Here is a 144,179-nt window from a genome sequence, read left to right on the forward strand (position 1 = left end):
TGGCCTCTACCCATTGTGATATCTTAGGTGTTTGGGGTTATTTTCTGGTGGTTCCTGGGGATCCTGTGGTGGAGAGAATCCCCTTTGCAGAAAGCTGGTTTTTCCTGAAGGATGTCTTCTCAGCTTTTTGGGTATAGTCCCTGGATGGCTGGTGTGTTTTCAGGAGTTGCTCACCTCAGGGATATAGACCTGAGTGGTAACTGTGGTCTTTGTTAGTCGAGAGGGTTCTCCTCTAACCCAGGGAAGTCCTCAGGGCAGCTGCCCTGTTTCTGGGTTTCTTGTTGTAAATTTAATGATCAGCTGCTGTGACCCAGTTGGACATCAGGCACGCCTCAACTGTTTGTGCCTGTGTCTGTAGCACAGCTGAGTGCTGGTGCTCGGCCCCACTAGACTGCTAGACTTTTTCTAGGGAAGGATTGGGCGATTTAGGTCAGTTCCTTCCCTGTGGATACTCTGGAGACTCGGACTCCCAGTGTCTTTTTTTGCCCTGGTGCACACTGCTCAGTGTCCGCCAGCTGGCTGACCGCAGTAACTGCTGTGCCTGGAGCACAGCTGTGTGATGGCGGCTCAGTCTCTGTCAGCTGCCTGGTGCGCAGAAACTGACTGTGTCTGCCTTTGCGGCTTTTGGGAGCCTGAGTGCCTCCCTAAGCTGGTTAATTTTCCGGGGACCTTTTCAGGTTGGGGGTGAGCTGAGTGCTCTGAGATCAGACCCGCCGTTTCTATCTCCTGCAGTGAATCAGGTGCGCTGACAAGTCAGGGCTCTGTGCCAGAACCTGGGTCCCCGGCTCTGGCTCCGGGCTGGCTCCTGGGGTGCCCGTGGAACCCGCCTGAGTCTTTTCCAGGGGATGTCTGGGTGAACTAAGGCCGGTCCCAATCGTTTCCTGTACCCTGGGGTTATCTCTCGACTGAAAATTCCAGTCTCTGATAGTGTGGTGCACACGGTTCAGTCTGGGACCATGACCAGAGACACTGGCTGTGGCTCTGGGCTGGGGCTGGGGCTGGCAACCGGCTGCCAAGCATCTGGCGGAACCAGGATCTCTTCCACAGTTTAGCTGGGTGAGTTAAAAGCTGATTGAATCCCCCACCGTGGGGTATCCTCTCACCTGGGAAACACAATGACTGTGTTTTATGGCCTAGAGTTCTGATTGCTGGTCACTGTGCTGATCCTGCTGTGCTGCTGCTCAGAATGAGAGTCCTCCCGGTGCCGCCATCTTGCCCCTCCATCTGATGTCATTTTCTTAGCTGAATAATAGTCCATTATGGAAATATTCCACATCCTCCAATATTCTCCAAAGGAGAAAATGTTACTCCTGTTCTTGTGTCCTTTGAAGCTACTGGTACTTTAATCATTGTATTGAATGAGAAAGTATCAGGATAACTGTGTTCTTTTTGCCTAGAAGTCCCTCCATCTTCTTCCACTTACTGGTGATTTCAAGTGTAATGTCCCCTTGAAGCTCCTCTATTTACTTGTGGAGTCCCCAGTAAAGAAATGTCTGGGAGCAAGCCAGATCCTCAGCCTTAGCCAAATTTGGAGTTGTTTGTGACAGAGAGCATTCACCATCGGGAAGGTGGAAGGTGGAAACCAGCTCCATCTTTAAGGCGCAGTATTACACAGCTCTCTACAGTTCCCCCTTTTTGTTTTAGATGCATCAGGCAAGAGTAGAGGTCTGATCTCTGATATTAGAAATAAATTGGGACTTTGTATTGATGTTCATTTGGGTGTCATCCACCCAAAGAGCATCAGATCCCTCCTTTTTTTCAGAGGCGGGACCTGGGGCATCAACCCGCATGCAATCCGACATGCTCTTCTCTGGGTCCAAAGCGGCTGACCCTGAGTGCAGTGCTTAGCCTCGCATCCTGAGCATAACATTTTAGCTTTTTACGGTAGCCAACCATGCTTGGGGAGACTGTCATGCTTCAATGGCTGTAAAGGCCTGAATGGTCATGGCTGCATTACCCTGTTTTGAGACTCTAATCTTGCATATATACCACAGGCAAACCAAGAGACCAACACCAGAAGGCCTGCTAATGCTCCCATGCCCGCCCATTCCTTCAGATGATTCATGGCTGCAGCAATCCTTGATGATAATCCTGTGGCTAGTCCTGCGTCCACTCTGGTAGAATTTACCGTGACAATGGCCCCACTCAGCTGCTCCATCGTAGAATCTGCATTGCCCACGTGGCATGCTGGGGCTGGCTACCCAGAGGCTATTTAAGCTGTGGGCTGGCTTTCCCCAGGGTCAGATGATTATTCAAGCTTCCTGAATAAACTGCATTGAAAAAAAAAATTGAAAGTGCCACTGAGAAACTTAAAAAAAAAAAAAAAGAAATGTCTGGGAAGGGTTAGGAGTTATGGCATTGTTAGATAATGTAATTCCTATTGGAGTTATATTATAGAAGGTTTTACTGTGAGGTTGATATGCCAATGAGAGGGACCACACAGAATGGATTCTCTGTCTCTCAGTCTATACATTTTTTTTCTGTCAATCTCTATCTCTCTATTTGTTAACCTGTCTCTCTAGCTGTTTCTCTGTCTTCCTCTCTCTTCCTGCTGCTTGTATTTCAGTATGAAAACCTCTCAGTTCTGCTGAAGGACTACAACAAGGTAACTGCTTGATGACTTGACATCCTGAATGGTCTCTGTAAAAATATAAGGAATGTCCCAATTAAATGGTTTTTATTCAATGAGTTGCCTTGGTCAGGGAGCATTTTTCAAGTAAGTAAGTCCCTGACTGAGGATATATCTGTGCATTTAAGAAATAATTATGGACTCAGTGATAATGTGAAACTCACATTTCAAGGAGAAGTAAATTTAATTATGACCACTTGAAAGAAATATGTGACACTTTTCCTGAACTAAGAGTCTTGGACACAGGAATGGTCTTCTCTCTGTTGTGTGCTTTCAGCTGAACAAATTGAGGCATGTAGGGCTCATCACCCTTTCTCTCAAGCAGACTGTCCACTTGGCCCTTTTGATAACTCGCTCCTGAAATCTTACTGGCTTTCATCCATTTCTTGATATCATTGTCCATCTGAGACAATCAGCATGTGAGAGAATCTTGAGGTTTCCATGAAGATGAGTAAACAAATTTTCCTTAGTGTCCAGTACCTCTGATACTGTGCATATGTAACTTTTTCTTGTAAAACCCAATAAGCCTTTATCTCATCACTTTATCCAGATTCCACACCTTTATTCCTGCTTACCTCTCTGACAATTTCTGGTAGAAAATGGTACTTTACTGTTTATTGTATTGGATATATTCCTAAGTAGGGAAGCTTCACAGTGATGTGGGATTAACAGGAATTTACCAAATGATAAGGTGCTCTTCTACTGTGATCTTGGATCTGAAATTTCTGAGGTTGTAACTTTGAAATGAGCAGATACTGGCATACTCACTAAATGTACATTTACATTCTTATTAATATAATAGGCAGGATGGGCCTGCAGTTCCCTGCAATATTAAGTCTTTAGAGCAGGGAAATCAGATAATTCCTGGAACTGGTTTGGCTCAAACAGGGAAAGATGTGTGAGTTTAAATGGAGAACTTAGGAGCAATAAAGGATTTGACAGCTGGTGATGTTACACACTTTGTTTGCCAACCCTCTATGAGCACAGTTGCCTAGGCTGACCTGGCTGGATTGGCAGCTGTGTCCTATTCAGTGGTCAGTGAGCAATTCTCATCGTCTTGGTTTGCAGTTCTAACTAGGCCTTCAGTACGGAGATATATGTCCATGTTATATGCCTAGGACACAAGAGCAGAAGTTTCTCCTGTAGTGGTCCTCCAGGCAAACCCCCCAAATGTAGTGTTATTGCTTGTTCAGAGGTGCCACCTGAACTCATGAGGTCTGAGGTAGCTGGGAAACCACTAGTTAAAGGCAAGGATTCTCTGCTAAATAATGAGTTTCTAGACAGTAGGCCTTACAAAGTCAAAATCTGCCCTCTTTAATGGAATCTGTTTTCCAGGTAAAATTCAGTGTAAAAATTGTCAACATATCATTTTTTTATTATGTGGGAAATTCATATACTATACATTGCCCTCCTGGTCAATTGCTCCCAGTTTCAAATTCCTACCCATGTGTCACACAATTTTTTTGTCTTTAAAATACATCAGTTGAAGGATGTGTTGTTCATATATTCATTGGAACATGATTAGAGTCTCAGGGCCAAGTCACTTAAAGAAAACTGAGTTCATCTTTGCTGCACACTGTACTACCCCCAAGAGAAAGCCATCAGTCCTGAAGGGCTTTATAATTCATCACCTTGATCACAGTTTTCCTTATATAATTATTTATTACATATTGTTCAATTTGTATCTCCTCTTCTGCCTCTCCCCCTTTCCTTGCAGTCCCACCGACCCTACTTCTTCTACCTTTATGACCTTTCTCTAGTTCCCAGATAGGAAAGGTCCGCTTCCTTCTGTCTGAACCTAGCTTATCAGTTCTCATCAAGGCTGGCTGCCTCACTTTCCTTTGGGGTCTGATTCTCAGGGCATTGTTCTCCTTGTGTCTTCAAGTCCTTCTGCTTATGACACTCTTCCTGCCTCCTCTCTTGTAGGCTTCCCAGAGCTCTGATGTGAGGGAGAATTTCATAGGAAAATCCCATTTATACCTGGGTGTTTTAAGGTCTCTCTGTGGATAATTTTGGACTGTGGGTCTCTGTATGCAATCACATTAGATGCAGAAGGAAGCATCTCTGTGGATCCAAGAACATGACAATGATCAATCAGTGGAGGGCAGAGAGCAGCATATGTTTATAACAACAGCCTGGGTTGTTTGAAATTTTCCATAGGAAGAACTGGCTCAACAGCTTAATTCACTGCCACCCAATCCCCCGAGTAGAAGACTAGTTTGGTCACAATTACATGGCCTTTTGGAACTTTATCCCCCACTATAAGGAGATGTCCTAATAAACAAATACATGCTTTATTTATATCTCTACATTTATTTACTTCACTGGGGATGGTTTTTCCTTCTTCCATCCATTTTCTTAAAATATCATGATATCATTTTCTTGGCTGCAAAATGCTCCATTATGGAAATATTACACATTTTCCCCAAAGGAGAGGATCAGTACTATTCTTTTGAACTTGGAAGTTGCAGGGACTTTATTCATTGTATTGAATGACAAACTCTCTAGATAACTATATTCTTTTAGGCTAGAGTCCCTCCATCTTCTTCCACTTCCTGGTGATTTGAATTGCAATTTCACCTTGAAGCTCATCTATTTACATGATGAGTCCCCGGTGAGGAAATGTCTGGGAAGGGTTAAGTAGGTATGGCCTTGTTAGAAAATATAATTCCTATTGGAGTTATATTGTAGGAGTATGTCCTTTGAGATTGATATGCCAATGAAAATGACCAGACAGAATGGGTCTCTGTCTCTTTTTCTCTGTCCGTTTATTTCTTTGTTTCCATAGGTCTAGGTCTCCCTATTTCTGAATCTTTCTCTCATGTTCTTTCTCTCTCTGTCTCACTCAGTCTTCCTCTCTCTGCCTGCTGCTTGTAGTTCAGTATGAATAGCTCTCAGTTCTGCTGAAGGACAACAAATTGAATGCTTGGTGATATGACATCCAGGATAGTCTGTGTAAAAATATAAGCAACATCCCAAATAAATGATTTTTGTTCAAACTTTGATATGCAAATGAGGTTGATATGCAAATGAAAGTGACCATACAGAATGGAGTCTCTGTCACTTTGTATCTTTATTTCTGTCAGTTTTGGTCTTAATATTTCTGAATCTGTTTCTCTATCTCTTTCTGTCTCTCTTTCTTTCTGTCTCTGTCTCTGTCTCTGTCTCTGTCTCTGTCTCTCTCTCTCTCTCTCTCTCACTCTGAGTATCTGCCACTTCTTGTTAAGTATGAAATGCTCTCAGTTCTGCTGAAGAAATACAACAAGATGACTGCTTGTTGATATGACATCCTGGATGGTCTCTGTAAAAATATAAGCAAGGTCCCATTTAATTGCTTTTTGTTTACAAATTTGCCTTGGTCTGGGAGCACTTTTCAGTAAGTAATTCACTGACTGGGGACATATCTGTGCATTTATCAAATAATAACAGAATCTGTCATAATGTGACACTCATATATCAACGATTGTTGATTTTCTTAAAGACCACTTGAAATAAATATGTGACACTTGTCCTGAACTTATAGTCTTGGACACAGGAACTGTCATTTCTGGGTTGTGTGCTTTCTGCTGCTCAGACGGAGGCAAGTAGGGCTGTCAAGCTTTTCTCTCCAGCAGACTGTCCACTTGGCCCTTTCAATAAGTGCCTCTGGAAACTCTTACTGGCTTTCGCCTGTTTCATGACATCATTCTCCCTCTCAGACAATCAGCACCTAACCATTGTGATATCATAATAGCATCGTGATATCATCACAGCATTGGATGTCCTACTATCATTGTATAGTCTTACTGTTGTGAAGTCATAATAGCTTTTTTGTTTGAAATTTACATTGTGATGTCATAATACAATCATGTCGAAATACTATTTCGAAGTCATAATAGCTTTGTGATGTCATAATAACATTGTGATATCATAATACCACTGTGAGTCATAATATTGTAATGTCATAATAGGATTGTGATGTCATAATAGTATTGTGATTTCCAATCATTGTGATGTTGTAATAGCATTGAGATATCATAATAGTATTGTGATATCACAAGAGCATTGTAATATCATAAGAGTAGTGAGATGTCTTAATATGATTGGAAAGTCATACTGTTGCCAAGTCATAATAGCATTGTAATATCATAAATACATTGTGATATCATAAAACATTCATGTCATAAGAGCATTGTGATGTCATCAAGCATTGTGATGTCATAGTAAAAAATGTGATATCATAAAAGCCATAATAACATTGTGATATCTTAAAACCACTGAGCTGTCATGATATTGGGATGTCATAATAGTATTATGATGTCATAATACCTTTGTGATGTTGAAATAGTATTTTGATTTCTTATCATTGTAAAGTCATAATAGCATTGAGATATCAAAATAGCATTGTAAAGCCCTAATAGCATTGTGATGTCATAACACCATTGCTATGTCATATTATATCATAATAGCATTGTGATTTTATAAGAGGTTATTGATTTCATAATAGCATTGTGATATCATAATAGAATTGTGATGTCATAATATCATTGTGATTGTCAAATTTCCTTTGTGATGTCATAAAAATCATGTTGTAATAGCATTTTATTATCAGAATAGCATTGGGATGTCATGACGAATTTTGATGTCAGAATGCCATTGTGAAAGCATAACCTCATTGTGATGTTATCAGAACATTGTTATGCCATAATACCATTGTGACATCATCATAGCATTGTGAAGTAATAGTGTAGTGAAGTCATAATAGAATTTTGATGTCAAAATTCTGTTGTGATGTCATAGCACTATCTTGTTGTACTACCACTGTATTAATAGCATGGTGATATCATAATACCATTGTGATGTCATATCATTCTGATGTCATAAAAGCATTTAGATGTCATACCATTGTGATGTCATACTACCTTTTTGACATCACAATACCATTGGGATGTCATGCCATTTTTGAAGTTATCATAGCATTGTGATACCCTAATAATATTGTGATGTCATAACAACATTGTGATTTCTTAATACCATTCTGAGGTTATAATAGCATTGTGATATCATAATAGCATTAAGATTTCATACCATTGAAATGTCAGAATACAACTGTGATATCATAATACATTTTTGAAGTCATAATAGCTTCGTGATGTCATAATACCATTGTGATGTGATAACACATTTCTGATTTCATCATAGCATTGTGATGTCATAATAGCATTGTGATACCATAATACCCATTGTGATGTCATCATAGAAACATGATGTCATATCATTTTGATGTCATAATATAATTGTGATGTGAAAGTATTCTTTTAGCCTAGAAGTCCCTCATTCTTAGCTTACTTCATGGTGATTTGAATTGCAATGTCCCATTGAAGCTCTTTATTTACATGTGGAGTCCAAAGTGAGGAAATGTCTGAGAGGGGTTAGGAGTTATGGCCGTGTTAGATAATATAATTCCTATTGGAGTTATATTACATAAGGGTGTGCTTTGAAGTTGATATGCCAATGACAATGATCAGACATAACTGAATCTCTATCTCTAGGTCTCTGTCACTTATGTCATAGTTTTTGTTGGTCTCAGTCTCTCTGTTTATGAATGTGTCTCTCTATCTCTTTCTCTCTCCATCTCTGTCTCTCTGTCTGCCAATTGTGGTTCCCTATGAAAAGCTCTCAGTTCTCCTGAAGGAGTGCAGCAAGATGACTGCTTGCTGATGTGACATCCTGGATGGTATTTGTAAAAATATAAGTACAGTCCGAATTAAACACTTTTTGCTCAAAGATTTGCCTTCATGAGGGAACATCTTAACACAAGTAATTCACTGACTGAGGACATATCTGTGAATTTAACAAATAATAATTGAATCTGTCATAATGTGAAACTCACATTTCAAGGAGTAGTAACTTTATTAAAAACCACCTGAAAGAATTCTGTGACAAATCAACTGAACTAAAAGTCTTGGACATAGGAACTGTCATCTCTGGCCTATGTGTTTTCAACTGCCCAGAATGAGGCATGTAGGGCTGCTAAGCCTTTCTCTCATATAGGCTGTCCACTTGGCCCTTTTAATAACTGGCTCCTGAAACTCTTACTGTCTTTCACCTGCTTCATGACATCATTCTGCCTTTCAGCCATTCAGCACCTGAGATAATCTCAACATTTCCATGGAGGTAAGTAAACAAACTTTCCTCAGTGTCCAGTGTCTCTGATTCTGTGCACACGTGACATTTCTTGTGAAACCCAACAAGCCTTTATCTCATCCCTTTATCCAGATCCCACACATTTATTCCTGTTTACCTCTGTGACAATGTCAGGTAGGAATTGAAATTTTCTTGTTTATTTAACTGGACATCTTCCTAAGTAGGGCAGCTTCAAAGTGATGTAGGATTAAGAGGAATATACTGAAAGACAAGGCGGTCTTCTACTGTGGAGGATTGATTTCAAATTGATTTGAAATTTCCTAGGTTGTGTCTTTGAACTGAGTAGTTACTGGCATATTCACTAAATATACCTTCATATTTTTATTGATATAATAGGCTGGCAGGGTTTAGGGTTTCCTGGGGTATTGTGTCTTTAAGAGCAGGGAAAAGAGAAGGAAACCAGGCAATTACTGGGATTGGTTTGAGTGAAACAGAGAAATGACGATGAGTATAATAGGAGAACCTTAGGGGCAATGAACTTTGACAGCTGGTATTGTTCCACGTTAGTTTGGCAAACCTCTATGGGCAGGGTTGCCTGGGCTGACTTGGCTAGAACAGTAGCTGTGTCCTACTCAGTGGTCATTGAGGAACAAATTCTGATCCTGTGGTTGAAATTTCAAATTGTGCCTTCAAGACAGAGAAATGTGACCTTTATATATGCCTAGTATACAAGAGCTGCTGTTTTTCCTGCTGTGGTCCTCCAGGCAAAACCTGTAAAAGTATTCTTAGTGCCAGGACGCTAATTCAGAGGTGCCTCCTGAGCTCATGGGGTCTGAGGTAACTGGATAAACACTAGTTCAAGGCTAGGATTCTCTGCTATATAATGTGTTCCTGGAAAGGATGCCTTACAAAGTCAAACTCTGCCTTCCTTTAGTATAATGTTTCTCCATGTCAAAATTCATCATAAAAGTTTTCAACATATTATTTTATTTCTTATGTTGAAATTTGATATAATATACTTTACACTTCTTTTCCATTGCTCTCATTTTCAAATTCCTACCCATGTGTCACACTATTTTTTTCTTTAAAATACATCAATTCAAGTATGTAAAGTTCATATACACATTGGAACATGATTTGAGTCTCAGTGCAAAATCCCATAAAGAAAACTGAGTTTATCCTTGGACACCCTGGCACCACCCACAAGAAGAATCCATTAGTCCTGAAGAACTCTGTATTTCATCGCCTTGAAAACAGTTTTTCTTATGTATTTATTTATTATGAGTTGTTCACTTTGAATCCCCTCTGCTGCTCCCTCCCCTTCCCCTTCCATTCCTAAGCACCTTCCCTCTTCTACCTCTATGCTCTTTTCTCTAGTTCCCTGATAGGGGAGGTCCTCCTCTTCCTTCAGTCTGATCATAGCTTATCAGGACTCATCAAGGCTGGCTGTATCATCTTCCTCTGTAGCCTGGTTCTCATGGCATTGTTCTCCTTGTGCCCTCAATTCCCTCTACTTATGACCCTTCCTGCCTCCTATTCTTAGCCCTTTTAATAACTGGCTCCTGAATCTCTTACTGGTGTTCTCCTATTTCGTGACATCATTCTGCCTCTCAGCCAATCAGTACCTGAGAGAATCTTGTGGTTTCCAGGGAGATGAGTAAGCAATCTTTGCTCAGGGTCCAGTATCTCTTATCCTGCACACACATGACTTTTTCTTGTGAAACGCAACAAGCCTTTATCTCATCCCTTCATCCAGATACCATACCTTTATTCCAGTTTACCTCTGTCACAATGTCAGGTAGGAAATGAAAATTTAATGTTTATTTAATTGGACAGCTTCCTACATAGGAAAGCTTCAAAGTGATATGGGATTAAGGAGAATGTACCCAATGACAAAGTGATCTCCTACTGTGGCCTTGGATCTGAAATTTCCTAGATTTTAACTTTGAACTGAGTGGCTACCTGTGTAATCACTAAATATACCTTCACATTCTTATTGATATAATAAGCTGGCAGTTTTTAGGGTGGCCTGGGGTATTATAAAAGAGAAGGAAACTACACAATTCCTGGGACTGGTTTGGCAGAAACAGAGAAAGATTGGTGTATGTAATAGGAGAACTGAGGGGCAACAAAGTATTTGAAAGCTGATTCTGTACCACACTGATATTGCCAAACCTCTATGAGCAGGGTTGCCTTGGCTGACTTGGCTGGATTTGCAGCTCTGTCTTATTCAGGGTAAGTCATGAATTCTCCTGGTCTTAGGGTTTACAGTTAAAACTGAGCTTTAAGGACAGAGAAGTGGGTCCATGTCATATGCCTACGACACCAGAGCAACTGTGTTTTCTGCTGTGATCCTCCAGACAAACCCTCTAAATGTAGTGTTAGTTCAAGGAATGTTTGTTCAGATGTGCCACCTGAGCTCATTTTGTCTCAGATAGCTGGGTAAACACTAGTTCATGGTGAGAATTCTCTGCTACATAATGAGATCCTGGAAAGCATGCCCTTAAAGTCAAACTCTGTCTTCATTTAGCAGAATCTTTCCTTCATATTAAATGTCATTGTAAAATTTGTTAACACTTAATTTTTCTTATTTACATATTTCATATAATACAGATTACACTCCTTTTCCATTGCTCCCAGGTTCAAATTCCTACCTATGTGTCACACATTTTTTTTTTCTGTAAAATATATCAATTGTAGTATGTGTTGTTCATATACTCATTAAAACATAATCAGAATCTCAGTGACAAGTTACTTAAAGAAAATTGAGTTCATCCTTGTCACACCTGGGTAACACCCACAAGAAAACCATCAGTCCTAAAGAGCTCTGTACTTCATCATCTTGATCACAGTTTTCACTATTGTATTTATTTATTAAGAATTTTTTATGTTGAATCCCCTATTCTTCCTTCTCTCTCTTCTCTTTCCAGTTCCACCCACACTCCTTCTTCTACCCCAATGCCCTTTTTCTAGTTCCCTAATAGTGGATATCAGTCTCTGGCTTCTATCTGACCCTAGGTCATCTGGTCTCACAGAGGCTCTCTGTATTGTCTTCCTCCGAAGTGTGATTCTCAGGGCATTGCTCTCCTTGTGTCCTCAACTCTAGTTATGACACTCTTCCTGCCTCCTTTCCTACAGGTTTCCCAGAGCTCTGACAGGAGGGAGAATTTCAAAGAGAAATCTCTTTTAGAGCAGTGTGTTTTAAGGTCTATCTGTGCATAATATTGGCCTGTGGGTCTCTGTATGTAATCACATTTGGTGCAGAAGGAAGTATCTCTGTGGATAGAAGAACATGGCACTTATCTATCATTTGAGGGCAGAGAGCAATATATTTAATTAATAACAGCCTAGTTTGCTTGAAAATTTCCATAGGATGACCTGGCCCAAGAACTCAATTCATTGCCACCCTATTCCCCTAGTGGAAGACTGGTTTGTTCATAATAAATGGCTTATTGGCACTTTATCCCCTACTATTAGGAAACATCCTAATAAGGGAATACACAGCATATTTGTCATTCTGTATTTTAGTTAATTCACCCAGGATGAATTTACTGGTTCCATCCATTTACCTGAAATATATTGATGTAATTTTCTTAACAGAATAATACTTCCTCATGGAAATATTCCACATTTTCTCCAAAGGAGATTGTGAGTCCTGTTCTTTAGAACTTGAACTTGCTAGGGCTTTAATCATTATATTGAATGACAAACTATCAGGATAACTATGTTCTTTTAGCCGAGTATTCCCCCCATCTTCTTCTACTTCCTGGTGATTTGAATTGCAATGTCCACTTGAAGCTCCATCTATTTAGATGTTGAGTCACCAGTTAGGAAATTTCAGGGAAGGGTTTGGGGGCATGGCCTTTTTAGATAATATAATTCCTGTTGCAGTTATCATATAGGAAGGTGTGCTTTCTGGTTGATATGTTAATGAGACCAGGGATGGAGATACCTCCAGATGTTCTGTTTTACAGAATTGTTTTGGAGATTCTGGGTTTTTTATTTCTCCATATGAAGCTGAGAATCTTTTTTTCAAGGTCTGTAAAGAATTGAGTTGGTATTTTAATAGGAATTGCATTGAATCTGTAGATTGCTTTTGGCAGGATGGCCATTTTCACAATGCTAAATCTACCAATCCATGAGCAAGAGAGATCTTTCCATCTTCTGAGATCTTCTTCTATTTCTTTCTTCAGGGACTTGAAGTTTTTCTCAAACAGGTCTTTCACTTGCTTGGTTACTGTCACCTCAAGGTACTTTATGTTATCAGTGGCTATTTGAAGGGTGTTGTTTCCCTAATTTCTTTCTCGGGCCCTTTTGTCGTTGGTATACAGGAGGGCTTCTGATTTTTTTTTTTAGTTGATTTTGTATCCTGCCAGTTTGCTGAAGGTGTTTATCAGCTGCAGGAGTTCTCTGGTTGAATTTTTGGGATCGCTCATATATACTATCATATCATCTTCAAATAGTGACACTTTGACCTCTTCCTTTCTGATTTCTATCCCCTTGATCTCCTTTAGTTGTCTTATTGCTTTGGCTAGGACTTCAAGTACTATGTTGAAGAGATGTGGAGACAATGGGCAGCCTTGTCTTGTCCCTGATTTCAATGGGATTGATTTAAGTTTCTCTGCATTGAGTTTGATGTTGGCTATAGGCTTGCTGTATATTGCCTTTACTATGTTTAGATATGTGCCTGCATCCCTGATATCTCCAAGACTTTAAACAAGAATGGGTGCTGGACTTTGTCAAATGCTTTTTAGGCATCTAAGGAGATGATAATGTGGTTTTTCTCCTTTAGTTTGTTTATGTGGTGGATTACATTGATGGATTTCCATATGTTGAACCACCCTTGCATTCCTGGGATGAAGCCTAATTGGTCATGGTGGATTATATAGTTGATGTGTTCTTGGATTCGTTTTGCAAGTATTTTATTGAGTATTTTTGCATCAATGTTCGTAAGAGAGATAGGTCTGAAGTTATCTTTTTTTGTTGGGTCTTTGTGTGGTTTAGGTATCAGGGTGACTGTTGCTTCATAGAATGAGTTCGGTAATGTACCTTCTGTTTATATTTTGTGGAATAGTTTGAGGAGAATTGCTGTTACCACTTCTTTGAAGGTCTGGTAGAATTCCGTGCTGAAACCATCTGGCCCAGGGCTTTTTTTGGAGGGGAGTCTGTGAATAACTGCTTCAATTTCCTTGGGGGATATAGGGCTATTCAGTCTTTCCACCGGGTCTTAACTTAATGTTGGAAGATGCAATCTATCAAGAAAATTGTGCATTTCATTTAGGTTATCAAATTTTGTTGCATATAAGCTTTTGTAGTATGAGCTAATGATTGTTGGAATTTACTCAGTGTCTGTAGTTATGTCACCCTTTTCATCTCTGATTTTGTTGATTTGGATAGATTTTCCCTGCTTTTTAGTTAGTTTGGCTAAGGGTTTGTCTATCTTGTTGATTTTCTCAAAGAACCAGCTTTTTGTTTCATTGATTCTTTGAATAGATTTATTTGTTTCTAATTGATTGATCTCAGCCATGAGTTTGATTATTTCTAGCTGTCTGCTCCTCTTGGGTGTATCTGCTTCTTCTTTTTTTTTTTTTTTTTTTCTAGGGTTTTCATTTGGGCCATTAAGTTTTTGTATGTGATGTTACGAATTTCTTCTTGCAGGCACTTAGTGCTATAAATTTTCCCCTGAGCACTGCTTTCAATGTGTCCCATAAATTTGGGTGTGTTGTGCTTTCATTTTCATTGAATTCTAGGAAGACTTTAATTTCTTTCTTTATTTCTTCCTTAACCCAGCTCTCATTGAGTAGTAAGTTGTTCAGTTTCCATGTGCGTTTGGGCTTTTTGTTATTTCTGTTGTTGTTGAGGTCCAGCTTTACTCCATGGTGGTCAGATAGAATACAAGGGATTGTTTCAATCTTTTTGTATCTGTTGAGGCTTGCTTTATGACCAACTATATGGTGTATTTTGGAGAAGGTTCCATGCGGTGCTGAAAAGAAGGTATAATCTTTTGAGTTTAGATGAAAAGATCTGTAAAGGTCTCTTAGGTACATTTGATTTGGGGTCTCTGTGTTTTGATTTCCCTATATGTTTTCTGTCTAGTTGATCTGTCCCTTGGTGAGGGTGGACTGTTTAAGTCTCCCATTATTAAGGTATTAGGATCAATGTGTGATTTAAGCTTTAATATTTTTTCATATATGAATGGAGGTACTCCCGATCACTTTCCCAGGCTGATTGGTGGAAACAAGGGTGTCAGACACTGGGAGCTCTCTCTCTCTCTCTCTGTGTCCCTCTCTCTACCTGCCACTTGTGGATCAATATGAAAACCTCTCACATCTGCTAAAGGACTTTAACGAGATTGGAGCTTGCTGAAATGACATCATGGCTGGTCTCTGTAAAAATATAAGCAAGGTCCCAATTTAATGCCCTAATGTTCAAAGAGTTGCATTTGTCAGGGAGTATTTTTCCTGTAAATATATCCATGACAGAGGACATGTTCATGCATTTAAGAAATATAATGGAATCTGTGATGATGTAAACGTTACATGTCAAGGACATGTGACTTTAGTAATGAACACTTGAAAGAAATATGTGATACTTTTCCTGAACTAAAAGTCTTGGACACATGAACTGTCATCTCTGGGTTATGTGCTTTCAGCTGCCCAGATTGAGGCATGTAGGGCTGCTGGACCTTTCTCTCAATCAGGCTGTCCACATGGCCCTTTTAATAACTGGCTCCTGAAACCCTTACTGGCTTTAACTTGTTTCATGACTTCATTTCCCTGCTCAGCCATTCAACACCTGAGAGAATCTTGAGGTTTCCATGGAAATGAGTAAACAAACTTTCCTCAGTGTCCAGTATCTCTGCTCCTGGGCATATTTGACTTTTGTTGTGAAACCCAGAAGCCTTTATATCATCCCTTTTTTCAAATCCTACATCTTCACTTGTGTTTACCTCTACAACAATGTCAAGTAGGAAATGAAAATTTATTGTTTATTTTATTGAACAGTTTCTTATGTATGGAAGCTTCAAAATGATGTGGGATTAAGGGGAATGTACTGAATGACTAGGTGGTCTCCCAATGTGGTCTTGGTTCTGAAATTTCCTAGGTTGTGCCTAAGAATTGAGCAGTTGCTCACATACTCACTAAATGTACCTTCACATTTTTATTAATATAACTGAGAAACCAGTCCTGTTGTTACTTTGGGTATTGAGTCTTTAAGAACAGGAAAAAGTGAAGCAAACCTGACAATTCCTAGAAATGGTTTGGCTTAAACAGAGAATGATAGGTTAGTGTAAAAGGAGAATTGAAGGCAAGATATTTTTTGACAGCTGGTGTTGTTAAACACTAGTGTTGCAAATCCTCTGTTAGCAGGGTTGCCTTGGCTGACCTGGCTGAATCAGCAGCTCTGTCCTAACATGGGTCACTGAAGAACCCTCTTTGTGCTGAGGTTTAAATTTAAAATGGAGCGTTCAGTACAGAGAAGTGGATCTGTGTTACAGGCCTATGAAAAAGAAGCTGCTGTTTCCTCAAGACAAACCCTCTAAACTTAGTATTAGTGCCAGGACTGATTATTCAGAGGTGCCACCTGAGCTCATGGGGTCTGACATAGCTGGGTAATCACTAGATCATGGCTAGGATTCTCTACTACATAATTAGTTCCTGGAAAGCATGTCTTACAAAGTCAAATTCTGCTCTCCACTGGTAAAATCTATTCCTGTTAAAAGTCATTGTAAAAGTTGTCAACATATTATTTTATTTATGTGGGAATTTCATGTAACCATACATTACACTTCTTTTCCACTGTTCCCAGGTTCAAATTCCTACCCATGTGTCACACTAAATTTTTGTTCTTTAAAGTGCATCAATATATGTTTGCGATATTCACATTGGAACAATATCAGAGTCTGAGTGCTAAGTCCTTTAAAGAAAACTGAATTCATCCTTACTACACACTGGCCCCACCCCCAAGAATAAGACATCAGTACTGAAGAGCTCTATACTTCATGACTTTGATCACAGTTTTTCTTATGTATTCATTTATTATGATTTGGTCAATTTCTATGCACTCTGCTGCCCCCTCCCTCTTCTCCTTCCAGTCCCACCCACCCTCCTTCTTCTACCTCTATTCCCTTTCTCTATTTCCCTGATAGGGGAGGTTCTCCTCCCCATTCTATCTAGTTTATCAGGTCTCATCAGTGTTGGATGCATCGTCTTCCTCTGCAGCCTGATTCTCTGGGCATTGTTCTGCTTGTGTACTCAATTCCCTCTACTTAGGACACTCTTCCTGCCTCCTTTCCTGCAGGCTTCCCAGAGTTCTGAGGGGAGGGTAAGAATTTCATAGGGAAATCCCATTCAAAGCTGGGTGTTTTATGGTCTCTCTCAGCATAAGATTGGACTGTGGTTCTCTGTATACATTTCATTTAATGGAGAAGGAAGGATCTCTGGATACAAGAACATGGCATTGATCTATCAGTTGAGGGTAGAGAGCATCACATTTTAATAACAAGAGCCTTTGTTGCTTTGAAATTTCTCTAGTATACCCTAGCCCCACAAAATTTTTCACTTTCACCCATTCCCCTTGGGGAAGACTGATTTGGTCACAATTAAGGGCCTATTGGAACTTTATCCCTCACTATTAGGAGACCTCCTAATTAGTGAATACACACCATATTTCTATTTCTACATTTTAGTCACTTCACCCAGGATTATATTTCCTGGTTTCTTCCATTTGCCTGAAAGTATCAGGATGTCTTTTTCTTAGCTGTATAATACTCCATTATGAAAATATTCCATATTTTCTCCAAAGGAAACTGTCAGTCCTCTTCTTTAGACCTAGAAAGGGTCTGGAACGTTCATCGTTGTATTATATGATAAATTATCAGAATAACTATGTTCATTTAACTTAGAAGTCCCGCTATCTTCTTCCACTTCCTGGTGATTTGAATTGCAAAGTCCCCTCAAATCTCATCTATTTACATATTTACTCCCCAGTGAGGGAATGCCTGTGAAGGTTTTAGGTGGCATAGCCTTGTTAGATAATATAATTCCTATTGGAGTTATAATATGGCAGGTGGACCCTTTTATGTTGGTACAATGTTTTTTTGAAATGTATACACCTTACCCTTGTTCACTCAAAAGCTGATTTCTCCCTCACAACACTAGCCTCTGGGTTCTGTCTGGATATTGCAATGTGATAACAGGCCAAAATAAAACACCTAGCCACAATGTTGTGCAAAGGGAGGAGCCAGTGGGAGAAAAAGGTGAGAGAATTTGGAGAGAGAGCTGCTGGACAGATCTTGGAACTACATGGAGATGGACTGGACCTAATATTTTACAAAAAGCAAGTAAAATTGAAATGTTAGGGAACTATGAGGGCTTGGAGGTTTAGGAAGGAGTAACTATTGCCCAGAATTGCATTTTAGGTTAACTAAATAAACCCAGTGTCTATGTAGTGATTTGGTTATACAGCTGTTTAGGACTAACAGCAGTTTTACCAGAAGATAAATCATCAATAGTAAATATTAATAGTCACTTACAACAAATGGCACCAAACTAATCTAAGTATCCAAACCCTTTAAATCATGCTTTCTCATAATGTGGTGGAGGTAATAAGCTCTCAGTAAAAAAAAAACAAAAAACAAAAAAAATAACAAAAACTTAAAACCTAAAAAATCCCAGGTAAATTACATTACTGTATATTTTTAAGAGAGACTCTTAAACATGCCCAGGAGCAAAAGACAGCCTCCTGTGAGCAGACCTGAGACTTGACAAAACTGGCTGGTGCAACAGTTTATCTGAGGATAAACAAGCATGGCTCCTTTATACTGTGGCTGGTTCATCTGTCTCAGATCCACAGCCATGGCAGGAAAGAAAGAAAGTGGAGGCAGATAGACCTCTAGACAGAGTTTGGCCTAAATTGCATGTAAAATAAAAAAAATTGCCATGGCAGAAGGTGTTTTAATCCCTTTTGGCTTCATTTTGGCTGTCATAGTCATGGATCTGGTTGCAATATGTTTAATGATGTTGGTTTTTCTCCATACCTTCTCCAAGAAAGTTGAAGGAGAAAATGGGGGGGAGGGAAAACCCCAAAGATTGGAATACTAAGTTACAGTGAAGAAATTGGGCACTCTTCTGAATAATTAGATTAATAACGGCTAAAATTGAAGGCTTTCTGGATGTAAGATACTTGTTAGCTCATTTTGGTAATGGTCCACCAATTCACTAAAACATCAATAAAAATAACCAACTGGGATTTGTTTGTTGTAGCATAAAGTGGCACAACTGACTCCAACCTTAAATTTTTCTTGTCTTTTTGTTTGATTTTTCTTTTAAGGGCTTTGAGTTACAGTGATACTGATTTGAATATATATATGAACAAGTTGGTAAAGGCACATGTCTTTATTGCCAAACAGATCTCTGAGTTCAGGATCAAACTTGTTTACATAATAATAGCCAGAATGGCAACTCCTGCTGTTTAGCCATTTGAAGAGATACTCTTAGATTCAAAATGACAAAATTTTCCTAAGGTTACCATGTGAATTCTTTTTTCTTATTAATAGATATTATGTCTTTATGGATCTAAAGTTGGGATTCACATCATTTTTAGGTTTATGTAAAGAGAGATAATTTCACACTCCTCTGGAAACTGCCTTATCCTTTTTCTTAAATGTAGTAATAACTTTTATTCTATTTCTTCACTTATTTCCAAACAAGCATGTTTCTCACTGTGTGTGAATCTCATAAATATTAAATTCAAAGCTAATAAGTATAAAAATATATTCAACACATGTGTCTTAAGCCAAAGAGTTCTTTTTTTATTATTGTTTTACATCAAGTGTGTGGTAAAAGATTTTTTAATTTTTTTTATTAATTACACTTTATTCATTTTGTATCCCCCATAAGCCCCTCCCTCTTCCCCTTCCAATCCCACCCTCCTTCCCCTTTCTGAATGCATGCCACTCCTCAAGCCCACTGATAAGGGAGCTTCTCCTCTACTTTCTGATCTTAGTCTATCAGTTCTCATCAAAAGTGGCTGCATTGTCCTCTACTGGGCCTGGTAAAGCTGCTCAACCCTCAGGGGGAGGTGATCAAAGAGCAGGCTAATCAGATTATATCAGAAGAAGTCCCTCTTCCCATTTCTAGATAACCCACTGGGACACTGAACTGCCATGGGCTACATCTGTGCAGGGGTCCTAGGTTATCTCCATGAATAGTCCTTGGTTGGAATATGAGTCTCTGGGAAGTTCCCTGTGTTCAAATTTTCTTGTTCTGTTGCTCTCCCTGTAGAGAACCTGTTGGCTCCAGCTCTATCCTTTTAAACATGAGATATTTTCATGGGGGAAAATGTTGGTCATGCCTATATAAAAAAAAGACACAAGAGGCTTAAAGATGACCAAGTACTTGCCAACCTAGTTTAGTTTTAAAAACTCAAAAATTATATTTATATGTTTTAAAAGTAAAACTGTCCATCCCATTTCAAAAAGAGGGCAAGCCAAAAAGTAGCCCAAACCAAGGTAAAAATCCAGGTACAAGATGCCAAGGATATACTTAATGCTAATGGTAAGTGTGTTTATATGCTAAGGCCAAGAAAGTTTATATAAAGTTCAGCTATAAAGGCATAAATGTCCAGTCTCTAGAAAAATGAACAAGCCAAAAAGTAGCCACTATCAATGTAAAGTCCAGGTACAAGATGCCTAGGATATGCTTAAATGCTAAAGGTAAGAGGGAATTAAAATTAATTTTGGCTCTAAAGGCATAACTGCCCATTCTAAATAAACAAGGGGATAGGACAAATAGCTACAACATATATAAAAATATAGGACCTCAAATAAGGTACAAGACACCTATGGTATGCTTATATTCTGAATTAAAAGAGGAGTTTATATAAAGTTTACTTTAACAGGCGTTTTTCTATTGCTCAAGGCAACCAGCTTGCCTCTCTAATGGGAGACTTCTCTAAAAAAAATAGGTAGCCACTTGGCCTAATACAACAGGCATGGAAGAGCCCAAAAAGATATTTTGATCTATCCAAACTTTTTTTTTTGTTTTCAACATGATAATGATTGTATATTAAATAAAAATGGTAAATTATATTGGAAATTCTTTTACATAGGAACAACTCTAAAACTGACTGAGACATAAAAATGTGTCTCCAGACAAAACTTCAACAAATATACTCAAAATATATTATGCTAACCTTTTATTGATAAAGATTAAATTGGCTTAAAATTTACTTTCATCCAGCACATACCTTACATTCATAATTTTAGAACTCTAAAATGCTTGTGAGAAATTATATGTTTGCAGAACAAAAGAACTGGACACCAGAGATGCTGGATCACACCTGATGGAATCATTCTTCAGCATGCTGAGACATGGTCACATCTGTTCCAGCATCTTTCATGTTCCAGCATTCTGCTTGTTCCTGCCTCAACTGCTTCAATTGCTGTTTCTCATCAAAGCCTACTCCCAAAAGAATTTTGAAGAAAGCTACTAATATTAATAGGTCCAGCATTGTAGACTGTTCCAAAGAGGACTTTTATTAAGCCTAAAATTTCTCAATATTCAAACACTAAACCACAAATGTTATTGCTTGCTTAATTAACCATTTTTCCCAATTTTATTTGGGACCCCTACAGGATTTCTACATGCCCAAAATGTCAGCTATGAAATTTTATTGTCATTGGGAGTTGTTTATTATAATGGTCTTTTTCAAAGTGAAACAAGGAATATACAGGGATACTTTATAGGAATAGAAAAAAGGTAACTTTTGAATCTACTCAATTTAGGATTTTGTTTGTTATTCTCAAATAAGGTTATTTTTAACTAATTGGTAAAGGATTTTGTGTATTGATCAAAACAAGTCTATTTTTGATACATTGTTATAAGCTTCAGTATATTGATAGAAGTCAAGGTTACTTCCAATACTTTTAAACTGCTATTAAAGACTGTTTAGGGTATTAGGTACTGCATGTTAATTGGGAGTTATTGTCATCTCAGACACTACTCTACTTTATCACAGGGGTATACATCCTAGGTTTAACAGAGATAGATGATTTTGTAGACAGATCAATTACATAAAGATAGGTAGTCTTCAAAAACTTCAGAGACGTACAGAATATGGCATTAAAAAGTGCCTTTATTATTTTAGAGATTCTTTCATGATGAGACAAGTCATTTTCTGGCAGCACCGTGCCTCCCTGAAAGAAGATAATGAGCATCAAAGAACCTACATATGGAGATGGCTACAAAAGTGGCAAACAAGCCATTCCAGTACAGAAATTACCCTTGCTTCACAACAACAAATTCTGCTAAAAATGGGCAGGCTTAAATGCAGGACAGGTCGACTGCCAAACTGCCAAAACAGGGTAAGCAAATCCTAAATTGTTCCTGCTTCACATATATGTCTGTCAAATATTCTGAGCCAGACGGCTGAAGATGATACTCCGATGTTATAAAGAGTTATGGGTGACTGTTCAGGCACCAAACCATCTCTGTCAATTTTTATTTTTTGGAAGCTGCTAATATGCACTTCCTACTTATTCTAATAACTAATTTTATTTCCTTCTCAAGTCTCTGATGGGGTTGAAGACCAAATAGTTATAGTGCCACAATTAAGCTTGAGTTGTTTAGAAGTTAAGAAATCCTTTTATATAGGTAATACCAGTAAGGATAAAAATTAATTTGAGTATAGAACTTTGAACTTAACAAGATAGATAGGAGAATCAGATAACTTTCTCCTAAGTTGCTAAATACACATGGACTAGACTTTGTGCATGTAGATTTTACCAAATATTTTTCATAATTTCATAACTATTATTGTATTGATAGAAAAGGAGACTTTTATTGGACTTAAAGGGGGAAATGTTGGTATAGTGTTCTTTTGAAATGTATACACCTTACCCTTTTTCATTCAAATGCTGATTTCTCACCCTCAGTGTCTGGGTTCAATCCAGATATTGCATTGTGATAAACAGGCCAAAATAAAACAATTAGCCACAATGTTGTGCAAATGGAGGAGCCAAAGGACAGGAAAGAGGGGAGGAGCCAGAGGGAAGGAAATGAGTGGGAGAAAAGGTTGAGAGAGCTGGGAGAGAGAGCTGGAGGACAGATCTTCAAACTACGTGGAGATTGACTGGACCTGATATTTCACAAAAAGCACGTATAATGGGTAAAATATAAATGTTAGGAAACTATGATGGCTTGGAGGTTCAGGAAGGAGTAACTATTGCCCAGCATTGTATTTTTGGTTAACTAAATAAACCCAGTTTCTGTGTGGTGATTTGGTTATACACCTGTTTAGAATTAATGGAAAGCTTTACTAAAGATAATTATTAGTAAATATTAATTTCAGATAAAACACTTTTCATCAAGCCTGAATGATGGGTCAGTTGGCGCCTGAACAAGTAACCTTGAAAACGAGGGGACAACATGAGAAACATTGGTCTTTGGAGCTCTGGATGCCTAAGAAAAAATGTACTTTGTGATGACCAGCCATTGTAGGGAGGAAGACAAGGTTGGCAGGCAGTGAAATCAAGGGGCAGAGACGTAGCAGGAAGATGTTAATGAGGAATTTAAAGTCAATGTTAATAAAAGAAAGGAATTGGGAGAAATATTTTTATCCCCTTTAGTTTGTAAATGAAGATTGTCCCTTGTTCCCAGTTGAAGGTACCATCAATCTGGAAACCTGGAAAAAGGACTCTCACAAGCTAAAACATTACCTGGGGAAATTAGACCAGCCAAACTAGCAGAAAACAAAGTACTTCTAAGATTATTTCAAATGTTCATAAAGGAGCTCAAACAGATTTGTGTAATTTGAGGGCAGAAAATGATTTTAGGAGCTAGATAGTGAGGATGAGATGGAGTCAGAGGAAGAAACTGCTAAGTCTCATAATTCGGACTGGTCTTCCTGGTCTCTCTGCCCCAGTGGCTTTTCCTGACACATGTGCAAGAGATTCAGGACCACTGCAGGAGTATATTACTGTTCTCTGAGAGAAGATAGATGATATTGTGGCCTAGGCATATAAAATGGACCAATTTTTCTGTCCTGGATGCATACGTTTAACTGTAAACTCGAGGACCAGGAGGGTTTCTCAATGACCACACAGTAGGACACAGCCATTGATCCAGCCAGGTCAGCCAAGGAAAGCCTGCACATGGAGGGATGGCAACACTAGTGTAGAAGAGCATCAGCTGTCAAACAGTTTATTGTCCCTCAGTTCTCCTTTTATACACTCATCACTCTTTGTTTCAGCCAAAGCTGTCCCAGGAATTGTCTGGTTTCCTTCTCTTTTTCTTGCTCTTAAAAACTCAATACCCCAAGGAATCCTAGATCCTGCCAGCCTATTATATCAATAAGAATGTGAAGGTTCATATAGTGAGTATGCCAGGAGCTCCTCAGTTCAAACCTAGGAAATTTCAGATCCCAGACCACAGTAGGAGACCACATTGTCATTTTGTACATTCCCCTTAATCCCACATCACTTTGAAGCTTCCCTAATTAGGAAGCTGCCCAGTTGAGTAAACATTAAAGTTTCAATTCCTACCTGACATTGTCACAGAGGTAAAGAGGAGTAAAGGTAAGGGATCTGGAATAAAGGATGAGATAAAAACTTTTTGGGTGTCACAACAAAGAGTCAAGTTTGCGCAGGGTCAGAGATACTGACCCTAAGGAAAGTTTTTTCACTCATCTCCATGGAAACCTTAAGATTCTCTCAGGTGCTGATTAGCTGAGAGGTAGAATGATGTGATGCAAAATGTGAAAGCCAGTAAGTGTTTCAGGAGGCCGTTATTAAAAGGGCCAAATGGATAGCCTGCTTGAGAGAAAACAGATCGGTCTAGTCCCCCATTCCAAAATCTTGGCAGCTGAAAGCACAAAACCCAGAGATGACAGGTCATGTGTCCATGACTCTTAGCTCAGGAAAAGTGTCACATATTTCTTTCAAGTGTTCATTAATAAAGTGACATTTCCTTAATATGTGACTTACACATTATCACAGATTCCATTATATTTGTTAAATGTGCAGTTATGTCCTCAGTCAGTGAATTAATTACTGTGAAAATTCTCCCTGAAAAAAAAAAAGCCTCTAATTGGCACCTTGCATATATTTTTACATAAACCATGCATGCTATTACATCAGAAAGCAGTCATCTTTTTATAGTTTTGTAACAGAATTGAGAGCTTTTCATACTGAAGCAAAAGTGGCAGGCAGAGAGAGGAAGTCAAAGAGAGACAGAGGTAGAGAGACAGATTGAGAAACAGAGACTCTGAAACAGACAGAAACAAAGATATAAAGTGACAAAGACCAAGAGACAGAGACTCCATTCTGTCTGTTCACTTTAATTGGCACATTAACCTCAAACCACACCCTCCTATAATATAACTCCAAAAGGAATTATATTTTCTAAGTAGGTCATCCCTCCTAACACATCCCAGACATTTCCTCTGGGGACTAAACATTTAAACAGATGAGCTTGAAGAGGGCATTGCAATTCAAATCACCAGCAAGTAGAAGATGGAGAGTCTTATAGGCTGAAAGAACATAGTTATCCTCAAAGGTTGTCATTCAATGCAATGATTAAATTCCCATGAACTTCAAGGACAAAAGGTTTGACAATCTCCTTTGGGGAAAATGAGAAATATTTCTATAATGGATTATTTTTCAGCTAAGAAAATGACATCATGATATTTTCAGGCAAATGGATGGAACCAGGACAAATAATCCTGGGTGAAGTAATTAAAATGCAGAAAGACAAATATGGTATGTATTCACTTATGAGGAGGTCTCATAGCAGTGGAGGATAATGTTCCAATAGGCTATGTATTCTGAATAAGCAAGTCTTCCACTAGGGGGATTGGATAGCAGTTAAATGACTTGTTGGGTCAGGGCATTCTATGAATATTTTCAAGCAACCCAGGCCCTTCTTATTAAAATATTTTGTCTCTGCCCTAAACTCATAGATCAGTGCTATATTCTCAGATCCTCAAAGATGCTTCCTTTTTCATCAAATGGGATTGCATACAGAGAACCACAGTCTGATATTATGCAGAGAGAGGCCTAAAAACACTCAGCTCTACATGGGATTTCCTTATGAAATTCTTCCCCTCCCCTCAGAGCTCTAGAAAGGCTGCAGGAACGTTGCAGGAAGAGTGTCATATGTAGAGGGAATTGAAAACAAAGAAGAGAAAAATGCCCTGAGAATCAGGCTGCACAGGAAGATGAAACAGACAGAGTTGAGGATAACTGAAAAAGTAGGGTCAGATAGAAGGGGAGGAGGATCTCCCCTATCAGAGAACTCAAGAAAGGGCATAGGAGTAGAAGGAGGAGGCTGGTTGGGACTGGAAGGAGAAGAGGAAAGGGGGAGCAGAGGAGATACAAGTAAACACATCATAATAAATAAATAAATTTGAAAAACTGTGATTAAGGCAATAAAGTACAGAGTTCTTCTTGGGCATAGTACCAGACTGTGGCAAATAAAAACTCATTTCTTTTAAGGGACTTGGCACTGAGACACGATGATCATGTTCCAATGAGTAGATGAATAACACATACTTCAATTGAGGTAATTTAAAGAAAAAAAATTGTTTGACACGTGGGTGGGAATTTTAACCTGGGAGCAATGGAAAAGGAGTGTAATGTATATTAAATGAAATACCCAAATATTCAGTAAAAATAATATGTTGACAAATTTATACTGATTTTAACATGGCCAATAGATTTCGTAAAGGAGGGCATAGTTTGACTTTGTAAGGCATGCTTTCCAGGAACTCATAATGTAGAAGAGAATCCAACCCATGAAATAGTGGTTACCCAGCTACCTCAGACCCCAAGCTCAGGTGGCACCTGTGAACAAGCAGTCCGGGCACAAACACTACTTTTAGAGTATTTGTTTTAAGGATACAGCAGGAAACACAGCTGCTCTTGTGTAAAGGGCATATAACGTGGACTGATTTCTCTGTCCTGATGGCCTAGTTTAACTCTTAACCCCAGGACCCGGAGGATACCTGACTGAACCAAGAGTAGGACACAGCTGCAGATCCAGCCAGGTCACCTAAGGCAATGCTACTCAGAGAGGGTTGAAAACACTAGTGTAGAACAGCACCAGCTGTCACATAATATCTTGCCCCTTAGTCTTTTACTTTTCCCAGTCTTTCTCTATTTCAGCCAAAACAGTCCCAGGAATTGTCAGGTTCCTTCTCTTTTCACTGATCTTAAAGACTCAACAGCACAGGGAACCTTAGACCATACAAGCTTATTATATTAGTAAGAATGTGAAGGTACATTTAGTGAGTACATGAGTAACTGGCTAGTTCAAAGTCAGAACCTGTGAACTTTCAGAACCAATACCACAATAGGAGACCACCTTGTGATTCGGTACATTCCTCTTAATCCCACATCACTTTGAAGCTTCCCTACTTAGGAAACTGTATAATTAAATAAACAGTTTCATTTCCTACCTGACATTATCACAAAGATAAACAGGAGTAAAGGTGTGGGATATGGATAAAGGGATGAGATAAAGGCTTGTTGGGTTTCCCAAGAAAAAGTCACCTGTACACAGGATTAGAGATACTGGACACAGGAAAGTTTGCCTATGCATTTCCATGGAAACCTCAACATTCTTTCAAGGTGCTGAATAGGTAAAAGGGAGAATGATGTCATGCAAAAGGTGAAAGCCAGTAAGAGTTTCAGGAGCCAGTTATTAAAAGGGCCAAGTGGACAGCCTGCTAGAAAAAGGCTGAGCAGCCCTATGTGCCTCAATCTGGGCAGCTGATAGAATACAACTGAGAGATGATGGTTCCTGTGTCCAAGACTCTTAGTTCAGAAAAAGTGTCACATATTTCTTTCAAGTGGTCATTAATAAAGTTACGTTTCTTTGACAAGTGACTTTCACTTCATCACAGATTTCATTATTGTTTGTTAAATATACAAATATTCCCTCAGTTAGTGAATTAAGTACTATGAAAATGAACCCTGACCAAGCCTACTCTTTGAAAAAAAAAAAAACTCAAACATTTAAGTGGGAACTTGCTTATATTTTTACAGAGACCATCCCTGATGTCAAGTCCATAAGCAGTCAACTTGTTATAGTCCTTTAGCAGAACTGAGAGCTTTTCATACCAAATCATAAGTGGCAGGCAGAGATAGGGAGACAGGGAGAACAAGAGAGAGAAAGAGGTAGGTAGACAAATTCAGAAATAGTGAGACTGAGACTGACAGAAAGAGATATAAATTAACAGAGGCCAAGACATAGAGACTACCTTCTGTCTGTTTACCTTTATTCATACATCACCCTCCAAGTACAACCTCCTATAAGATAAATCCAAAAGGAATTATATATTTTTAATATTTTTAAATTTCTATTAATTACAATTTATTCATTTGTTATCTCCCCATAAACCTCTCCTTTCTCCCTTTCCCATCCCACCTTCTTTCCCCTTTCTCCTTGCATGCTTCTCCCTAAGTCCATTAATAGGGGAGGACTTTCTTTCCTTACTTCTAATGTTAGTCTATCAGATATCATCAGCAGTGGCTACATTGTCTTCTTCTGTGGCCTGGTAAGGCTACTTCCCCAATAGGGTGAGGTGAATAAAGAGCAGGTTAATCAGTTCATGTCAGAGGCAGTTCCTATTCCCATTACTATAGAACTCCTTTGGACACTGAACTGCCATGGTCCACATCAGTGCAGGGATTCTATGTTATCTCCATGCATGGTACTTGCTTAGAGTATGAGTCTCAGTAAAGACTGTTCTGCTCAGATTTTTGGTTGTGTTGCTCTCCTTGTGGAGCTCCTATCTTCTCCAGATCTTACTATTTCCCAATTCTTTCATTAGATTCCATGCACTCTGCCCAGCAGTTGGCCATAAGGCTTAGCAGTTGCTTTGATAGTCTGAAGGGCAAGCATTTCAGAAGTCCTCTGTGTCAGGCTCCTATCTTGTTCCCTGTTTTTTTCTTCTTCTGATGTCCATCTTCTTTGTCTTTTGGGATGGGGATTGAGCATTTTAGTCAGAGTCTTCCTTCTTGATTAGTTTCTTAAGCATACAGATATTAGTAGGTTTATCCTATATTATATATCTAGATGAGTGAGTATATATCATGTGTGTCTTTCTTTTTCTGGGATAGCTTACTCAGGATGATCTTTTTCAATTCCCACTATTTACCTACAAATTTCAAGATTTCCTTCTTTTTATTGCTGAATAATATTCCATTATGTAGATGTAACACTATTTATGTATCCATTCTTCAGTTTTGGAGGATGCACTAGTTGTTTCCAGGTTCTGGCTATTACAAATAAAGATGCTACAAACATGGTTGGGCAATTGTCCTTATTATGTACATCAGCCTCATTTGGATATATGCCTATGAGTAGTATAGCTGGATCTTCAGGAAGATCTATTCCTAGTTGTTTATGAAAGTGCCAGATTGATTTCCAGAGTGATTGTTCAAGTTTACATACCCACCAGCAGTGGTACAAGTTTATAGTCACACCAACAGTGGAGGAGGGTTCCCCTTCTCCACAGCCTCTCCAGCATGTGTTGTCACTTGAGTTTTTCGTCCTGGCCATTCTGATGGGTGTAAAGTGAAATCTCAGGGTCATTTTGATTTGTATTTCCCTGATGGCTAATGACATTTCTTTAAGTGTTTCTCTGCCATTTGATATTCTTCTATCAAGAATTCTTTTGGGTGGAGGAGAGCCCATATGGTGTTGCCTGGAGAGCACTGTGTCTGAGAAGTGGGACAGCACTCTCTGTGCAGCGACCAGGAGACTGAACTCTGGGCCCTAAAACTATAGCAATCATGTTTCCCAGGTCAGGGGAGGCTCCCATGTCATGAGAATTGGTCTGGTCCACTCTTGGGCTGCCCAACCAGAACCCGGAAGAGATCCCAGGTAACTAGGGCGTGGGTCTCCAGGCTGGAGCCACATGCCTGCATGTCCAGATCATTTTCCTAGGCTGATCAGTGGTCACAAGGGTGCCAGAGAATGGGAGTCCCAGTAGCAAGAAAACCCCTGGGAAAGGAGAGTTGCCAGTCTGATCACGGGTCACCCAGTATTTTTTGGTAGGTCTCCCTGACCATGGGTACCCACCACCATCACAACTGAGCTCCCACTGAGCATAGAGTGGCTGCAAGCCCAGCTCACCAGTACAGATGAGTTGCGCGCCCCAGTGCAACAGAGACTGGGAATCCCTGTCCAAAGAGTGCGGCCCCCCAGGGAAGGAAGAAACCGTGATGCTTGGGTCACCTAGGCTTTGCTTGGGAAAGTCTCGCAGAGCACAGACCACAGACCACAGACAGGTAAGTATGCCCAGCCATCACAGATCCGGGCCCAAGCAGGGAGCACAGTGTTATTAGAAACCCAGCTCCCGCAGACTAGCAGGCAGGTGCATGCTCTGCCAGCCCAGAGACCTGCTTTGTACCAACTACTCCTTACAGACAGAACTGTGTGCCCCAAGACACCAGAGTCTTGGAGTCACTGTCTAGAGAAACCCTCACAAGGAAAAATGAACAAAGCAAAGGGGACCGACTTAGGCAACCCAGTATATCCCAAGAAAAGGTCCCACAGACTGGCCCAATCCAGGGAACTGCTCTGCCCCAGATAGCCTGCTGTAACTAGGAGAGCAGTACTCTCCCACCACAAATTACCTCTTGGGTTCTGGGGCACAAAGCCCCAACCTCAGATATACAAAAGAATAGGAACCCTGAGATCAACCCCCAGATACTGCTCTAAGGGGCATCCAGTTATCCCTAACAAAACTGGCCAAACCACAGGACACACAGGTTACAGCAGCTGATCAATAAATTTACAGCAAGAAACCAAGAAGCAGGGCAGCCGTCTATAGGACTTCTCCTGGTGAGAGGAGAGTAAGGACTACAGTTACCACCCAGGTCTCTATGCCTCAGGTGAGCTGTAGCAACTCCTGAAAAACACCAGCCATCCAGTGACTATACCCAAAAAGCTGAGAAGGCTTTTTTCAGGAAAAACCATCTTCCTGCCAAAGGGATTCTCTCCACCATAAGAGTCCAGGAACAACCAGGAACTGACTTCAAACACCTAAGATAGCCCAATGGGTAGAGTACAGCATAAAAGTTCAATCAACAAAAGCCAGAGCAATATGGCATCTCCAGGACCCAGTTATCAAGGGGCAAATAGCCTTAGACACCCCAGCATAATTGAAATTCAAGAAGATGACCTAACATCTATGCTCATGAAGACAATAACAGAGGAAACAAATAAAATATGAAAAGAAATAAAGGAAGCTTCAGCCAAACAGTTTGTGGCCTTTAGAGAGGAAATGCTTAAATCACTGAATGCAATAAAAGAAATAGAGGATTGTTCAAAAAAACAGCTGAAGGAACTGATGGAAAAACATAAAAATACAGTAAGTGAGGTGAAGGAAACCAACAAAATGGCTCAATACCTGAAGATAGAATTGTAAAAATTAAAAAAAAAAGCACACACACAAATGGAAGAAATTGTGGAGAGAAAGAAAGTAGGGAACAAAGCAGGAACTACAGATGTTAGCATAAACAATAGGCTACAAGAAATGGAAGAAAGAATCTCAAGTATGGAAAGATACAATGGATGAAATAGATGTATCTGTCAATGAAATTGTTAAATCTAAAAAATTCCTGACTCAGACCATGCAAGAAATTCAAGACAACATAAAAAGACAAAACCTAAGAATAATACGAATAGAGAAAAAAGAAGATTCCCTGCACCAAGGCCCAGAAAATATCTTCAATAAAATCATTGAAAAAAATTTCCCCAACTTAAAGGAGAGGCCAGTGAGAATACAAGAGGACTACAGAACACCCAATAAATTAGACCAGAAAAGAAAAACGCCCCAACACATAATAGATAAAACCGTAAGTATACAGAACAAAGAAAAAATGCTATAAGCTGCAAGAGAAAAAGGCCAAGTAACATATAATGGCAAACCCATTAGAATCACACCTGACTTTTCAACAGAGACTATGAAAGCCAGAAGGCCTGGACAGATATCATGCACTTCCTAAGAGAACACAGATGTCAGCCCAGTATACTATGCCCAGCAAAATCTCAGTCCTCAGAAACAGAGAAAACAAGATATTCAACGACAAAAACAAATTTCAAGAATACATACAAACAAATCCAGCATTACGGAAGACACTGGAAGGGAAAATACAACCCAAGAAAGCTAGCTACATTCAAGAAAACACAGGAAATAAATAACCCCACTACAGTAAAACATAAAGCAACCAAGCACACAACCATATGATCACAGCCAACATCAAATTCAAAGGATCTAACAGCCACTGGTCATCAATCTCTCTCAACATCAATGGAATTAATTCTCCAATAAAAAGACACAGACTAACAGAATGGATGTGTAAACAAAACCTAGCAATCTGTTGTACACAAGAAACACACCTAAGTCACAAAGATAGACATTACCTGAGAATAAAGGGATGGTATATGGCTTTCCAATCAAATGGCTGCAAGAAGCAAGCAGGAGTAGCCATTCTTATACCTGATAAAATAGACTTTCAACCAAAATTAATCAAAAGAGGTGAGGAAGGACACTTCATATGCTCATCAAGAGAAAATTCCCCCAAGAAGACATCACAATCCTGAACATCTATGCCCCAAATACAAGGGCACCCACATTTGTGAAAGAAACATTCATAAAACTTAAACCACAAATAGATCCCCACACACTAATAGTGGGAGACTTCAACACCCCACTCACAACAAAATAAAGGTCAACAAAAGAGAAATTAAACAAAGAGACAATATCTCTAACAGTGGTCATGAATCAAATGGACCTAACAGATATTTACAGAACCCTACACCCAAACACACAAGAATTTACCTTCTTCTCAGGACCTCATAGAACCTTCTCCAAAATAGACCACATAGTTGATCACAAAGCAAGATTCTACAGAAGCAAGAAGAATGAAATAATCCCTTGTATCCTGTCTGATCATCATGGAATAAACCTGGACCTCAATAACAACATAAATAGTAAAAAGCCTACACATATATGGAAACTGAACTACTTGCTACTAAATGAGAGCTGGGTCAGGGAAGAAATAAAGAAAGAAATTAATGTCTTCCTAGAACTCAATGAAAATGAAGACACAACATACTCAAACTTGTGGGACACAATGAAGGCAGTGTTAAGAAGGAAAGTTCATAGCACTAAGTGCCTACAAGAAGAAATTCGAGACAGCGCATTCAAGCAACTTAATGGCTCACTTAAAAACCCTAAAAAAAGAAGCAGACACACCAAGAAGGAGCAGACGGCTGGAAATAATCAAACGCAGGGCTGAAATCAATCAATTAGAAACAAATAAAACAATTCAAACAATCAATGAAACCAAGAGCTGGTTCTTTGAGAATATCAACAAGATAGAAAAACCCTTAGCCAAGCTAACTAAAAGGCAGGGAGACCCCATCCAAATCAGCAAAATCAGAAATGAAAAGGGAGACATAGCCACAGACAATGAGTAAATCCAAACAGTCTTTTGGACTTACTTCAAATGTCTATATGCAACAAAATTTGAAAATCTAAATGAAATAGACAATTTTTTGATTGATTTAACTTACCAAAGCTAAATCAGGACCAGGTAAATCAAATAATTAGTTTTATATCCCCCAAGGAAATAAAGGCAGTCTTTGAAAGTCTCCCATCCAAAAAAAAAAAAAAAAAAAAAAAAAAAAAAAGCCCAGGACCTGATTGTTTTGGTGCCGAATTCTACCAGATATTAAAAAAAGGGGTAACTCCAATTCTCTTCAAACTATTCCAAAAAATAGAAACATAAGGAACATTACCAGACTCATTCTATGAAGCCACAGTCACCTTGGTACCTAAACTTCACAAAGACCCAACAAAAAAAGACAACTTCAGGCCAACCTCCCTTATGAACATTGACTCAAAATACTCAACAAAATACTCGCAAACCGAATCCAATAACACATCAAAGATATCATCCACCATGACCAAGTAGGATTCATCCCAGGTATGCAGGGGTTCCTCAATATACAATAATCCATCAATGTCATCTACCATATTAACAAACTGAAAGAAAAAAACCACATGGTAATCTCCCTAGATGCTGAAAAAGCATTTGGCAAAATCCAACATCCATTTATGTTTAAAGTATTGGAGAGATCAGGGATACAAGGAACATATCTAAACATAGTAAAGGCAATATAGAGCAAGTCTATAGCCAATATCAAACTGAAGGGAGAGAAACTTAAAGCAATCCCACTGAAATCAGGGACAAGACAATGCTGCCCACTCTCTCCATATCTCTTCAACATAGTTTTGGAAGTCCTTGCTAGAGCAATAAGACAGTTAAAGGAGATTAAGTGGATAAAAATTGGAAAGGAAGAAGTCAAATTATCACTATTTGCAGATAATATGATAGTATATGTGAGTGACCCCAAAAATTCTTCCAGGGAATGCATACAGCTTATAAACACCTTCAGCAAAGTGTCCAGATATAAAATTGACTCAAAAAAATCAGTAGCCCTCCTGTATACAAAAGAAAAAAGTCTGAGAAAGAAATTAGGGAAACAACACCCTTACATTAGCCAAAAATGACATAAGGTACCTTGGAGTAACCCTAACAAAGGAAGTCAAAGACTTGTATGAAAAAAATTTCTAGTCCCTGAAGAAAGAAGTAGAAGAAGATATCAGAAGATGGAAAGATCTCCCATGCTCATGGCTTGGTAGGATTAACATAGTAAAAATGGGCATCTTACCAAAAGCAATCTACAGATTCAATGCAATGCCCATCAAATTGCCAATACAATTCTTTACAGACCTGGAAAGAAAAATTCTCAACTTCATATGAAATGACAAGAAACTCAGAATTGCTAAAACAATCCTCTACAATAAAAGATCTTCTGGAGGTATCTCCATCCCTGAGCTTAAGTTGGACTATAGAGTAACAGTTTTAAAAACCACATGGTACTGGCATAGAAACAGAATGGTGGATCAATGGAACTTAACAGAGGATCCAGAAATAAACCCACACACTTATGGACACCTGATCTTTGACACAGACACCAAAAGCATAAAATGGAATAAAAGAGCATCTTCAACAAATGGTGCTGGTCCAACTGGATGTGTACACATAGAAATATGAAAATAGGTAGGGGGCGGAGCCAAGATGGCGACTAGCACACACAGTTTCTGAGCAGTGGGATACCTGATCTTCTGAGTTGGAGAATGGAAGGACCCTCAACCCAGGAAAACCACAGAGAGGCTTTCTGAACATCAGAGAACATCGCAGGAGGTGAAAACTTTGGCCTCCGGTCACCCGGAGACTTGCTTGGGGAGGGAGAGAAAAGATCATTTGTTCTTGCTGCACTCCCTTCCCCCAGACCTCCTTCCTCCTTGGCACAGCGGCACAGCTGACTCATCTTTCTCAGCGCAGACCTAACTGCCTGGGGTATACAACCGCTGAGACGGAGCCCCAACCACTTTAGCGGCAGACAAAAGCCAGCAGTACGTACCCCCGAGTCCCAGAATCGCGCAGTGGCTGCACCATCCTCCCAGGGCACGAATCTGCTAGACACCATACTAGCTCCGCAGGATCGCCATCACTGACGGTATGACCCGCCCAATCCCACAGTGACGGAGAATACGCTATATACTCACCAAAACCAGGCAGAAAGGTCATACAACCTGGACACACCAGGCACTGGGCCTCCCAAGCTTGGAGAGCACAACGAAGAGATCCCAGGACTTCCCAGAAAGCATTGGGACTAGCAAGCCAGTCTCCAGTTACAGCGGGACGTGGCAGCAGAGCAGTACTGAACTGGCGGGGCACCACAGCCCTCCAGTTCAAGACTAACCAGGGCCAAACCAGAGAACAGAGAGCCTGATTACCCCATCCCTGCTGAAGTGACCACCCTGAAATCTCCAGCTGCAGCAAGACCTCAGAACCTGGCAGTGACAGCAGCACAGAACTGGCGGAACACATCAAAGAAGCAGGGCCAAACCAGAGAGCAGAGAGCCCCAGATACCAGGATCTCGGCCAAGAGACCTGCCTGTAAGTGAGTGCACCCTTGAGAATCTGCAGTTCCCCAGATCCTGGGTCCTTCTAAATCAGAAGCCAGGCATCGAACCCCCCTCCCACCCACATACCCACTTTGGGAAACAGAGAAGCACTAGGGACATTGAAGTTCCTGCCCTGTGGGCCTGATTGAGGAGCTAAGACAGTTAATACCAGAAATTGCGCTGAGATCATCATTAGCGCCTGCGACATATACAGTACAGAGCCCCTCCCACACACTCAAGGGTTCAACATTAGCCATCACTCTGTCCCTCGAGAAACTCATCCACGCACACTTACACACACAGACACACACGCGCGCGCGCACACACACACGCTTGCATTTGCCCCGTCTGCACCTGCGTACTTTCCTCCCACAGGTACAGCTAGTCCTCAGCACACGCTGAGAGTGCTCAGCTTCCGGAAGAACTCTCCAGACACCAGAGAGAGACAGCAACAGTCTGATCTGCAGAATCCAAAAACAAACAGGGAAGGTTTCAGATAAGCCAATGGCCAGAGGTAGGCGAAAGAACACTTCCAACATAAATCAGGACATCATGACTTCACCAGCAAACCCCAAAATCGATGGATACACCAATTCAGCAGAAACACAGGAAAATGATTTTAAAGCCATGCTTGCCCAATTATTTGAGGCTCATAAGGAGGAAATGAACAAGTCTTTCAAAGAGATGGCCAGTCAATTGGAGGCAAAGAAAGAAGAAATAAACAATATCCTTAAAGAAACACAGGCAAACATAGCCAAACAAATAGATACACAAGTAGAGGAAACATTACTGGCATATAAGAAGGAAATGAAAAAAGAAATAGAGGCCATCGTAGAGAGACAGGAATCCAAATTCAAACACATGAAAGAAATGGTACAAGGCATGAAAACAGAATTAGAAACAATAAAGAAAACACAAAATGAGAAAACCCTTGAGCTGGAGAACTTGGAGAAAAGATCAGGAACAACAAAAGTAAGCATCACCAACAGAATACAAGAGATGGAAGAGAGAATCTCAGGAGCTGAAGACACACTTGCAGAAATGGATACTTCTCTCAAAGAAAAAGTAAAATCAGAAAAGTTCCAATCACAAAATATCCAAGAATCAAGGATGCTATGAAAAGACAAAATCTAAGAATAATAGGAATTCACGAAAAAGAAGACTCCAGACTCCAAGGTCCAGAAAATATTTTCAAGAAAATCATAGAAGAAAATTTTCCCAACTTAAAGAAAGAGATGTCCATAAATATACAAGAGGCCTAAAGAACTCCAAATAGACTAGACCAGAAAAGAAACACATCACGTCACATCATAGTCAAAACACTAAATCTACAGAACAAAGAAAAGATATTAAAAGCAGCAAGGGAAAAAGGCCAAGTAACATATGAAGGTAGACCTATCAGAATCACGCCGGACTTCTCATCAGAAACTATGAAAGCCAGAAGGGCCTGGGCAAGTATCATGGAGACTCTAAGAGATCACAAATGTCAACCCAGACTACTATACCCTGCAAAGCTTTCAATCAACATAGATGGAGAAAACAAAATATTCCATGACAAAACTAAATTTATACAATATCTACACAGCAAACCATCCCTACAGAAGATACTAGAAGGAAAACTCCAATCCAATGAAAACAAATTCACCCAAGAAAACAGGGCATACAGATAATGTCCCAACAAAAATGAAAAGAAAACAAGCAATGAATCAGGGTTAGATCATCGACTCCATTACAAAAGGAACTAACATGCATTGGTCACTATTATCTATCAATATCAATGGACTCAACTCACCAATAAAAAGACACAGGCTAACAGAATGGTTAAGAAAACAGGATCCAACATTCTGTTGCATCCAAGAAACACACCTATGCAACAAAGACAAACACTACCTCAGAGTAAAGGGCTGGAAAACTGTTTTTCAAGCAAATGGTTCCAGAAAACAAACTGGAGTAGCCATCCTAATATCTAATAAAATAGACTTTCAACCCAAGTTAATCAAAAAAGATAAGGAGGGCCACTATATTCTCATCAAAGGAAAAATCCACCAAGAGGACATCACAATCTTGAATATCTATGCCCCAAATACAAGAGCACCAACATTCGTAAATGAAACATTATTAAAGCTTAAATCATACATTGATCCTAATACCTTAATAGTGGGAGACTTCAACACTCCACTCTCACCAAGGGACAGATCAACTAGACAGACACCAAATAGGGAAATAAAAGCACTCACAGAATCCCTAAATCAAATGGACCTAATAGACGTCTACAGATCATTTCACCCAAACTCAAAAGAGTACACCTTCTTTTCAGCACCCCATGGAACCTTTTCCAAAATAGACCATATAGTGGGCCACAAAGCAAGCCTCAACAGATACAAAAGGATTGAAATAATCCCTTGTATACTATCTGACCACCATGGACTAAAGCTCGACCTCAACAACAACAAAAACAACAAAAAACCGACACGCACATGGAAACTAAACAACTTACTACTCAATGACAGGTGGGATAAGGAAGAAATAAAGAAAGAAATTAAAGACTTCCTAGAATTCAATGAAAAGGAAGGCACAACATACCCAAATTTATGGGACACATGGAAACAAGTGCTCAGAGGAAAATTTATAGCACTAAGTGCCTGCAAGAAGAAATTCGTAACATCACATACAAACAACTTAATGGCCCAACTGAAAACCCTAGAACAAAAAGAAGCAGATACACCCAAGAGGAGTAGACGGCTTGAAATAATCAAACTAAGGGCTGAAATCAATCAACTAGAAACTATCCAAAGAATCAATGAAACAAAAAGTTGGTTCTTTGAGAAAATCAACAAGATAGACAAACCCTTAGCCAAACTAACTAAAAAGCAGAGAGAAACTATCCAGATCAGCAAAATCAGAAATGAAAATGGGGACATAACCACAGACATTGAGGAAATCCAAACAATTATTAGGTCATACTACAAAAGCCTATATGCCACAAAATTTGAGAATCTAAATGAAATGGATAATTTTCTTGAAAGATTCCATCTACCAAAACTAAGTCAAGATCAGGTAGAAAGACTGAATAGCCCTATATCTCCCAAGGAAATCGAAGCAGTCATTAACAGTCTCCCCTCCAAAAAAAGCCCTGGACCAGATGGCTTCAGCGCAGAATTCTACAAGACCTTCAAGGAAGTGCTAACTCCAATTCTCCTCAAGCTATTCCACAAAATAGAAACAGAAGGAACACTACCAAACTCATTCTATGAAGCCACAGTCACCTTAATACCTAAACCACACAAAGACCCAACAAAAAAAGAGAACTTTAGGCCTATCTCTCTTATGAACATTGACGCAAAAATACTCAATAAAATACTTGCAAACCGAATCCAAGAACACATCAAAGATATCATCCACCATGACCAAGTAGGCTTCATCCCAGGCATGCAAGGGTGGTTCAACATATGGAAATCCATCAATGTAATCCACTACATAAACAAACTGAAGGAGAAAAACCACATGATCATCTCCTTAGAAGCCGAAAAAGCATTTGACAAAGTCTAACACCCATTCATGTTTAAAGTCTTGGAGAGATCAGGGATACAAGGCACATACCTAAACATAGTAAAGGCAATATATAGCAAGCCTATAGCTAACATCAAACTCAATGGAGAGAAACTTAAATCAATCCCACTGAAATCAGGGACAAGACAAGGCTGTCCATTGTCCCCATATCTCTTCAACATAGTACTTGAAGTCCTAGCCAGAGCAATAAGACAACTAAAGGAGATCAAGGGGATACAAATCGGAAAAGGAAGAGGTCAAAGTGTCACTATTTGCAGATGATATGATAGTATACATGAGCGACCCCAAAAATTCAACCAGAGAATTCCTTCAGCTGATAAACACCTTCAGCAAAGTGGCAGGATACAAAATCAACTCAAAAAAATCAGAAGCCCTCCTATATACCAAAGACAAAACGGCTGAGAAAGAAATTAGGGAAACAACACCCTTCACAATAGCCACTAATAACATAAAGTACCTTGGTGTGACCCTAACCAAGCAAGTGAAAGACCTGTTTGAGAAAAACTTCAAGTCTCTGAAGAAAGAAATTGAAGAAGATATCAGAAGATGGAAAGATCTCCCGTGCTCATGGATTGGTAGGATTAACATTGTGAAAATGGCCATACTGCCAAAAGCAATCTACAGATTCAATGCAATTCCCATCAAAATACCAACTCAATTCTTTAAAGACCTTGAAAAAAAGATTCTCAGCTTCATATGGAGAAACAAAAAACTCAGGATCTCCAAAACGATCCTGTACAACAACAGATCATCTGGAGGTATCTCCATTCCTGATCTCAAGCTGTACTACAGGGCAACAGTAATAAAAACTGCATGGTACTGGCATAGAAACAGAAAGGAGGATCAATGGAACCGCATAGAAGACCCAGAAATAAATCCACACACCTATGAATACTCGATATTCGACAAAGAAGCCAATTCCATTCAATGGAAAAAAGACAGCATCTTCAACAAATGGTGCTGGACCAACTGGATGTCTACATGCAGAAAAATGAAAATAGATCCATATTTATCACCCTGCCCAAAACTAAAGTCAAAGTGGATCAAGGACCTCAACATAAAACCAGATACCCTAAATCAATTGGAAAAAAAAGTGGGGAACAGCCTAGAACTCATTGGCACAGGAGACAACTTCCTGAACAGAGCACCAACAGCACAGGCTCTAAGAGCAACAATCAATAAATGGGACCTCATGAAACTGAAAAGTTTCTGTAAAGCAAAGGATACCGTCATCAAAACAAAACGACTGACTACAGATTGGGAAAGAATCTTCACTAACCCTTTATCTGACAGAGGACTAATATCCAGTATATATAAAGAACTAAAGAAGCTGAAAAGCAGCAATCCAAGTAATCCAATTAAAAACTGGGGAACAGAGCTAAACAGAGAATTCTCGACAGAGGAATATCGAATGGCAGAAAAACACTTAAAGAAATGCTCATCCTCATTAGCCATCAGGGAAATGCAAATCAAAACGACCCTGAGATATCACCTTACACCCATCAGAATGGCCAAGATGAAAAACTCAAGCGATAACACATGCTGGAGAGGTTGTGGAGAAAGGGGAACCCTGCTCCACTGCTGGTGGGAATGTAAACTGGTACAACCACTCTGGAAAGCTATCTGGCGCTTTCTAAGACAAATAGGAATAGTGCTTCCTCCAGACCCAGCTATACCACTGCTAGGTATATACCCAAAGTTTGTTCAAGTTCACAAAAAGGACACTTGCTCAACCATGTTTATAGCAGCTTTATTTGTAATAGCCAGAACCTGGAAACAACCCAGATGTCCATCAACGGTGGAATGGGTACAAAAATTGTGGTATTTTTATACAATGGAATACTACTCAGCAATCAAAAAGGAGGAAATCATGAAATTTGCAGGCAAATGGTGGGATCTAGAAAAGATCATTCTGAGTGAAATATCCCAGAAGGAGAAAGACAAACATGGGATATACTCACTTATATAGACCTATAAGATATGATAAACATAATGAAATCTATACACCTAAAAAGGATAATCAATTGAGCGGACATGGGGTAAGATGATCAATCCTCATTTAGAAAGACAGATGGGATGTGCATTGAACGTATGACAGGAGTCTACTGAGCGCATCTGAAAGACTCTAACTAGCAGTGTTTTCAAAGCAAAGACTCATGACCAAACCTTTGGCAGAGTACAGGGAATCATAAGAAAGAAGGGGAGTTAGTCTGATGGGGAAAGGATAGGAGCTCCACAAGGACCAAATATATCTGGGCACAGGGTCTTCTCTGAGACTGACATTCAACCAAGGACCATGTATGGACATAACCTAGAACCTCCACTCAGATGTATGCTGTGGTAGCTCAGTAACCAATTGGTTTCCCAAAGTGAGGGGAACAAGGACTATTTCTAAAAGGAACTCAATGACTGGCTCTTTGGCCTCCCCACCCCCAAAGGGAGGAGCAGTCCTGTTAGGCCACAGAGGAGGGCTTTGCAGCCAGTCCTGAAGATACCTGATAAAACAGGTTCAGATGAATGGGGAGGAGGTGCCCCCCATCAGTGGACTTGGAAAGGGGCACGGTGGAGATGAGAGAGGGAGGGAGGGAGGGACTGGGAGGGAATGAGGGATCGGGACACGGCTGGGATACAGAGTTAATAAAATGTAACTGATAAAAAAAAAAAGAACATAAGTGTAAAAAAAAAAAAGAAATATGAAAATAGATCTATACTTATCACCCTGCACAAAACTGAAGTAAAGACGGATCAAAGACCGCAACATAAAACCAGACATATTAAATCAGCTAGAAAAAATTAACTCAAAAAATTTGAATACCCTTGTACTCATTTGTACAGGAGAAAACTTCCTGAACAGATCACCAACCGCACAGGCTCTAAGTTGAACAATCAATAAATGAGACATCATGAAACTGAAAAGCTTCTGTAAAACAAAGGATACCATCATCAAAACAAAGAGACTGCCTACATATTGGGAAAGAATCTTCACTAACCTTTTATCTGACAGAGGAATAATATCCAGTATATATAAAGAACTAAAGAATTTGAAAAGCAGCAAACAAAGTAATTCACTTAAAAAAATGGGGAACAGAGCTAAACAGAGAATTCTCAATAGAGGAATATCAAATGGCACAGAAGCACTTAAAGAAATACTCAACCTCATTAACCATTAGGGAAATGCAAATCAAAACAACCCTGAGATTTCACCTTACACCCATGAGAATGGCCAAGATCAGAAACTCAAGTGATAACACATACAGGAGAGGTTGTGGAGAAAGGGGAACTCTTCTCCACTGCTGATGTGAATGTAAACTTGTATAACCACTCTGGAAAGAAAACTGGCACTTTCTCTGACAACTAGGAATAGCACTTCCTCAAGATCTGGCCATACCACTCCTAGGCATATATCTAAAAGAAGCTCAAGTAAACAAATAGGACATTTGCTCACCCATGTTTGTAGCAGCTTTATTTGTAATAGCCAGAAGCTGGAAACAACCCAGAGGCTCCTCACCTGAAGAATGGATGCAGAAATTGTGGTACATCTATACAATGGAATATTACTCAGCAATGAAAAATAAGGAAATCTTGAAATATGCAGGTAAATGGTGGGACCTGGAAAGCATCATCCTGAATGAGTTGTCTCAGAAGCAAAATGACACACGGTATATACTCACTTATATAGACATAGAGCATAGGAAAACCCAATAAAATCTGTGCATCTAAAGAAACTAATAAAGAGAGAGTACCCTAACTAAAACGTTCAATCCCCATCCTGAAAGGCAAAGAGGATGGACATCATAAGAAGAAAACACTAAACAACCTAGGAACATGCTACAGAAGGCCTCTGAAATCCAGAAGAAGCAAACAGGAAACAAACTAGGAACCTGCCACAGAGGGCTGCTGAAAACCTCTGCCCTGCAGACTATCAAAGCAGATGCTGAGCCTGATGGCCAACTGTAGGGCAGAGTGAATGGAATTTTATGTAAGAAGTAGAAAATAGTAAGAGCTGGAGAGGACAGGAACTCCACAAGGAGAGTAACAGAACAAGAAAATTTGAACACAGGGAGCTTCCCAGAGACGCTTACTCCAACCAAGGACTATTCATGGAGATAAACTAGAATCCCTGCACAGATGTAGCCCATGTCAGTTCAGTGTCCAAGTGGGTTCCATAGTAATGGGAAGAGGGACTGCCTCTGACATGATCTGATTGGCCTGCTCTTTGATCACCTCCCATGGAGGGGGAAACAGCCTTACCAGGCCACAGAAGAGGACAATGCAAGCACTTTTGATGAGAACTGATAGACTAAGATCAGAAAGACAAAGAGGAGAACCCCCGCTATCAGTAGACTTGGGGAGGGGCATGCATGCAGAAAGGGAAGGGAGGGTGAATTGGGAGGGGAGGAGGGATAGGCTTATGGGGGGATACAAAATGAATAAAGTGTAATTAATAAAAAATAAAAAAGTTTAAAAAAAACAAGGAAAGAAGTTGACTCTTCCAAAAACAATCTTTACCAAAAATTTATCTTTTTTTTTTTCCTTTTTTTTATTTTTTATTTTTTTTTATCAGTTACATTTTATTAACTCTGTATCCCAGCCATGTCCTGATCCCTCAATCCCCTCCCAGTCCCTCCCTCCCTCCCTCATCTCCACCGTGCCCCTTTCCAAGTCCACTGATAGGGGGGACCTTCTCCCCATTCATCTGATCCTGTTTTATCAGGTATCTTCAGGACTGGCTGCAAAGCCCTCCTCTGTGGCCTAACAGCACTGCTCCTCCCTTCGGGGGTGGGGAGACCAAAGAGCCAGTCATTGAGTTCCTGTTAGAAATAGTCCCTGTTCCCCTCACTTTGGGAAACCAATTGGTTACTGAGCTACCACAGGCTACATCTGAGTGGAGGTTCTAGGTTATATCCATACATGGTCCTTGGTTGAATGTCAGTCTCAGAAAAGACCCTGTGCCCAGATATATTTGGTCCTTGTGGAGCTCCTATCCTTTCCCCATCAGACTAACTCCCCTTCTTTCTTATGATTCGCTGTACTCTGTCAAAGGTTTGGTCAGGAGTCTTTGCTTTGAAAACACTGCTAGTTAGGTTTGGTCATGAGTCTTTGCTTTGAAAACACTGCTAGTTAGAGTCTTTCAGATGCGCTCAGTAGACTCCTGTCATACGTTCAATGCACATCCCATCTGTCTTTCTAAATGAGGATTGATCATCTTACCCCATGTCCGCTCAATTGATTATCTTTTTTAGGTGTATAGATTTCATTATGTTTATCATATCTTATAGGTCTATATAAGTGAGTATATCCCATGTTTGTCTTTCTCCTTCTGGGATATTTCACTCAGAATGATCTTTTCTAGATCCCACCATTTGCCTAGGCTTCATCCCAGGCATGCAAGGGTGGTTCAACATACAAAAATTTATCTTAAGTAATCTTAATAAAACATAGATATTTGCTTTAAAAGAAAAAAGAATTCTCCCTTTAGATCTTTTTCACATTTTTTTAATTGGATTACTTGATTTGTTGCTTTTCAACTTTTTTAGTTCTTTATATATACTGGATATTAGCTCTCTGTCACAGAGACTTGGTGAAGATTCTTTCCCTATCTGTAGTCATTTGTTTTGTATTAATGACAGTGTCCTTTGTTTTACAGAAGCTTTTCAGTTTCACGAGGTTCTATTTACTGATTGTATTCTTAGAGCCTGTGCTGTTGTTGTTCTTTTCAGTTGTCTCCTGTGCCAATGAGTTCAGTGTGTTTCTCTCTTTTTCTTCTACCCAATTTAATGTGTCTTTTTTATGTTGAGGTCTTTGATCCACTTGGACCTTAGTTTTGTGCAGGATGATAAGTGTGGATCTATTTGCATTTTTCTCCATGTAGACAACCAGTTAAACCAGCAGCATTTTTTGAATATGCTATCTTTTTTTCCATTGTATGCTTTTGGCATCTTTGTCAAAACTCAGGTGTCCACAGTGTGTGGGTTTACTTCTGGGTTTTCTATTCGGTTCCGTAGATCCACCATTCTTTTTCTATGCCAGTACTACTCAGTTTTTATAACTGTTGCTCTATCATACAGATTGAGATCAGGGATGGAGATACCTCCAGAAGAAGTTCTTTTATTGTGGATGACTGTTTTAGCAATTCTGGGTTTCTAGTTTTGCCATATGAATTTGGGAATTTTCTTTCAAGATCTGTAAAGAATTGTGTTGATAATTTGATGGGAATTGCAGTGAATCTCAGGATAACTTTTGGTAAGAATGCCATTTTTACTACATTAATTCTGCCAAGCCATGAGCATGGGAGATCTTTCCATCTTCTGATATCTTCTTGTACTTCTTTCTTTAGAATCTTGATTTTTTTTTATACAAGTCTTTGACTTTCTTGGTTAGGGACATACCAAGGTACTTTATGTTTCTGAGCGAATATAAGAACACATCAAAGATATCAATGATGACCAAGTATGCTTAATCCCAAGATACAGGGGTGGTTCAATATAAGGAAATCCATCAATGTGATCCACTATATTAAAAAAAAAGTAAAAATAAAAATAAAGAAACACACGTGATAATCTCTTTAATGCTGAAAAAGCTTTGATAAAATCCAATATCCATTCATCTTTAAAGTACTGTTGTGATTAGGGATGAAAGTTTCATATCGAAAAAAAGTAAAAGCAATACAGAACAAGCCTATAGCCAACATAAAGTTAAATGGAGAGAAACTTACAGCAATCCCACTAAAATCAGGGAATAAGGCAAGGCTGCCCACTCTCTCCATATTTTTTCAACATAGTTCTGGAAGTCTTTGCTATAGAAACAAGAAAACTGAACAAGATCAAGGGGATAGAAATCAGAAAGAAAGAATTCAGGGTATCACTATTTGCAGATGGTATTATAGTATACCTTATTGATGAAAAAATCAACACATGAAATCCAACAGCTGATGAACACCTTTAGCAAAGTGGATGGATACAAAATTAACTCAAAAAAAATCAGTAGCCCTCCTGTATACAAAAGCGAAAGGGCTGAGAAAAAAAAAATTAGGGAAAAAAAGGAAATAAATTATCTAACAAGCCCATTCCTCCTAATCCTTACGGGGGACACCACATGTAAATAGATGAGCTTCAAGAGTAGAGTGCAATTGAAATTATCAGTAAGTCGAAGAAGATGGAGGGACTTCTAAGCTAACAGAACATAGTTATCCAGATAGTTTGTCATTCAAATGTTTAAATGTCATACAATGTTTAAAACCCCCAATTAATTCCAAGTTTTAAATAACAGGACTGGCAATCTTCTTTGGGGAAAGTGTGGAATATTTCCCTAATGAAGTATTATTTAGCTGAGAAAATGACAACAAGATGTTTCTAGGCAAATGTATGGAATCAGGAAAAAATCATCCTTGGTGAAGTAACTAAAATGCAGAAAGACAAATATGTTATGTATTAATTCAAGAGGAAGTCTCTGAATAGTGGGGGATAAAGTTACAATAGGCCATCTATTGTGAACAATAGGGGATTGAGTGGCAGTTAAAAGAGTTGTTGGGTGAGGGCATCCTACAGATTTTTCAAGAAACCCAGGATATTGTTATTAAAATATGTTGATCTCTGCCCTCAAGCTCAGTGTCATGTTTTGGATCCACAGAGATGCTTCTTTCTGCATCAAATGAGATTGCATATAGAGGCCCACAGTATAATATGATGAAGAGAGAGACCTTAAAACACCCAGCTATTAATTGGATTTCCCTATGAAATTTGCCCTCCGTTTAGCGAAGACTGCAGGAGAGTAGGCAGGAAAAGTTTCCTAAGTAGAGGGAATTAAGACACAAGGAGAACACTGTCTTGAGAATCAGGCTATAGAGGAAGATGATACAGCCAGCTTTGGTTAGATGAGATAAGCTGAGGTCAGAAGGAATGAGGAGGGTGACCTCTCCAATTAGGGTACTAGAGAGAGAGCATAGGGGTATAAGAAGTAGGGTGGGTGGAACTGGAAGGAGGAGAGAGAGGAGGCATCAGATGAGATAAAAAGTGAGACAACCATAATAAATAAAAATATAAGAAAATCTGTGATCAACGTGATGAAGTATAGAGCTCTTCAGGAATGATGGCTTCTTCTTGGAAGTTGTACTATCATGAGGAAAGGATAAACTCTCTTTTTTCAAAGGGACTTGGTATGGAGAATCTGATCACTGCAGGGAGCCAAAGCTATCTACTGAAGACAAAGTCAAACAGTGAGACAAATCTATCTAGTGGAGACAAAAGCTGAAGCCAAAGCCAAGTAGTGAACAAAGGTCTTTTAGAGGAGACCTAAAGCTATTTAGCTGAAGAATTACCTATGACCCGAAATCATGGGTGATAGATTGTGAGAATATCCGTCTGTTAGTTTTAGAGCATCCGTGAGATAGCTTAAGAAAACATCCTTATGGTATCTTGCAGGTACAATATTTTACCCATGAAAGCACTCTTTCTATTTCATGCAGCAGTAGATTAACCTTCCCCCTTTCCTGCCTTCTCCCTATATAAGTTGGGTAAAAATTTCTAAAAAAGGGAAGCCTTGATCAGACAAACAGACTTGGCTTTCATTACTGTTTCTCTTGTCCCTAACCCCCATTCCTTCCATTCTCCTACTTTAGGAACCCCATTGAAGCCCAGCGCGCCAGGGCATATCTGTCGCCCAACATTACCTAAAAGTACGAAGATCTGGATCGAACTTAGTTCTTCAAAGTGGCCACTAAAATACATAAGGATTCAGCATTTCCACCGGGAACTAAAACTACATGAGAGATCTCCACAGAGCCACCCATCTGTGAGCTTGATCCGAGAGGTAAGTCAGAACGATGAGTTATGGGATGAGATTTGAATAAGCATGTCTTATTCTTACAGGGACTGAAGGAGTCCCTCAAGGTGCAAGGAGTAAGGGTAAACAAAAAGGAATCTCAAAAGTCAAAAAGTTACTTGAAAAATTAGAGCAGTCAGTCAAAAAAAACAAAAACAACAAAAAAAGATTATTTCAAGTGTTCATAAAGTAGCTCAGAGAGATTTCTGTAATTTGAGAGCAAAAAATTGTTTAGGAGCTAGATAGTGAGGATGAAACAGTCAGGGAAAGAAACTGCTAAGTCTCATAGCCTGTTTCCCTTGCACTGCTTCCCTTCTGCCCAAAACAAAGCAAAAAGGCCCACAGGTGGGCCAGGGCAAAGGGTGTGGAGCAGAGTCATAGCTTGGTGAGCAGGAAGAACTGGGACACTACTTGTCTCCTTCCCACTCCCCTATTGTGGGCAAGGCTTGGATAGCTTGCAAAGAAATGGTGGATGAGAATGCTTACTTGCTCAAACCCCCAGAATTGGCCCAAGACCTGCCTCTGCCAGCTGCAGAGCTGAGCAGGATTCAGGACTGTTCAACAGAGTGGCAGTTTACCCCACTCCCTCCCACAGGCTTCAGCCAGTGTCAGCTTCAGCCAGCTCTGGGACAGAAACCAGAGAGATGGAGCCACTTCTAGTTTTAAAGATTAAATTGTGTTCACTGACAAATTCTGAGTTTTTCTAGTTCTGACTTAAAATTATGATTATGCTCTGTATATATATTTAAATGTTTAAAATGCAGGTACCATGGTTGATTTTTGTCTTTGTCTCTGTGTTCTGTGTTTGTGTGCCTGCTGTCTGTTTTGGTCTCTGTTTCTGAAAAACTTGGAGAGTTTTCAATCTGGTTGAGGAAATTTGGGTGACGCCCCAGTTCCCGGAAAAAGAGCCCTAAATTGCTCCCTAATCTGGGACCCTATTCTGTGTAGAAAGAAGATGCTAGAGCCTGCTCTCCATCTGGAAGCTGTGGAGAGGACCCATGAGGAAGTCCACTCCTTCCAGGCGTGTCAAATCCTGGCATCTGAGTAGTCTGGTTACTCCAAGGGGACAATATCGGATTTCTGTGTTCCTTAGCTGTGTCTCTATATGTGTATATGTTTATCTCTGGACTTCAATTGATGACATTTTAAAATCTGACTGATGATATTAATATTTTTGGACATGATACAGTTTAAATCAACACCTGTAAGTTTGGTGTTGGACCATCAGAGTTAAATTCTATAAAACATTTTAAAATTTATCAGGTATTTTAAAATAATAACCCTTGGACAGTCTAACAAAAATTTTAAAAGACAGTTTCTCAACCCTTTGGGGGAGGTCAAAAGTATGCCTGGCTGATAGTACCTAAACAAATTATTTAATGCTGTTTCTTTCTGGCCTATAGATCTGGTATTGCCAGAATAGTCCATTTTTGCTAAAGGCTGCAGGCTAAGTTTAGTTCTCTGTTTAATACTAAATACAATTTTTGTCCTTTAATTTTTTGCTGTTAAGTTTTAATACAATATTATAGGATTCATAAGATTTGCTAGCCCCTTTACAAATTATGTTTAATTAAAAGTTTTGCCTCTCCCTGGCTCACCACCCTCCTTCATTCAATCTTGACCCTTGGTGGGGTTTATTCTCCTCTAATCTTTCGGCCCCTGGGCCATTAAAAGACTTACTGGCTTTGTAAAACAGCAAATTGGCTCCCTGGCATCTAAACCCATAAAAGTTCATTATCACAGAATTGATTTGGCTGACAGAGGCTTAGCTGAGCCCAAGAAAGACTGCTGACAGTCCATCACATGGATCTTGACTGCTTATGTTTGGCTCTCATGAGAACAGCATGAAACTCAGATAAATGCTTTCCTGGGTACCTATAATGGGGTACAAGATGACATTGCAAGGGCAGGGTCCAATTGCCTGCTTCTGAGTCCCCTGAGAAGCAAACCTGATTGCATAGAGGTTGGTATCTAATTGCCCCTAACCACAACCTGCTGGGGATGTCTTCGGGTGTTGATGGGGTCTTCCTCTCCTCCCCAAAAAGGCTTCAAAAAGCCTTGGGAGGATCAGGTCACTACTTCCCCCCTCTGATTAATTCCCTTCTTCTGCAAAAGACCTCATGTACAAAATCTACTTGCTAGCCTCTTAAATTGTTTTAGAAGGGAGGAGATGCTGGGAGCCAAAGCTCTCTACTAAAGCCAAAGTCAAACAGTGAGCCAAAGCTATCAAGTGGAGACACAACTATTTACTAAAGCCAAAGCCAAGTAGTGAGCAAAGGTCATTTAGTGGAGACCTAAAGCTATTTAGTTGAAGAGTTACCTAGGTCCCGAAATCATGGGTGATAGATTGTGAGAACATCCATCTGTTAGTGTTAGGGCATCCAAGAGATAGTTTAAGAAAACATCCATATGATATCTTGCAGGTACAATATTTAACCCATGAAAGCACTCTTCCTATTTCCTGCAGCAGTAGATTAACCTTCCCCCTTTCCTGCCTTCTCCCTGTATAAGTTGGGTAAAAATTTCTAATAAAGGGAAGCCATGATTAGAAAAACAGACTTGGCTTTCATTCCTGCATCTCTTGTCCCTACCCCCCGATTCCTTCCATTCTTTTACTTTAGGAACCCCATTGAAGCCCCAAAGCCTGGGGCATATCATGTTCCAATGAATATATGAACAACACATAATTCATTTGATGAATTTTAAAGAAAACAAATTAATGAGAATCATGGGACCAATTTTTACTTGAGAACAATGGAAAAGGAGTGTAATGTATATTATATGAAATTCCCACAAAAGCAATAATAATAATACATTGAAAACTTTAATAATGACATTAACATGGAGAAAATATTGTGCTAAAAAGAGCAGAGTTTGGCTTTGTATGGCATGCGTTCTAGGAACACATTATGTATCAGGAATCCTAGCCATGAACTAGTGGTTACTCAGCTACCACAGACATCATGAGGTCAGGTGGCACCTCTCTGAACGAGCAGTCCTGGCACAAACACTATATTTAGAGAGTTTGTCCTAGGGATATAACATGGACCCATTATCTGTCCTGAAGGAACATTTTTAAATGAAACCTTTAGGAGTAGGACAGTACCTCACTGACCATTGAGTAGGACACAGCTGCCAATCCAGTCAGGTTAGCCAAGTAAACCATGCTCATAGTGGTTTGGCAAAATAAGTGTGGAAAAGCACCAACTGTCAAATAGTTCATGGCCCCTCAGATCTCCTTTTACACTCACTGTTCTTTCTCTGTTTCAGCCAAACCAGTCCCAGGAATTACCATGTTTCCATCTGTTTTCCCTGCTCTTAAAGACTCATTAACCCAGACAACCCTGTACACTTCCAGATTATTATATCAATAAGAATGTGAAGGTACATTTAGTCAGTATGGCAGTAACTGCTCAGTTCAAGGTCACAACCTAGGAAACTTCAGATCCAAGATCACAGTAGTGGACCATCTTGTCATTTGGTAAATCCCCCTTAATCCCACATAACTTTGAAGCTTTCCTGCTTAGGAAGCTGTCCAACGAAATAATCATTAAAGTTTCATTTCTAGATGACATTGTCACAGAGGTAAACAGGAGTAAATGTGTGGGATCTGGAAAAAGGGATGAGATAAAAGCTTGTTGGTTTTCACAAGAAACAGTCACATGTGCACTGAATCAGAGATACTGCAGAAAGTTTGTTTACTCATCTTGATCGAAACCTTAAGATTCTCTCAGTCAATGATTGGCTGAGAGGCAGAATCATGCCATGAATGAAGATAAATCATTTAAGTGATATATATATATATATTAAGTGATATATATATATATATCATTAAGTGATATATATATATATATATATATATATATACACACACACACATCAATTAAAGTAAGTGTTGCTCATATACTCGTTGAAACATAATCAGAGTTTTAGTGCCAAGCCCCTTAAAGAAAACTGAGTTTATCATTCCCAAACACTGGCACCAACCCAAGAAGAAGCCATCAATACTGGAGAGCTCTATAATTCATCACCTTGTTCACAGATTTTCTCAAGTATTTATTTATTATGAATTGTTCAATTTGTATCCCCACTGCTGCCCCCTCCCTATTCTCCTTCCAGTCCCACCCACCCTCCTTCTTCTATCCTGATGACCTTTTTCTACTTCCCTGATAATGGAGGTCATCCTCACTCTTCTATCTGAACCTAGCTAATCAGGTCTCATCAAGGCTGGCTGCATCAAATTCTGATGAGTCCTGATTATCAGGGCATTGTTTTCCTTTTGTCCTCAGTTCCCTTTACTTATGAGACTCTTCCTGCCTCCTCTCCTGCAGGCTTTCCAGAGAACTGAGGGGAGTGAGAATTTCATCCTGAAATCCCTTTTAGACCTGGGTGTTTTAAGGTCTCTCACTGCATAATATAGGACTGCATGTCTCTATATGGAGTACCATTTGATACAAAAGAAAGCATCTCTGTGGATCCGAGAACATGGCACTGATCTATCAGTTGAGGGCAGAGAGCAACATACTTTAATAACAACAGACTGGTTGCTTGAAAATTTCCATAGGATGCCCTTGCACAACAACTCAACTAACTGCCATCCAATCCCCTTCCTGGAAGACTGGTTCGGTCAAAATAGATGGCCTATTAGAACTTCATCTTCCACTATTAGGAGACATCCTAATAAATGAATACATACCATATTTGTCTTTCTGCATTTTATTTATTTCACCCAGGGTGATTTCTACTGGTTCCATCCATTTGCCAGAAATTATTGTAATGTCATTTTCTTAGCTGAATAAAACTCTGCTATGGAAATATTCTACATTTCCCCCCAAAGAAATTGTCAAACTGTTCTTTAGTCCTTGGAAGGTGCTGGAACTTTACTCATTCTATTGAATGAAAAGCTTTCAGGATAACTATGTTCTTTTAGCCTAGAAGACTACTCTTCCACTTCCTGGTGATTTGAATTTCAATGTTACCTTGAAGCTCATCTAATTGCATGTTTAATCCTCAGTGAGGAAATGTCTGGGAAGGGTTAGAAGGTATGGTTTTGTCAGATAATGTAATTCATATGGGAGTTATATGATAGCAGGATGTGCTGTGTGGTTGATATAGGAATGAAAGTGACCGGACAAAATGGAGTTTCTGTCTCTCAGCCTATCAGCTTATAACTTTTTTTCTGTTGGTCTTGATCTCTCTATTTCTGAACCTGTCACCCTAGCACTTTCTTTCTCTATCTCTCAAACTCTCGATCTCTCAGCCTGAAAACTGTTATTCCGTATGAAAAGCCCTCAGTTCTGCTGAAGGACTACAACAATATGACTGCTTGATGATGTGACATCATGGATAGTCTCTGTAAAAATATAAACAAGGTCACAATTAAATGCTTTTTCTTCAAAGATTGGCTTTGATCAGGTAATATTTTCACAGTAAGTAATTCACTGACTGGGGACATATCTGTGCATTTAACAAATAATAATAGAATCTGTGATAATGAAATCCTGAAAATCTTGCTGGCTTTCTCCTGTTTCATGACATCATTCAGCCTCTCAGTCAATCAGCAGCTGAGGGAATCTTGAGGCTTCCATGCCCTGTACCCTGATTCCAAATCTCAACTCCTGTTTACCTTTGTGACAATCTCAAGTAGAAAATTGAACTTTAATATTTATTTAATTACACAGCTTCCTAAGTAGGGAATCTTCAAAGTGATTTGGGATTAAGGGGAATGTACAGAATGACAAGGTGGTTTCCTTCTGTGGTATTGGATCAGAAATTTCCTAGGTTGTGACTTTGAAGTGAGCAGTTACTTGTGTACTCACCAAATATACCTTCACATTCTTATTGATATAATAGGCTGGCACGGTCTAGGGTTCCCTGGAGTATTGAGTCTGTAAGAACAGGGGGAAGAGACTGATACCAGACAATTATTTGGGACTTGTTTGGCTGAAACAGTAAAAGATCAGTGTATATAAAAGAAGAACTGAGGAACAATTAACTATTTGACAGCTGGTGCTCTTCCAAACTAGTGTTGCCAACCTTCTCCGATCAGAATTGCCTTGGCTCATCAAGCTGGATTGGTATATATGTCCTACTCAGTGGTCAGTGATGAACCCTCCTGGTCCTGGGGTTTATAGTTAAAACTAGGCCTTCAGGCCAGTTAAATCAATCTGTACTGTATGCCTAGGACAAAAGAGGTGCTACCTGAGCTCATGGGGTCTCAGATAGCTGGGTAACCACTAATTCATGGTTAGGATTCTCTGCCACATAATGAGTTCCTGGGAAGCATACCTTACAAAGTAAAACTCTGCCCTCCTTAGCGGAATCTTATGTCCACATTAAAAGCCATTGTAAAAATTGTCAACATATTATTTTTATTGAATATTTGGGAATTTCATATAATATACATTATACTACTCTTCCATTGCTCTCACATTCAAATTCCTATCTATGTGTCATGAAATCTTTTTTCTTTAAAATACATCAATTGAAGTATGTGTTGTTCATATACTCATTAGAACATGATCTCAATCTCAGTGCCAATTCCTTTAAGGAAAACTGAGTTCATACTTATTGCACCCTGACACCACCCTCAAGAAGAAACCATCAGTCTTGAAGATCTCTATACTTCATCACCTTGATCACAGTTTTTTTTTCTTTATGTATTTATTTATGACAATTTTTCCCTTTGTTCCCCTCTGCTGCCCCATCACTCTTCTCCCCCGAGTCCCATCCACACTTTTTCTCCTACTCTTTTCTAATTCCCTGTGAGTGTAGGTCCTCCTCCCCCACTGATCTGACCCTAGCTTATCAGGTCTCATCAAGGCTTGCTGCATCATCTTCATGTGGCCTGATTCTCAGGACTTCGTTGTTCTTGTGTCCTCAATTCCCTCTACTTATGATACTCTTCCTTCTTCCACTCCTGCAGGCTTCCCTGAGCTCTGAGGAGAGAAAGAATTTCATCAGGAAATCTCATTTAGAGCTGGGTGTTTTAAGGTCTCTCTGTGTATAATATCAGACTGTGGGTCTCTGTATGCAATCCCATTTGATGCAAAAGGAAGAATTTCCATGGATAGAAGAAGGCACTAATCAATCATTTCAGGGAAGTGAGCAACTTATTTTAATAACAACAACTTGTGTTGCTTAAATATTTCTGCAGAATGCCCAGCCCCAACACTCAATTAACCACCACCCAATTCCCCTAATGAAAAACTGCTTTGGTCACAATAGGTGACCTAGTGGACCTTTATCCTCTACTATTAGGAGACCTCCTCATAAATAAATACATACCATATTTGTCTTTCTGCATTTATGTTACTTCACACAGGATGATTATTCCTGGTTCCATCCATTTGCCGAAAATATGTTGTCATTTTCTTAGCTGAATAATTCTGTTATGGAAATTGCACATTTTTCCCAAAGGATATTGCCAGTCTTATTCTTTAGAACTGGAAGTTTCTGGGACTTCAATTATTCTATTAAATGACAAACTATAAGGGTAACTATGTTCTTTTAGCCTAGAAGTTTTTCCATTTTCTTCCACACTTTGGTGATTTGAATTGCAATGTCCCCTTGAAGCTCATCTATTTATATATGAGTCCCCAGAGAAGAAATGTCTGGGAATGGTTAGCCATATAGAGGCAATATGGAGTTATATTGAGGGAGGTTGTGCTTTGAGGTTGTTATGCCAATGAAAGTGACCAGACACAATGGCATCTCTGTCTCTTTGTCTCTGTCACTTTATATCTTTGTTTCACTTTATATCTTTGGTCTCAGTCTCTCTGTTTCTGAATCTGTCTCTCTAGAACTTTCTCTGTCTTTCTATGTCTCCCTCTCTCTACCTGCCTTTTTTTTTTTGTTCAACATGGAAAGCTCTCAGTTCCACTGAAGGACTACAAAATGATTACTTCTTTCTCAGTCCTCAACATTAGACTGCAATAAAAAGTCAAGTAAAAACATGATATTTACAGGTAAATAGTGGGAACTGTTAAAGATCATCCTGATTGACCTATCCCAGAAGCACGGTAAAAACTTACTCATATAGATATATAATATAGGATAAATGTACTGAACTCTGTACACCTAAAGAAATAATCAAGAGGGAGGACTCTGGCTAAAATGTTCAATCCCCATCCCAAATGGCAAAGTGGATGGACATCAGAAGAAGAAGAAAACAGGGAAAAAGTTAGGAACCTACCACAGAGGGCCTTTGAAAGTCTCTGTCCTGCAGACTATCAAAGTAGATGCTGAGACTTATGGCCAATTGTTGGAAGGAGTGCATGGAATCTAATGAAAAAAGTGGGAAATAACAAGATCTTGAGAAGACAGGAGCTCTACAAGGAGAGCAACAGAACCAAAAAATCTGAGCACAGGGGATTTTCTTGAGACTCATACTCCAACCAAGGACCATGCATGGAGATAAACTAGAACCCCTACACTTATATAGCCCATTGCCCTTCAATATCTAAAGGGCTTCTATAGTAATGGGAACAGGGACTGTCTCTGACATGAACTGCTTGGCCTTCTGTGTAACCACTTCACCCTGATGCGGGAGCAGCCTTAACAGGCCACAGAGAAAGAGAATGATGCCACTCCTGATGAGATCTAATAGACTAGGATTAGAAGTAAGGAGAGGAAGTCCTCCTCTATCAGTTGTCTTGGGGAGAGGTTTGAATCAAGCAGGGAGAAGTAAGGTGGGATGGGGAGGGCTCATGGGGAGATACAAAGTGAATAAATTGTAATTAATAAAAATTGAAATAAAAAATACATAATTCCTTTTGGATTTATATTATAGGAGGAGGTGTGCTTGGAGGTTGATATGCCAATAAAAGTGAAAGACAGAAAGGAGTTTCTATCTCTCTGTCTCTGTCAATTTATATCTCTGTTTTTGTCAGTCTTGCTCTCAGTATTTCTGAATCTGTCTATGTAGCTCTTTTACTCTTTCTCTCTCTGTCTCCCTCTTTCTGCCTGCTGCTGTTCTGCCCAGTTCTCAAACCACCAAAGTTTAAAAATAAATAGATTGCACTGTAAATACATGAGGTTCTCTTTATTATAAATCATGGCAATCGTCAGCTTGGGCTCACACCCCCCCCACCACTGAAGCTGTGAGAGCTGAGCACCCCATGCTGAGGATAGTTGGGTGATTTAAAAATTCTGGTCTCTCCTAGCATGCCCAAGGCAGGGGTGATTCCTGCCTGGCATACATCTATTGGTCAAAATTCTGCATTTTGAATTGACTTGCTATAGGAAGGTCCCCAAAACATTAATGATCTGGTGTCCCTCCCTGAGGGGATGGGCCAGTTTCCTAGCAACTGTATCTCTAGTGAGTGGGGAAAGAATGCAGTAAGGCTGATTCTTCCCCTCAGGGCATTACTGGATCTCACCCAGCTAATTTAGGCCATAAACTTTAATAATAACTGCTGATTCTTAATCCTTTGGTCTTTTACCATTTGTATTTTAGCATGAAAAGATCTCAGTTCTGCTGAAAGAATACAAGTTGACTGCTTGCTGAAGTGACATCATGGACGGTCTCTGTAAAAATATAAGCAAGGTCCCAATTACATACTTTTTGTTCAAAGATTTGTCTTGATCAGGGAGAATTTTCACAGTAGTTAGTTCACTGACTGAGAACATAATTTGTACATTTAACAAATAATAATGGAATCAGTGATATGTGAAAGTCACATGTCAAGGAAATGTGACTTTTTTAATGACCACTTGAAAAAAATATGTGATACTTTGCCTGAACTAAGAGTCTTGGACACAGGAACTTTCATCTCTGAGTTGTGTTCTATCAGCTGCTCAGATTAAGGCATGTAGGGCTGCTCATCCTTTCTCACATGCAGGCTGTCCACTTGGGCCTTTAAATAACTGGCTCCTGAAACTCTTAGTGGCTTTCACTTGTTTCCTGACATCATTCTCCCTCTCAGCTGATCAGCTCCTGACAGAATATTGAGGTTTCCATGGAGATAAGTAAACAAACTTTCCTCAGTGACAAGTATCTCTGATCCTGTGCACCCATGACTTTTCTTGTGGAACCTACCAAGCCTTTATCTCAACCCTTTATCCAGATCCCACACCTTTAACACCTATTTAACTCTGTGACAATATCAGGTAGGAAACGAAACATTAATGTTTATTTAATTGGACAGTTTCCTTAGTAAGGAAGCCTCAAAGGCTGTGGGATTAATGGGCATGTCCCAAATGACAAGGTGGTCTCCTATTGTGGTCTTGGTTCTGAAATTTCCCAGGTTGTGACTTAGAACAAGCCAGTTACTCGCATACTATATGTACCTTCACATTCTTATTGATATAATAGGCTGATAGGGTCTAAGTTTCCCTAGGGTATTGATTCTTTAAGAGAGAAAAAAAAGAGAGAAGACAATTTCTGGGACAGGTTTGGCTAAAACAGAGAAAGATTGGTGAAAGTAAAAGGAGAAGTGAGGGGGAAGATATTATTTGACAGCTGGTGCTCTTCTACACGAGTGTTGCCAAATTTCTATGAGCAGCATTGCCTTAGCTGACCTGTATCTGCTGTATCTGCACCTGTGTCCCACTCTTGGTTAAGTCAGGAACCCTCTTGTCCTGGGGTATACAGTTAAAACTAGGCCATCAAGACAGAAAAATGTGACCCTATTAAATGCCTAGGACAGAAGAGCAGCTATGTTTCCTCCAGACAAACCCTCTAAATGTATTAGTAGTGCCAGAACTGTTTGTTCAGAGGTGCCACCTGAGTTTATGGGGTCTGAGGTAGCTGGGTAACCACTAGTTCATGTCTGATTCGCTGCTCCATAAGTAGTTCCTGGAAAGCATGCCTTACAAAGTAAAAGTCTGCCCTCCTTTTGCAGAATTTTTCTCCATGTTAAAAGTCATTATGAATTCGTCAACATATTTTTACTGATTATTTGGAATTTTTTACATAATATACATTATACTCCTTTTCATTGCTCCCAGATTTAAATTCCTATCCATGTGTCAAACTAATTTTTTTCTTTAAAATACCTCAATTGATGTATGTGTTTTTCATACTCATTGGAACAAGATCAGAGGTTCAGTGCCAAGTCCCTTAAAGAAAACTTAATTCTTCCTTGCTGCAGCCTGGTACCATCCCCAAGAAGAGTCCATCAGTCCTGACGAGCTCTGTACTTCATCACCTTGATCACAGGTTTTCTAATGTATTTATGTATTTTCATTTGTTTTCTTTTATCCCATCTGCTGCCCACTCACTCTTCTACTTCCAAGTCCACCCAGCCTCCTTCTACCCCTATGCCCTTTCTGGAGTTCCCTGATAGAGGAGATCCTCCCCCCCTTCTATTTGTCCCTAGCTTATCAGTTGTCATCAAGGCTGGCAGAATCATGTTCCTCTCCAGCATGATTCTCAGGGCATTGTACTTGTGTCCTCAATTCCCTCTACTATGAAAATCTTCCTGCCTCCTCTTCAGCAGGCTTCCCAGATCTCTGAGGGGAGGAAGAATTTCATAGGGAAACCCCAGTTTTAAAGTCTCTCTCTGCATAATATTGTACTGTGGTTCTCTGTATGCAATCCAGTTTTATGCAGAATGAAGCATCTTGATGGATCCAAGAACGTGGCAATGATCAATCAGTTGAGCGCAGAGAGCAGCAGATTTTTATAACAACAACCTGGGTTGCTTGAAAAACTCTGTAGGATGAACTGGACAAACAGCATAATTCACTGCCATCCAATACCCCTAGTAGAAGACTAATTTGGTCACAATTACATGGCCTTTTGAAACTTTATCCCCCACTATAAGGAGACTCCTAATAAATGAATACATGCTATATGTGTATTTCTACATTTATTTACTTCACTGGGGATGATTTTCCCTTCTTCCACCCATTTTATTGAAAATATGATATCATTTTCTTGGCTGCAAAATACTCTATTATGGAAATATTACACATTTTCCCCAAAGAAGAGTGTCAGTCCTGTTCTTTAGAACTTGGAAGTTACTGGGACTTTACTTATTGTGTTGAATGACAAACAAAGTTCTTTTGGCCTAGAAGCCAATCCATCTTCTTCCACTTCCTGGTGATTTGCATTGCAATGTCCCCTTGAAGTTCATCTATTTGCATGTGTACTTCCAATTGTGGAAATATCTGGGAAGGGTTAGGAGGTATGGACTTGTTAGATAATATATCTCCTTTTGGAATTATATTATAGGAGGGTGTTCTTTGAGGTTGATGTGCCAATGAAAGCTACCAGACACATGGATTCTCTGTCTCTTGGTCTCTTTCAATTTATATCTTTTCTTATGTTGGTCTCTGTCTCTCTATGTCTGAATCTGTTGCTCTAGCTCTTTCTCTCTCTGTCCTCTAAGTCTCCCTCTGCCTGCAGCTTGTGGATCAGTATGAAAAGCTATCAGTTCTTCTTAAGGACTACAATAAGTTGTCTGCTTCCTGATGTGACATCATGGATAGTCTCTGTAAAAATATAAGCAAGCTGCCAATTAAACACTTTTTGTTCAAAGAGTTTCTTGCTCAGGGATGGCTTAACAGTAAGTGATTCATTGACTGAGGACATACCTGTACATTTAATAAATAATAATGGAATCTGTGTTAGTATAAATATCAAATATCCAGGATATGTGAATTCATTAAAGACAACTTGAAAGAAATATGTGACACTTTTCCTGAAATTATAGTCTTTGACATAGAAACTACCATCTCTGAGTTCTGTACTTTCAGCTGCCCCTAATGAGGCATGTAGTGCTGCTCATCTTGTCTCTCAACTAGGCTATCCAGTCATCTTTTCAATAACTATCTACTGAAATTCTTACTGGCTCTTACCTGTTTCATGATATCATTCTCCCTCTCAGCCAATCAACACCTGAGAGAATTCTGAGGTTTCCATGGAGATGAGTAAACAAACTGTCCTCAGTGTCTAGTGTCTCTTGTCCAGTGCACGTGTGATTTTTCTTGTGAAACCCAACTTGCCTTTATCTTGTCCTATTAACCAGATCCCACACTTTTACACTTGTTTACTTCTGTGACAAAGTCAGGTAGGAAATGATACTTTAATGTTTATTTAATTGGACAGCTTGCTAAGTAGGGAAGCTGTAAAGTGATGTGGTTTTTAAAGATAATGTACCAAATGACAAGGTGGTTTCCAACTGTGGTCTTTGATCTAAAGTTTCTTAGGTTTTGACATTGAACTGAGCAGTTACTTGCTTAATCACTAAATACACCTTCATATTCTTAATGATATAATAGGATGTCAGAGTCCAGGTTTCTCTGGGGTACTGAGTCTTTAAGAGCAAAGAACAGAGAATGAAACTAGACAATAACTGGGACTGGTTTGGCTGAAATAGAGAAAGATCGGTGAGTGTAAAAGCATAACAGACTGGCAATAAACTCTTTGACAGATGGTGGGGTTCCACACACCTCTTAGTGAGCCTCAATGAGCAGGGTTGCCTTGGCTAACCTGGCTATATTTTCAGCTTGGTCCTACGCAGGGGTCAGTGAGCAAGACTATTGGTCATGCTGTTTAAAGTTATATGCCTATTACACTGAGAAGCTGAGTTTCCTACTGTGGTCCTCCAGAAAACCCCTCTAAACATAGTGTCAGGACTGCTTGTTGAAAGATAGCACTTGACCTCATGTCATCTGATATACCTGGGTAAACAGTAGTTCATGGGTAGGATTCTCTGCTATATAATGAGTTCCTAGAAAGCATGCCTTACAAAGTCAAACTCTTCCCTCTTTTAGTGAAATCTTTTCTCCATGTTAAAAGTCATTGTAAAGGTTGTCAACATATTTTTGTTGCTTATATATGAATTTAATATAATGTACATTACAGCCTTCTCTATTGCTACCAGGTTCAAATTCCTAAGCATGATCCACATTAATTTTTTTTCTTTATAACTAAATCAATTGATGTATTTATTTTTCATATGCTCATTGGAACATGATCGGAGCTCAGTGCCAAGTATCTTACAGAAAACTGAGTTCATCCTTGCTGTATTCTCTCACCACACCCAAGAAAAGGCCAACAGTCCTGGAGAGCTCTATACTTCATCACCTAGATCACAGTTTCTAATGTATTTATTTCAATTCGTTCACTTTGATTCCCCTTTGCTACTCCTCCTATTCCTCCCAGTCCAACACACCCTCTTCTTATTCTTATGCCTGTTCTCTAGTTCCCTGATGGGGAGGTCCTCCTCCCCCTTCTATCTGACCCTAGCTTATCAACTCTCAACAAGGCTGGCTCCATCATGTTCCTCTGCAGCCTGATTCTCAGGGCATTGTTCTCAATTCCCTCTACTTATGATGCTCTTCATGCCTACTCTCATAAATGCTTCCCAGAGCTCTGAGGGGAGGGAGTATTTCATAGGAAAATCCCATTTTTGAGCTGGGTGTTTTAAGGTCTCTCTCTCTCTCCATACCATCAGACTGTGGGTCTCTGTATGCAAATTGATTTGATTCAGAGGGAAGCATCTTTATGGATCCAAGAACATGACACTGATCTATCAGTTGAGTACAGAGAACAAAATATTTTAATAAAAAAAGCCTGGGTTGCTTGAAAGTATCCATAGGATGCCCAGGCCCAACAACTCAATTAACTGCCACCCAATCCCCCCTAGTGAAGACTGGTTTGGTCACAATTACATGGCCTATTGGAACTTTATCCCCCACTCCTAATAAGTGAAAACATGCAAGATTTGTATTTCTGCATTTAAGTTACTTCACCCAGGATGATTTTTCTTTACCTGGAAATATCATGATATCATTTTCTTAGCTGAATAAAACCCCATTATGTAAATATTCCACATTTTCCCCAAAGGAGATTATCAGTACTGTTCTTTATTACTTGGAGGTTGCTGGGACTTTAACCATTGAATTGAATGACAAACTATAAAGATAACTATGTTCTTTTTTTTTCATTTTTTTCTTTTTTTATTAATTTTTTTATTTTTATTAATTACACTTTGTTCACTTTGAGTCCCTCCATCTTCTTCCACTTCCTGGTGATTTAAATTGCAATGTCCCATTGAATGCATGTTGAGTCAACAATGTGAAAATATCTGGAAAGGGTTAGTATGTATGGCCTTGTTAGTTAATATAATGCAAATAGGATTTATATTATAGGAGGGTGTGCTTTGATGTTTATATGCCAATAAAAGTGAATAGACAGAATGTAGTGTCTGTCTCTCAGTCTTTGTCACATTATATTTTCTGTACCCATGTCTCTTAGTTCAAGAAAAGTGTTACATATTTCTTTCCTGTGGTCATAAATAAAAAGACATGTGACTTTCATATTATCACATATTCCATTATTAATTTTTAAATGCATATATATATATATTCTAATAGCAGAGAATCCTACCCATGAACTAGTGCTTACCCAGTCAGTGAATTACTGTGAAAATTCTCCTTGAGCAAGGCAATTCTCTGAACAAAAAGTACTTAATTGGGATCTTGCTTATATTTTTACAGAGACTTTACATGATGTCACATCAGCAAGAAGTAATCTTTTTGTAGTCCTTTGGCAGAACTCAGACCATTTCATACTGAACCACATATGGCAGGCAAAGACAGGGAAACTGAGAGAGACAGAGAGAAAGCTATAGAGACAGATACAGAAATAGAGAAACTGAGACAGAGAATTTCAATTTGTTATTGAATTGTTATTTCAATAACAAGAACCTGGATTGCTTGACAATTTCTGTAGCATGCCCTGGCTCCACAATTCTATTCACTGCCACCAAAAACCGCTAGTGAAAGACTGGTTTCATCACAATCTCATGGCCTATTGGAACTTTATCTCCCTCTATTAGGAGACTTCCTAATAAGTAAATACATACCATATTTGTCTATCTGCATTTTAGTTACTTCACCAAAGATGATTTTTCCTGGTTCCATCTATTTGCCTGATAATATAATGATGTCATTTTCTTAGTTGAAGAATAATCCATTATGGAAATATTCCACATTTTCCCCAAAGGAGATTTTCCCTTGGAATTTGATGGGACTTTGATCATTGTATTGAATGTGAAAATGTCAGGATAACTATGTTCTTTTAGTCTTTTAGCCTAGAAGTCCCTCTATCTTCTTCCACTATCTGGTGATTTAAATTGCAATGTCCCCTTAAAGCTTATCTATTTGCTTCTTTAGTTACCAGTGAGGAAATGCCTTGGAAGCGTTTGGAGGTATGTCCCTGTTAGATAATATAATTCCTATTGGTGTTATAATATGGGAGGGTGTGCTTTGATGTTGATATGCCAAAGAAAATAGGATGGAGATAGGATGGAGTCTCTGTCTCTCAGTCTCCATAAATTTTTATTCTTGTTTTTTGGTCTTCATCTCTCTATTTTTGAGTTTGTCTCTCTACAATTTCCTTCTCTGTCTCTCTCGGTCTCCCTCTCTTGCCTTGTGCTGTGTTTCTGTGTGAAAAGCTCTCAGTAATGCTGAAGGACTACAACAAGCTGACTGCTGTTGTAGTCAAGCTGATATTCTGGATGCTTTCTGTAAAAATATACGCAAGCTCCCAATTAAGTGCTTTTTGTTCATAGATTTGTCTTGGTCAGGGAGCATTTTCACATTAAGTAATTACCTGACTGAGGATGCAGGGACGCTCAGTATTTCTCTCAAGCACACTGTCCACTTAAATATTTTAATAACTGGCTCCTGAAATTCTTACTGGTTTTCACCTATTTCTTGACATCATTCTACCTCTCAGCCAATCAGCACCTGAGAGAATCTTCAGGTTTACAAGGAGATGCGTAAACAAACTTTCCTCAGTATCCAGTACTTCAGATACTGTGATTTTTGGGAAATCCAAGAAGCTTTTATCTTGGGGAAGCCAAGATGGCGGCACCGGGAAAACAGCGCATCTGAGGAGCCTGACAGCACTTTCCATGCAGAGACCAGGAGACTGAACTCGAGGACCTGAAATTGTGTCGATCGTCTTTCCCAGGTGAGGGGAGGCTCCCACGGCATGGGAATCGGTTGGGTCCACTCACGGCTACCCAGCCAGAACCCGGAAGAAATCCCAGGTAACACAGGCTTTGGGTCTCTGTGCTGGAGCCACAAGCGGACGTGTCCCAGCCACTTTCCCAGGCTGATTGGTGGGCACAAGGGAACCTGAGACTGTGAGTCAAAGTCATGAGGGGACCCCACGGGGAAGCAGGGTTGCAGGTCTGATCACAGGTCACCCAGTCTCTCCCCGGAAGGTCTCTGCCACCATCACAGCCGAGCTCCTGCCACGCACAAAGAGCTTTGCATTCAGCTCAGCAGTACAGACAAGCTGTGCACCCCAGTACAATAGGGACTGGGAACCCCTGTCCGGAAAGGACCCCACAGAGAAGGAAGAAACCGTGCTGCTGGGGTTACCTAGGGAAAGTCTAACAGACTGCAGATTGCAAACAGACAGAACTGAATGCCCCAAGACACCAGAGCAATACTCACCCGCCACAGGTTACCGCAGCTGATCACTAAATTTACAGAAAGAAACCCAGAAGGAGGGTAGCTGCCCCCAGGACTTCTCCTGTTGAGAGGGGAGCCCTCTTGACAAATCAGGACCACAGTTACCACCCAGGACTCTATGCCTGAGGTGAGCTGTAGCAACTCCTGAAAAACACCAGATATCCAGGGACTATACCCAAAAACCTGGGAAGGCTTCCTTGAGGAAAAACCATCTTCCTGCCAAAGGGATTCTCTCCACTACAGCAGTCCAGGAACAACCAGAAACTAAATTCAAACAACTTAGATAGCCCAATGGGTAGAGGAAAGCATAAAAGTTCAACCAACAAAAGCCAGAGCATTATGGCATCTCCAGAACCCAGTTATCCAGGGGCAAATAGCCCTAGACACCCCAGCATAAATGAAATTCAAGGAGACGACCTAACATCTATGCTCAAGAAGATGATAACAGAGGAAACAAATAAAATACGAAAAGAAATAGAAGAAGCTGAAGCCAAAAAGTATGTGGCCTTTAGAGAGGAAATGCTTAAATCACTGAATGAAATAAAAGAAACAGTGGATTGTTCAAAAAAACAGCTGAAGGAATTGATGGAAAAACATAAAAATGCAGTCAGAAAGGGGAAGGAAACCAACAAAATAGCTCAAGACCTGAAGATAGAATTTGAAAAATTAAAAAATAAAACCACAAACGGAAGGAATTGTGGAGAGAAAGAACTTAGGGAAGAAAGCAGGAATTACAGAGGTTAGCATAACCAATAGGCTACAAGAAATAGAAGAAAGAATCTCAGGTGTAGAAGATACAATGGAAGAAATAGATGTATCCATCAAAAAAATGTTAAATCTAAAAAAATTCCTGACTCAGACCATCCAAGAAATTCAAGACAACATAAAAAGACAAAACCTAAGAATAATAGGAATAGAGGAAAAAGAAGATTCCCTGCACCAAGTCCCAGAACATATTTTCAACAAAATCATTGAAGAAAATTTCCCCAACTTAAAGGAGAGGCCAGTAAGAATACAAGAGGCCTATAGAACACCCAATAAATTAGACCAGAAAAGAAAATCCTCCCGCTACATAATAATCAAAACTGTAAGTATACAGAACAAGGAAAAAATACTAAAAGCTGCAAGAGAAAAAGGCCAAGTAACATCTAATGGCAAACCCATTAGAATCACACCTGACTTTTCAACAGAGACTATGAAAGCCAGAAGGGCCTGGACAGGTATCATGCAGACCCTAAGAGAACACAGATGTCAGCCCAGGCTACTATACCCTGCAAAACTCTCAGTCCTCATAAACTGAGAAAACAAGATATCCAATGATAAAAACAAATTTCAACAATACCTACAAACAAATCCAGCATTACAGAAGACACTGGAAGGGAAAATACAACCCAAGAAAGCTAGCTACATTCAAGAAAACACAGGAAATAAATAACCCCACTACAGTAAAACAAAAAGCAACCAAGCACACAACCGTATGACCACAGCCAACATCAAATTCAAAGGATCTAACAGCCACTGATCATTACTCTCTCTCAATATAAATGGACTTAATTCTCCAATAAAAAGACACAGACTAACAGAATGGATGTGTAAACAAAACCCAGCAATCTGTTGTATACAAGAAACACACCTAAGTCACAAAGATAGACATTACCTGAGGGTAAAGGGATGGAAGACGGCTTTCCAATCAAATGGTTGCAAGAAGCAAGCAGGAGTAGCCATTCTAATATCTGATAAAATAGTCTTTCAACCAAAATTAATCAAAAGAGATGGGGAAGGACACTTCATACTCATCAAGGGAAAATTCCACCAAGAAGACATCACAATCCTGAACATCTATGCCCCAAATACAAGGGCACCCACATTTGTGAAAGAAACATTGATAAAACTTAAACCACATATAGATCCCCACACACTAATAGTTGGAGACTTTAACACCCCACTCTCAACAAAGGACAGGTCAACAAAACAGAAATTAAACAAAGAAACAATATCTCTAACAGAGGTCATGAATCAAATGGACCTAACAGACATTTACAGAACCTTACACCCAAACACACAAGAATTTACCTTCTTCTCAGCACCTCATGGAACCTTCTCCAAAATAAACCACATAGTTGGTCACAAAGCAAGCCTCAACAAATACAGGAAGATTGCAATAATCCCTTGTATCCTGTCTGATCACCATGGAATAAAGCTGGACCTCAGTAACAACAGAAATAGCACAAAGCCTACACATACATGGAAACTGAACAACTTGCTACTAAAAGACAGCTGGGTAAGGGAAGAAATAAAGAAAGAACTTAAAATCTTCCTAGAACTCAATGAAAATGAAGACACAATATACCCAAACTTGTGGGACAATGAAAGCAGTGCTAAGAGGAAAGTTCATAGCACTAAGTGCCTTCAAGAAGAAATTTGAGACAGTGAAATTCAAGCAACTTAATGGCTCACTTAAAATCCCTAGAAAAAGAAGAAGCAAACACACCAAGAAGGAGCAGGCGGCTGGAAATAATCAAACTCATGGCTGAAATCAATCAATTAGAAACAAATAAAACAATTCAAACAATCAATGAAACCAAGAGCTGGTTCTTTGAGAAAATCAACAAGATAGACAAACCCTTAGCCAAGCTAACTAAAAGGCAGCGAGACACCATCCAAATCAACAAAATCAGAAATGAGAAGGGAGACATAACTACAGACACTGAGGAAATCCAAGCAATCATTAGGACTTACTTCAAAAGTCTATACAGAACAAAATTTGAAAATTTAAATGAAATAGACAATTTTCTTGATCGATTCCACTTACCAAAGCTAAATCAGGACTAGGTAAATCAATTAAATAGGCCTATATCCCCCAAGGAAATAGAAGCGGTCATCGAAAGTCTCCCATCCAAAAAAAGCCCAGGATCCGATGGTTTCAGCGCAGAATTCTACCAGACATTCAAAGAAGAGCTAACACCAATTCTCTTCAAACTATTCCACAAAATAGAAACAGAAGGAACTTTACAAAACTCGTTCTATGAAGCCACAGTCAACTTGGTACCTAAACCTCACAAAGACTCAACAAAGAAAGAGAATTTCAGGCCAATCTTCCTTATGAACATTGATGCAAAAATACTCAACAAAATACTCGCAAATTGAATACAAGAGCACATCAAAGATATCATCCACCATGACCAAGTAGGATTCATCCCAGGTATGCAGGGGTGGTTCAATATACAGAAATCCATCAATGTGATCCACCATATTAACAAATTGAAAGGAAAAAACCACATGATAATCTCCCTAGATGCTGAAAAAGCCTTTGACAAAATCCAACATCCATTCATGTTTAAAGTCTTGGAGAGATCAGGGACACAAGGCACATATCTAAACATAGTAAAGGCGATATACAGCAAGCCTATAGCCAACATCAAACTCAATGGAGAGAAACTTAAAGCAATCCCACTAAAATCAGGGACAAGACAAGGTTGCCCACTCTCTCCATATCTATTCAACATAGTGCTGGAAGTCCTTGCTAGAGCAATAAGACAGTTGAAGGAGATCAAGGGGATGCAAATTGGAAAGGAAGAAGTCAAATTATCACTATTTGCAGATGATATGATAGTATATGTGAGTGACCCCAAAAACTCTACCAGGGAACTCCTACAGCTGATAAACACCTTCAGCAAAGTGGCGGGATACAAAATTAACTCAAAAAAATCAATAGCCCTCCTGTATACAAAAGACAAAAGGGCTGAGAAAGAAATTAGGGAAACAACAATAGCCTTCACAATAGCCCCAAAGACATAAGGTACCTCGGAGTAACCCTAACCAAGGAAGTCAAAGACTTGTATGAAAAAAAATTCAAATCTCTGAAGAAAGAATTAGAAGAAGATATGAGAAGATGAAAGATCTCACATGCTCATGGCTTGGCAAGATTAACATAGTAAAAATGGCCATCTTACCAAAAGCAATCTACAGATTCAATGCAATGCCCATCAAATTACCAACACAATTCTTTACAGACCTGGAAAGAAAGATTCTCAACTTCATATGGAATGACAAGAAACCCAGAATTGCTAAAACAATCCTCTACAACAAAAGATCTTCTGGAGGTATCTCCATCCCTGATCTTAAGTTGTACTATAGAGCAATAGTTTTAAAAACTGCATGGTACTGGCATAGAAACAGAATAGTGGATCAATCGAACCGAACAGAGGACCCAGAAATAAACCCACACACTTATGGACACCTGATCTTTGACAAAGATGCCAAAACCATTCAATGGAAAAAAGATAGCATCTTCAACAAATGGTCCTCGTCCAACTGGATGTCTACATGTAGAAAAATGAAAATAGATCCATACTTATCACCCTGCATGTGGAGAGCCGAGACTCAGATGCCAAAAGGTGGTGCTGACATCCCGCCCTCAAAAGTGTAAACCGCCTCTAGTACACAAGCGCAAATTGCTTAAGCACCTTAGGCATGCTGGCCCCGAGTCATCAGGCGGGGTAAAGAGTGAGCAGCCAATCAGGGTATTGACATGTCACTTAGGTGCGACCGGGGCTTATATAAACAGCGCCACATCGGGGCTCTCTTTCTCCTCTCCTCTCTCCTCCTCCCCCTCCCCCTCTCGCCGTCCGGGGTGGGCGGCCCGCGGGACACCGTGGTGTCTCTCAGCCAAAGCCCTCAGCCCTCTCCTCTCCTCTTTCCATCACGTTACTGTAATAAAGGTTTTGTTGCGGGAGGATTTCTGTGTCCGCATGCGTTTCTGCCGGGGAGACTATCACACGGCTCCCAACATCTGGTGCCAAAACCCGGGAGAAGGGAGCCTGCTACCGCCAGTGCTGGGTAAGGAGAGCCCCCGTTAGCGGGGAGGAATTCAGAACCGCAACATTAAGGTTTGTCCTGAAAGACATGTTCGATCTTGATTCATCCTGTTTCTCATTTTGGCTAGCAGAGGCCCTTATGGCCTTCCCTGCTGTGATAGCTGCCATAGCCCTCCTTTTTTTGGTTTCGTGCAAACTTGAGGGCTGCCTCGGAAGGAAAGGGATTAGCAAAAGGTTAAGGGTAGGGGAGATGAGAGATGACATGCCAGAATCAGGACGTGAGAAGAGATTAGGGGCCCCAATGGATAGAAATAGAGACGTCTCTAAGAAGAAAGGCCCTTCTGTGGATGTTAAAATCATGGAAGTGAGAGATAAGGGAAAGAACGCCCTTAAAAGGTAAAAGGAGAAGAAAAAACCGAATAAAAAGGCCTCTTTATCCAATAAGATTAAAATTCCTGCTAAATGCCTGGGCGCAGCCATCTTGGCTTTCATCAGAGGCTTCCACGTGGCTGGTAACTGGGCGCAGCCATCTTGGCTTTCATCAGAGGCTTCCACTTGGCTGGCAACTGGGCGCAGCCATCTTGGCTTTGGAAAAAATGGGCGGGACCTTGGGTATATCAGTGGTTTCCATGTGGCCGGCACCATCTTTAGTTCGGACAAGGAGGCCCCGCCCCACGTGGCCGACCCCATCTTTGATTCGTGCAACGAAGCCCACCCCACGTGGCCGGCGCCATCTTTCATTCGGGCAAAGAGGCCCTGCCTCCCATGTGCTCTCCACATAATTCATTTAAAGGACTGGTGATTGTTCATTACAAAATGTTTTTTATGCTCTTTTAAGAAAAAAAATTCTACCTGATAGGTTTGGTATGGCTAAAATAATTTTTACAGTTTAAAATTGTTCTGTTAAGCTGTTAATTTTAAAGCTTGTTTAATCACTAAAAAATTTTGGTTGTGGGGGATTATAGATGCTCCACAGTGTTTACTGTATCAACAACACCTAGTGGCTGTACTTGGTGTTGTCAGTCGCAGCCTGCTAATGCTAGCACATGGCCTGCCGCCATGATGGTTCAGCAATAAAAAGCACGTAAAGCTGTAGTTTGGCTGCCATGTTTCTTTAGGGTTTCCAGCTGAGTTCAGTTGCATGTGGCCAGCCGCCATACTGGTCCGGAGATAAAGAGGGTAGAGCTATAAGTTTGCCACCATGTTGTTCAGGTACTGTTCAATTTTAATGTCGTATCCTTTGTTGCAAAAAACCCTGCAACAATGGGGATTGCATATTGCCACTAAAAAGGTCCAAATTTCAAAAGTAGGTTCCTCTCTAGGGACTGTTATTTACCCGAAACAAATAGTTCCTCAAGAAATAAAAATTTGCAGGGATCATTTACATACCTTAAATGATTTTCAAAAATTATTAGGTGATATAAATTGGCTTAGGCCGTTTTTAAAGATTCCTTCTGCTGAATTAAAACCCCTATTTGATATTTTGGAAGGGGATGCTCATATTTCTTCACCCAGAGCCTTAACGCTGGCTGCAAGCCACGCCCTGCGAGTGGTAGAAAACGCTTTACAGGATGCCCAATTAAAACGTGTAGATGAAACTAAGAACTTTGACCTGTGTGTCATTAAAAGTAAACATTTACCAACTGCTGTATTATGGCAAGATGGACCCTTAGTGTGGGTTCATCCCAATGCTTCTCCTACAAAAATTATTGAATGGTATCCGGATGCAGTCGCTCAACTCGCACTTCGTGGGTTAAAAACAGCCATTACATACTTTGGGAAGGAGCCAAAGTCTTTAATAGTGCCTTATACGGCTCACCAAGTTCAGGTATTAACTGCTGCCTCTGATACTTGGGCAGTGCTAGTTACTTCCTTTAGTGGTTCAATTGATAATCATTACCCAAGACATCCTATTTTGCAATTTGCTTTAACGCAGGAGGTAGTCTTCCCGCATGTAACGTCCCAAAAAACACTTCGGGATGGATTGGAAGTTTATACAGATGGGTCAAAAACAGGAGTAGGAGCTTATGTGGTTAATAATAAAGTTATTTCTAAGCAATATCATGAGACCTCGCCTCAAATTGTGGAATGTTTAGTAGTGCTAGAAGTTTTGAGAAAATTTCCAGGTCCTTTAAATATTGTTTCTGATTCTAGTTATGTGGTAAATGCAACCAAAATCTTAGAGGCTGCTGGATTAATTAAAGTGTCTAGCAAGCTTGCAAAAATTTTTCAAAGAATTCAGTTTGCCTTAATTACCAGAAGATCCCCTGTTTTTATTACACATATTAGGGCTCATTCCAGTCTACTGGGGCCCATGTCCCATGGAAATGACCTAGTAGATCGAGCCACAAAGATGATTGCATTTGCCCTCCTTTCAAATTTAAAATTGACTAAGGAATTTCATAAAAGGTTTCATGTTAAAGCTGAGACATTGTGTCATCAATTTGACATTACTAGAAAAGAAGCTAGAGATATTGTTACCCAATGTCAAAATTGCTGTCAGTTCTTACTTATGCCTCATGTTGGGATTAATCCCAGAGGAATCTGTCCACTACAAGTGTGGCAGATGGATGTTACCCACATTTCATTTTTTGGTAAACTTCAATATTTGCATGTTTCTGTTGGTACTTGCTCTGGAGTTATGTTTACTTCTCCCCTGACTGGAGAAGAGGGAGCCCATGTTATTCAACATTGCCTAGAGGCATGGAGTGCCTGGGGAAAGGCCAAAATTCTAAAAAAATAAAATGGGCCAGCCTATACTTCTCAAAAATTTAGACAGTTTTGTCATCAGATGGAAATAACCCATCTGACCGGTCTCCCATATAACCCTCAAAGTCAGGGTATTATTGAATGTGCTCACCACACCCTAAAATCCTACTTAATAAAACAAAAGGGAGGAGTCCAGGAGGCTCTGCCCTCAGTGCCACGAGTGACCATTTCCTTGGCACTCTTCACACTCAATTTTTAAAATTTGGACAGTCAAGGCCATTCGGCGGCTGATCGCCACTGCTCAGGGCCTAATAGGCCCAAGGAAATGATTAAATGGAAGGATGTCTTAACTGGTCAGTGGAAAGGCCCGGATCCTATTTTTTATTTTATTTTATTTTTTTTATCAGTTACATTTTATTAACTCTGTATCCCAGCCGTGTCCCGATCCCTCATTCCCTCCCAGTCCCTCCCTCCCTCCCTCCCTCATCTCCACTGTGCCCCTTTCCAAGTCCACTGATGGGGGGGGACCTCCTCCCCAATCATCTGATCCTGTTTTATCAGGTATCTTCAGGACTGGCTGCAAAGCCCTCCTCTGTGGCCTAACAGGACTGCTCCTCCCTTCGGGGGTGGGGAGACCAAAGAGCCAGTCATCGAGTTCCTGTTAGAAATAGTCCCTGTTCCCACATGCTGGAGAGGTTGTGGAGAAAGGGGAACCCTGCTCCACTGCTGGTGGGAATGTAAACTGGTACAACCACTCTGGAAAGCTATCTGGCGCTTTCTAAGACAAATAGGAATAGTGCTTCCTCCAGTCCCAGCTATACCACTGCTAGGTATATACCCAAAGTTTGTTCAAGTACACAAAAAGGACACTTGCTCAACCATGTTTATAGCAGCTCTATTTGTAATAGCCAGAACCTGGAAACAACCCAGATGTCCATCACCAGTGGAATGGGTACAGAAATTGTGGTATTTTTATACAATGGAATACTACTCAGCAATCAAAAAGGAGGAAATCATGAAATTTGCGGATCCTATTTTAATAAGATCCAGGGGAGCTGTCTGTGTTTTCCCACAGGAAGAAAACAATCCATTCTGGGTACCTGAGCGCCTCACAGGAAACCTCATGACAGCTGAAGGTGACCTTTCAACAGATACACCTGCTACTGCTTAAAGAGTCAAGGGCGGCGAGGAGGACCACTAATTCTACTCGAGTGGATTCATTGCCCACAGATTGGCTTTACCCTGGGTTTCTTCTGCCTTTTCTTACTTTAAGATTTGGTGGGGGTTGGAATGTTTGGTGCAGCGCTATGTCGTGGCTTAGTGTTTTTACTCTGGTTGTTCTGCAAACTCAATACCCAAAACAAACGTGACTAGGTCACAATCGCACAAGTACTAACAGCCTTGGAACAAGGATCATCTCCCAAAAATTTGGTTATCCATGTTAAAATATTAAAACAGACTGTGACACTCAGTCGATGTACCTCAGGGGTTTTACCCATTGCACTGAGTCGATGAGTGATCCAAGTCTCAATGTTTGCCTTTGCCTAAGCGGCTATGGTACCTAAATAGGAGATTGACAGCCCTTGCACTCCCTGGAATTTTATTCCATTGCACGGGAATGGGTGTCACCTCCTTCTTTAATCTTCTCCCTTAGCCCCTGCACCCAGAGGACCTGTATCCATTGCACCTGGTGGGGTAAGGGAGTAATCTAAAGCTCTTGATCGCTTACGCCCCAAAGAAAGAGTTCGCTTGATCAAGCTTAGGGCCCTCTTGTACCGTGCTTATATAGGCTTTAAGGCAGTTTTCCTATATTTAAAACAAAAGGGGGATGTGGAGAGCCGAGACCCAGACGCCACTAGGTGGTGCTGACATCCCGCCCTCAAAAGTGTAAACAGCCTCTAGTACACATGCACAAATTGCTTAAGCACCTTAACCATGCTGGCCCCGAGTCATCAGGCGGGGTAAAGAGTGAGCAGCCAATCAGGGTATTGACACGTCACTTAGGTGCGACCCGGGCTTATATAAACAGCGCCACATCGGGGCTCTCCTCTCTCCTCCTCCCCCTCTCCCCGTCCGGGGCGGGCCGCCCGCGGGACACCGTGGTGTCTCTAAGCCAAAGCCCGCGGCCGTCTCCTCTCCTCTTTCCATCGTGTGACTGTAATAAAGGTTTTGTTGCGGGAGGATTCCTGTGTCCACGTGCGTTTCTCCTGGCGAGACTATCACACGGCTCCCAACACCTGCACAAAACTGAAGTCCAAGTGGATCAAAGACCTCAACATAAAACCAGAAACATTAAATCAGCTTGAAATAAAAGTGGAGAATACCCTAGAACTCATTGGTACAGAGGAAAACTTCCTGAACAGAACTCCAACAGCACAGGCTCTAAGAACAACAATCAATAAATGGGACCTCATGAAACTGAAAAGCTTCTGCAAAGCAAAGGACACTGTCATCAAAACAAAGTGACCTCCTACAGATTGGGAAAGAATCTTCACCAACCCTTTATCTGACAGAGGACTCATGTCAAGTATATATAAAGAACTAAAGAAGCTGAAAAGCAGCAAACCAAGTAACCCACTTAAAAAATGGAGAACAAAGCTAAACAGAGAATTCTCTGTAGAGGAATACCGAATGGCAGAGAAGCACTTAAAGAAATGCTCAACCTCATTAGCCATTAGCGAAATGCAAATCAAAACAACCCTGAATTTTCACCTTACACCCATGAGAATGGCCAAGATCAAAAACTCAAGTGACAACACATGCTTGAGAGGTTGTGGAGAAAGAGGAACCCTTCTCCACTGTTGGTGGGAATGTAAACTGGTGCAACCACTCTAGAAATCAATCTGGCTTTTTCTCAGACAACTAGGAATAGTGCTTCCCCAAGATCCAGCCATGCCACTCCTAGGCATATATCCAAAAGAGGCTCAAGCACACAAAAAGGAAATTTGCTCAATCATGTTTGTAGCAGCTTTATTTGTAATAGCCAGAAGCTGGAAACAGCCCAGATGCCCCTCAACTGAAGAATGGATGCAGAAAATGTGGTACATCTACACAATGGAATATTACTCAGCAATGAAAAATAAGGAAATCATGAAATTTGCAGGTAAATGGTGGGATCTGGAAAAGATCATCCTGAGTGAGTTGTCCCAGAAGCAAAAAGACACACATGGTATATACTCACTCATATAGACATAAAACATAGGATAAACCCACTAAAACCTGTGCATCTAAAGAAACTAAGCAAGATAGAGGACCCTAACTAAAATGTCCAATCCCCATCCGGAAAGGCCAAGAGGATGGACATCAGAAGAAGAAGAAAACAGGAAACAACCTAGGAACCTACCTCAGAAGGCCTCTGAAAGCCTCTGCCCTACAGACTATCAAAGCAGATTCTAAGCCTGATGGGCAACTGTTGGGCAGAGTGAATGGAATTTTATGTAAGAACTAAGAAATAGTAAGAGGTGGAGAGGACAGGGTCTCCACAAGGAGAGAAAAGAACAAGAAAATTTGAACACAGGGAACTTCCCAGAGACTCATACTCCAACCAAGGACTATTCATAGAGATAACCCAGAAACCCTGCATAGATGTAGCCCAGGGCAGTTCAGAGTCCAATTGGGTTACATAGTAATGTGAAGAGGGACTGCCTCTGACATGAACTGACTGGCCTGCTCTTTAGTCACCTCCTCCTGAGGGGGAGTAGCCTTACCAGGCCATAGTAGAGGACAATGCCGCCACTTTTGATGTGAACTGATGGGGTAAGACCAGAAAAGAGAGAAGAACCTCCCCTATCAGTGGACTTGGGGAGTGGCATGCATGCAGAGGGAGGAGGGAGGGTAGGATTGAGAGGGTAGGGATGGGCTTATGGGGGGATGCAGAATGAATAAAGTGTAATTGATGAAAATTTTTTAAAAAAAAGGGAAAAATAATTTAAGAACCTTAAATGACTTTCAAAAGTGAAGGAAAACATGGAGTTAGTCAATTTACATGGAGCACGTCTCGCCCCTGGGGGCAATGGTCTCCTGAACCTACTCAGACCTCGGACACCACCACTGCTAGTTCTAGAACTGATGCAGGATGTTCTAACGAGGGGGTTAAGGCTTCTCATAATATTTCCTATAAGCCCAAACCTTTTTGTTTATATCCCCCATTTTTATTCATTATTAGCCAGATAGAGCCAAGTAATTGTGGTAATGATACTTGCTTTTTTGCCCAATGCTGCAATGTTAGTAAATTTACTAGCTGGTTACTCGCATGCCTCACTGGGTGCCTGTGCCCGTTGATGCCCCTCACGCTATGACTCTCTTCAGGCAGAAAAGGGATCTTGGAATTACAGCTGCCATTGTTACTGGCATCTCATTGGCGGCTATTGGAGTTACCACAGCGGCATTAGCCATGAGTCATACTGGGCAGACTGCTCAGACCCTGAAATAACCTTTTAGCCACTGTAGCTCATGCCTTAAATGTACAAAAAGGAATTAATGCTCAACTAAAAGGAGGCTTGATGGTGTTCAATCGGAGGATTGACCTCGTGCAGGAGCAAATTGATACCCTATGGCAAATCGCTCAACTTGGCTGTCAATGAAAGTATGTTGGACTTTGAGTCACTAGCATACAACATGAGAATTTTCCCTGTGCTGCAAATCTGTCTAAACAATTGTCTAGCTATATTTTAGGTAATTGGACTGGAGAATTCGATACTACGATGGAGCAGCTGAGAGTGGCCATTATCCCAGTAAATTCTACCAGAGTGGACATAGGACTAGTCACAGGATTATCACCGTTGATTGCTGTAGCCATGAATCATCTGAAGGAATGGGTGAGCATGAGAGCATTAGCAGCCCTTCTGGTGTTAGTCACCTTGGTTTACCTGTGGTATATATGCAAGATTAGAGTCTCACAACAGCGTAATGCAGCCATGACCATTCAGGCCTTTACAGCCTTTGAAGCAGGACAGTCTCCCCAAGCATGGTTGGCTACCATAAAAAGCCAAAATGTTATGCTCAGGATGTGAGGCTAAGCACTGCACTCAGGGTCAGCCGCTTTGTACCCAGAGAAGAGCATGTCTGATTGCATGTGGGTTGATGCCCCAGGTCCCGCCTCTGAGAAAAAGGTATCAGACGGGTCTGATGCTCTTTGAGTGGATGACACCTAAATGAACATCGGTACAAAGTCCCTATTTATTTCTAATATCAGAGATCAGACCTCTACTCCTGCCTGATGTGTCTAAAACAAAAAGGGGGAACTGTAGAGAGCTGCATAATGCCACACCTGAAAGATGGAGCTGGTTTCCGCCTTCCAAATTCCCGATGGTGAGTGCTCTCTGTCATGAACAACTCCACATTTGACTAAGGCTGAGGATCTGGTTTGCTTCCATGTATGTGGACCTATCTGCATTGCCCACATGGCACGCTGAGGTTGGCTATCCATAGGCTATTTAAAGTGGGCTGGCTTTCCCCAGGGTCAGATGATTGTTCAAGGTTCCTGAATAAACTGCATTAAAAAAAAAAGGAGCTTTTATCTTGTCCCTTTATCTAGATCCCACACCTTTACACCTGTGTACCTCTGTGACAATGTCAGGTTGGAAAAGAAAATTTAATGTTTATTTAATTGGACATCTTCCTAAGTAGAGAAGCTTCAAAGTGATGTGGGGTTAAGGGCAATGTACTAAATGAGAAGGTGGTCTCCTACTGGGCCCTTGCATCTGAAATTTCCTTGGTTATGACTTAAACCTGAGCAGTTACTTGCATACTGACTAAATGTACCTTCACATTCTTACTGTCATAATAGGCAGGCTAAGCCTAGGGTTCCCTGGGATATTGAGTATTTAAGAGCAGTGAAAAGAGAAGAACAGCAGACAGTTCTTGGTTCTGGTTTGGCTGAAACAGAGTAGGATCAGTGAGTGTAAAAGAAGACCTGAGGTTAAGTTTTTTTTTTTTTTTTTTTCATAATTGGTGCTGTTAAAAACTAGTGTTGCCAAACCTCTATTAGCAGGGTTGCCTTGGCTGAACTGGCTGGATCACCACCTGTTTTCTACTCAGTGTTCAGTCAGGACCCCTCTTGGACCTGGGCTTTACAGTTAAAACTGGGCCTTCAGGACAGAGAAATGGTTCCGTGTTATATATCTAGATCACAAGAGAAGCTGTGTCTCCCAGAAACAACCTCTAAACATAGTGTTACTGACAGGACTGCTTGTTCAGATGTCACCTGAGCTTATGAGGTCTGAGGTTCCTGGTAACCACTAGTTCATGGCGAGGATTCTCTACTATATAATGAGTTCCTTGAAAGCATGGATTCAGTCTCTATTTTTCAGAATCAGTCTCTCTAGCTTTTTCTCTGCCTCTCTTTGTTTCCTTCTCTCTGCCTGCCACTTGTGGTTCAGTATGAAAAGCTCTCAGTTCTGCTGAAGTACTACAACACGATGACTACTTGCTGACATTATATCTTGGATGGTCTCTGTAAATAATATAAGCAAGGTCCCAAATGAGTGCTTTTTGTTCAAAGAGTTGTCTTGGTCAAAGAGCATTTTCACAGCAAGTAATTGACTGAGGACATATTTGTTCCTTTAACTAATAACAATGGAATCTGTGATAATGTGAAACTCCCATGTCAAGGACATGTGATTGTTATTAACCACTTGAAAGAAATATGTAACACTTTTCCTGAACTGTCATCTCTGGGTTGTGTGCTTTCAGCTGCCCAGATTGAGGCATGAAGGGCTGCTCAGCCTTTCTCTAAAGCACACTGCCCACTTGGCCCTTTTAATAACTGGCTCCTGAAACACTGGCTCTCACTTGTTTCATGACATTACTCTCTCTCTCATTCAATGAATACCTGAGAGAATCTTGAAATTTTCAAGGAGATGAGTAAACAAACTTTCCAGTATCTCTGATCCTGCACACATGTATCTTTTTCTTGTGAAACCCAGCAAGCCTTTATCTCATCCCTTTTCCAGATCCCACACCTTTACTCCTTTTTACCTCTGTAACAATATCAGGTAGGAAATGAAACTTTAATGTTTTGTTTTGTTTTGTTTTTTGACAGCTTCCTAAGTAAGGAAGCTTCATTGTGATGGGGGATTAATATGAATGTATGGAATGACATGGTATTTTCTTATTGTGGTCTTGGATCTGAAGTTTCACACATTGCAAATTTGAAATGAGCAGTTACTTGCATACTCACTACAAATACCTTCCCATTCTTATTGATATAATCGGCTGGCAGGGTCTAGAGTTCCATGGGGTATTGATTATTTAGGAGCAGAGAAAAGAGAAGAAAACAGATGATTCCTGGGATTGGTTTATCTGAGACAGAGAAAGATCGGTGTGCATGAAAGTGGAACTGAGAGGCAATAAACTGTTTGACAGCTGGTATTGTTCTATACTTGTGTTTGCAACACTCTAAGCAGGGTAGCCTTGCTGACTTGGCTGGATTAGGAGTGGAGTCCTACATTTGGGTCAGTGTGGAAACCTCCTGGTATTGGGGTTTCAGTTAAAACTGGTAATTCAGGACAGAGAAATGGGTCTGTGTTACATGTCTAGGACAAAAGAGCAGCTGTGTGTTCCTGCATATGTCCTCCAGACAAATCCTCTAAACATATTGTTAGTGCCAGGACTCCTTGTTCAAGGTGCCACCTGAGCTAATAAGGTCTGAGGTATTTGGGTAACCACTAGTTCATGGCTATGATTTTCTGTTACATAATGAGTTCCTGGAAAACATGCCTTACAAAGTCAAACTCTATCCTCATTTAGCGTAATCTTTCCTCAATGTTAAAAGTCATTGCAGTAGTTGTCAATATATTATTTTTATTGATGATGTTGGAATTTCTTATAATATGCATTACAATCTTTATACCATTACTCCCAGGTTCAAATTCCTATCCATGTGGCACACATTTTTTTTTCTTTAAAATACATCAATTGAAGAATGTGTTGTTCATATACTCATTGAAATATGGTCAGAATCTCAGTTCATCCTTCCCACACACTGGCACCACCACAAGAAGCCTTCAGTCCTGAACATCTCCATACTTCATCACCTTGATCACAGTTTTTCTTATGTATTTATTTATTATGACTTATTCACTTTATTCCCCCTCTACTGCCCTCTTGATCTTCTCCTACCCCTATGCCCTTTCTTTAGTTCCCTCATAGGAAGGTCCTCCTACCCCTTCTATCTGGCCCTAACTCATCAGGTGTCATCAATCCTGGCTGTATCATCTTCCTTTGTGACTTGATTCTCAGGTCATTGTTATTCTAGTGTCCTCAATCCCATGCCCTTATGACACTCTTCCTGCCTACTCTCCTACAGGCTTCCAAGATCTCTGAGGAGAGGGAGAATTTTATAGGAAAATCCCATTTAGAGCTTGGTGTTTCAATATACCTTTCTGCAAAATATAGAACTGTGGGTCTCTGTATGCAATCATAGTTGATGCAGAATATCACATCTTATGGATTCAAGAACACAGGACTGATCTATCACTTGAGGGCAGAGTGAGCAACATATTTTAATATCAACAGCCTGGTTCCTTTAAAATTTTAGTAGGATGCCCTGGCTCAACAACTCAATTAACTGCCACTTAATCCCCCTAGAGAAAGACTCCATTGGTCATAATAGATGGCATATTGGAATTTGATTCTACACTATTAAGAGACTTCCTAATAAGTGAACAAATAGCATATTTGTCTTTCTGCATTTTATTCACTTCACACAGGATGATTTTTCCTGGTTCTGTCGATTTGTCTGAAAATATAACAATGTTATTTTCTTAGCTGAAGAATACTCCTTTAATGTAATATTCCACATTTTCCCCAAAGGAGATTGTCAGTCCTGTTTTGTAGTCCTGGGAATTTTCTAGGACTTCAATCATTGTATTGAATGACAAACTGTAAATATAATTATGTTCTTTTCACCTAGAAGTTCCACCATCTTCTTCCACTTCGTATAATTTGAATTGCAAAGTTCATGTGAAACTCATCTATTTACATGTTGAGTTCCCAATGAGGAAATGTCTTGGAAATTGTTAGGAGGTATGGCCTTGTTAGATAATATAATTCCTATTGGAGTTTTAATATAAGAGGTTGTGCTTTGAGGTTGTTATGACAATGAATGTGACCAGACAGAATTGAGTCTCTGTCTTTCCATAAGTATAAATGCCAGGGCTGATTGTTCATAAGTGCCACCTGAGCTCATGGGGTCTGAGGTAGCTAGGTACCCACTAGATCATGGCTAGGATTCTCTGGTACTTAATGAGTTCCTGGAAAGCAAGCCTTACAAAGTCGAATTCAGCCCTCCTTTAGTGGAATCTTTTTTATATTTTAAAAGTCATTGGAAAAGTTGTAAACATATTTTTATGGATTATGGGGGAATTTGATATATTATACATTACAGTCCTTTTACATTGCTTCCAGGTTCAAATTCCTACCTATTTGTCACATTAAAATAGTTACTTTTAAAATGCATCAATTGAAGTATGTGTTTAAAATGCATCAATTGAAGTATATACTCATTGGAATAAAATCAGAGTCGCAGTGCCAAGTCCCTTAAAAAAAAACAACTAAGTTGATCATTGCTGCACCCTGGCAACACCCCCAAGGAGAGGTCATCTGGTCTGAAGAGCTTTATATTTCATCACTTGCTAACCACTTTTCTTATGTATTTTTATTATGAATTTTTAATTTTGTATCTACGCTGCTGCTCCCTTCCTTTTCTCCTTTTAGTACCACCCAGGCTCCTCCTCCGTTTTTTTTTCATTTTATTTTTTCTTATCAGTTACATTATATTAACTCTGTATCCCAGCTGTATCCCACTCCCTCATTCCCTCCCACTCCTACCCTTCCTCCCTCATCTCCACCCTGTCCCTTTCCAAGTCCACTGATAGAGAGGGACCTCCTCCCTATTCATCTGATCCTGTTTTATCAGGTATCTTCAGGACTGGTTGCAAAGTCCTCCTCTGTGGCCTAACAGGACTGCTCCTTCTTTGGGGGGTGGGGAGGTCAAAGAAACAGCCATTGAGTTACTGTTAGAAATAGTCTTTGTTCCACTTACTATGGGAAAACAATTGGTTACTGAGTTACCATGGGCTACATCTGAGCAGAGGTTCTAGGTTATATCCACACATGGTCCTTGGTTGAATGTCAGTCTCAGAAAAGACACTGTGCGCAGATATATTTGGTCCTTGTGGAGCTCCTATACTTTCCCCATCATACTAACTCCCCTTTTTTCATATGATTCCCTGTATTCTGCCAAAGGTTTGGTTATGAGTCTTTGTATCTGCTTTGAAAACACTGCTAGTTAGAGTCCTTCAGATGCCTTCAGTAGACTCCTGTCATACGTTCAATGCATATCCCATCTGTCTTTCTAAATGAGGATTGATCATCTTACCCCATGTCTGCTCTCTTGATTATATTTTTTATGTGTATAGATTTCATTATGTTTATCATATTGTATAGGTCTATATAAGCAAGGATATACTGTGTTTGTCTTTCTCCTTCTGGGATATTTCACTCAGAATGATCTTTTCTAGATCCCAGCATTTACTTGCAAATTTCATGATTTCCTCATTTTTTGATTGCTGAGTAGTATTCCATTGTGTAAAACTACCACAATTTCTGTATCCATTCCTCTGATGATGGACATCTGGGTTGTTTCCAGGTTCTGGCTATTACAAATAGAGCTGCTGTAAACATGGTTGTGCAAGTATCCTTTGGTGTACTTAAGCAAATATTGGGTATATACCTAGGAGTGGTATAGCTGGGTCTTGAGGAAGCACTATTCCTAATTGTTTGAGAAAACACCAGATAGATTTCCAAAGTGTTGTACCAGTTTACATTCTCACCAGCAGTGGAGGAGGGTTCCTTTTTCTCCACAACCTATCCAGCATGTGTTGTCACTTGAGTTTTTCATCTTGGTCATTCTGATGGGTGTAAGGTGATATCTCAGGGTCGTTTTGATTTGCATTTCCCTGATGGCTAATGAGGTTGAGCATTTCTTTAAGTGTTTCTCTGCCATTTGATATTCCTCTGTGGAGAATTCTCTGTTTAGCTCTGTTCCCCATTTTTTAAATGGAATACTTGGTTTGCTACTTTTCAGCTTCTTTAGTTATTTGTATATACTGGTTATTAATCCTCTGTCAGGTAAAGGGTTAGTGAAGATTCTTTCCCAATCTGTAGGCAGTCATTTTCTTTAGATGACAGTGTCTTTTGCTTTACAGAAGCTTTTCAGTTTCATGAGGTCCCATTTATTAATTTTTGCTCTTAGCACCTGTGCTATTGGTGTTCTGTTCAGGAAGTTGTCTCCTGTGCCAATGAATTCTAGGCTGTTCCCCAATTTTTATTCTAACAGATTTAGAGTATCTGTTTTTTTGTGGAGGTCTTTGATCCACTTGGACTTTAGTATTATGCAGGGTGATAAATATGGATCTATTTTCATTTTTCTGCATGTAGACATCCAGTTGGTCCAGCACCATTTGTTGAAGATCCTGTCTTTTTTCCATTGAATCATTTTCCCTTCTTTGTCAAAAATCGAGTATTCATAGGTGTGTGGGTTTATTTCTGGGTCTTCTATTTGGTTCCATTGATCTCCTTTTTTTTTATGTCAATACCATGGAGTTTTTATTACTATTGCTCTATAGTACAGGTTGATATCAGAGATGGAGATACCTCCAGATGATCTGTTGTTGTACAGGACTGTTTTGGAGATTCTGGGTTTTTTATTTCTCCGTATGAAGCTGAGAATCTTTTTTGAAGGTCTGTAAAGAATCGAGCTGGTATTCTGATGGGAATTGCATTGAATCTGTAGATTGCTTTTGGCAGGATGGCTATTTTCACAATGTTAATCCTACCAATCCATGAGCACAGGAGATCTTTCCACCTTCTGATATCTTCTTCAATTTCTTTCTTCAGAGACTAGAAGTTTTTCTCAAACAGATCTTTCACTTGCTTGGTTAGTGTTATTAGTGACTATTGTGAAGCGTGTTGTTTCCCTAATTTCTTTCTTGTCCCTTTTATCTTTAGTATACAGGAGGGTTTCTGATTTTTTTTTTGAGTTTATTTTGTATCCTGCCACATTGCTCAAGGTGTTTATCAGCTAGCGAAGTTCTCTGGTTGAATTTTTTGGGTCACTTATATATACTATCATATCATCTGCAGATAAAGACCCTTTGACCTTTTCCTTTCTGATTTGTATCCCCTAGATCTCTTTTAGTTGTCTTATTGGTCTGGCTAGGACTTCAAGTACTATGTTGAAGATGTATGGAGAGAGTGGTTAGCCTTGTCTTGTCCCTGATTTCAGTGGGATTGATTAAGTTTCTCTCCATTGAGTTTGATGTTGGCTATAGGCTTGCTTTATATTGCCTTTACTATGTTTCGATATGTGCCTTGTATTCCTGATCTCTCCAAGTCTTTAAACATGAATGGGTGTTGGACTTAGTCAAATGCTTTTTTCAGCATCTAAGGAAATAATCATGTGGCTTTTCTTCTCCAGTTTGTTTATGTAGTGGATTACATTGATGGATTTCTTTATGTTGAACCACCCTTGCATGCCTGGGATGAAGCCTATTTGGTCATGGTGGATGATAAGGTTGATGTGTTCTTGGATTCGGTTTACAAGTATTTTATTGAGTATTTTTCTGTCAATGTTCATAAGAGAGATAGGTCTGAAGTTCTCTTTTTTGTTGGGTCTTTGTGTGGTTTAGGTATCAAGGTGACTGTTGCTTCATAGAATGAGTTTGGTAATTTACCTTCTCTTTCTATTTTGTAGAATAATTTGAGGAGAATTGATGTTAGCACATATTTGTAGGTTTGGTAGAATTCCATGCTGAAGCCATCTGTCCCAGTGCTTTTTTTTTTTTTTTTAGTGGACACTGTTAATGACTACTTCAATTTCCTTGGGGGATATGGGCTATTCAGTCTTTCTACATGATATTGACTTAATGGTGGAAGATGGAATCTATCAAAAAAGTGTCCATTTCATTTAGATTTTCAAATTTTGTGGCATATATGCTTTTTGAATTTCCTCAGTGTCTGTAGCTATGTCACTCTTTTCATTTCTGATTTTGCTGATTTGAATAGATTCTCTGTGCTTTTTAGGTAGTTTGGCTAAGGGTTTGTCTATCTTGTTGATTTTCTCAAAGAACCAGCTTTTTGTTTCATTGATTCTTTGAATAGTTTTATTTGTTTCTTATTGATTGCTTTCAGCCCTGAGTTTGATTATGTCCAGCCAACTGCTCCTTTTGGATATATCTGCTTCTTCTTCTTCTTCTTTTTTTCCCTAGGGTTTTCATTTGGGCCATTAAGTTGTTTGTATGTGATGTTATGAATTTCTTCTTGCAGGCACTTAGTGCTATAAATTTTCCTCTGAGCACTGCTTTTAACGTGTCCCATAAATTTGGATATGTTGTGCCTTCATTTTAATTGAATTCTAGAAAGTCTTTACTGTCTTTCTTTATTTCTTCTTTAACCCAGGTGTCATTGAGTAAAAAGTTGTTCAGTTTCCATATGCATGTGCCTTTTTGTTATTTCTGTTGTTGTTGAGGTCCAGCTTTAGTCCATGGTGGTCAGATAAAATACAAGGGATTGTTTCAATCTTTTTGTATCTGTTGAGGCTTGCTTTATAACCAACTATATGGTCTATTTTGGAAAAGGTTCGATGTGATGCTGAAAAGAAGGTATACTCTTTTGAGTTTGGATGAAAAGTTCTGTAGACATCTATTAGATACATTTGATTTAGGGACTCTGTAAGTGTTTTTATTTCCCTATTTGTTTTCTGCCTAGTTGATCTGTCCCTCAGTGAGAGTGGAGTGTCGAAGTCTTCCACTATTAAGGTATTAGTATCAATGTGTGATTTAAGCTTTAATATTGTTTCATTTATGAATGTAAGGGCTCATGTATTTGGGGCATAGATATTCAAGTTTGTGATGTCCTCTGGTGGATTTTTCCTTTGATGAAAATATAGTGGCCCTCCTTATCTTTTTTGATTAACTTGGGTTGAAAGTATATTTTATTAGATATTAGGATGGCTACTCCAGCTTGTATTCTGGAACCACTTGCTTGAAAAATATTTTTCCAGCCCTTTACTCTTAGGTAGTGTTTTTCTTTGTTGAATAGGTGTGTTTCTTGGATGCAACAGAATGTTGGATCCTGTTTCCGCAACCATTCTGTTAGTCTGTGTCTTTTTATTGGTGAATTGAGTCCATTGATGTTGATAGATTCTAGTGACTAACAATTGTTTCTTACTTTTGATATGGGGTTGGTGGTGTCACTGAATTTCATTACTTGTATTCTTTTGTTTTGTTTTTTTGTTTGTTTTTTTTTGTTGTTGTTGTAGCTATCTATTTCCTCTGTTTCTTTGGTTTGGAGTTTCTCTTCTAGTAACTTCTGTAGAGCTGGGTTACTATGTAGATATTATTTAAATTCAGTTTTTTCATGGAATATTTTGAATTCTTTATGTTCATTTAATGTTTTGCTGATTATAGTACTCTGGGTTGGAATCTGTGTTCCCTTAAGAACTGTATGATTTCTGTCCAGGCCCTTCTGTCTTTCATAGTTTCTGTTGAGAAATCTGGTGTGATTCTGACAGGTCTACCTTCATATGTTACTTGGCCTTTTTCCCTTGATGCATTTAGAATTTTTTCTTTGTTCTGTAGGTTCAGTGTTTTGACTATGATGTGATGTGAAGAATTTCTTTTCTGTTCTACTCTACTTGGTGTTCTGTAGGCCTCATGTATGTTTATGGAGATATTTTTCTTTAAGTTGGGAAAATTTTCTTCTATAATTTTCTTGAAAATATTTTCCAGACCTTTGCAGACTCCTTCTTCTTCCCCTATGCCAATACTATAATTTCCTGAGGTGTTGCTTGAAAATTTTTATAGGATACTCCTGGCCCAAACTCAATTAACTGCCATCCAATCTCCCTAGTGGAAGACTGTTTTGCTCACAATTGATGGCCTATTGGTAATTAATCCCTCCCTATTAGGAGACCGCCTAATGAGTGAATATATATCATATGTGTCTTTCTGCATTTTAGTTTCTTCACCCAGGATGATATTTCCTGGTTCCATCCATTTTCGTGAAAATACCATGATGTCATTTTCTTAGCTAAATAATACTCCATTAGGATAATATTCCACATTTTCCACAAAGTAGATTGTTTGTCCAGTTCTATAGTCTTTGAAATTTGCTGGGACTTTAATCTCTGTATTGAAGGACAAACTTTCAGGATAACAATGATCTTTTAGTCTTGAATTCCTCCATCTTCTTCAACTTCCTGGTGATCTGAATTGCAATGTCCCCTGGAAGCCCATATGTTTACATTTGGAGACCCAGTGAGGAAATGTCTGTGAAGTGTTAGGAGGTATGGTCTTGTTAGATAATATAATTCCTTTTGTTTCCCTAATTTCTTTCTCAGCCCTTTTATCTTTTGTATACAGGAAGGCTATTAATTTTTTGAGTTAATTTGTATCCAGCAACTTCACTGGAGGTGTTTATCATCTGTAGGAGTTTCCTGGTAGAATTTTTGGTCACTCAGGTATACTAACATGTTGTCTGGAAATATTGATACTTTGACTTCTTCCTTTCTGATTTGTACTATCTTGATCTCCATCATTTGACTTATTGCTCTAGCAAGGACATCCAATACAATGATGAAGAGAAATGGAGAGAATGTGCAGTCTTGCCTTGTCCCTGATTTCAGTGTGATTGCTTTAAGTTATTCTCCATTCAGTTTGATTTTGGCTATTGGCTTGCTTTATATTGTATTTGCTATATTTACTTATGTATCTTGTATCCTTGAACTCTCCAATACCTTAAACAGGAATGGATTTTGGACATTGTCAAATGCTTTTTCATAATCTTAAGAGATATCATGTGTTTTTTTTTTCTTTCTTTTTTTTTTTTTCATTTGGTTATTCATATTGATGGATTACCTTACATTGAACCACCTCTGCATGCCTGAGATGAAGCCTTCTTGGTCATAATGGATGATATCTTTGATGTATTCTTGTATTCAGTCAAAGACAAAAAGTACCTTGGTATGACCTTAACAAAGCAAATTAAAGACATATATGTAAAAAATTTCAAGTCTCTGAAGAAAGAATTAGAAGAAGATATCAGAAGATGAAAATATCTCCCATGCACATGGCTTGGCAGGATAAACATTGCAACAATGGCCATCTTACAAAAAGCAATGTACAGATTCAATGCAATTCCCATCAAATTACCAACACAATTATTTATAGATCTTGAAAGAAAAATTCTCAACTTCATAGGGAAAAATAATAAACTCAAAATTGGTAAAACAACCTCTACCTTAAAAGCTCTTCTGGAGGATTCTCAATTGCTGAGCTCAAGTTGTACTATAGAGCAACAGTAATAAAAAATGCATGGTAGGGCATAGAAACCACATAGTGGATTAATGAAACTGAAGAGAAGACCCAGAAATAAACCCACACAGTAGTGGACACCTGAGTTTTGAAAAAGATGCTAAAACCATACAATGGAAAAAAGATACCATCTTCAACAAATGGTGCTGGTCTAACTGGATGTCTACAGGTAGAAAAATGCAAATAGATTCATACTTATCACCCTTCACAAAACTAAAGTGAAAGTGGATCAAAGATGTCAACATAAAACCAGACTCATTATATTGGTTAGAAGAAAAAGTGGTGAAGAGTCTTGAACTCATTGGTACAGAAGAAAACTTCCTGAACAGAACACCAACAGCACAGGCTCTAAGAGCAACAATCAAGATTCAACCATACCACTCCTAGGCATATATCCAGAAGAGGCTCAAGTCCACAATAAGGACATTTGCTCAACCATGTTTGCAGAAGCTTTATTTATAATAGCCAGAAACTGGCAATAAAACATATGCCACCCCCCCAACTGAAAAAATGGATACCAACATTGGGGTAAATCTACACAATGGATTATTAGTCAGCAATAAAGAAAAATAAAAATGAAATCATGAAATTTGCAGGTAAATGGTGGGAACTGGAAAGGATGATCTTGAGTGAGCTATCGCAGAAGCAGAAAGACAGATATGATAAAGACTCACTCAAGTAGACATATAATATTGGATAAACCTACTAAAATCTCTATACCTCAAAATAATAATCAAGAAGGAGGACTCTGACTAAAATGCTCAATCACCATCCTGAAAGGCAAAAGGGATAGACATCAGAAGAAGGAGAAAAGAGGGAACAGGTTAGGAGCTTGCCACCAAGGGCCTCTGAAAGGCTCTTCCCTGCAGACTATCAAAGCAGATGCTGGGACTTATGACCAACTGTTGGGTAGAGTGCATGTAATCTAATGAAAGAAGTGGGAAAAAGTAAGATATGGAGAGGCCAGGAGTTCTACAAGGAAAGCAACAGAACCAACCTTTCTGAGCACAGGGGTCTTTTCTGAAACTCATAATCCAATCAAACTACCATGCACAGAGATAACCTAGAACCCCTGTACAGATGTAGCCCATGGCAGTTCAGTGTCCAAGAGAATTCCATAGTAATGACAAGAGGGACTGCCTCTGACATGAACAGATTGGCCTGCTCTTTGATCACCTCACCCTGACTAGGGAGTAGCCTTATCAGTCCACAGAGAATGAGTATGACACTACTCCTGATGAGATCTGACAGACTAGGATAAGAAGGAAAATCAGAAGGAAGCCCTAACCCATCAGTGCACTTGGGGAGAGACATGCATAGAGAAGGCTGAGGGAATAATTTATTGGGAAGGGACAGGGGGCCATAGGGAGATTCAAAGTGAATAAAGTATAATTAACAAAAATTAAAATAAAAATAATAAAAATATCTAATTCCTTTGGGAGTTATATTATAAGAGGTGTGCTTTGAGGTTGATATGCCAAACAAAGTAATCAGAAAGAATGGAGTCTCAGTCTCTCCATCTTTGTCACTTTATGTCTTTGTTTCTTTCAGTCTGGGTTTCTCTATTTCTGAATCTTTCTCTACCTCTTTCTCACTCTGTCTCTTTCTGTCTCTCTCTCTCTGCCTGCCACTTGTGATTCAGTATGAAAAGCTCTCATTTCTGCTGAAAGACTACCACAAATGAATGCTTGCTGACGTGATATCATGGATGGTCTGTAAAAATATAAGCAAGTCCTAATTAAACCCTTTTTGCTCGTGCTTAATGATTTGTCTTGGTCCAAGAGCATTTTTGCAGTAAGTAATTCACTGACTGAGTACATATCTGTGCCTTTAACAAATATGAGTGCAGTCTGTGATAATGGGAAAGTCACTTGTCAAGGACAGGTGACTTTACTAATGTCCATTTGAAAGAAATATGTGACACTTTTCCTGAACTAAGAGTCTTGGACACAGTAATTGTCATCTCTGGGTTTTCTGTTTTCAGCTGCCCATATCGAGGATTGTAGGCCTTTCTTTCAAGTTTGTTGTCAACTTGGCCCTTTTAACAACTGGCTCCTGAAACTCTTACTGGCTTTTACTGTTTCTTGACATCATACTCCCTCTCAGCTAATAAGCACCTGAAGAATCTTGAGGTTTACTTATCTCCATGGAGATAAGAAAACAAACTTTCCTCAGTGTGCAGTATCTTTGATTTTGTGCACATGTGACTTTTTCTTGTGAAATCCAAGCCTTTATCTCATCCCTTTACCCAGATCCCACACCTTTACATCTTTTTACCTCTGTGACAATGTCAGGTGGGAAATGAATCTTTAATGTTTATTTAATTGGATAGCTTCCTAAGTAGAGAAGCATCAAAGTGATGTGGGGTTAAGGGGAATATACTGAATAACAAGGTAGTCTCCTACTGTGGTCTTGGATCTCAAATTTCCTAGGTTATTACTTTGAACTGAGCAGTTACTTGCATACACACCAAATGTAACTTCACATTCTTATTGATATAATAGGCTGGCAGGGCCTAGGGTTCCCTGGGGTATTAAGTTTTTAACATCAGGGAAAAGAGAAGGAAACCATACAATTCCTGGGAATGGTTTAGCTGAAACAGAGAAAGATTGTTATATGTAAAAGGAGAACTGATGGGCAATAAACTATTTGACAGCTGGTGATGTTCCACATTAGTGTTGTCATCATCTATGAGCTGGCTTGCCTTGGCTGACCTGTCAGGTTAGGCAACTGTGTCCTACTCAGTGGTCAGGGAGAAACCCTCTGGTTCGTGGGGTTTACAGATAAAACTGGGAATTCAGGACAGAGAAATGGTTCCATGTTATATGCTTAGGACACAGCAGTGGCTGTGTTTCCTGCTGTGGTCCTCCACCCAAACTCTCTAAACGTTGTGTTAGTTTCAGGACTAGTTGTTCAGAGGTGCCACCTGAGATAATGGGGTCTTAGGTAGCTGCTTAACACTACTTCATGGCAAGGATTCTTTGTTCCATAATGAGTTTCTGGAAAGAGTGCCTTAGAAAATCTAACTCTGCACTTCTTGAGAGGAATCTTTTCTCCATGTTAAAAGTCATTACAAAAGTTGTTATCCTATTATTTTCATTGATTATGTGGAAAATTCATATATACTATTTTTCCATTGCTCCCAGGTTCAAATTCCTTCCCTTGTTTCACAGTAAATTTATTTTTCTTTAAAATACATCAATTCAAGTATGTGTTTTTCATCTATTCATGGAAACATGATCAGAGTCTCAGTGCATAGTCTTTTAAAGAAACCTTGTTACAGCCATCTCATTGGCGTTGGAGCTACCACCGTGGCATTAGCCATGAGTCATACTATGCAGACTGCTCAGACCCCAAATAATCTTTTAGCCAATGTAGCTCATGCCTTAGATGTACAAAAAGGAATTAATGCTCAACTAAAAGGAGGCTTGATGGTGTTCAATCGGAGGATTGACCTCGTGCAGGAGCAAATTGACACCCTATGGCAAATCGCTCAACTTGGCTGTCAATGAAAGTATGCTGGACTTTGAGTCACTAGCATACAACATGAGAATTTTCCCTGTGCTGCAAATCTGTCTAAACAATTTTCTAGCTATATTTTAGGTAATTGGACTGGAGAATTCGATACTACAATGGAGCAGCTGAGAGTGGCCTTTGTCACGGTAAATTCTACCAGAGTGGACGCAGGACTAGCCACAGGATTATCATCATGGATTGCTGCAGCCAGGAATCATCTGAAGGAATGGGTGGGCATGAAAGCGTTAGCAGGCCTTCTGGTGTTGGTCACCTTGGTTTGCCTGTGGTATATATGCAAGATTAGAGACTCACAACAGAGTAATGCAGCCATGATCATTCAGGCCTTTACAGCCATTGAAGCAGGACAGTCTCCCCAAGCATGGTTGGCTACCATAAAAAAGCTTAAATATTACGCTCAGGATGCAAGGCTAAGCACTGCACTCAGGGTCAGCCGCTTTGGACCCAGAGAAGAGCATGTCTGATTGCATGCGGATTGATGCCCCAGGTCCTGCCTCTGAGAAAAAGGTATCGGAGCGGTCTGATGCTCTTTGGGTGGATGACACCTAAATGAACATCAGTACAAAGTCACACTTTATTTATAACATCAGAGATCAGACCTCTACTCTTGCCTGATGCGTCTAAAACAAAAAGGGGGAACTGTAGAGAGCTGTGTAATGCCGTGCCTGAAAGATAGAGCTGGTTTCCACCTTCCACCTTCCCAATGGTGAGTGCTCTCTGTCATGAACAACTCCACATTTGGCTAAGGCTGAGGATCTGGCTTGCTTCCCTGTATGTGGACCTATCTGCATTGCCCACATGGCATGCTGTGGTTGGCTACCCAGAGACTATTTAAGCTGTGGGCTGGCTTTCTCCTGGGTCAGATGATTGTTCAAGGTTTCTGAATAAACTGCATTGAAAAAAAAAAAAAAGTTAAAGATAAAACCTAAAAAAATAAAAGAAACCTAGTTTTGTCCTTACCGCACCTTGCCACCCCCAACCCAAGAAGAAGCCTTCACTCCTGAAGAGCTCTATACTTCATTCCTTTGATCACAGGTTTTTATGCATTTATTTATTATGATTTGTTCACATTGTATCCCCTCTGTTCCCCACTTCGTCTCCTCCTTCTAGTTGCACCTACCCTCCTTCTTCTACCCCTATGTCCTTTCTCTAGTTCCCTGATGGAGGAGGTCTTCCTCCCCCTTCTATCTGACCCGAGCTTATCATGTCTCATCAAGTCTGGCTGTATCATCTTCCTTTGTGGCCTGATTTACAGGGAAATGTTCTCCTTTTGTCTTCAATTGCCTCTACTCATGACACTGTTTCTGCTTCTTCTCCTTCAAGGCCAATTCAGTAGCCTTCTTCTACCCCTATGCCCTTTTTCTCGTTCTCTGATAGTGGAGGTCCTCCTCTCTTTTCTATTGTATCCTAGCTTATCAGGTCTCATCATATCTGGTTATATCTTCTTCTTCCAGCGTGATTCATAGGGTATTGTTCTACTTGTGTCCTCAATTCTCTCTATGTAGGACACTCTTACTGCCTCTTCACCTATAAGCTTCCCAGAGCTCTGAGCATAGGGAGAATTTCATAGGGAAATCCCATTTAGAGCTGGGTGTTTCAAGGTCTGTCTCTGCAAAATATTGTACTGTGCATCTCTGTATGCAATCTCATTTGATGCAGAAAGCACCATCTCTGTGGAACCAAGAACATGGCACTGAAATATCTGTTCAAGGCAGAGAACAACATAAGGGTCTGGGTTGCTTGACAATTTCCATAGGTTGTCCTGGCCCAACAACTCAATTACCTGCCTTCCAATCCCCCTAGTGGAATACTGGTTTTGTAACAATAGGTTTTTGTAACAATCTAACACTATTAGGAGACCTCCTAATAAGTGAACATCTACCATATTTTTCTTTCTGCATTTCAGTTAGTTCACCAGGATGATTTTTCCTGGTTCCAATCATTTGTATGAAAATATCAAGATGTCATTTTTTTTAGTGAAGAATACTCCATATGGAAATAATCCACATTTTTCCCAAAGGAGATTGTCAGTCTTATTGTTTAGACCTTGGAAGTTGCTGGGACTTTAAGCAATGTATTGAATGATGACCTATGAGGATAACTATGATCTTTTAGCCTAGAATCCCTCCATCTTCCTCTACCTCCTGGTGATTTGAATACCAATGTCCAGTGGAAGCTCATCTATTTCAAAGATTAGATCCAGTGAGGAAATGTCAGGGAAAGGTAAGATGGTATTGCCTTGTTAGATAATATGTTTCCAGTTGGAGTTATGTTATAGGATGGTGTGCTTTGAGGTTGATATGCCAATGAAAGTGACCAGACAGAATAGAATCTCTGTCTCTTGTTCTCTGTCACTTTATATATTTTTCTTTCTCTTCCAGTCTATTTCTGAATATATCTGTCTAGCTCTTTCTCTCTTAATCTCCCTCTCTCTGACTACAGCTTATCTTTCAGTATGAAATGCTCTCAGCTCTGCTGAAGGACTACAAGATGTTGATTGCTTTAGGTACATGATATCAGGGATGTTCTCTGTCAAAATATAAGAAAGTTCCCAATTAAATGCTTTTTGTTCAAAGATTTGCCTTGGTCTGGGAGCATTTACCAATAAGCAAGTCAGTAACTGAAGACACATCTGTGTATGTAACAAATAATAATGGAATCTCTCATAATGTGAAAGTCACATGTCAAGGATAAGTGACTTTATTAATGAACACTTGAAAACAATATGTGACACTTTTCCTGAACTAGAGTCTTGGAAACAGGAACTCTCATCTCATGGTTGTGTGCTTTCAGCTGCCCAGATTGAGGCCTGTGAGGCTGACCACCATTTTTCTCCAGCAGGCTGTCTACTACACCCTTTTAATAACTGGCTCTTGAAGCTCTTACTGGCTCTTACCTGTTTCATGATATCATTCTCCCTCTCAGCCAATCAACAACTGAGAGAATCTTGAGGTTTCCATAGAGATGAGTAAACAAACTTTCCTCAGTGTCCAGTATCTCTGATCTTGTGCACATGTGACTTTTTCTTATGAAACCCAACAAGCCTATATCTATTCCCTTTATCCTGATTCCATACCTTTAATTGTGTTTACCTCTGTGACAATGTTAGGTAGGAAATGAAATTTTAATGTTTAATTGGACTGATTCTTAAATAGGGAACTTCAAAGTGATGTGGGATTAAGAGGAAAGTACCCAATGACAAGGTGGTCTCCTACTGTGTTATTGGATCTAAGACATAATAGATTTTGACTTTGTAACTGAGCAGTTACTCACGTCCACACTAAACGTACCTTCATATTTTATTGATATAATAGGTTGGCAGGGTCTAGGTTTCCTCGTGGTACTCAGTGTTTAACAGCAGGGAAAATAGAAGGAGACCACACAATTCCTGGGACTGTTTTGGCTGAAACAGGTAAAGATGGTTGAGTGTAAAAGGAGAACTGAGGGCCAATAAACAGATGGTGCTCCAGATAAGTGAATACATCCCATATTTTCCTTCTGCATTTTAGTTACTTCACCCAGGATGACTTTTTTCCTGGTTCCATGCACTTGCTTGAAAATATCATGATGTCATTTTATTAGCTGAATATTACTCAGTTATGGAAATATTCAATATTTTTTCCAAAGGAGATTTTCAGGCATCTTTTTTTAAATTTTTGGAAGTTGTTGGGCCTTTAATCATTGAATGACAAACTTTCAGGATGACAATGTTCTTTTACTCTAGAAGTCCCTCCATATTCTTCAACTTCTTTGTGGTTTGAATTGCAGTGTCACCTTGAAACCCATCTATTTATAAATGGAGTCCCCAGTGAGGAAATGTCAGGGAAGGGTTAGGAGTTATGGCATTGTTAAATAATATAATTCCGTTTGTTTCCCTAATTTCTTTTTCAGCCCTTTTGTCTTTTGTATGAAGGAAGGCAACTGATTTTTTTTCAGTTAATTTTGTATCCAGCTACTCTGCTGAGGTTGTTTATCAACTGTGGGATTTTCCTGGTAGAATTTTGGGGTTCACTCAGTTAAACTATCATATCATTTGCAAATAGTGATAGTTTGAACTCTTCCTTTCTGATTTTTAGCCCCTTGATATCCTTCAATTGTCTTATTGCTCTAGCAAGGATTTCCAGAACTATGTTGAAGAGATATGGAGAAAGTGGGCAACCTTGCCTTGTCTCTGATTTCAGTGGGAATGCTTTAAATTTCTGAATTTGGTTTGATTTCATCTATATACTCACTGTTTATTGCCTTTAATATATATAAATATGTGCCGTGTATCCCTGATCTCTCCAATACTTTAAACATGAATGAATGTTGAACTTTGTCAAATGATTTTCAGCTTCTCAGGGTTTTATCATTTGTATTTTTCTTTCATTTTTTTTAATATTGTGGATCACATTGATGGATTTCTGTATATTGAACCACCCCTGCATATCTGGGTCTGCACTACTTGGTCATAGTGGATATTTTTGATGTGTTCTCATATTCAGTCAAAGACATAAAGTACCATGGTATGACCCTAACCAAGCAAGTCAAAGATTTGTATGGGAATTTTTTTTTAAGCCTCTGAAGAAAGAATTAGAAGAAGACATCAGAAGATGGAAAGATCTCCCATTCTCATGACTTTGCAGGCTTGACATTGTAAAAATGGCCATCTTACTAAAAGCAATGTACAGATTCAATGCAATTCCCAACAAATTACGAACTTAATTCTTGATAGACCTTGAAAAATAATTTCTCATCATCGTATGGAAAAACAAGAAACCCAAAATTGCTAAAACAATCATCCATAATAAAAGATCTTCTGGAGGATTCTCAATCCCTGATCTTAAGCTATACTATAGAGCAATAGTAATAAAAATTACATGGTACTCGCATAGGAACAGAATGCTGTATCCATAAAACCAAAGACCCAGAAATAAACCCACACTCTTATGGACATTTGATTTTTGACAAAGATGCAAAAACCATACAATGGAGAAAAGATAGCATCTTCAACAAGTTGTGGTTGTCTAAATAGATTTTTACATGTAGAAAAATGCAAATAAAACCATACTTATTAGCATGCACAAAACTAAAGTCCAAGTGGATCAAAGACCTCAATGTAAAACCAGACACATTAAATAGAAGAAAAAGTGGGGAAGATCCTTGATCTCACTTCCACAGGAGACAACTTCCTGAACAATACACCAACAGCACAAGCTCTAAGAGGAAAAATCAGTAAAATCGGACCCAGTGAAACTGAAAAGCTTCTGTAAAGCAAAAAACATTGTCACCAAAACAAAAGAAATGCCTACATATTGGGAAAGAATCTCCATTAACCCTCTATATGACAGAGGGCTATTATCCAGTATATATAAAGAACAAAGAAATTGAAGAGCAACAAATAAAGTAATCCAATTAAAAAAATGGGGAACATAGCTAAACAGAGAACTCTCTATAGACAAATACCAAACGGCAGAGAATCTCTTAAAGAAATGATTAACATAATTAGCCATCAGGGAAATGCAAATCAAAATGACTCTGAGATTTGAGCTTACACCCATGAGAAATGGCCAAGATCAAAACTCAAGTGACAACACATGCTGGAGAGATTGTGGAAAAATGGTAACCTCCCTCCACTGCTGGTTGGAATTTAAACTTGTACAACCACTCTGGAAATCAATCTGGTGCTATCTCAGACAACTAGAAATAGTGCTTCCTCAAAATCCATCTATACTGCTCCTAGGCACATATCCAAAAGAGGCTCAAGTACACAGTAAGGACATTTGCTCAACCATATTTGTAGCATCTTTGTTTGTAATAGCCAGAAGCTGGAAAAATCCCAGATGCCCCACGACTGAAGAATGGATACAGAAATTGTTGTACATCTATGAAATAGAATATTACTCAGCAATAATAAAAAAAAAAAAACAAAGGAGCAAACAAACAAGGAAATCATTAAATTTGCAGGTAAATGGTGGGAACTGGAAAAGATCATCCTGAGTGAGCTATCCCAGAAGCAGAAAGACACACAGTATATACTCACTCATAAAGACGTTTTAATTTAGGATAAACCTACTAACATCTGTACAACTAAGGAAACTAATGAACAGAGAGGACTCTGGCTAAAATACTCAATCCCCATCCCGAAAGGCAAGGAGGATGTACATCAGAAGAAGGAGAAAACAGGAAACAAGTTAGGAACCTGCCACAGAGGGCCTCTGAAAGTTTCTGCCCTGCAGAGTATCAAAGCAGATGTTGTGACTTAAGGCCAACTGTTGGACAGAGTGCGTTGAATAATGAAAGAAGTGGGAAAATAGTAAGATCAGGAGAGAACAGGAGCTCAACAATGAGAGCATCAGGACCAAAAAAATCTGAGCACAAGTGTCTTTCCTGAGACTCATACTCCAACCAAGTATTATGGATGGAGATAGCCTAGAACCCCTGCACTGATGTAGCCCAGGGCAGTTCAGTGCCCAAATGGGTTCCACAGTAATGGGTACAAGGACTGCCTCTGACAAGAACTGATTGGCCTGCTCTTTGATCACCTCATCCGAATGGGGGAGCAGCCTTTCCAGGCCATAGAGGAAGACAAGGAAGCCATTCCTAATGGGATCTGATCAACTTGGATTAGATATAACTAGAGGAAGTCCTCCCCTATTAGTGAAATTTTGGAGGGGCATGTATGGAGAAGGGGGATGGAAGGTGGGAAAGGGAGGAAAGAAATGATGGGTTTATGAAGAGATACAAAGTGAATAAAGTGTAATTGCTAAAAATTAAAATAAAAAATACTAAAAATATATAACTCTTTTTGGAGTTATTTTTGGAGGTTAGGAGGGGGTGCTTGGATATTGGTATTCCAATAAATGTGACCAGAAAGATGGGAGTCTCAGTCTCTCAGTATAGGTCATTTTACATATTCGTTTCTATTGGTCTTGCTCTCAAAATTTCTGAATCTGTTTCTCTAGCTCTTTTTCTTTGTCTCTCTTCCTCTGTCTGCTTTTTGTGATTCAGTATGAAATGCTCTCAGCTCTGCTGAAGGTCTACAAGAAGTTGACTGTGTGGTAATGCGATATCAGGGATGTTCTCTGTCAAAATATAAGAAAGGTCCCAATTAAATGTTTTTTGTCCAAAGAGCTGCCTTGGTCATGTAAGCATTTTTCCAGTAAGCAATTCAGTCACTGAAGACATATCTGTGCATTTAACAATTAATAATGGAATCTGTGATAATATAAAAGTCACATGTCAAGGATACATAACTTTATGAATGAACACTGGAAATAAATAGGTGACACTTTTCCTGAACTAAGAGTCTTGGAAAGAGGAACTCCCATTCCTGGGTTGTTTGATTTCAGCTTGCCATATTGAGGCATGTAGGGCTGCTCAGCCTTTCTCTCAAGCAAGCTGTCCACTTGGCCCTTTTATTAACTGGCTCCTGAAACTCTTACTGGCTCTTACCTGTTTCATGACATCATTCTCCGTTTAAGCCAATCAGCAAATAAGAGAATGTTGAGGTTTCCATAGAGATGAGTAAACAAACTTTCCTCAGTGTGCAGTATCTCTGATCCTGTGCACAAGTGACTTTGTCTTGTGAAACCCAACAAGAATTTATCTTATCTCTTTCTCCATATCCCACCCCTTTACTCCTGTTTCCCTCTGTGAAAATGTCATGTAGGAAATGAAACTTTAATGTTTATTTAATTGGTGAGCTTTCTAAGTAGTGAAGCTTCTAAATGATGTGGTATTTAAGGGAATGTACCAAATGACAAGGTGGTCTCCTACTGTGGTCTTGTATCTGAAATTTCCTAGGTTGTGACTTTGAACTGAGCAAATACTCATGTACTCACTAAATGTACCTTCAGATTCTCATTGATACAATAGGATGGCAGGGTCGAGGGTTTTTGGTGCATTTAGTCTTTTAGAGCAGAGAATAGAGAAGGAAACCAGACAATTCCCTTGATTTGCTTTCACTGAAACACAGAAAGATCAGTGTATGTAAAATTAGGAACACGGGGCAATATCTTTGACATCTGGTGGTGTTCAAAACTACTGTTGCCAACTCTTTGTGAGCAGAGATGCCTTGGCTGAGGTGGCTGGAACAGCAGCTGTGTTCTCCTCCATGGTCAATGAGAAATTCTCCTGGTCCTGGGGTTTACAGTTAACACTGGGACATCAGGGCAGCGAAAACGGGAAGTGTATTATGCCTAGGACACAAGAGCAGCTGTGTTTCCTGCTGTAGTCCTCAACACAAACACTCTAAATGTAGTGTTAGTGCCAGGACTGCTTGTTCAGAGATGCCAACTGAGCTCATAGGGTCTGAGGTGGCTGGGTAACCACTAGTTCATGGTTTGGATTCTCTACTAAATAATGAGTTTCTGGAAAACATGCCTTCCAAATTCAAACTCTGACCTATTTAGCAGAATATTTTCTCCATTTTAAAAGTCATTTGAAAATTTGTCATCATATTATTTTTATTGATTATGTGGGAATATAATATAACCTACATTACAATCATTTTCCATTGCTCCCAGGTACAAATTCCTAACAATGTGTCACACTAAAAATTTGTTTTTCTGTAAATTACTCCAATTGAAGAATGTGTGGTTCATATACTCATTGGAATTTGATCAGATTCTCAGTGCTAAGTACCTTAAAGAAAACTGAGTTCATCCGTAGCACACCTTGGCACCACTGCTAAGAATAAGCCATCAGTACTGAAGTGCTCTATACTTCATCACCTTATTCACAGATTTTCTTATGTATTTATTTATTATGATGTGTTCATTTTGTATGCCCTCTGCTGCCCTTTTCCTCTTTCCCTTCTCGTTCCCCTTTCTCCACAACCTCTCCAGCATGTGTTGTCACTTGAGTTTTTGATCTTGGCCATTCTCATGGGTGTAAGGTGAAATCTCAGGGTTGTTTTGGTTTGCATTTCCCTAATGGCTAGTGAGGTTGAGCATTTCTTTAAGTGCTTCTCTGCCATTCGATATTCCTCTACAGAGAATTCTCTGTTTAGCTCTGTTCCCCATTTTTTAAGTGGATTACTTGGTTTGCTGCTTTTCAGCTTCTTTAGTTCTTCATATATACTGGATATGAGTCCTCTGTCAGATAAAGGGTTGGTTTGGTGAAGATTCTTTCCCAATCTGTAGGCGGTTGCTTTGTTTTGATGACGGTGTCCTTTGCTTTGCAGAAGCTCTTCAGTTTCATGAGGTCCCATTTATTGATGTTGCTCTTAGAGCCTGTGCTGTTGGTGTTCTGTTCAGGAAGTTTTCTCCTGTACCAATGAGTTGTAGGGTATTTCCCACTCTATTTTCAAGACGATTTAATGTGTCTGGTTTTATGTTGAGGTCTTACAGAGTAACATTTTTAATAACAATAGTCTGGGTGCTAGAAAATTACTGTAAGATGCGCTTGCTCAACAAATCAATTAATTGTCACTCAATAATCCCAGTGGTAGACTAATTTGGTCATAATAGATTTACTATTATTATTATTAATATAATAGGCTGGCAGAGTCTAGGGTCTCTGGTGTATATCTTACTACACTGTTTCCAATTAGCAGTAAATAAGGAGGATTTACACATGCCAAAACAGTAGTATACTTGATTGATTTAGCAAAGCTACTTGCATTTCCAGAGAGAATGCCTATATATCCCAAGGCAGACTCTAATTTCCATACATAAGTTTGCCAAATTTTATTTGAAGTCCTCCAAAATGCAGCACTAACAGCTTTTTCAAAAACAAAGAAATTTTGGCTGCCTTTATCAGAAGCCAGAACAGTCCAGTCCACAATTCTAAATGCAGGGCCATTTTGCCAGGAGTAGATGGTGGGTGTTTCTCCAATGCATCTTGTCCAAGGAAAAATAAGTTGAGGAAAAGCACATTGATCCCAATTCTCACAGGGTGGGTAACTGGTTGGAGATGTAAGACTGTCATTCTTAACCCATTAGGAAGGGACAATAATATCACTCCAATGTTCCACTTTCCCTGCTTGCAAGGGGAGGCTTGAGCTGCCAAGTTTAGAGTAATCGGAATTCCGATCTATTACCTGGACAGGGGAGACCGGTAAGCTGTCCTGATGAATACTCTTCTCTGGTAAAGCAAAGAGGATGACCTCTTCCTATTCCTGAAAAGTTATGAGTCTGTTTTACTTGTGTTCCTTCAAAAGCAGGAAAACCCAGCAACCAAGTATTGTTGACATTAACAAGGACTTCCGGATAATCCCAGGAAACTTTAGGTAGTAGTGTTGAATTAGGAACCCAATAAACAGTCATCTTGACTGAAGTAGTGTTCATTGACATCATTATCATTGCCAGGAGAAAACTCCTCATCCACCTGTGCACTAGATGTTCCTTTAGCCATTGAGATGCATCAGTTTCCTGTGGAAAAACACAGACAGATCCTTGTCCCCATATGAGTACAGGGACAGGTCCATGCCATTGATTTGTTAAAGGATCCCTCCATTTCACTCTAGCAAAAATTTTCTTAGTTTTCTGTATGCCAAAATTTATATGCTGCAGATTTATCATGTTTATCCAAATTTTAAAAATTCAGAATGAAATGTACATGTTTAAGATGATTCTTAAGTGTCCAAGGGAGTAGCTCACTCTTCTTTGTTTTTTTTTTTTTTTTTTTTTTTTTTTGCAAATAAACCTTAATTGTTTAGAGGGCATGCTCTACCATGCCTTGTCCCTTGAGGATTATAAGGTAATTTAGGTGTATGAGAAACTTCAAACTGTTGACAAAATCTTTTAAAATATTTGCTAGTATATCATGTTCCATTGTCAGTTTTAAATTGCTTAGGAACTCCTAGAACATTAAAAGCCTGTAGACAATGAGCAATAACATTCTGTACAGCATTTCCTGGTTGAGGAGTGGTAAAATAAATCCAGAATAAGTATATATGCAATCATGTTCACATTTTCTGTGTTTAAATTCAGGAACATGAGTAATATCCATTTGCAAAATCTGATTTAGATCAAGTCGTTTAGGATTGACTCCCAAATGAGAGTCCTTCCAGGCTGAAACTGAGGACAAGTACTGCAAGCCATGACTATACTATGGGCCTGTTCCTTAGTCAATACATATTTAATTCTCTAGGTTTGACTAATAAGTTGATGCATATTATGGGCATCCTGGGCTCCTTTTAACTGTGAACAATAAACTTTGGTGATTTTTTGTGCCAATGCCTTTCCTTTAGTCAATGCTCCTGGCAAATTAGAATGAGCCATCAAATTTCTTATAAAAAAAGTGAAATTTTCTTTTTCTTTTTGTAACATATTTTGTAAAAATGAAATTCCAGCAGGAGATGTCTGAATTTGACATGCATTCTCTAACCTAGGCAAAGACTTAGCTACATATTCACTATCTGTAAAAATGTTCAAAGACTGCTTATTAAAACTATGAAACACAGCAATAGAGCAGATAACTCTGCTATTTGTGCAGATGTGTTAGACACTTGTAAAGATATTGTTTATCTTTTATAAGCATAGGCAGCAGCACCAGATAATGAACCACCAGTAAATACCATTAAAGTATCAACAATTGGGCTAACTTTTGTTTTAAATGGAAAAATATTAGGTTGCACCTATAAAAACTGAATTATTTCTTTTTTTGTCTCAACAGGTTGGACTCTGTAAAAATAAGCATACATGTGTTAAAATGCCATATTTATCAGATCTCTGACAAATCTGAAGGCCAGCATATTTGAGTTCTTTGTCTCCTTTTATCATCTGCTCTAAACTTCATCCTATAAAACAGGATGTTATAATCGCAATTTTGCCATATTTTTTAAATGTATGTTGTAGAATCAAATTTTAGATAGATCTATATAGGCAAACATTATATTTATCATTTTAGATTTAACCTTAAAAAAAAAAACCCCTCTACAAAGAGACTAGGTAAAACTCAATCTTGTACTCATAATATTTAGAGTAACTTTAAATCTGCACTTTTTAAATAAAAATCAAAGCAAAACTTTTAATTAAACATAATTTATAAAGGGAGTAGCAAATCTATGAATCCTGTCATATTGTATTAAAACTTAACAACAGAAACTTAAACAAAAGTTTTACTTTATATTAAACAGAGAACTAAACTTAACCTGTATACCTCAGCAAAAAATGGAGTATTCTGTCCATACCAAATGCATAGGCCAGATAGAAACAGCATTAAGTCATTTATTTAGGTAATGGCAGCCAGGCATATATTTTATATAATGATTAACAATGATATGACTATAATCCTGCATAACCCTGGGCTAACATGGGAGTATAGTCCTTTTTTCCTGTAAAAGAGCATATTCAAACATTTTGCATTGAAGAATCTCCACCCTTTTTAAATGAAGAACAAAATATTTTATAGTTTTTGTAACAAGATATATTGTAATAACTGCAGTTTTTGTTTAATTGGCTTAAACAGCTTGGCTTGGTTTTACTTCGTAAACCTAATAAAAGAAAGACTAAGGTTTTTTATTTCCCCCAAAGGGTTGAGAAACTTTTTTCAGTTTTTCTTAGACCACCAAAGGGTTATTATTTTAAAATAGATGATAACTTTTAAAATGTTTTATAGAATTTAACTCTGATGGTCCAGGACCAAACGCAGAGGTATTGATTCAAATTATCTCATATCTAAAAATATCCAAATTTACAGATAAACATACTGAGAGAGAGAGAAAGAGAGAGAGATACATAAGGAACATAGAAATCTGGCATTGTCACCTTAGAGTAACAAGAATACCCAAATACCAGGACTTTATTAGCCCCTACCAGACACAAGTCTCTCAGATTCCAAAAGGATTGGACCCCCTCATGGGTCTTCTCCACACACATTGATTCCAGAAGGATCAGAGCCCCCACAGCCCTCTCCACAGCTTCTAAATGGAGAGTGGGCTCCAGCAGCCCTCTTCTCACACAAAATAGGGTCACAGCAAGCCTCTCTCCTGGTTCCAAAAGGAGCAGAACCATTACAGGCCTCTTCCATGTGAATTGGAGTATCCTCCAGATTCCCTCCACCAGATTGGAAACCCTCCAAGTTTCCTAGACCTTGCAAGCCAACCAAAATCAGAAACCAAAACAGAAGCCAGAAGACAAAACAAACAAACAAACAAAAAACAGAGATCAAGAAAAACAAACAAACAATAAAACAAGCAGGGTACCTGCTTCTTAAACATTTAAATATTTTTTAAATTGTTTTTGTAATATTAAAACAAAGCATCCTCTTTAGGAGTAAAAATCATGAAGCCCATTTATAATTTTAAATTCAAAACCAGACTTTAAAATTTAACAGGGCAAACATCCAATATTATTATTATTTATTACTATTATTATTATCATCATTATTATATTATGTAATTTCAATTTTTCTAATTCCCTTAATATCTACACTTGTTCCTTTTCTAATTTCACTTTCTCTTAGAGAGCAGTAATATCCTCCTGCAGTGGTACCATATCCCCTGCACATGTTGCAGTGAATGAAACAGGGTCAGAGGGTGTGGGAGGTCAGTCTGAATTATGAGACTTGGCAATTTCTTCCACTGACTCCGTTTCATCCTCACTATCTAGTTCCTAAATTTTTTTCTACTCTCAATTTACACAAATCTGTTTGATCTCCTTTATGAAAATTTGAAATAACCTTAGAAGTACATATTTTTTCTGCCTGTTTCACTGCTCTACTTTCCCCAAGCATCTATTTAGCTTGTGAGTATCCTTTTCCCAAGTTTCCAGATTGATGGCACCTTCAACTAGGATCAGAGACAAACTACAGGGAATAAAGGCGTTTCTCCCAATTACTCTCTTCTATTGGCATTGACTTTAAAGTCCTCATTAACATCTCCCTGCTATTTCTCTGCCTCATGATTTGCCTGCCTGCCTACATTGTCTTCCTCCCTGTGATGGGCAGTCTTCAAGAATCACTTTTTTCTTAGGCATCTTGAGCTCCAAAAACCAGTGTTTCTCAAGTTGCCCCTCATATTCAAGGTCCCTTGTGCAGGTGCCACCTGTCCATTCCTGAGGACAGATATGAAGAATGGAGACAAGACATATATCTGGTCAAGTTTCAGTTCACTGAATGTGCAAACAACACTTTTAGAGCAAAGGGTACAAGAAAAAAAGAATTCACAGTAGCAACACATCTGTGCCGCCTGGCAAGGCATCCAGGAATTCACTCAAGGTTACACAAAGTTTTCTCTCTGGTTCTCATGGTTGCAGGGAGCTTGCAATTTACTTCTCAGGGTCAGAACACCCCACTTGCAGAGACCACTAAGAACAGTCTCTGAGACATGGATCTTAGATAAGACCCACACCTGGCAAGGCCATGAGGCAGAATTACAATTACCAGACTCTTTCATAAACCAGACAATTCCTGGGACTGGTTTGGGTGAAACAGAAAATCTGTGAGTGTAAATGAAGAAATGAGGGGAAACAAACTCTTTGGTGCTGGTTCTGTTCCACACTAGTGTTGCCAACCCTCTATGAGCAGGTTTGACTTGGCTGACCTGCCTGGATTGGCAGCTATGTCCTTCTCAGTGGTCAGTGAGGAACCATCCTCTTCCCGGTATTTACATTTAAAACTGGGCATTCAGGACAGTGATATGGGTCAGTGTTATATGCCTAGGATACAAGAGCAGCTGTGTTTCCTGCGATGGTTCTCCAGGCAAACCATCTAAATCTAGTGATAGTGACAGGACTACTTGTTCAAAGGTGCCACACGAGGTCCTGTGGTCTGAGGTAGCTGGATAACCACTAGTTCCAGTTCCTAAAAGCATGCCTTACAAAGTCAAACTCTGCCCTCCCTTAGCAGAATCTTTTCTCCATGTTAAAAGTCATTGTAAAAGTTGTCAACATATTATTTTTATTTATTATCTGGGAATTTCACATAATATACAATACACTCCTTTTCCATTGTTCCCTTGTTCAAATTTCTACCTATCTGTCACAGTAAATTTATTTTTCTTTAAAAATACATCAGATCAAGTATGTGTTGTTCATATACTCATCAGAACATGATCAGAATCTCAGTGACAACTTCCTTAAAGAAAACTGAATTCATCCTTGTCACACCCTGGTACCATGCCCAAGAAGAAGCCATCAGTACTGCTGAGCTGTATAATTCATGCCCTTGATCACATTTTTTCTTCTGTATTTATTTATTACATTTTATTCACATTGTATCCTCTCTGCTACTCTCTCCCACTTCTCCTTACAGTACTACCCACCAAATTTCTTCTACTCCTTTGCCCTTTCTCTAGTTCTCTGATAGGGGAGGGCCTATTTCCCCTTCTATCTGTCCCTGGCTTATCACGTCTCATCAAGAATGGCTTCATTATTTTCTTCCCTTTCCTGATTCTGAGGGCATTGCTCCCCTTGTGTACTCAATTTCCTCTACTTATGATACTCTTTCTATATCCTGTCCTGAATGTTTCCAAGAGCTCTGAGAAAAGGGAGAATTTCATAAGAAATTCCCATTTAGGGCTGGGTGTTTTAAGGTCTCTCTCTGCATAATATGGGAATGTGGGTCTCTGTATGCAATCCTATTTGATTCACAAGGAAGCATCTCTGTGGATCTAAGAACATGTCCCTGATATATAAGTTAAGGGCAGAGAGCAACATATTATAATAACAACAGTCTGGGTTGCTTTAAAATTTCTGTAGGATGCCCTGGCACCAACACAATTAACTGCCACTCAATCACCCTGGTGAAGACAGTTTTGGTCAAAATAGATGGCCTATTGGAACTTTATCTGCCCATATTAGGAGACCTCAAAATAAGTGAATATACCATATTTGTCTTTCTGCATTTTATTTACTTCACCCATCATGATTTTTCCTGATTCCATCCATTTGCCTGGAAATATCTTGTCATTTTCTTAGTTCCAGAATACTCTGCTGTGTAAATATTCCACATTATCCACAAATATTGTCACTCCTGTTCTTTAGTCCTTGGAAGTTGCTGGAACTTTAATCATTGTATTGAATGACAAACTATCAGGATAACTATGATTGTTTAGCCTAGAAGTCCCTCCATCTTCTTCCACTTCCTGATGATTTGAATTGCAATGTCCATGTGAAGCTCATCTGCTTATATTTTGAGTCTAACTTGAGGAAATGTCTGGGAAGTTTTAGGAGGTATGGCCTTGTTACATAATATAATTCCTATTGGAGTTATATTATAGGTCTGTGTGCTTCAAGTTTGATACGCCATGAAATTGACCAGACAGAATAGAGTCTCAGTCTCTCAGACTCTGTCACTTTATATCTTTGATTCTGTTTGTCGGTCCTTCTGTTTCTTAATCTGTCTCTCTAGATCGTTCTCTTTCTGTCTCTGTCAGTCTCTCTTTATCTTCATTCCTGATTGTGATTCAGAACGAAAGATATCAGTTCTGCTAAAGGACTACAACAAGATGACTGCATGCAGACTGCAGACGTGACATTCGGGATGGTCTCTGTAAAAATATAAGCAAGGTCCCAATTAAACACTTTTTGTTCAAAGAGTTGTCTTGGTATGGGAACATTTTCCCAGTAAGTAATTCACTGACTGAGGATATATCTATGCATTTAACAAATGATAATGAAATCTCGACAATATGAAAGTCACATGTCAAGGACAGGTGACTTTATTAATGACCACTTAAAATAAATATGTGACACTTTTCCGAAAATAAGAGTCTTGGGTTGTGCTTTCAGGTGCCCAGATTGAGGCATGTAGGGCTGCTCAACCTTTCTCTCAAGCAGGCTGTCCACTTTGCCCTTTTAATATCTGGCTCCTGAAAATCTTACTGGCTTCCAATTGTTTCATTACATCATTCTCCCTCTAAGCCAATCAACAATTGAGAGACTCTTGAGGTTTCTATGGAGATGAGTAAACAAAGTTTCCTCATTGTGCACACATGACTTTTTCTTGTGAAACACAACAAGCCTTTATGTCATCCCTTTATCCAGATCCCACACTATTATTCCTGTTTACCTCTGTGACTGTATCAGGTAGAAAATGAAACTTTAATGTTTATTGAATTGAACAACTTCCTAAGTAGGGAAGCTTCAAAGTAATGTGGGATAAGGGGATTGTACTGAATGACAAGGTGGTCCACTAATGTGTTCTTGGATTTGATATCTCCTAGTTTGTGACTTTGACCTGAGCATTTACTGGCATACTCACTAAATGTACCTTCACATTCTTATTGATTTAATAAGATGTCATGTTCTAGGGTTCCCTGAGACTGGTTTGGTGAAACAGAGAATATTCTGTGAGTTTAAAAGAAGAACTGAGGGGCAATAAAGGATTTGACAGCACTAGGGTTGCCAACCCTCTTTGAGCAGGCTTGCCTTTGCTGACTTGGCTGGATGGGCAGCTGTATCATACTAAGTGAACAGTTAGAAAGATTTCTGGTCCTGGGTTTTACAGTTAAAACTGGGCCATCATGAAGGAGAAATGGGTCAGTGTTATATGCCTAGGATACTAGAGGAGCTGTGTTACCTGATGTGGTCCTCCAGACAAACCCTCTAAACATAGTGTTAGTGCCAGGACTACTTGTTCAGAGGTGCCACATGAGCTCATTGGGTCACAGGTAGCTAGATTCTCTGCTACATACTGAGTTCCTGGAAAGCATGCTTTACAAAGTCAAACTCTCCTCTCCTTTAATGGATGTTAAATGTCATTGTAAGAATTGTCAACATATTATTTTTATTGATTATGTGCAAATTTCAAATTACATATATTACACTCCTTTTCCATTGCTCCCAGGTTCAAATTTCTACCTATGTGTCATACAAAAATATTTTTCTATATAATACATTGATGTTGTGATGTTCATGTACTCATTGGAATGTGATCAGAGTCTCATTGCTATGTCACTTAAAGAAAACTGAGTTCATCATTGTTGCACTCTAGAACCACCCCCAAGAGAAGCCACCTATCCTGAGGAGCTCTTTACTTCAACACCTTGATCACAGCTTTTCTTATATATTTATTTATTATGGGTTTTTTTTTTCAGTTTTTATCCCCACTGCTGCCTCCTTCTTCTTCTCCTTCCAGTCCCACCCACCCTACTTCTTCTATCCAATGCCATTTTTCTTGTTCCCTGACAAAGTAGGTCCTCCTCACCTTTCTATCTGACCCTAGTTAATCAGTTCTCTTTAAGGTTGGATGCATCATCTTCCTCTGTGGCATGACTTTCAGGGCATTGTTCTCCTTGTATCCTAAATTCCCTCTACTTATGACACTCTTCCTGTATCCTCTCCTATAGGCTTCACAGAGAACTGATGGAAGGTAGGATTTCATAGAAAAATCCCATTCAGTGTTGGGTGTTTTAAGGTCTCTCTCTGCATAACATCTGACAGTGGGTTTGTGTTTGCAATCCCACTTGATGTCAAAGGAAGTATCTGTGTGGATCCAAGAATATAGCATGGATCTATTAGTTGAGGGCAGAAAGCCACATATTTTAATTGGACAGCCTACTAAATAAGAAAGCTTCAAAGTGATGTGGGATTAAGGGTAATGTACCAAATGACAAGGTGATCTCCTACTGTGCTCTTGGATCTAAAATTTCCTAGGTTGTGACTTTGAACTGAGCAGTTTCTGGTATACAGACTAAATGTACCTTCAGATTCTTATTCATGTAATAGGCTGGCAGGGTCTAGGGTTCCCTGGAGTATTGAGTCCTTAAGATCAGAGAAAAGAACATGTAACCTGATAGTCCTGTGGGCTAGGGAGTGTAAATGGGAGTACAGAGATGCAAAGAATGGAGACAAGACAGATTCCTGTTCAAGTCTCAGTTTACTGAACAGGCAAAGATCCCTCAAAAAGCAAAGTGTAGAAGAAAAAAAAATTCACAGTAACACTACCTCTATACCCCCTGGCAAGGCATCCAGGAATTGACTCAAGGTTACACAAAGTTTACTGTCTGGTTCCCAAGGTTTTATGGCCCTTGCTATTTACTTCTCAGGCTCAGAACACCCTCCTTGCAGAGACTTCTAAGGACATTCTATGAGACATGGAACTTAGATAAGACCTGCATCAGCCCTAGCCAGGAGGCAGAATTCCAACTACCAGATTCCTTCAGTTCTCCTTTCTTTGTTTTATGGAGAGCCTGTCTTAAGTTGGAGAAATGTTCATTTTTTCCTTTTTCGTCATCTAGGTCTAGGATGTGAGCCTCTGTCTTAGGTTGGAATTTTACTTACAAATCATTGACATATCTCCATATCAAATGGAATTGTTAGGAATCTTTAATTTAAATATATAAAACTGCACTTGCATGCATTGAAGTTGTTGAAGAAGGAACTGCAATAGTATTGTGATATTGTTATAGCAATGTGATGTCAAAATTCCGTTTTGATGTCATACCAAAATCATGTCATAAGAACATTAACATGCCATACAATTGTGATGTCATAATAGCCCTGTGATGTCATACCTTTGTTGGACTCCTCCAAGACACAGTAAGTAAGTCCTAAATAGTTCCCCCTTCACTTATATGTCTGTTACATATTCTGAGCCAGAGGGCTGAAGATGATGCTCCAATGTTACTGAGTGACTGTTGAGACTAAAAATTGTTTCTGTCATTTTTTTTTGAAGCTGCTAACATGTTCTTCCTATTTACTCTAGAAACTAATTTTATTCCTTCTCAAGTCTCTGATGGAATTGAAGACCAAATAGTTATAGTGTCACAAAAAAAGCTTAAGTTGTTTGGAAGTTAACAAAGGCTTTCATATGGGTAATATCAATGAGGATAAAAGTTAATATAGAATTCTAAACTTGTCAAGATAGAGAGGATAATTGGATACTTTCTCCTAAGTTGCTCAATACACATGGACTAGACATTGCACATGTAGATTTTACTTATTAATTTTCATGATTTCATAATCATTCTTGTATTGAAATGAAAGGAGGCTTTTATTGGACTTAAAGGGGAAAATGTTGGTATAATGTTCTTTTGAACAACCTTACCCTTGTTTATTCAAATGCTGATTTATCCCACCCCAATCTCAGGTTTCAATGCAGATATTGCATCGTGATACTTATTCTATGCATCCTGTCTCAATTTTGTGTAAACAGGTCAAAATAAAGCAACTATCCACAACAATGAGCAATAAGAGAAGAGGAGGCAGAGGACAGGAAAGAGGGAAGGAGCCAGAGTGCAGGAAATGAGAGAGAGAAAAAAGGGTGGGGGCAGAGAACTAGGAGAGCTGAGCTGGGGGGGGGGACTAGGAAGTATGTGGAGAATGAACCAGACCTAAGATTTCACAAAAAAGGAAGTAAAATGGGTAAAATCTAAATGTTAAGAAAATATGAGGGATTAGAATTTCAGGCAGCAGTAACTATTCACCAGCATTGTGTTCTAGGTTAACTAAATATAACCAAAATCTGTGTGGTGATTTGGTTATACAGCTCTATAGGATAGGATTAATAGGAGCTTTACCAGAAAAATATATCAAATGTAAATATTAATTGACACAACAGAGATGTCATACCATTGTGATGTCAAAATAGCATCATTATGTCATAATAGCAATGTGATATCATAATTCCATTGTGAAGTCATAATGACATTGTGATGTCATAATAACTGTGTGATGTCATAAAAGCATTGTAATGTCATAATAGCATTGTGAAGTCATAATAACACTGAAATGTTATTACATCATTGTGCAATCATATAATACCATAGGGATGTGATACCTCTATGATATCATCATAGCATTGTGATGTCATAATACCACTGTTATGACATCATAGATTTGGGATGTCATATCATTGTAATGTCGAAATATAATGGAAATGTTGTAATGCCATTGTAATGTGTAATACCATTGTGATGTCATATCATTGTGATGTCATAATACCATTGTGATGTCATACTGTTATGAAGTCACAATAGCATTGTGGCATAATATCAGTGTGAAATCAAAATACCATTCTTATGTCATAATACTGTTGTCATCATAGCATTGTGATTACATAATACCTCTGTGATGTCATAATACCATTGTGATTTTATAATACTATTATGAATTCATAATATCATTGTGATGTCATAATAGCATCATACCATTGTCATATCATTAAAAGATTGTGAGGGTATATGAGCATTGTGAAATCATAATATTGTGAAATAATAATACCTTTGTATGTTATACCACCACAATGTCATTATATCATTGTGATGTCATAATAGCATTGAGATGTCATATGAACAATGTGATGTCATGATAGCTATTGTGATGTCAAAGTTCCATTGTGAAGTCAAACTGCAATCATAATAGCATTGTTATTTCATAATAAAATTGTGATGTCATAATAGCTTTGTAGTATCATCATATCACTGTGATGTCCTCATGCATTGCGAAGCAATACCATTGTGAAGTCATAATAGAATTGTGACATATTGATAACATTGTGATATCATATCATTGTTTTCTTGATAACATTGAGATGTCATATCATTGTGATGTTATAATAGCCTTGTGATATTATAATAGCATTGTGAAGTCAATTCAGTTGTGATATCATCATTGCATTGTGATGCTGGCATAGCATTGGGATGTCATAATACCATTGTGATATCATAATATAATTTTGATGTCATTGCATTGTAATGTCATGACAGATGTCATAACAGAATAGTTAGGGCATAATACCCTCTTGAGGTCATAATAGTATTGTGAGGTAATAAAAACATTATGATGTCATAATATCTTTGTGATATCATAATATCATTGTGATGTCAAAATTTTGTGTGATACATACACTCATGTCATAATAGCATTTTGATGTTATCATAACATTGTGATATCATATTAACATTATGAAATCATAATACCATTAAGATGACAGAACACCATTGAGATGTTGTAAAGAAATTATGATGTCAAAAAATTGTGATATCATAATATAATTGAGATGTCATAAAAGTATTATAACATCATATCATTGGGTTTCCATGATACTGTTGGTATGTCAAACACACTCCTGTTTATCTCTGTGACAATATCAGGTAGGAAAATAATACTTTCATGTTTATTTAATTGAAAAACTTCCTAAGTAGGGAAGCTTCAAAGTGAGGTGGGTTTAAGGGGAATGTACAAAATGACAAGGTGGTCTCCAACTTTGGTCTTGGATCTGAAATATCCTTGGTTGTGACATTGAACTGAGCAGTTACTCACATACTCACTAAATGTACCTTCAGATTCTTATTCATGTAATAGGCTGGCAGGGTCTAGGATTCCCTGACTAGGGTATTGAGTCTTTAAGAGCAGGGAAAAGAGAAGCAAGCCAGAAAATTCCTGGGAATTCTTAGCTGAAACAGAGAAAGATCAGCATATACAAATGGAGAATTAAGGGGCAATAAACTCTATGACAGCTTGTGATGTTCCACACTATTTTCGCCAAACCTTTATAAGCATGGTTGCCTTGGCTGACCTGGCTGGATCAGCAGCTATGTCCTATTCAGTGGTCAGTGAGGAACCATGTTTGTCTTGAGGTTTACAATTCAAACTGTTCTTTCAGGACAAAGAAAACGGTCCCTGTTAATATGCCTAGAACACAAAAGCAACTCTGTTTCTTGTTGTGGTCTTCCAGACAAACCCTCTAAATGTAGTATTAAGTGCCATGACTGCTTGTTCAGAGGTGTCACCTGAGCTGGTGAAGACTGAGGTAGCTGGGTAAGCACTTGTTCATGGCTATATATGAAATTCTGGAAAGCATGCCTTACAAAGGCAAACTCTGCACCCATGAGAGGAATCTGTTCTCCATGTTAAAGTCCTTATAAAAGTTGTTAATCTATTGTTTTTATTGTTTATATGGGAAGATTCAAATAATATACTAGTTTTCCAGGCTCCCAGGTTCAGTTCCCTTCCCATGTGTCAGAGTATAAAAAAAATCATTAAAATACATTAATTCAAGTATGTATTTTTCATCTACTCATTGGAACATGATCAGAGTATCAGAGCAAACTCCCTTAAAGAAACCTGGGTTCATCCTTGCCACACTCTGGGACCAACCCCAAGAAGAAGACATTAGTCCTGAAGTGCTCTATACTTCATCCCCTTGATCACAGTTTTTCTTATGTGTTTATTCATTACAATTTGTTCACTTTGTATCCCCTCTCCTAACCCCTCCCCTTATTTTTCCCACCTACCCTCTTCTTCTAACCCTATGCCCTTTCTATACTTCCCTGAGGGGAGGTCCTTCTCCCCCTTCAATCTGACCCTAGCTTATCAGGTCACATCAAGGCTGGCTACATCATCTTCCTCTGTGGCATGATTCTCATGGCATTGTTTTCCTTGTGTCTTCAATTCCCTCTGCTTATGAAATTGTTCCTTCCTCCTCTCCTGCCAGCTTCTCATAGCACTGAGGGGAGGGAGAATTTCATAGGGAAATCCCATTTAGAGCTAGGTATTTTAAGGTCTCTCTCTGCATAATATCAGACTGTGGGTCTCTGTATGCAGTTCCATTTATTGCAGAAGGAAGCATCTCTGTGAATGCAAGAACATGGCACTAATTTAACAGTTGAAGGCAAGAGAGCAAAATATTTTAATAACAACAGCATGGGTTGCTTAAAATTTTCTTTAAGATGCCTTTGCCCCACAACTCAATTTACTGCCACTAATTCCTCCTAGTTGTAGAATGGGTTGGTTACAATAGATGTCCTAGTGGAACTTTATCTGCCACTGTTAGGAGACCTGCTACTAAGTGAATTCACACTGTATTTGTATTTCTGAAACTTGGTTACTGAACACAGGATGATTATTCCTGGTTCCATCCATTTGACTGAAAATATCCTGATGTTTTTTTCTTACCTGAATAATACTCCTTTTTGGAAATATTCCACATTTTTCCCAAAGGAGATTGTGAGACTTGTCTTTAGTCCTTAGAAGTTGCTGGGAATTTAATCATTGTATTGAATGACAAAATATTAAGATAACTATATTTTTGTGCCACTTCTATTATAGGAGTGGGTTCTTTGAGACTGATAAGCCAATGAAATTACCAGAAAGAAAGGAGTCTATATCTCTGAGTTTCTTTCACTACATATCTTTGTTTCTGTTGTTCTTGGTCATTCTATTTCTGAATCTATCTCTCTAGCTCTTTCTCTCTCTGTATCTCTCAGTCTACCTTTTTCTGCCTGCTACATGTTGTTCAATATGAAAAGCTCGCAGTTCTGCTGAAGGACTACAAGAAGATGACTACTTGCTGACTTGACATCCTGAATGGTCTCTGTAAAAATTTAAACAAAATCTCAATTAAATGCTTTTTGTTCAAAGATTTGCCTTGGTCAGGGAGCCTTTTCTCATTAAGTAAGCCACTGACTGAGGACATATCTGTGCATTTAACAAATAATATTGAATCAGTGATAATGTGAAACTCACATGTCAACTTTATTAATGAACAATTGAAAGAATTATGAGACACTTTTTCTGAACTTAGAGTCTGGGACACAGGAATTGTTATCTCTGGATGGTGTGCTTTTAGCTGCCCAGATTGCAGCATGTAGGATTGCTCAGCCTTTCTCTCAAGCATACTGTCCACCGGCCCTTTTAATAACGGGCTCCTGAAACTCTTACTGGCTTTCACCCATTTCATGACATCATTCTCCCTCTAATCCATTCATTACCGGAGATAATCTTGAGGTTTCCATGGAAAAGAGTAAACAAACTTTCTTCATTGTATAGTATCTCTGATCCTGTGCTCAAATGACTTGTTCTTGTGAAACTCAACAAGACTTTATCTCATCTATTTATTCAGATCCCACAGTTTTACTCTTGTATACCTCTGTGAAAATGTTAGGTAGGAAATGAAACTTTAATGTTTATTTAATTTTACAGCTTCCTAAGTAGGGAAGCTCCAAAGTTATGTGGAATTAAGGGGAATGTACAGAATGAAGAGGTGGTCTCCTACTGTGGTCTTGGATCTGAAATATCCTTGGTTGTGACTTTGAACTGTGCACTTACATACTCACTAAATGTACCTTCACATTTTTATTGATATAATAGGCTGACAGGGACCAGGGTTGCCTGGAGTACTGAGTATTTAAGGGAAGGAAAATGAGAAGGAAACCAGATAATTCCTGGGACAGCTTTGATTGAAACAGTGAGAGATCTGTGAATGTAAAAGGAGAACTAAGAGGCAATAAACTCTTCGATAGTTGGTACTGTTTCACACTAGTTTTGCCATCCCTCTATGAGCAGGCTTTCCTTGGCAGACTGGGCTGGATTGATAGATGTTTCCTAATGTGTGATCAGTCAGGAACCCTCCTTGTCTTGGGGTTTACAGTTAGAACTTGGCCTTCAGGACAGAGAAAATGGTCCATGTTAACGCCTAGGATACAAGAGCATCTGTGTCCTCCAGACAAATTCTCTCAAAGCATTGTTAGTACACGGACTGCTGGTTCATAGGTGCTACCTGAGCTCATGATGTCTGAGATAGCTGGGTAATGACTAGTTCATGGCCAGGATTCTCTGCTCCATAATGAGTTCCTGGAAAGCATAACTTAGTAAGACAAATACTGCCCTGCATTACCAGAATCTTATTGCCATGTTCAAAGTCATAAAAGTTGTCAACTTATTTTTACTGATTATGTAATTCCATATAATATGCATTACACTCTTTTTCTATTGCTCCCATGTTCAAATTTCTATCCATATGTCACACTAAAAATTTAGTATCTTTAAAATCATCAATTTTAGTATGTGTTGTTCATATTCTCATTGGAACATGATCAGAGTATCAGTGCCAAGTCCCTTAAAGAAACTGAGTTCATCCTTGCTCTACCCTGTCACCACCCACAAGAAGAAGGCATCAATCCTGTATATATCATCGCCTTGATCACAGTTTTTCTTATGTATTTAAGTATTACAAATTGTTCACTTTGTATCCCCTCTGCTGCCCACTTTTCACTTTCCAATACCACCCACCCTCTTTCTTCTACCACTATGCCCTTTCTCTAGTTCCCAGATGGGGAGGTCCTCTTTCCATTTCTAATTGACCCTAGCTTATCAAGTCTCATCAAGTCTGAATGCATCATCTTTCTCTGTGGCCTGATTTTCAGGAAATTGTCCTCCTTTTATCTTCAATTCCACTACTTATGACACTCTTCCCGAGGGGAGGGAGATTTTCATAGGAAAATCCCATTTAGAGCTGAGTATTGTAAGGTCTCTTTTGATTCAGAAGGAACCATCTTTGTGGATGCAAGAACATGGCACTGATCTATCAGTTGAGGGCAGAGAACAACATATTTTAATAACAACACCATAGATTGCTTAAAAGTTTCAATAGGATGCCCTGACCCCACAACTCAATTAATTGCCACCCAATCTCCCTAGTGGTAGACTGACTTTGAAAAGCAACAAATCAAGTAATCCAATTTAAAAAATGAGAAACAGAGTTAAACAGAATTCTCAAAATAGGAATATTGAATGGCAGAGTAACATTGAAAGAAATGTTCAACCTCATTAGCCATCAGAGAAATGCAAATCAAAACGATCCTGAGATTTCAACTTACATCCATCAGAATGGCCAAGATCAAAAACTCAAGTGACAACATATGCTGGAGAGATTGTGGAGGAAAGGGAACAATCCTTCACTGCTGGTAGGAAAGTAAACTTGTACAATGACTCTGGAAATCAATCGGGTGCATTGTCATACAAATTGGAATAGTGTTTCCTCAAGATTTAGCTATCCACTTCTAGGCAGACATCCAAAAATCCTCAAGTACAAAATAAAGACATTTGTTCAACCATGTTTGTAGCAGCTTTATTTGTAAGAGACAAAACCAAGAAATAACCTATTATCTCCCCTTAACTGAAAAAATGATACAGAAATTGTGATACATCTACATATTGGAAATTACCCAGCAATAAAAATAAGGAAATCATGAAAATTGTAGGTAAATGGTGGGAACTGGAAACGATCATCCTGAGTGAGCTATACCAGAAGAGAAAGACACATGGTACATTCTCACTCATGTAGACATATTATATAGGACAAACCTACTAAAATCTCTACACCTAAATAAACTAATGAAGATAGAGGACTCTGGATAAAATGCTCAGTCCTCATCCTGAAAGGCAAAGAGGATGGACATCAGCAGAAGGAGAAAACAGGTATCAAGTTAGGTGCCTGCCACAGAGGGCCCCTGAAAGGCTCTGCATTGCACAGTATCAAAGCAGATGCTGACACTTATGGCCAACTGTTGGGCAGAGTGCATGGAATCTAATGAAAGAAGTGGGAAATACTAAAATCTGGAGAGGCCTGGAGTTCCAAAAGAAAAGCAAGAGAAAAAAAAAACAAACCTAAGTATAAGAGTATTTCCTGAAATTTATACTCCAACTAAGTACCATGCATGGAGATAACCTAGAACCCCTGCTCAGATGTAGCCCATGGCAGTTCAGTGTCCAAGGAGCTTCCAAAGTAATGGAAACAGGAACTGCCTCTGACATGAACTGATCGGCCTGATCTTTGAACACCTCATCATGTTGGTACAACAGCCTTAAGAGGGCACAGAGGAAGAAAATGTAGGCATTTTCTTATATAATAGCCTAGCATCAGAAGAAAAGAGAGAAAGACCTCGCAGGTGGACTTGTGGATGAGCATGCATGGATAAGGGAGAAGGAAAGTTATATGAGATGGGACAGGGGATTATAGAGGCATACAAAGTGAATGAAGTGTGTTTAATAAAAATTAAAATAAAAAATATTAAAAATATAATTCCTTTTGGATTTATATTATAGGAGGGCATGCTTTATGGTTGATATGCCAAAGAAAGTGACCAGAGAGAATGGAGTCTCTATTACATTATATCTTTGTTTCTATCAGTCTCAGATTCTATATTTAAGAATCTGTCTCTCTAGCTTTTCCTCTTTTTCTCTCAGTCTTCCCTCTCTGCTAGCCACTTCTAGTTAAATATGTAAAGCTCTACTTTTTGTGAAGGACTACAAGATGACTGTGTGCTGACATGACATTATGGATGATCTCTGTAAAAATGTAAGCAATGTCCTAATTAAACTCCTTTTGTTCAAAGAGTAGCCTTGATCAGGAAGCATTTTCAGAGAAAATAATTCATTGACTGAGGATGTACCTATGCATTTAACAAATAATACTGAAATCCATGGTATGTGAAACTCAGAAGTCAAAGACATGTGACTTTATTAATGACCACCTGAAATAAAGTGGTCCTCGCTTCAGCAGTACATATACTAAAATTGGAGTGATATAGAGAAAATCAACATGGCCCCTGTACAAAGATGACATGAAGCATTCCATAAACTTTGAAGAAATTAAAGAAAACACAAATAGAAGAAATTGTAGAGAGAAATACTTTGGGAAGAAAACAGGAACTACAGAGGTAAGCATAACCAATAGATTAAAAGAGATGGAAGAAAGAATCTCAGGTGTGGAAGATACAATGGAAGAAATTGATGTATCTGTCAAAGAAAATGTTAAATCTAAAAATTCCTGACACAGATGGTGCAAGAAATCCAAGACAACATAAAAAGACAAAACCTAAAAATACTAGGAATAGAGGAAAAAGGAGATTCCCTCCTTCAAGGCCCAGAAAATATTTTCAACAAAAATCTTTGAAGAAAATTTTCCCAACTTAAAGAGAGGCCAGTAAGAGTACAAGAGGTCTACAGAATACCCAATAAATTATTTCAGAAAAGAAAATCCTCCTGCCAGATAATAATCAAAACAGTAAGTATACAGAACAAAGAAAAAATACTAAAAGATGCAAGGGGAAAAGGCCAAGTAACATATAATGGTAAACCCATCCGAATCACACCTGACTTCTCAACAGAGACTATGAAAACCAGAAGGGTATGGACAAATATGATGTAGGCCCTAAGAGAACACAGATGACAGCGAAGACTATTATACCCAGCAAAATTCTCAGTCCTCATAAATGGAGAAAACAAGATATTTAATGACAAAAACAAATATCAACAATGCCTCCATACCAATCCAGCGTTATGAAAACACTAGAAGGAAAAATACAATGCAAGAAATCTAGCTTCTTTAAAAAAAAAAACCACAGGTCATAATTAACATTATTACAGTAAAACAAAAAGCAACCAAGAACACAAACTTACTACCACATCCAACATCAAAGTCAAAGGATCTAACAGCCAATGGTCATTAATCTCTATCAACATCAATAGACTCAATTTTCCAATAAAAAGACACAGACTGACAGAATGGATGCATAAAATGACCCAGCAATCTCTTTTATACAAGAAACATACCTAAGAAAGATAGACATTACCTGAGGGTAAAGGGCTGGAAGATGGCTTTCCAAGCAAATGGACACAAGAAGCAAGCAAGCTTAGCCATTCCAATATCTGAATACACTTTCCAAATAGACTTTCAACCAAAATTATTTAAGAAAATGATGGGCAAGGAAACTTCATACTCATCAAGGGAAAATTCCATCAGGAAGACATCACAATCCTGAACATCTTTGTCCCAAATAGAGGGGCACCCACATTTGTAAAAGAAACATTGATAAAACTTAAACCACACATAGATCCCTACACAATAATAGTGACAGACATCAACACCCCAGTATCAACAAAGTACAGGTCAACACAACAGAAATTAAAGAAAAGAAGCAATGACTCTAAAGAGGTCATGAATCAAATGTACATAAAAGATATTTACAGAAACTTACTCCCAAACACAAAGAATTTAATTTCAGCATCTCATGGAACCTTCTCCAAAATAGGCCATATGATTAGTCACAAAGCGAGCCTCAACAAATACAAGAAGATTGAAATAATCCCTTGTATCCATTTGATCACAAAGAAATAAAGCTGGATCTCAACATCAACAGAAATAGTAAAAAGTCTACACACACATGGAAACTGAACAACTTCCTACTAAATGAGTGCTGGATCGGGGAAGAAATAAAGAAAAAAATTAAAGTCTTCCTAGAATTCCATGAAAATGAAGGCACAACATACCCAAACTTATGAGACACAATGAAAGCAGTGCTAAGAGGAAAGTTCATAGCAAAAAGTGCCTTCAAGAAGAAACTCAAGAAATTTCATTCCAGCAACTTATTAACTAACCTAAAAACCCTAGAAAAAAAAAAAAAAGGAGCAGACACAACAGGAGTAGACTTCTGGAAATTATCAAGCACAGTTGTTGGTATAATGTCCTTTTAAAATGCATACACCTTACCCTCGTTCATTCAAATGCTGATTTCTACCCCCCACTCTCTGGTTTCAATCCAGATAATGCATTGTGATACTCATTCTAAGCATCCTGTCTCAACTTGGTTTAAACTTCCAAATAAAGCAACTAGACACAATGTTGTGCTGGGAGGAGCCAAAAGGACAGGATAGAGGGGAGGAACTAGAATGAAGGAAATGAGTGGGAGGAGAAGGGGCCAGAGGAGAGCTGGGAGATGGACCTGGAAGAGAGATCTTGGAGGATGAGGAGCATGAACCAGACCCAAGATTTCGCAAAAAGCAAGTATAATGTGGGAAATCTAAATGTTAGGAAATTATTAGGGCTTGGAGGTTTAGGATGGAGTAACTATTGCCCAGTATTGTGTTCTAGCTTAACTAAATAAGCCCAGTCTTTGTGTGGTGATTTGGGTACACAGCTGTATAGGACTAACAACAGCATTACTAAAAGATAATGATTAGTAAATATTAATCACCACTTAAAACAAAAGGCGCCCAACTAATCTAAGTATCCATATCCTTTAATTCATACTTAAGCATAATTTGGAGGGGGGAATAAGCTTCCAGGGATACAACCCAAACTTAAAACCTAAAAACTCCCAGGTCAATTAGGGTCTTTTTAAGAGAGACTCTTAAACATGCCTTGGAGTAAAAGACATTCTACTGTGGGCTCACCTCAGACTTAACATATCAAAACTAACTGCCACTACGGTATAACAGGGTGGAAGAAACAATAAAACAGACTTCTTGGAGCTTGGCTGATAATCTATTCTATGGTTTTAAGAGTGAAATAAAGGAAAGCCTAAAAGTTGTGACTATGCTTACATTCATAGTCCTCAATTTCACTTTAATCATTGCATTAGCTTTTTATGTCTTCTGGAAGGCAAAGGCTTTAGAAAACGTACTAGAACAAAATAAAAGAAAAAAAATGAGGGTTGGAAACAGGACATAAAACAGGAGATACAAAAACTTAAAGAATGGAATAAACAACAGGAAATAAGGCAGAGGTTTTTGAAAAGATACTGGAACAGCACAAAGAACAACTAGCACAATATAAAGAAAAAAATAAAAGTTGGAATAGAGGCATAAAACAAGATATTCAAGAGATTATTTAACAAAACAAACAACAGGGAGATAAGCATGAAATATGGGTGCAGACCTTAAGAGTTTACAATACTAAGTGAAGAAAATAGTCAGGTAGAGGCAAAAGACAAAAATAAAGAAAGCCAACCAAAGGTGGTTAAAAAACAAATGTTGGCTTATGCAGTCAGTATAGAGCAGAGACCAGCAGATGATGATTATCCACTGTATTATCAAGAAGCTGAATGGCGGCCTGTGGAAGTGCTAGATCTGAGAGAATTTAAGGATAGTGTCACTAATTTTGGAATGCATTCACCATTTGGAAAAAAAATGCTGACTTTGTAGTCAATCAAAAGTAGAGTAATCCCCAAGGTCTGGTAGGATATGGCAAAGGCAATATTAGAACCTGGGCCATATTCACAATGGCTTTCATGGTGGAGAGAAGAAGCTAGAGAGATAGCACACAAAAAATAGAGCCAGAGGTGTTGGTGTTTCTAAGGAACAGCTGCTTGGTGATGGGCAGTATGATGACACAAAGATGCAAGGTGTATATAATGAAGAAACCTTAGCATTATGTTGCCTAACAGCTGTAAATGCTTGGGACAAGGTTGAGGAATCAGGAAAAAGGCTTGAGCCATTCTCCCAGGTTATACAAGGTCCAAGTGAAACATTTACTAACTTTTTGCAAAGATTGACTTCAGCTGTGGATAGAAGTATATCAGATCCACTAGCTAGAAAAGCACTAATAGAATTTTTAGCTTTTGAAAATGATAATACTGAATGCAAAGAGGCAATAAGGCCACTAAGAGCAAGATCTGCTCCAATAGACAAATGGATTTAGAAATACGATTGACATCAGACCTCATTAACCCAATTTGACCTTGATAGGAGAAGCTACCCCAAAAGAGCATGGGGAATGTTGTAATTGTGATGGGCAAGATTACTACAAAAGAAATTACCAGGAAAACCAAAATAATTCAAGAAGGGAGCCTATGCTTCCTAGAATATGCTGAAGATGTGGCTAGGGTCACCATTGGCCTAATGAATGTAGAGCAGTCACATATAAATGGGGTAATCCTTTATCAAAAAAATGCCTGAGGGAACCTCTTGCAGACCCCCAAACAGGACAGGGATACTCCTACACAAAAAAATTATACACCACTGCTCTGGGAATAAACATTAAAATCTTGGACAGCAAGGCCAAAGCAGATTCTATGGATAAATTAAAAAAAAAAAAAAAAAAACAGGAAGAGAACAATAAACAAATATATTGGCAAACCTCCATAAATGATCAAAGGCCAAAATTAAGATAATTTTAATAGTAATGAAATTGAAGGCATGGTAGATACTGGGGCTGATGTCACAATTATTACTCCTAAATTCTGGCCCCCAAATTGGCCACTTCAAGGGATGGATATTCAATTCTAAGGGATTGGAACTTTATCTAAAGTGAAACAACGTGTTAGATGGCTTAAATGTATAGGACCAGAAGGTCAAATAGGAAAACTAAGACCATACATGGCAGAAATAGACATAAACTTATGGGGGAGAGATGTGTTACAACAATGGAAGATCCAGATTAACATCCCCCCAAGTTCCAAGATAAGCCAAAAATCGGGTAATACTCCTGATAAAGAAGCTAAAATTATTAAAAAAAATCATCAAGAACAGTTTCAGACTGTCCAGACTGTCCATAAATAAAACACAGCAGAGACCATCTTTTCACCTTCCTGTTGGGAAGCTAGTGCTAATAAAATTCCCATAACATTAACACTAAGGTGGTTTACAAACCAACATATTTGGATTGAACAATGGTCTATGAGTAAAGAAAAATTACTGGTACTAGAACAGCTTGTCCTGGAACAGCTGGAGGCTCAACATATAGAAGAGTCCAATAGCCCTTGGAATTCTCCAGTATTTGTCATCAAAAAGAAATCTGGCAAATGGAGGATGTTATCAGATCTAAGAGAAATTAACAAATTTATTCAGCCAATGGGATCGTTACAATCCGGAATCCCATTGCCTTCCTTGTTACCTAAAGAACGGCCTATTATAGTGATTGACTTAAAGGATTGCTTTTTCACAATTCCTTTACATGAACATGATAGGGAAAAATTGCTTTCTCAGAACCCACTTTGAATAGAAGCTGTCCTATAAAGAGATACCACTAGAGGGTCTTACCACAGGGGATGTTAAATGGTCCTACTTTGTGCCAATATTTTGTACAACAACCTTTGGAGGTAATTCGTAAGTAGATTCCTCAATCCATAATTTACCACCAAACGGATGATATCTTATTAGCAGATTCAGATACAAAACATTAGAAAATATTTTTGATGAAATAAATACAACTTTGCCTTATTGGGGATCACTGATTGCTCCTGAAACAAATACAAAGAGTAGATTCTATTAGCTACCTAGGATACAAAATAGTTCTACAGAAAATTTGACCAAAAAAAAGTTCAAATTAGAAAAAAAAAGTTAAGAACTCTTAATGATTTTCAAACACTGCTGGGAGATATTAACTGGCTATGGCCTGCCCTTGGTTTAGCTACTCAAGAGCTAAGTAAGCCAAGTCTTACAGGGTGATAAGATCTTAAATAGTCCAAGAACATTATCAACTGAAGCTGAAAAAGAATTGGCTCTGGTAGAAATATAATTACAAGATGCATATATAGACCATGTTGATCCAAAGAGGGCCTGAATTTTGGTTATTTTGCCCTCTACTCCCTTGGTTATTCTCCTACTTTGTTTATTCTCCCTCAGGAATTCTTATGCAGAGGGAGGACTGTACTTTAGAATGGATATTTTTGGCATACAAACAAAATTATAAAAAAAAAACAACAACCTAAAGTCATATATAGAAAAGGTTTCTGAATTGATCCTGAAAGGAAAAGTGAGACTTCGTCAACTGGCTGGAATAGATCCAGCTGAAATTGTGGTGCCTTTTACCAATGCTGAGATTGTGTCATTATGGGCAGACAATGAATATTGGCAAAGAGCTTATTGTGAATTTTTGTGAGAAATCAAGAACAGATACCCAAAAAACAAGCGACTTCAGTTTATAAAAAGAACCAATTGGATTCTCCCGCATATAGTAAAAGGAACTCTAATGTCTGAAGCTCCCATATTTTATATGGATGCCAATAAATCAAAAAGGGAAGGTTATAATTCAGAAAATCTGAGTAAAGTGGTGGAGAGTCTTTATGATTCAATTCAAAAATTAGAATTATATGCAATTCTCTTGGTGTTATCAGATTTTCCCAAATTTCTTAATGTATTCACTGACTCTCAATATGCAGAAAGAGTTGTTCTGCATGTAGAAACTGCTGATCTAATTCAGGATTATTGAGACTTAACTACTGTTCCTTCAATTACAACAAGTAATCAAAAATAGAAACAATATGTTGTATATAACACATGTCAGATCTCATACAGGCTTACCAGTATGAGATACAGCACAAGGCAAGGATGAAATTTATCAGCTATTGATAGGAAGCATGACAGAGGCCTCAGAATTTCATTAAAAAAAGAGAGTTTTCTATCACTTGGCAACAAACCAAAGAACTTGTAAAACAAAATACCCCACTTGTTCTTTACATAATCAAACTCCACTACCTGAAGGAAGTAACCCTAAAGGTAACTGAAGAAATGAAATTTGGACATGCTTTATTTTACAGAGTTTGGTAAACTGAAATATGTGCACCATACTATAGACACATATTCAGGGTTTTAATGAGCAGCAGCATTAAGCTCTGAAAAGGCTGATTCAGTTATTATGCATTTATTAGAAGTGATGACAATTATGGGCATACCTAAACAAATTATTTATTTTTATTTTTATTTTTATTTTTTTTTATTATTTTTCTTTTTTTATTTTTTTCCCCATTTATTTTATTTTATTTTTTTTATCAGTTACATTTTATTAACTCTGTATCCCAGCCGTGTCCCGATCCCTCATTCCCTCCCAGTCCCTCCCTCCCTCCCTCCCTCCCTCCCTCCCTCCCTCCCTCCCTCCCTCATCTCCACCATGCCCCTTTCCAAGTCCACTGATGGGAGGGATCTCCTCCCCATTCATCTGATCCTGTTTTATCAGGTATCTTCAGGACTGGCTGCAAAGCCCTCCTCTGTGGCCTAACAGGACTGCTCCTCCCTTCGGTGGTGGGTAGACCAAAGAGCCAGTCATCGAGTTCCTGTTAGAAATAGTCCCTGTTCCCCTCACTTTGGGAAACCGATTGGATACTGAGCTACCACAGGCTACATCTGAGTGGAGGTTCTAGGTTATATCCATACATGGTCCTTGGTTGAATGTCAGTCTCAGAAAAGATCCTGTGCCCAGATATATTTGGTCCTTGTGGAGCTCCTATCCTTTCCCCATCAGACTAACTCCCCTTCTTTCTTATGATTCCCTGTACTCTGCCAAAGGTTTGGTCATGAGTCTTTGCTTTGAAAACACTGCTAGTTAGAGTCTTTCAGATGCGCTCAGTAGACTCCTGTCATACGTTCAATGCACATCCCATCTGTCTTTCTAAATGAGGATTGATCATCTTACCCCATGTCCGCTCAATTGATTATCTTTTTTAGGTGTATAGATTTCATTATGTTTATCATATCTTATAGATCTATATAAGTGAGTATATCCCATGTTTGTCTTTCTCCTTCTGGGATATTTCACTCAGAATGATCTTTTCTAGATCCCACCATTTGCCTGCAAATTTCATGATTTCCTCCTTTTTGATTGCTGAGTAGTATTCCATTGTATAAAAATACCACAATTTCTGTACCCATTCCACCGTTGATGGACATCTGGGTTGTTTCCAGGTTCTGGCTATTACAAATAGAGCTGCTATAAACATGGTTGAGCAAGTGTCCTTTTTGTGTACTTGAACAAACTTTGGGTATATACCTAGCAGTGGTATAGCTGGGTCTGGAGGAAGCACTATTCCTATTTGTCTTAGAAAGCGCCAGATAGCTTTCCAGAGTGGTTGTACCAGTTTACATTCCCACCAGCAGTGGAGCAGGGTTCCCCTTTCTCCACAGCCTCTCCAGCATGTGTTATCGCTTGAGTTTTTCATCTTGGCCATTCTGATGGGTGTAAGGTGATATCTCAGGGTCGTTTTGATTTGCATTTCCCTGATGGCTAATGAGGATGAGCATTTCTTTATGTGTTTTTCTGCCATTTGATATTCCTCTGTCGAGAATTCTCTGTTTAGCTCTGTTCCCCATTTTTTAAGTGGATTACTTGGATTGCTGCTTTTCAGCTTCTTTAGTTCTTTGTATATACTGGATATTAGTCCTCTGTCAGATAAAGGGTTAGTGAAGATTCTTTCCCAATCTGTAGGCAGTCATTTTGTTTTGATGATGGTATCCTTTGCTTTACAGAAACTTTTCAGATAATGCTACAGCATATGTGTCTAATAAAATGGAAGGATATTTTACATATTATGAGGTAAAGCATGTAACAGGTATAACTCACAATCCTACTGGTCAAGCAGTCATTGAAAGTTTCAATTGTACTTTAAGGGACACGTTTAACAAACAAAGAGGGGTATTAAAAGCCCCCAGAGATAGATTACATAATGCTTTATTGACCTTAAATTTCTTAAATGTTAATGGACAACAAACAACAGCTGCAGAGAGACACTGGGATATAGGAAATACTGCTGAGTTATTTCAGCCTATATATTTCAAAGATACCCTAACTTCACAATGGAAAGTGGGTAATGTGTTATGCTGGGCCAAATATTTGCTTATGGTCATGCAGGAGAAGAGAAATTATGGGTTCCTTCAAAACTAATACAAATCAGAAGTGACAGAGGAAGACCACCAGAAGACCTTAGCCAGTAAAAAAGAAGAGAGAAATTAAGATCAAACAGAACAGGTAACATTAGTTGATAATCCCTTTACCTGGAAATACCTCTGAAACTGACTGAGACATAAAAAAAAAAATGTCTCCAGCCTGAACTCTATCAATACTTGGCCAATAAATCCTTGGCCATAATATCCTCAAAATGTATTATGCTAATCTTTCAATTGTATAGATAAAATTGGCTTACAGTTTAGTTTTATCCTGCACATCTCATACATTTATAATGTTAGAACTCTATAATGCTTCTGTGAAATTATTTGTTTGCATAACAAGAGCTGGACACCAGAGATGCTGGATCAAACCTAACAAAATAATTATTCAGCATGCTGAGACATTGACACATCTGTTCCAGCATTTTGCATGTTCCAGCATTCTGCTTGTTCCTGCCTCAACTGCTTCAATTGCTGTTTTCTCATTAATGCCTGCTCCCAAAAGAACTTTGAAGGAAGCACTAATTTTAATTGGTCCAGCATTTTAGAATGTTCCAAAGAAGAGTTTTATTAAGGCTGAAATTTTCCAACAGTCAAAGACTGGGCTACAAATGTTGTTGCTTGCTTAATTATCCATTTTTATTTGGACTCCCTACAGGATTTTTACATGTCCAAACTGTCAGCTAGAAGAAATCCAAGAGAATGGTGTCCAATTTTCCTTAAAGGGGGTTGGGTATGTTTTTGGTTGTTTGCTATGGCTACGAAATTTTATTATCATTGGTAGATGTTTATTATTAGTGGTATTATTCAAAGTGAAGCAAGGATAATACAGGGATAATTTATAGAAATATAAAAAAGATAGATTATTGAATCTACTCAACTTAATGTTTTATTTGTTATTCCCAAATAAGGTTAATTTTAACTCTGGTATAGGATTTTGCATATTGATGCAAAAATAAGTCTATTTTTGATACATTGGTATAATCTTTACCATATTGATAGAAAGTCAAGGTTACTTTCAATACTTTTAAACTACTATTAAAAGGTGGTTAGAATATTAGATATGTAAGTTAATTGCTAATTATTGAACTTACAGTCATGTCAGACACTAGTCTAATTCATCACATTAGTATACATCCTAAGTTTAACAGATAGATATGATTTTGTATATAAATTGATTACATGAAGATAGGTAGTCTTCAAAAACTTCAGAGACCTACGGAATATGGCATTTAAAATGTTATTATTTTAAGATTTTTTTTGACAATGAGACAAGTCATTTTCTGGCATCACCGTGCCTACCTAAAAGAAGATAATGAGCATTGAAGAACCTCCATATGGAGATGGCTTCAAATGCAGCAAACAATCCACTCAGGTAAAAAAAAAAAAACAACATATATGCCCCCACTTCAAAACAGACAAATTCTGCCAAAAGTGGGCAAAGTTAAATGCGGGAGAAGTAGACTGCCAAACTCTTCCAAGACAGGGTAAGCAAGACCGAAATAGGTCCTGCTTCAAATATATGTCTGTCAAATATTCTGAGCCAGGAGGCTGAAGATGATGCTCCAATGTTATAAAGAGTTATGGATGATTGTTCAGGCATCAATCTGTTTCTGTCACTTTTTCTTTTTATTTTTTGGAAGCTGCTAACATGCACTTCCTATTTACTCAAGCAATTTTATTCCTTCTCAATTCTCTGATGGAATTGAAGACCAAAGAGTTACAGTGCCACTTTTAAACTTAAGTTGTTTAAAAGTTAATAAATCTTTTCATATAGGTAATACCAACAAGGATAAAAATTAATTTAGGTATAGACCTTTTAACTTGGATAAAAATTAATTTAGGTATAGACCTTTTAACTTATTAATATATATAGGATGATCAGATACTTTCTCTGAAGTTGCTAAATACACATGCACTAGACATTGCACATGTAGATTTTATCTTACAGTTTTCATAATTTCATAGTTATTATTGTATTGAAAGAAAAGGAGCCTTTTTTTAAAGGAGGAAATGTTGGTATAATGTTCTTTTAAAATATACACATCTTTTCCTTGTTTTTTTCAAATACTGATTTCTACCCCCCACCTCTCTAGATATTACATTGTGATACTCATTCTAAATATCCTCTCTCAACTTGGTGTAAACTTCCAAATAAAGCAACTAGACACAATGTTGTGCTGGGAGGAGCCAAAGGATAGGAAAGAGGGGAGGAGCTAGAGGGAGGATATCAGTGGGAGGCGCTAGACGGCAGGAAATGAGTGGGAGGAGAAGGGACCAGAGGAGAGCTGGGAGATGGACCTGGAAGAGAGATCTTGGAGGAAGAGGAGCATGAACCAGACCAAAGATTTCACAAAAAGCAAGCATAATGTGGAAAATCTAAATGTTAGGAAACTATTAGGGATTGGAGGTTCAGGAGGGAGTAATTTTTGCCCAGCATTGTGTTCTAGGTTAACTAAAAAAACGCAGTCACTGAGTAGTGATTTGGGTATACACATATTTAGGACTAACAGTAGCATTACTAAAAGATAAATTATTAGTAAATATTAATTATCACTTACAACACACAGGGTTGAAATCAATTAGAAACAAATAAAGCAATTCAAAGAATCAATGAAACCTAGAGCTGTTTCTTTGAGAAAATCAACAAAATAGACAAACACTTAGCCAAACTAACTAAAAGGCAAAGAGACACTATCAACATCATCAAAATCAGAAATGAATGGAGGGACATAAGTATAGACACTGAGGAAATCCGAATAATTATTAGGACTTACTTCAAAAGTGTACATGCCACAAAATTTGAAAATCTAAATGAAATGGATAATTTTCTTGATCGATTCCACGTACGAAAGCTGAATCAAGACCAGGTAAATCAATTAAGTTGTCCTATAACCCTTAAGGTAATACAAGCAGACATCAAAAGTCTCCCATTGAAAAAAAGCCCAAGACCAAATGGTGTCAATGCCTTCAGACATTCAAAGTAGAGCTAACTCCATTTCTCTTGAAACTATTTCACAAAATAGAAACAGAAGGAACACTACCAAACTCATTCTATGAAGCAACAGTCACCTTGGTAACCAAACCTCAAAGATCCAACAAAGAAAGAGAATTTCAGGCCAATCTCCCTCATAAATATTGATGCAAAATACTCAACAAAATAACAAGCAAACTGAATAAAAGAACACATCAAAGATATCATCCACTATAACCAAGTAGGCTTCATCCCAGGCATGCAGGGGTGGTTCAGTATATAGAAATCCATCAATGTCATCTACCATATTAACAAACTGAAAGAAAAAATCCACATGATAATCTCCTTATATGCTGAAAAATCATTTGAAAAAATCCAGCATCCATTTATGTTTAAAGTGTTGGAGAGATCCGGAATAAAAGGCACATATCTAAACATAGTAAAGGTAATATACAGCAAGCCTATAGCTAACATCAAACTAAATGGAGAGAAACTTAAATCATCCCCACTGAAATCAGAGACAAGGCAAGGTTGCCAACTCTCTCCATATCTCTTCAACATAAGTCTAGAAGTCCTTGGTAGAGCAATAAGACAATTGAAGGAGATCAAGGGGATACAAATCAGAAAGGAAAGAGTCAAAGTAACACTATTTGCAGATAATACGATAGTATACATGAGTGACTCCAAAAATTCTACCAGGGAACTCCTACAGCTGATAAACACCTTCAGCAAAGAGGCCAGATACAAAATTAACTAAAAAAAAAAAAAAAAGTACCTTTTTTTTCTCTTTTTTAAAATTTTATTTATTTATTTATTTATTTATTTATTTATTATATTAATTACAGTTTATTTACTTTGTACCCGAGCTGTAGCCCTCTTCTTCATTCCCACCAATCCCATCATTACTCCCTCATCTCCTCCCTGCCCCTCTCTAAATCCACTGATAGGGGAGGTCCTCCTCCCCTTCCATCTGGCCCTAGTTTATCAGGTCTCATCACTGGCTGCAATGTTCTCCTCTGTGGCCTAGCAAGGGTTCTTCTCCCTTGGTGGCAGAAGGCAAGAGGTCCCAGAGACTGCCACTGAGTTCATGTCAGAGACAGTCCCTGTTCCCTTTACTAGGAAACCACGTGGATACTGAGCTGCCGTGGGCTATGTCCAACAGACAAATGGGATAGACAATGGAAGTAGAAGAAAACACAAAACAGGACAGGAGCCTGCCAGAGAGGGCCTCTGAAAGACACTACCTAGCAGTGTATCAAATCAGATGCTGAGACTAAAAGCAGAACTTTGGGCAGAGTGCAGGGAATCTTATGGAAGAAGGGGGAGTTAGTAAGACCTGGAGAGAACCGGAGCTCCACAAGGACCAAATATATCTGGGCACAGGGATCTATTCTGGGACTGGTTCTCCAACCAAGGACTGTACATGGATATAAAGTAAAACTCCTTTTTAACAATTACCACTACAGAAAACCTCAAAAAAATCAAAATAAAGAGCTGTGGGGAGCTAGAAAAAATGGGTCAGTGGTCAAGCAGTCACTGACTGCTCTTCTAGAGGTCCTGATTTCTTTCTTTTCTTTTTTTTTTTTAGCAACATCACACATCTTTATTTTTTACCAAATCTGACTTTTTTTTTTCAATGCAGTTTATTCAGGAACCTTGAACAATCATGGGACCCTGGGGAAAGCCAGCCCGCAGCTTAAATAGCCTCTGGGTAGCCAACCCCAGTGTGCCACGTGGGCAATGCAGATAGGTCCACATACATGGAAGCAAGCCAGATCCTCAGCCTTAGCCAAATGTGGAGTTATTCATGACAAAGAGCACTCACCATCGGGAAGTTGGAAGGCGGAAACCAGCTCTATCTTTAAGGTGCTGCATTACGCAGCTCTCTACAGTTCCCCCTTTTTGTTTTAGATGCATCAGGCAAGAGTAGAGGTCTGATCTCTGATATTAGAAATAAATTGGGACTTTGTACCAATGTTCATTTAGGTGTCATCCACCCGAAGAGCATCAGACCCGTCCAATACCTTTTTCTCAGAGGCAGGACCTGGGGCATCAACACATATGCAATCAGACTTGCTCTTCTCTGGGTCGAAAGCGGCTGACCCTGAGTGCAGTGCTTAGCCTCACATCCTGAGCATAACCTTTTGGCTTTTTATGGTAGCCAACCATGTTTGGGGAGACTGTCCTGCTTCAATGGCTGAAAAGGACTGAATGATGATGGCTGCATTATGTTGTTGCAAGACTCTATTCTTGCATATATACCACAGGCAAACCAAGGTGACCAACACCAGAAGGCTTGCTAATGCTCCCATGCCCACCCATTACTTCAGATTATTCATGGCTGCAGCAATCCATGATGATAATCCTGTGGCTAGTCCTGCGACCACTCTGGTAGAATTTACCATGACAATGGCCACTCTCAGCTGCTCCATCGTAGTATCGAATTCTCCAGTCCAATTACCTAAAATATAGCTAGACAATTGTTTAGACAGATTTGCAGCACAGGGAAAATTCTCATGTTGTATGCTAGTGACTCAAAGTCCAACATACTTTCATTACCAGCCAAGTTGAGCGATTTGCCATAGGGTATCAATTTGCTCCTGCAGGAGGTCAATCCTCCGATTGAACACCATCAAGCCTCCTTTTAGTTGAGCATTAATTCCTTTTTGTACATCTAAGGCATGAGCTACATTGGCTAAAATGTTATTCAGGGTCTGAGCAGTCTGCCCAGTATGACTCATGGCTAATGCCGCGGTGGTAGCTCCAACAGCCGCCAATGAGATGGCAGTAACAGTGGTGGCTGTAATTCCAAGATCCCTTTTCTGTCTGAAGAAAGTCACAGCGTGAGGGGCATCAAACGGGCACAGGCACCCAGAGAAGCATGTGAGTAACCAGGGCATACCTAAATTCACTAGCATTGCAGCATTGGGCAAAAAAGCAAGTATCATCACCACAATAACTTGGCTCTATCTGGCTAATAATGAATAAAAATGGGGGATATAATCAAACAGGTGTGGGCATAGAGGAAATATTATGAGAAGCTTTAACCCCTTTGTTGGAACATCTTGCATCAGTTCTAGAACTAGCAGTGGTGGTGTCCGAGGTCTGAATAGGTTCAGGAGACCATTGCCCTCAGGGGCGAGACGTGCTCCATGTAAATTGACTAACTCCATGTTTTCCTCCACTTTTAAAAGTCATTTAAGGTTCTTAAATTATTTTTTTTCACTTGTTTTTTAAATTTTTCCTCAATTACACTTTCTTCATTCTGCATCCCCCTATAAGCCTCTCCCTCCTCCCCTCCCAATCCCGCCCTCCCTCCTCCCTCTGCATGCATGCCACTCCCCAAGTCCACTGATAGGGGAGGTTCTCCTCTACTTTCTGATCTTAGTCCATCAGTTCACATCAAAAGTGGCTGCATTGTCCTCTACTATGGCCTGGTGAGGCTGCTCCCCCACAGGGGAAGGTGATCAAAGAGCAGGCCAATCAGATTATGTCGGAGGCAGTCCCTCTTCCCATTACTATGTAACTCACTTGGACACTGAACTGCCATGGGCTACATCTGTGCAGGGGTTCTAGGTTATCTCCAAGAATAGACCTTGGTTGGAGTATGAGTCTCTGGGAGTTTCCCTGTGTTCAAATTTTCTTGTTTTGTTGCTCTCCTTGTGGAGACCCTGTCCTCTCCAGCTCTTACTATTTTCCAGTTCTTACATAGAATTCCATTCACTCTGCCCAAACAGTTGCCCATCAGGCTCAGCATCTGCTTTGATAGTCTGTAGGGCAGAGGCTTTCAGAGGCCCTCTGTGGTAGGTTCCTAGGTTGTTTCCTGTTTTCTTCTTCTTCTGATGTCCATCCTCTTTGCCTTTCCGGATGGGGATTGGACATTTTAGTTAGGGTCCTCTCTCTTGCTTAGTTTCTTTAGGTGCACAGGTTATAGTGGGTTTGTCCTATGTTGTATGTCTATATGAGTGAGTATATACCATGTGCATCTTTTTGCTTCTGGGACAACTCACTCAGGATGATCCTTTCCAGATCCCACCCTTTATCTACAAATTTCATGATTTCCTTATTTTTCATTGCTGAGTAGTATTCCATTGTATAGATGTACCACAATTTCTGCATCCATTCTTCAGTTGAGGGGCATCTGGGTTGTTTCCAGCTTCTGGCTATTACAATCACAGTTGCTAAAATCATGGTTGAGCAAATGTCCTTTTTGTGTACTTGAACCTCTTTTGGATATATGTCTAGGAGTGGTATAGCTGGATCATGGGGAAGCACTATTCCTAGTTGTCTGAGAAAGTGCCAGATTGATTTCCAGAGTGGTTGTACAAGTTTACATTCCCATCAGCAGTGGAGAAGTGTTCCCCTTTCTCCATAACCTCTCCAGCATGTGTTGTCACTTGAGTTTTTATCTTGGCCATTGTCATGGGTGTAAGGTGAAATCTCAATGTTGTTTTGATTTGTTGAGAAAATGGCTGAGAAAGAAATTAGGGAAACAACACACATCACAAAAGCCACAAAAGAAATAAAGTACCATAGTATAACCCTAACCAAGCAAGTCAAAGATGGAAAGACCTCCAATGCTCATGGTTAGGCAGGAGTAACATAGTAAAAATGGTCATCTTACCAAAAGCAATCTACAGATTCAATGCAATTCCCATCAAATTACCGACACAATTCTTTACACACCTTGGAAGAAAAATTCTCAACTTCATATGGAAAAACAAGAGATCCAGAATTGCTAAATCCATCCTCTACAATAAAGGATCTTCTGGAGGTATCTCCATCCCTGATCCCTGATGCTGTATTATTGAGCAACATTAATGAAAGCTGCATGGTACTGGCAGAGAAACAGAATGGTAGATCAATGGAACCAAATAGATGACCCAGACAGTCACCTGTATTTTGACAAAGACATCAAAACTAAACAATGGAAAAAAAAGATAGCACCTTCAACAAATGGTGCTGGTCTAACTGGATGTCTACATGTAGAAAAATGCAAATAGATTCATACTTATCACCCTGCACAAATCTAAAGTCCAAGTGGATCAAAGACCTTAACATAAAATAAGTTAGGAAAAAAATTGGAGAACAGCCTTGAACTTTTTGGCAAAGAAGAAAATTTAATGAATGTGGGACCTCATGAAATTGAAATGTTTTTGTAAAGCAAAGGACACTGTTATCGAAACCAAATTCCTACAGATTGGGAAAATCTTCACCAACTCTCTATGTGACAGATTGCTATTATCTCAAATATTCAAAGAACTAACGAAGTTGAAAAGCAACAAATCAAATAATCCCATTAAAATATTGGGAACACAGCTAACCAGAGAATTCTTGAAAGAGGAATATCAAATGGCAGAGAAGCACTTAAAGAAATGCTCAAGTTTTTTAGGGAAATGTCAATCAAAATGACCTTAAGATTTCACCTTACTCCCATTAGAATGTCCAAGATCAATACCTGAAGTGACAATACATGCTGCATAGGTTGTGGAAAAGGGGAACCCTCCTCCATTGCTGTTGTGAATGTAACCTTGTACCACTGCTGGTGGGAATGTAAACTTGTATAACCACTCTGGAAATGAATCTGGTGCTTTAATAGACAAGTAGGAGTACTGCTTCCTCAAGATCCAGTTCTACCACTCCGAGGCATATATCCAAACAAGAATCAAGTAAACATTAGGAAATTTGCTCAACCATATTTGTAGCAGCTTTATTTGTAATAGCCTGAACCTGGAAATATTCCAGATGGTCCCCAACTGAAGACAGGATACAGAAATTGTGGTACATCTACACAATTGAATTACTCAGCAATAAAGAACAAGGAAATAATGAAATTTGCTTGTCAATGGTGGGACATGGAAGTGTGCTATTTCAGAAGCAGAAGGACTCACAATGTATATATTCACTCATATAGACATATAATATAGGATAAACCTATTAAAATCTGTACATCTAAAGAAACTAATCAAGAGGGAGGATTCTGGCTAAAATGCTCAGTCCCCATCCTGAAAGCCAAAGAGGATGGGCATGAGAAGAAGTGGAAAACAGGAAACTTCATGTTAGGAGCCTGCCTTAGAGGGCCTCTGAAATGCTCTGCCCTGCAGACTTTCAAAGCAGATGCTGAGACTTATGGCCAACTGTTGGGCAGAATGCATGGAATCTAATGAAGGAAGTGGGAAAAAGTAAGGTATGGCGAGGCCAGGAGCTCCACAAGAAATTCAACAGTAACAAAAAAATCTGAGCACAAGTGTCGTTCCTGAGACTCATACTCCAACCAAATACCATGCATGGAGATAAACTAGAACCCCTGCACAGATGTAGCCCATGGCAGTTCAGTGTCCAAGGGGGTTCCACAGTAATGGGTACAGGAACTGCCTCTTCTATGAACTATTTGGCTTACTCTTTGAAAACCACACCCTGATGGGGAATCAGCCTTAAGAGGGCAGAGAGAAAGACAGTGCAGGCATACCTGATGAGATCTGATAGACTTTGATTAGAAGGAAGGAGAGGAAGTCCTGCCCTATCAGTGGATTTGGGAAAGGACATGAGTGGTGGAATGGTCGGATTGGAGGTGAGGATAGAGGGGGTTATGGGGGGATTAAAAAGCAAATAATGTGTAATTAATAAGAATTAAAATGAAAAAAAGTTAAAAAATATAATTCATTTAGGTGTTATATTATTGGAGGGTATGTTTGGAGGCTGATATGGCAATAAAAATGACCAGACAGAATGGAGTCTCTGTCTCTAGGTTTAGGTTAGTTTTATATCTTTGTTCCTGTTGGTCTCAGTCTCTCTATTTCTGAATCTGTTTCTATAGTTCTTTCTCTCTGTGTGTGTCTCTTTGTAACCCTCTCTTTGCCTGCCACTTGTGTTTCAGTATGAGAAGCTCTCAGTTGTGCTGAAGAACTACAAAAAGATGACTGCTTGCCAACATGACATCTTGGATTGTCTCTGTAAAAATATAAACCCTTTTTGTTCAAAGATTTGCCTTGGTCAGGGAGTGTTTTCCCAGTAAGTAATTCACTGACTGAGGACATATCTGTCAAATTAAAAAAATAATAATGGAATCTGTGATAATGTGAAACTCTCATGTCAAGGACATGTAACATTATTAATGACCACTTGAAAGAAATACATGACACTTTTCTTGAACTAAGAGTCTTGGACACAGGAATTGACATCTCTGGGTTGTGTGCTTTCAGCTGCCCAGATTGAGGCATGTAGGGCTACTCAGCCTTTCTTGCTAGCACACTGTCCACTTGGACCTTTCAATAACTGGCTTCTGAAACTTTTGCTGTCTTTAATATGTTTCCTAAAATCATTCTCCTTCCCAGTTAATCAGCACCTGTGAGAATCTTGAAACTTTCATGGAGATGAGTAAACAAACTTTTCACACTGTCCAGTATCACTGATCCTATGGGCATGTGACATTTTTATTGTGAAAGCCAACAAGCCTTTATCTCATCCCTTTATCCAGATCTCACACCTTTACTCCTGTTTACCTCTGTATCAATGTCAGGTAGGAAATGAAACTACTGCTCATTAAATTGGACACCTTCCTAAGTAGGTAAGCTCCACAGTGATGTGGAATTAACAGGAATGTATCAAATGACAATGTGCTCACCTACTGTGGTCTTAGATCTGAAATTTCCTAGGTTGTGACTTTGAACTGAGCATTTACTGGCATACTCACTAAATGTACCTTTACATTCTTATTGATAAAATGGATAGGCCGGGCCTAGGGCTCCCTGGGGTATTGAGTCTTTAGAGAAGGGAAAAGAGAAGCAAACCAGAAAATTCCTGGAACTGGTTTGGCTGAAATAGAGAAAGGTCTATGAAAAAAGAAGAACTAAAGGGCAATAAAGGATTTGACAACTAGTGCTGTTCCACACTAGGGTTGCCAACCCTCTTTGAGCAGTGTGGCCTTGTCTGACCTAGCTGGATAGGACTCATGTTCCATGAGCAATTCTCCTTGTCTTTGGTTACAGTTCAATCTAGTACTTCAAGACAGAGAAATATGCCCATGTTATATGCCTAGTACATAAGAGCAGCTGTATTTCCTCCTGTTTTCCTCCAGACAATCCCTCTAAACATATTGTTAGTGCCAGTACTGCTTGTTCAGAGGTGCCACCTGAACTCATGAGTTCTGACATAGCAAGGTAAACACTAGTTCATGGCTAGGATTCTCTACTACATAATGAGTTCCTGCAAAGCATGCTTTACAATGTCAAACTCTGTTCTCCTTTAGCTGAATCTTTTTTCCACATTAAAAGTCAGTGTAAAAGTTATCAACATAGTATTTTTATTGATTATGTGGAAATTTCATGTGATATACATTACACTCCTTTTCTATTGCTCCCAGGTTCAAATTCATAACCATGTGTCGATTGAAAGCTTTGCAGGGTATAGTAGTCTGGGTTGACATTTGTGATCTCTTAGAGTCTCCATGATACTTGCCCAGGCCCTTCTGGCTTTCATAGTTTCTGATGAGAAGTCCGGCGTGATTCTGATAGGTCTACCTTCATATGTTACTTGGCCTTTTTCCCTTGCTGCTTTTAATATCTTTTCTTTGTTCTGTAGATTTAGTGTTTTGACTATGATGTGACGTGATGTCTTTCTTTTCTGGTCTAGTCTATTTGGAGTTCTGTAGGCCTCTTGTATATTTATGGACATCTCTTTCTTTAAGTTGGGAAAATTTTCTTCTATGATTTTCTTGAAAATATTTTCTGGCCCTTGGAGTCTGGAGTCTTCTTTTTCGTGAATTCCTATTATTCTTAGATTTTGTCTTTTCATAGCATCCTTGATTTCTTGGATATTTTGTGATTGGAACTTTTCTGATTTTACTTTTTCTTTGAGAGAAGTATACATTTCTGCAAGTGTGTCTTCAGCTCCAGAGATTCTCTCTTCCATCTCTTGTATTCTGTTGGTGATGCTTACTTTTGTGGTTCCTGATCTTTTCTCCAAGTTCTCCAGCTCAAGGGTTTTCTCATTTTGTGTTTTCTTTATTGATTCTAATTCTGTTTTCATGCCTTGCACCATTTCTTTCATGTGTTTGAATTTGGATTCCTGTCTCTCTATGATGGCCTCTATTTCTTTTTTCATTTCCTTCTTATATGCCACTAATTTTTCCTCTACTTGTGTATCTATTTGTTTGGCTATGTTTGCCTGTGTTTCTTTAAGGATATTGTCTATTTCTTCTTTCTTTGCCTCCAATTGACTGGCCATCTCTTTGAAAGACTTGTTCATTTCCTCCTTATGAGCCTCAAATAATTGGGCAAGCATGGCTTTAAAATCATTTTCCTGTGCTTCTGCTGAATTGGTGTATCCATCGATTTTGGGGTTTGCTGGTGAAGTCATGATGTCCTGATTTATGTTGGAAGTGTTCTTTCGCCTACCTCTGGCCATTGGCTTATCTGAAACCTTCCCTGTTTGTTTTTGGATTCTGCAGATCAGACTGGTGCTGTCTCTCTCTGGTATCTGGAGAGTTCTTCAGGAAGCTGAGCACTCTCAGCGTGTGCTGAGGACTAGCTGTACCTGTGGGAGGAAAGTACGCAGGCGCAAATGGGGCAAATGCAAGCGTGTGTGTGCGCGCGCACGCGCGTGTGTGTCTGTGTGTGTAAGTGTGCGTGGATGAGTTTCTCGAGGGACAGAGTGATGGCTAATGTTGAACCCTTGAGTGTGTGGGAGGGGCTCTGTACTGTATATGTCGCAGGCGCTAATGATGATCGCAGCGCAATTTCTGGTATTAACTGTCTTAGCTCCTCAATCAGGCCCACAGGGCAGGAACTTCAATGTCCCTAGTGCCCCTCTGTTTCCCAAAGTGGGTATGTGGGTGTGAGGGGGGTTCGATGCCTGGCTTCTGATTTAGAAGGACCCAGGATCTGGGGAACTGCAGATTCTCAAGGGTGCACTCACTTACAGGCAGGTCTCTTGGCCGAGATCCTGGTATCTGGGGCTCTCTGCTCTCTGGTTTGGCCCTGCTTCTTTGATGTGTTCCGCCAGTTCTGTGCTGCTGTCACTGCCAGGTTCTGAGGTCTTGCTGCAGCTGGAGATTTCAGGGTGGTCACTTCAGCAGGGATGGGGTAATCAGGCTCTCTGTTCTCTGGTTTGGCCCTGGTTAGTCTTAAACTGGAGGGCTGTGGTGCCCCGCCAGTTCAGTGCTGCTCCGCTGTCAAGTCCTGCTGTAACTGGAGACTGGCTTGCTAGTCCCAATGCTTTCTGGGAAGTCCTGGGATCTCTTCTTTGTGCTCTCCAAGCTTGGGAGGCTCAGTGCCTGGTGTGTCCAGGTTGTATGACGTTTCTGCCTGGTTTCGGTGAGTATATAGCGTATTCTCTGTCACTGTGGGATTGGGCGGGCCGTACCGTCAGTGATGGCAATCCTGCGGAGCTAGTATGGTGTCTAGCAGATTCGCGCCCTGGGAGGATGGTGCAGCCGCTGCGCGAATCTGGGACTCCGGGGTACGTACTGCTGGCTTTTGTCTGCTGCTAAAGTGGTTGGGGCTCCGTCTCAGCGGTTGTATACCCCAGGCAGTTAGGTCTGCGCTGAGAAAGAGGAGTCCGCTGTGCCGCTGTGCCGAGGAGGAAGGAGGTCTGGGGGAAGGGAGTGCAGCAAGAACAAAGGATCTTTTCTCTCCCTATGAAAGCCATAAGGGCCTGGGCAAGTATCATGGAGACTCTAAGAGATCACAAATGTCAACCCAGACTACTATACCCTGCAAAGCTTTCAATCAACATAGATGGAGAAAACAAAATATTCCATGACAAAACTAAATTTATACAATATCTACACAGCAAACCATCCCTACAGAAGATACTAGAAGGAAAACTCCAATCCAATGAAAACAAATTCACCCAAGAAAACAGGGCATACAGATAATGTCCCAACAAAAATGAAAAGAAAACAAGCAATGAATCAGGGTTAGATCATCGACTCCATTACAAAAGGAACTAACATGCATTGGTCACTATTATCTATCAATATCAATGGACTCAACTCACCAATAAAAAGACACAGGCTAACAGAATGGTTAAGGAAACAGGATCCAACATTCTGTTGCATCCAAGAAACACACCTATGCAACAAAGACAAACACTACCTCA

The 144,179-nt window shown here is 39.2% G+C and overlaps 1 non-coding gene across 1 annotated transcript; it reads left to right on the forward strand.

The window, feature by feature from the left end:
- The first annotated feature begins 121,213 nt into the window (after positions 1-121,213).
- LOC132651665 (U6 spliceosomal RNA) lies at positions 121,214-121,321 on the forward strand. The gene has a single exon (XR_009589250.1). It is a non-coding gene; the product is annotated as a U6 spliceosomal RNA (small nuclear RNA).
- The last annotated feature ends 22,858 nt before the right edge of the window (positions 121,322-144,179 follow it).

This window comes from Meriones unguiculatus (assembly GCF_030254825.1).
Source record: "Meriones unguiculatus strain TT.TT164.6M chromosome Y unlocalized genomic scaffold, Bangor_MerUng_6.1 ChrY_unordered_Scaffold_23, whole genome shotgun sequence".
In the NCBI taxonomy this organism is placed as follows: Eukaryota; Metazoa; Chordata; class Mammalia; order Rodentia; family Muridae; genus Meriones; species Meriones unguiculatus.